Source organism: Neovison vison, chromosome 11, assembly GCF_020171115.1.
Source record: "Neovison vison isolate M4711 chromosome 11, ASM_NN_V1, whole genome shotgun sequence".
Classification (NCBI taxonomy): Eukaryota; Metazoa; Chordata; class Mammalia; order Carnivora; family Mustelidae; genus Neogale; species Neogale vison.
Genome location: NC_058101.1, coordinates 26,545,039 through 26,689,217, shown reverse-complemented (window position 1 = coordinate 26,689,217; position 144,179 = coordinate 26,545,039). Strand labels below are relative to the sequence as shown.

Genomic DNA, 144,179 nt, shown 5'->3' with positions numbered 1-144,179 from the left:
GTCAGGTATGTTCTCATAGGCCTGCTGTCTCCCTGAGGCTGTGGCCATGGCGGGGAGAGGGGGAATGGGGGACAGATCCTATGTTCACATCCTTGCTGCTTCACCATCCAGGCCACAGACACCCCAGAGCAAGCACTAGAGCCAGAAGTGAGCCATGAGCTCCTGTTTGCATCAAGGGTCAGACCCTGGGCAAGGGGTGTGCGGCAGACCTGACAAGCCTCTGGCTGGGTTATTGGGACACACACACACACACACACACACACACACACACACTGTGTCTGTCGCCCCACTACTGGCCTCACTCTGGGCTGGGACCGGCACTGCAGGGGGCCTGCATGGGGTGGGACACACTTGCTGGACCTGCAGTGTCCCTCCAGCCCAGAAGGAGGCAGCATTGCCTCTCTTTGCCTGCCAGGCCTTGGTCTCTCCCCTGGTGGGGGTTCCAGGCTTCCATCTCAGGAATAGAATCAGGATAAAGATTTTATCTCTGGAAAATTATCATGCCTCCAATGTCAAGACCCTCCAAGGTTAATCTAGATTTTCCTCCTCCTTACAAGGACTCTCATTTAAAAGCAGAATCATAGTATCCGAAAGCCGGAAGGAGCATTTAGTGATTATATCCTGCCTGGGACTCTGGTTTAATGATGAAGAAATACGCTTGTTGAAGCAAAGAGACTCAAATATAAATTTCAATATTTGGTAGCAAATCACTAAGTCAGCTGAATCAATCATAAAAAGCAATCAAGGAGAAATAAAATACCTGAATGAAGTATTGGTTATCAATTTGTAGAAGGCAGGACTAAACTTTCAATAGAAAAACGTTATAAAAAATACCCAAATAACCTTTAAGAGGAAACACTTGGACGAATGATTTGGACAAATCCAATGCACATGTGTTAAGTCAGAGATAGAACTTTCACGTCATTATTTGAGGGGCGCCTGGGTGGCTCAGTGGGTTAAGCATCTGCCTTCGGCTCAGGTCATGATCCCAGGGTCCTGGGATGGAGCCCCATGTGGGGCTCCTTGCTCAGCGGGAGCCTGCATCTCCCTCTGCCTGCTTCTCCCCCTGCTTGTGCTCTCCCTCTCTCTCTGTCAAATAATAAATAAAATATTTTTTTAAATTGTGAAAGGTAAAAACAAACAGGTGAAATTAATTTTAATGAAACCTTCATTTTCACCCCACAAATTAAAAATACTATTTCACCATGTAATCAATAAAAAATCACGAACGCGATCTTTTGCCTTCTTTTTCTGTACTAAGCCTTTGAAATCTGGTGTGTATCCTAGTCTTAGAGCGCATGTCAGTTCTGACCAGCCCTGTTTCAAGGGCTCTGTAGCCACATGTGGCTAATGGCTTGTACAGAGCAGAACAGGACAGAGCAAAACTGAACAACACATTCATTCTAGACCTTGCAAAGTCTTCAGGGCAGACATGTAGGCTCACCCAGAGCCCTCTGGGGAAGTGTTTTATACAACTAGAATATAACAAGCTGATAACATTTGATCAAAAGGAGCTTCCTCTTTCAAAACAACCTACTTTTAATTTTCTCTGTCGTCCTCAGAGAAACCTCCTCAGAGAATTATCATGATAATTGCATCCTTCTTCTTCTTCAACAACAAACTGAAGCAGACACGGTCAGGTCAGTGGGAATGGGAGTTAGATGGAGGAGGCTGACTCCCGGAGGGACCTCCCATGACCCAATGGGTTTTTCATAAGATATCATCAAGCCTGCTGAGAACCAATGGATATTCTTTTTTTCCCCCCGTGCTGAAAGCACCAGCAACAATTTTCATGTAGCCGCCCTTCTTTTTCAGAGGAGATGATGGCAGAGGCAGGTTGTAATCACAGTGTGCTGAGGACAAATAGAACACATCAGGCGGATTGCTCTTTCATAAAGGCTAAAGAGCTTTCAAGATTGTGAGTCACTTTGCAGTGCCCGGGAAAGAGGGGCAGTTGAAACTTGCCATCAAAATGAGAGACCATCTAGGCCAACCTGGGCACAGCCAGGAGTGGATGAAGAGCTCCCCAAGCCAGCTCCATCCCAGTAACAATGGTGATCACACTCTGCTCTCCTCAGCAGCAGCCCTTGCTCTCTGTTCATTAGGTTTGTGCACAATTCCAACAACCTCCCTCAGGCCCAGGGGCTGCCACTCCTCTGTCTTCCTTCCAGCCCTTGGCAGTGACCTCCGGGGTGAGGGTTTCTCACTTAACAGTGAGTCACGCTGCAGGCAGACCTTGACCCAGCCTCATCCTAACTGCCTTTAAGTACAGCAAGCATCCATGCACCCTAAAAGGAGGCCAAGTCCTCCCTTTATTTCTGGAGTCTTCTTTCTATGGAAGAAACTGTGATGAGGCTATCTGTCATTCAGAACCTCTGAGTCTTTTGTTCTAAAAACAATGATTGACTTTCACTGACCGCTTAACTATAGCCCCCTCTTGTTCCCATAGTAACTCCAGTAATGCCCTTTTTTCTGTTCCAAGTGCTTCTTTACTTGCTGTATGAGTTTGCTGTGGCTGCTGTAACAAAGTCCTACACGATGGATGTCTTACACAGTGGAGTTTTCTTTTCTCACACTTCCAGAAGGTGGAAGTCCAAGACCAAGGTGGTGGCAGAGTGGGTTTCTTCCAAATGTTTTGAGAGAGAATCACTCCTTGTCTCTCCCCTCACTTCTGGGGTTTGCTGGTCATCCTTGGTGTTCCTTAGCTTGTAGGAACATCATCCCACACTCCACTTTCATTTTCACATGCGTTCTCCCCCTGTATATCTATGGCTAAGCTTGCCCCCCCCTTTTTTTTAAGATTTTATTTATTTATTTGACAGAGAGAGATCACAAGTAGGCAGAAAGGCAGGCAGTGGGGGCAGGGGGAGAAGCAGGTTCCCTGCTGAGCAAAGAGCCCACTATGGGTCTCGATCCCAGGACCCTGGGATCATGACCTGACCCAAAGGCAGAGGCTTTAACCCACTGAGCCACCCAGACACCCCCAAACTTGCCCTTTTTAAAAGACACCCATCATCCTGGCTTAAGGCCCACCCTCATGACCTCATCTACACCTGCAGTGACCCTATTTCCAAATAAGGTCACACTCTGAGGTATTGGTGTTTAGGACTTCAATATCTCCGGCTCAGGGGATAAGACCCACTACAAATAATTTTACTCATTTTGTCTTCCCCAAAGGCCACTGAGGTAGGTTCTTAGATAAGTTATCTCGACTTGCATAGGAGGGCACTGAGGCACAGACCGAGGAAATGACTTGCCAAGGTCACGTGGCAGGCCAGGAGTGAAGCCACCCCAGACTGTCCAGCTCCAGCGTCTGAAGGGTGAATGTGTGCTGTACAACCTTATGAGATAAGTGCTGTTATTACCATCTCAAACTTACACTTGAGGAAACTCAAGTACGCAGCAATCATAAAACCCACCCAGGTTCACACTGCTGGTCATTGGTGGAGATGAAATTTGAACCCCCTACTATTTGGCTCCAGTGTCCCATTTGTCGACCACTAAGCTCTCCAATGTCTTTAAAATAAGTTCCCAGAATTCAGGAAAGGCTAGTGTACTATTCCACACTTTCCAAGGCTGCACCATTTGGGGGTGTGTTGGTTCTCTATCATAGTAGACGTTGGTCATTTGTAGCCGGTGGAACCAGGCAGATATATCAGGAGTGGGATAAAGGGCTTGAGAACGTTGTAGGTGGTGGAGGTCCCTGCCCCAGCACTGCCCTGGACCCCCTCAGGCTCTTCCATGACAACAGAAAGAAAGTAGACAGGTACGGATATTATTCCGGTCTCCTTTGGTGAAATAAAATGGGGGTGGGGAGTGAAAGGGTTCAACCCCTTAAAAGAAGAATCCAACAGACCCCCACCTTACCCCTTCTTTATGACTGGAAATAAGTGAGGTTCCTCCCACTGTCTCATGAGGAATGGGGGAGCCTGGCTCCTAAGCCAAATCAAATAATGGTATTTCTCTGTCAAAGATTTAAATGAAGGGGCACAGAGACTGGGCGTCGAGAGCTGAGTTTCATTAATGTGGCAGCTGGGCACCACACAGTCCCTGGGATTAGCTCTTCAAATTCTTGAAGTCTGCGAGAAATCCATGGAATTCCCCTCTCCCAACCCTGCCACTTGCTTTTGATTAAAAGAGCTCGAGTTTTGGGGGTGCCTGGGTGGCTTGGTCAGTCAAGTGTCCAGCTGTCCATCTCAGCGCAGCTCTTGATCTTGGAGTCTTGAGATCAAGCCCTGTTTTGGGTTCCAGAGAGAGAGAGAGAGAGAGAAAGAGGGAGCTTGAATTGTTTTCTTAATACATTTAGCTTGAGTCTTGTATATTCAAAAAAGTAGTATCACTAGCTCATTCTAAAAAATCTTCCCCCAGCTTGCCCAATTTAAAGAAGTTTCTTTCACTTGGTTCATACCAATGAGGCACCATACTTCAAATAGCTGTGTCTAAAATAAACCACTCTTATTTACGCCCCTGGTGTAAAAGCTCCCTGAGGGTAGCAATTCCACCTGTTTTGTTTACTTCTGTATCCTGAACACCTAGCAAAATGCCTATTACATAGTAAGACTCAGTAATATTCGTTATGAACAAATATCTATGCATAAAGTTTCTCCCATTTCACACAGGTGATAACTTGCCATACATACTATTCTTCATGTTGCTTTTTTTAAAAAAAACTTATTTATATGCCATTTAATATCAAATATTCATTGTCAACAGTTAGAGGGACAGGAGGTGGGAAGTGTGACTCTTATTTATGTAAAGAGTTCCAAGCAAAAAAAGCAATTCTCCATGCCTACTTCTTCATGCACGAATCCCTGGACACAGCCATCACTCAGCATGAATTGAACCCACTGTGTCGGTCGTGCCCGGTATGTGACAGAGTCTTCCCTTTGTTGTTTATGACCCACACAATAGCCACTATTTCTTAATGCACAGCATTCAGAATCCAGCTAAATTTTTAAATGTCTATTTTGCCCTGAAGATTACTTTTATCTTCCTATCAAACTATGTATGTATATACTTCCCCACTATAGCTACTCAAAACTGTAGGGGGTGGATTAAAAATTAAAGTGTACTAAAAAATAAATTATATGAACTTTTTAAACTTCAGGTAATTAAAATAATAATGAGATACAACTACAGTTTCTGGCCAAAATCCAGGACAGTGACAACACCAGATGTTAGAGAGGACGTGGAGGAACAGGAACTCTCATTCATTGCTTGTGGGTATGCAAAATGGTACAACCACTTTGGAAACCAGTTTGTCAGTTTCTTACAAAGCTAAACATGCTCTTATGATACAATCCAGCAGTTGTGCTCCTTGGTATTTACTCAAAAGAATTGGAATTATGTGTCCATGCAAAAACCTGCACACAGATGTTGATCGTTGCTAAAACTTGAAAGCAACCAAGATGTCCTTCAGTAGATAATAAATAAATAAGCTGTGGTATATTTAGACAATAAATGTTGTCCATTGCTAAAAAGAAGAAAGCTGTAAAACCATGAAAAGGCAGGGAGGAAACAATATTACTAAGTGAAAGAAGCCAGTCTGAAAAGGATACATACTACTGTGTGATTACAGCTGTATGACATTCTACCAAAGACAAAACTACCGAGACAGTAAAAAGATCAGTGGTTGCCAGGGGCTGTGGGGGTGAGGAGGGTGGGAGGTTGAATAGGCAGAACACAGAGGATTTTTAGGGCAGTAATCTTCTGTATGACTATAACAGTAGACACGTGTTATGGTCAATTTGTCCAAACTCAGAGAATGCACAACTATGGGCTTTTGTTGATTATGATCAATTGTAACAAATGTCCCACTTTGGTGGGGGATGCTGGTAAGGGGAGAGGCTGTGCATGTGTGGGGGGCAGAGAGTAGATAGGAAATCTCTGTATACTCTGAATCTAAAGCTGCTCTAAAATAAAATTTTATTTAAAAAAATCAATACATCTTTATGTTTTTAAATAAGGTAGCCCTTGGTATAACCTTGGGCTTAACACAATAGGTTTCTTGTAAAATTTAGGTAGCTTGTCCCCGGTGCCTGCTCATCTACCTACCCTCGTCATGACCTAGAGCCAAATTTTTCCATCTGCATTTGGGTGTGTTGCATCTTCTGTGAGAGGCAGGTACTTCGAGAGTTCCATTCTGAGATAGCAGTATCAAAATTATCATTTATGATCAAGGACATCTTGGTTGCTTCCAGATTGGGGCAATTATTGCACTGTGGGATAAAAAGTGGAATATGTGCAGAAGTCTTAGAATCTGGAAGTTGTAACTAGGAGTACACAGGTCATCAGAGATTGAAGGGGACCATTTATCAGAGTTACTCTTGTCATAGACTGTGTTTCTTCAGACCATTTACATCACCCCCTTAAATCATTATGACCAATAGCTTATTTATTCTCCATCTCCTCCCCATGGGATGTAGGCTGTATGAGAGCAGAGCCTCTATGTGTCTTGTTCAGAATTATATCTCCAGTGCCTGAAATCACTCCTGGCATGTGATGGATGCTCAGTGTTTGTGGAGTTCATGAATAAACTATAGAGCAGGATGAAGGTGACTTTTGTATTTGTACCAGTCCTGGTGCTTAGGAGTCCTTCCTTTTGGAAACCCTTCTGGAAATTACCTAAGAAATCTTTTCCCATACAAACAAGGAGGTCATTGAGAAGGGAGCAGCCATCTGGGGTTGAGTGGAAAAAATTCTCTTAAAATGTAAAATCCCAACCTCATGTCAATGGAGCATGACTTCAGGGGTCCTAGTTATTCTTCGGGCCTTCACTAGCAGTCTTCTCAAAGTCCTTCCATCGCGTTCAGAAATCACACTCCTACTCTCAGGATTTTGTTACGATGGCATCGCTCTTCCAAGAACCAACATCTAGACTAGTTATCAATGACTGAGTAAAAACGTTACCTTAGAGTTGCAGCTTAAAAACAATTGTGGTGTGGGGCACCTGGGCAGTTCAGTCAGTTAAGCATTCAACTCTTGATTTCAGCTCAGGTCATGACCTCAGGATTGTGGGATTGAGCCCCACCTCAGGCTCTGTGCTGGGTGCAGAGCCTGCTTGAGATTCTCTCTCTCCCTCTCCCTCTGCCCCTCCCCATATAGTTACACACACATGCATTCTCTCTCTCAAAAACAAGCAAATAGGGGCGCCTGGGTGGCTCAGTGGATTAAAACCTCTGCCTTCAGCTCGGGTCATGATCCCAGGGTCCTAGGATCAAGCCCCAAATCGGGCTCTCTGCTCAGCAGGGGGGCCTGCCTCCTCCTTTCTCTCTGCCTGTCTCTCTGCCTGCTTATGATCTCTGTCTATCAAATAAATTTAAAAATCTTAAAAAAAAAAGCAAGCAAATAAACAACAACAACAAAAAATAATTGCGGTATAATGGGGAATATGTATTTGTTCTTTTCTCCAGTTCCTGACACATCGCCCTTAAAACCCTTAGAATCTACTGCGTGGTAAGTGTCTTTTACATGCTAAGAAGACAAGTGGTGGCTGGGGACCCCTAGATAGCTTCAGGATGGTAGTTGGTCAAAAAAAAAAAAAAAAAACAAGGCATAACTAGCAGGTTGGCCCATCCCCTCCCACTCATACCTCAATGTCAGCCAGTGGGGTGGGGAAGGGGACAGTGGCTGGAGGTTGAGTTCAGTCACCAATGGCCTATGATCTAATCAATCATGCCTATATAATGAATCCTCCTATAAAACCCCCTAAACAGTGGGGTCCAGGGCTTCCGGGTTGTTATGCATATTGAGGTAATGTCCCTAGAGAGGGGATGGAAGTTCCACATAACAAGCACCACCCCGTACCTCGGTCTACACCTCTCCACCATTTGGCTGTTCCTAAGTTGTATCTTTATAATAAACCGGTAGTAGTAAGTAGAATGTGTTCCTGAGTTTTGTGAGCAATTCTAGCATATTATTAAATCTGATGAGGAGGAGATGGGAACCCTGATTTAGAAGCTGATTGGTCAGAAGTAAGCGAAGCCCGGACCTGTGGCTGCCATCTGAAGTGGGGACAGTCTTGTGGGAGTCAGGGTCAGAACTGAAGCCAATTGTCACCCCCACTTGGTGTGCAGAGAACGTGAGAATTGGTGTTGGGCTGGACAGCCAACACACATTTGACTCCAGAAGCCTTGTGAATAAAAACAGGTCAATGGGTAACATTTATTACCTCACAGTTTCTGTGAGGAAAGACTTTGGGAACAGCTTACCTGAGTTGTTCTGGATGGGAGAGTCCTTCTGGGTGGTTGCAGCGAAGGCGTCAGCCCAGACTGTGGCCCTCTAAAGGCGTGACTGGGCCACTTCCAAAATGGCTCACACTCACCATGACCAAGTTGGTGCTGGTTGTTGACAAGAGGACTTAGCTCCTTGCAGTTTGAACCTCCCCAGGGGGCCACTCAGACATGATGGCTCTCCTCACAGCTAGTGCCCTGAGAAAGCGAGATGAAAGCTAGCATGTGTTTTGTGTCCTGGTCTCCTGAGTCACACCGCGTCATTTCTGCAATGTCCTGTGGTTTCCCAGGTCAGCGCCAGTGTTTGGAGCAGGAACCACACAGAACATGAAAAGCAAGAGGCAGGGATCTTTGGCAGCCATTTTGGAGGCTCAACACACAGCTCAAATATACTTTTCTATCTTTTTTTTAAGATTTTATTTATTTATTTGAGAGAGAGAGAGAATGAGAGAGAGAGCATGAGTGGGGAGAGGTCAGAGGGAGAAGCAGACTCCCTGCTGAGTGGGGAGCCCTATGTGGGACTCGACCCCGGGACTCCAGGATCATGACCTGAGCCGAAGGCAGTTGCTTAACCAACTGAGCCACCCAAGTGCCTCTCAAATATACTTTTCAAATAAATGAATGAATTATTTGATCAATGTCAAGTCCTCTAAACTCCATCTGTTTGGATCTAGTATTTAGCAAAAGAACTCAGGCTTCCGGCAACACAAAACGTTTTATGGGCCTTAGTGTTTTCCCTCTGGAGAACCTCAGACAAATAAATGATCTCCTTTCACTGTGACTCAAGTCTGAAAATGGGAGTTGTAAAATCACCATGAAATTAAATAACTTCAGAAGCATGAAGAATGTTCATTATTAAAACTCTCCCACAGGCCCGGCCCTGGGCAAAATTGTGAAGTCAGGGAAGCTTGGCTTTTCTAACCCAATTCTGCAAATCTCCTCGGCCCTCCCCACCGCCCCCCACCAACTGTCCCCTTCCCCTCTGCAATGTCATGTTCAGTGGACAGGTGTGAGTTTCGCACAACGGGCCTTCACACAGCTGGAGAGAGTACCAGCCGGAGAGGATAATGCTGAATAAATGCACATGTGAGAACATCAGACAAGACCAGCTCTGCCTCTGGCTTTGAAACACATCACCCAATATCAGGTGAACATCGGACGAAACTGTCAGCTGACATACAGGAGTTGAGATGCGTGAAGATCCTTAGCGGTGAACATGGAATGTTCCCCGCAGAGAGATGATCAAGGATCCAGATCTCCCCAAGGGACAGCAGATTTCCCCATCCCGCTCACCCGAAGAACACACCAGGTGCATGGAGGCTTGTTAGTTCCTCGAACAGGTATGGTCCCAGCAGGCATCCTTTTAGGGACCAATCTCTCAATCGCTCAATCATCATGTCAATGAAGCCTCTCCTGACCCTTTTACTTAAAATGCCAATTGAAATCGCAGCCTTCCCCTAGCCCTTACTCTGCTCGATGCTCTTGAGTTTCATAGCACTCGCAAGGATACTCACACGTCTACTGAAACTCATTTTATTGCTTTTTATTAGTGTCCGTCTCCCTTATACACACTCCATGCCAGAATTTCAGCTCCCCAAGAGTGGGAATCTTCACCTGTTTTGCTCCCTGACATGGCTCCTGGCCCATCGTACCTACTATTTATTGAATGAATGAGCGCTGGTTGCAAGAATGAAAAAAACAGACAAAATTTTGTCTCCTGCACACTTACCTTTCTCTCTCGTTCTCTCTTCCCTCTCTCTCAATCCATGCATACAGTTGCCATTCACTGGGTTAAGTCCAAAATATGTGGTTGGTCCACTATTCTCACCTTCCTGTTGTTTCCAGCACATGCCTCCAGGCAGTCCGTGGCTTCTCCATTCCAGAGCATTTGCTGCAAAACCTAAATCCCCAGGTCACTCCAGATTCCAATTTCATGCTTGTTCTTGGGGAAATAAAGTTTGCTTTTCAAATATAAACATTCCAGAGCCCTAGTCATGCTTCCCGAGCTCTCTGTGTGGCCGTACCTCTGGGCTTAGGGCAGGAAACCTATTTGTTTTTCCTCTCAAAATGTTCAAAAATGGGTCACAAAGCTGCACACTTTTGTCAGTGAAAATTACCACCCACCCCTTTCTTTGCTCTGAAAGAGATAACACTCCTTACCCCCCAAAAGCCACATTCCAAGTCAGAACATTCCAGTGACTCAAGGTTAATAAAAACAGGGGACATGCCAAAAGGAAGCACGCAGAGAATGACCACAGGCATCAAACAAGGCTGCTGGAGAGGACAGATTCCCTGAGCACTACCAACAACCACCAATCACAAATGTACAAAGGCGGCTTGCCTTCAAGAGCAGGGAAGTGGTACCTGGTTCATGTAGTATCAACAACCCTTCTTCACAGATCATTATGTTAGTGTGTGCGATACAGATACAGATGAGACATGAGCACATATTTTTCCAGGTAGAGGAAAGACAGTGGGAACAAACGACATTATAGGTCATGGTCAACTCATTAAACAATAGGAGACCCAAAGAATGTGAGTAGGGGAAAGTTGCTGACACCGGCAACTGAGAGCTATCTTGGGAGCTTTGGGAGGTGATTTGGTGGGAAAGAAGAGGTGAGAATGCACGTGGAAAGAAACTCTATGACTTTTGTTTCTTTGATGAAGAAAGGCCAGTCAAGACCGAATGGCCAACTTTATGCTCTACACCTAAGCTGTCCGATAAGGCAGCCACTAGCCACATGAGCTACTTAGAACTAACTAAAATGAATTGAAATTAAACAGATTTTAAAGCTCAGTCCCTCAGTCACACAAGCCACATTTCAAGGGCTCGAAGCCACATGTAACCTGGAGCTCAGTGCAGATAGCTCAGGGTTCCGCCACCCCAGAAAGTTCTGTAGGGCAGCACAGCTGTAGAGCTTGGCAGGTGGAAGAGCAAATAACCCCCTCTATCCACACCAGCTATACCCCTCATCCTCTTATCCCCCTAAAGAGAGGCAGACTCATGATGTCATAGTCGGCAAAGACCTTGGCAACCCACATCAAAAGTCTCACTCTTCCTGATGCTTTTTTTTAATCAAGTGATTCCCAGAGAGGTTAGTTTAAGCCATTTATTGAACATATATTTATGAGTGCCAGGGACACTAAAGTGAATAAAACACCATCAAAACTTCAAGGTGTTCACATTTTGGAGAGCATGCAAGAAACTAATTATATTAAGATGGTAAACATCACAATAGAGATGTGTATAAGACTCATGACTGTGTCTTAATCTGTGTATAAGACACAGATTGGATTTTCCAAAAATGGCCTAGCAATATTTTCAGTGCCACATGCTTTTCCAGAATCTTCCAGAACTTTCCACTTCGCATCAAGAGATGAAATTTAGAGGTGCCTGGGTGGCTCAGTGGGTTAAGCCGCTGCCTTCGGCTCAGGTCATGATCTCAGGGTCCTGGGATCGAGTCCCGCATCGGGCTCTCTGCTCAGCAGGGAGCCTGCTTCCCTCTCTCTCTCTGCCTGCCTCTCCATCTACTTGTGATTTCTCTCTGTCAAATAAATAAATAAAATCTTAAAGAGATGAAATTTATTTCCCTCTTCTCTAACCTAGGTGGGCTCATGACTGCTCTGACCAGTATAATATGGCACAAGTAATGTTAAGTCACTCCTGACACCAGATCATATAAAGGATTCAAGCTTCCTTAATTCCTCTCTCTGTCCATCTCTCTCTCTGTCTCTCTCTCTCTCAGCATGCAACTTTGGAATCCTGAGCCACCTTATAAAAAGTCCAGCTACCTTGAAGTTGCAGTGCTGAGTAGAACATGTAGGAAAGCAACAGAGGTATAGAGAGAGACGTTCAAGGTGTCCCTGCTGTTCTAACTCCCTGATGTCCGTCCCTCCCCAGCAATAACTACCAGCTAAGTGAAAGAGTGAGTCATCAGACAAGCCCAGCCCGGCCTTCAAGGGCCCACCTGCAGAGAAATGAGCTATCCCTGCCATGCCGTGTTCAAATTCCAGACCCATAGAATCCAGGAGCATAATAAATGGCTATTTGCTCCACTAGGTTTTAGGGAGACTGTTACAACTGGAATAGCCACTCTGGGATCATAGAGAGAAGCTTTCAGTCTATTTAAGAAAGCCAACTAAGATTGCCAAGAGCTACTCATATTTGAGCTCAGTCCTGAAGGATGATACTTAGGAACAATGAGGGTAATAGTCTTCCAGAAACAGAACAGAGTGTGCAAAATGTGGAAGCCAGAGAGCAAAGCTTAATCTGGGAACTGTTAGCAGTCAGGTACAACTGGAGAGCCGGTGGGTGTGACAGAGGTGGGAGTTTCATTCATTTGTTCTTGTATGTTCTTCCAATAAGTATATATTGAGCCCTATTGTACCTGGCTCATGTATTGGTTAGAATAACTCTTGGCAGCAAATCCCACCTCCAAGAAATATGGCTTAAACAATAAGGACTTTTACTTCTTTAATAAGAACATCACAGGTGGGCAGTCTCAGAAATACTTTGCTGTCTCCAGCCAGTCTCTTGCCATCCTTCTACTATACTGACCCCAAATGGTGTTTTTCTCATCCCGATGCCTCATGGTTACAAAATGGCTGCATGGGCTCCAACCACCACAACCACCGCATTCTCTCATACCACACCCAAAGGCAGAAAGATACCGAAAGTGAGTCATGTGGCCACCCAGATGCAAAGGGGAAGGAGGGGAGGATTCTGGGAAAGTCAATATCTGAGACACAGGCAAGGGAAAGGGGGATTGGAAAAAGTTGGGAGAAGACAACCAGCACCGCCTACCACAGTGAGGTGCAGCAAAGCAGTTTAGGCATTATCTCCCTTCAGGATGCCAGATGAGGCTGCCAACGCAGGCAGTGCCAGGTTATGCGATGCAGAGCCTAGGAAAGGCATGGAAACATTGCAGCCGACACACCAATTTAGTCAGTAACACAGTGGGAAACAGAGGACAGAGAAAAAAGGGGAATGAGGGCACAGTAATTCCTATACTGCATCTTCACAACTGTGACCACACACACACATACACCGTCACTTAATTACTAATAAATCAGTAAAAAATACTAGGACCTATTAGAAAACTCTAGTGCTTGTGGGAAATGGATTGGGTGAGACTCAGTCAGAGGCAGAAAGACTAGATTTTCCAAAAAATCTATCTTAGTTTCAAAAACAGAAATTGGAAGCAAGGTTGGAGAGCCTACTTCACTATTGAATGATCTGCAGAAATTACCTTCTCCAGAATTCCTTTAAGTGTTTTAAATAACCAGAGAAATAGGGTAACAGGAGAGGGGCAGAAACAGATTTCTTTAGATTCAAAGGACTTTCCAGTGCATTAAAAAGGAACAAAGCAACTTTACAATACAAAGAAGAATGCTCACCAGAGAAAAAGCCCAGCCCCTCCCAAAAACAGCACACCTCTCCGCAGTGCGGGAGGGTAAAATGCAACCAATTTTTCTCTGAACTGTCAAACCTAATTTTTTCTTCTCCAGTTCAGTCCTGCGCTTGATAGGTAGACAGTGTTCAAACAAGAAATGGCTTTAAGATATCCTAAAATAGGGGCGCCTGGGTGGCTCAGTGGGTTAATGCCTCTGCCTTCGGCTCAGGTCATGATCCTAGGGTTCTGGGATCAAGCCCCGCATCGGGCTCTCTGCTCCTCAGGGAGCCTGCTTTCTCCCCTCTCTCTCTCTCTCTGCCTGCCTCTCTGCCTACTTGTGATTTCTCTCTGTCAAATAAAAAAAATCTTTGAAAAAAAAAAAAAGATATCCTAAAATAATAAAGCTGCAAACACAGTTGTTCTAGCTGAAAGGGTGTCTAAGCATTTTTCAATGGATAAGAAATATACATGATTACCCGAAGGCTCTGTGTGTTAATATTCAAAAGGCATATTGAAAACAAGATTGAACAGGAGGGATAAACAACATAAAATAGACAGGATTATTCTATCATTCTACTAGGAAAAGTTAACCTTTTTGACAAAAAAAAAAAATTTAATCCAACTATTAGGTCTTGCTTTACTCCCCAAAAAGTGTTCAACCAGGAGATTTGAAGAATCTGTAGGGACAAGAAAAGAAAACATGTAAATGCTATTGTACGGATCCATTACTCTGTCTCTGTTGCTCCCGTCCGTCATGCCGGCAGCGGGGGAGGAAGCAAGCCGCCATGTTGGGAACAGCCCTGTGCAGAAGCCCCTCAGAGCAAGAAACTGGTATCTCCAGCCAGCCTCCAGAGAAGTTCTGAGACCCCACAGCAATCATATGAGCTGGCTTAGAAATGAGTATTCTGTGATCTGCCAACAACGGCCCCAGTGAGCCTAGCAGACCCTCTGCCGGTCAGTGTTTCGGCAGACCCACTGTAATCTCCTGAGAAATCCTGAGCAAGAGGCCCTCCGCTGAGGAACACCCAGATTCCTGACCTGTGTGCACTGTGAAATAATGGATATTTGTTGTTCTAAGCTGCTAAATTTGGGAGAAATTTGTTACACAGCAATCGATGACTAAGGCATTTCTAGTGAAAGCCCAATCATTCAGAAAACAATTCAGCAAATCTAGTAGGTTGAAGAGATCCCTGCTTTCAAACCTGAAATTCTAATCTGAGGTATTACAGTGGACAGTTACTTTATCTTTTAGCCACCAAATACCCTCCGGAAACTGTCCTCCATTGGAGAAATTTCTTACCCTTAGCTCCACTTCCATTGGGCAAAGGCCAGCCTCTTGTTTCCCAGCTTCCCTTGCTGCTAAAGCCAAGGGATATGACCCAGGCTTCGCGATTCAGATGCACCCTAATGAACCTGTGATTTACAGTGGGGTGAAACAGATTCTGGCATGGAGGATATGTGACACTGGCCTTTTGGAGGCAGTAGACACAGAATTCCTCGTGATGACCTCCCCATCTGGCATCCCATAGAGAACAGCAGCACCCCTGTTAAAGGCAGCCACAGCAAGTATCCACAGGGACAATCTGACTTGTCGGTGGACCTGTTTCCTTACTATTGGCTTCCAAGTCTGCTTCTCTGCCCGGTCTCGAGATTCTGTTCCATTCAGAATCCTCCAATAGATCACTGTTACGGGTGTCTAAACCAGCTAGGACAGAGTCCGTACTTAGACAGTTAAGAACACTAAGAAAGTTCAAGAAAGTGTTGGGTTCAGGACTTTACTCTTTGATGATCAGAGGCTTCTCTGGGTGTCTTGGTCCATTTGGGTCACTGTCACAAAATATCATAGACTGGAGGCTAAACAACCAACATTTATTTCTTACAATTCAGAAGGTCGGGAAGTTCAAGACCAAGGAGCCAACAGACTTGATGCCGGCTGTAAGCCTTCTTCCTTCTCCAGAAGACCACCCTTTGGTTATATTCTCATATGGCAGAGAGTGAGACAGACAGATGTTCTCTTCTATTTCTTAGAAGGCCACTAATCCTATCATGGGGGCTCTGCCCTCACCATCTCATCTCAACCTAACCACCGCCCAAGGCCCCACCTCCAAATAGCATCACCCTGGGGACTAGGACTTCAGCAGATGAATTCTTGGGGGGACACAAACATTCAGTCCATAATGCTAAGGAAAGTTTTGTACTTCTGTGAACAGTAAGACATATACTAAAATGTTCACTGCAAGCAGAGAATGGAAAAATCAACTGTGTTGTAGTTACACAATGAAATTCTATACATAGGTTAGAAGGAGTGTAATAAAAATGTATCAACATAGAGAAGTCTGCAAATAGAATGGAGAATAAAAAAATAGTAAGTGCTCTTTTACCATTTTTAAAAAGTTTCAAACATGCAATGCAAGACTGTTTTTGTTTATGGATACAGACATAGCAACAATAGTCTTAACATATACACACTGAAAATAAATACCAGGTCCAGGCAAAGGGCTACATCTGGGGAGGGAAGAGAGGAAATAGGATTAGGAAAGCTTTTCAGGGGAACCTCAATCTGTTTTATAGACAAACCTTGTTTTATTGGGCTTCTCTTTATTGGGCTTTGCAGATACTGTGTTTTTTGTTTTGTTTTATTTTGTTTTTAATAAATTGAAGGTCTTTGGCAGTCTTGAGTGGAGCAAGTCTATGGGCGCCATTTTCCCAGGAGAATTTGTTCACTTAGTGTCTCTGTCACATTTTCTGTCACATTTTGGCAATTCTTGCAATATTCAAACCTTTTCATTATTATCATATGGTGATCTGTGATGAGTGATTATGACTCACTGAAAGCTCAGATGATGGTTAGCATTTTAAGTATAAAAATAAAGCATTTTTTAAAACACTTTATTTATTTATTTGACAGAGAGAAAAAGAGAGAGAGAGAGAGAGCACAAGCAGGGAAAATGGCAGAGCGAGAAGGAGAAGTAGACTCCCCGCTGAGTAGGGATCCCAATGCAGGGCTCGATCCCAGGACCCTGGCTGGGATCATGACCTGAGCAGAAAGCACTTAACTAACTAAGCCACCCAGGCACCCCCAAAATAAAGCATTTTTTAAAATTAAGATAAGAACTTTGTTTCTTTAGGCATAATGTTATTGCACATGTACTAGACTGCGGCCCAGTGTAAACATGAATTTTATATGCACTGGGAAACCAAAATGTTCATTTGACTACCTTATTTTCCTTATTGCTGTGGTCTGGAACCAAACCCAGACACCTTGGAGGTGTGCTTCTCTGTGGTGCTTTTTTTCTTTTTTTCCCAACTTTATAGATATATAGTTGAGATAACACTGGGTAAGTTAAATGTACAACATAATGATTTGATACACATATATTGCATTATTTATTTACTTTTAAAGATTTTTTTGTCAAGTAATCTCTACACCCAAGGTGGGGCTTGAACCCACAACCCTGAGATCATAATACACTTTTGTCACACAATGATGATCACAGTAGGCTCGGTTAACATCTCTGTCACCTCACATAATTACCATTTTTCTGGTGAAAACATTGAAGTTATACCCTCTTCGCTATTTTCAACTCTACCGTGTCATCAGGCATAGTCCTCAAGCTGTACGTGAGACCCCTAGAGCTTACTCATCTTATAACTGGAAGCTTTTACCCTTTGATATCATATATCCATCCACTCTCTTCCTCTTCATCCCAGAAACGAATCCTGTTTCTATGATTTTTAGATTTCTGCGATTTTTTTAGAATTCATATACAAGGGATATCATACAGTATTTATCTTCTTCTGTCAAACTTATTTCACATACCACGGTGCCCTCAAGATCCATCTATACTGTTGCAAATGACTGAATAATAGTCATATGTATTATATAGGATATATATAACACATATATGATACATATTACATATTTCACATTTGATATATAATATTACATGTAACTATTACATGTATTATATATAATATGCACTCTACATGTATTGCATGTAATATGAATCATGTATGATAAATCATATTACACATATGTGATAGATAATATATAGTACATATGTATGGTATATAATATATTACATATATAATATATATTACAGATACACAGATATATATACGTATCTCACATCTTTATCCATTCATCCACAGACAGACACTTAGGTTGTTTCCTATCTTGGTTATTGGGAATAAGGCTGCTGTGAACACAGGAGGAGTACAGAAGTGGGACTGACAGGTTTTGGGAGCCTCCATATTGTTTTCTGTAGTGGCTGTCCCAGTTTGCATTCCCAACAGTACATGAGACTTCCCTTTTCTCCACCCCCTCACCAACCCTTGTTCTTTTCTTTGCCTTTTTAAAAACTAGAACCACTTTAACAGGTGTGAGATGGTATCTCCTTGTAGCTTGCATTTGCATTTCCCTGATGATGAGTGATATTGAGCAGCTTTTCATACACCTGGTGGCTATTCGTATGTTTTCTCTAGAAAAATATCGATTCAAGACCTCTGCCTGTTTTTAAATTAGATTTTTAAATTAGATTGCTTTTCCTGCAATTGAGGTGTATACATTCTTTATATGCTTTGCATATTAACCCCTTATCAGGTGTATGGTTTGCAATTATTTTGTCCCATTTAGAGGTTGCCTTTTCAATTTGTTGATTTCTTTCGCAGTGCAGAAACTTTTTAGTTTGATATGGTCCCATTAATTTACTTATGCTTTTGTTGCTATTGCTTTTGGTGGTATGTGCAAAAAATGATCGGCAAGACCAATGTCAGGGACCTGTTCCTCTATGTTCTCATCCAGGAATTTAACCATTTCAGATCTTGTGTTTAAGTCTGTAATCCATGATGAGTTGATTTTTATGAGGCATGTAAAATAAGGGTCCAATTTAATTCTTCTGCAAGTGAATATCCATTTTCCCAACACCATTTATTGAAAAACTATACTTTCCCCATTAAGTATTCTTGACTCTCCTGTCAAATATTAACTCATATATATGCTTGTGTTTATTTCTAGAGGCTTGATTCTGTTCCATTGGTCTACCCATCTATTTTTACTCTAGTACTATACTGTTTTGAAATCAGAAGTGTGATGCCTCCACCTTTGTTCTTCAACTATCTTGACCTGGCTATAACCTTGTCCTTTGGATCTCAGCTTAAAAATAACCTCCTTGGGGCACCTGGGTGGCTCAGTCGGTGAAGTGTCCGACTCTTAATTTCAGCTCAGGTCATTATCTTAGCTCAGGTCATGTTTCCAGGGTCGCAGGATAGAGCCCCGCCTCTGACTCCACACTCAGTGGGGAGTCTGTTTGAGAGTCTCTCTTTCATCCTCTCCCTCACTCATGCTCTCTCTCTAATAAATTAATAAATCTTTAAAAAAGTAAAAAGAACTTTTTCTATGAAGCCTTCCATAATGCCCTCCAGTACGATTAAATTTACTGTCATGCCTCATTCTACATGTACTTACCTGTATACCTCTCTGTTTCCTTGAGGGCAAGATTTATTACTTACTCATTATTAGATGCCTAGATCCTGGCAGAATGCTGAGCGTATGGTAGATGTAATTGTTAAAGAATGAATCTGCCTCCATCTTTTATAATGCCTGAGCATTATTTTACATTTGGCTTTACAGGGCACACACCACTCCACAGGACATCTTATTCCAGATTTAGAGAATTCTAAATATCAGAGAAATAAGTGCCTTACAATGGACTCGCAACTGCCTTCCTGTAATTTCCACACATTGGCCCTACTTCTGCCTTGCAGGGCTGCACAGGAGAAGCCCGATGCCTGTTCCATCAACGCCTCCGTGAATGTCAGGAGTCATGCTCTGCCTTTCCGGACTAGGCAAATCATCTCTTCTTTAGTCTTTAGATCAAACATCTGGATACCTATCAACACATATGAAATACGTATTTTCCTAATGATTGCTGCTTATAGGAAACGAAATAGATTTCAGACCCAAAAGAAGCAAGACACTTCTCAAGGCCAAGCACTTTATATCTTTATATCCACTGACAGCGCTTACTCCGTAGATGCTCCAGTTGAACGATTTTGGCCTTTCTTGTCCTTTCGCTGTACAAAAGTAAAAAGATAAGCATGGCTTCACAACGTCTTCCCTAACATCACCCTTCCTCACCCCCACCCCCAGCCCAGTGGGAAAGAGTTCAGTGACCCTCCCTGTAATTCTGCAGCACTTCCTGCAAACCTATCTCAAAGTACTGATGGAGATGTGTATTACAGTGAAGTTTCTGCGTCAATTTCCCCACTAGACCATGAACCCCTTTAGAAGGCAGGATCTCATGTTAATATTGTATCACAGCATCTAGCACAGCGCCTGGCACATAGTAGAGAGTCAACCTGCGTTGTGAGTAAGTACAATAAAATATCTAAAATAAATTGCCTTATTTGCACACAGGATTCCTTGTCCTATCCATTTTTAATAAAGGGACAAAGTTCTACTTTCCTGGATCATTTTGCAGCAAGAAAGGATGACTTTATCCATATTCTACTGTTCAGATATTACAGGAATGTCAGAAGGGAGTGAACGCAGGCTATTAGGAAAAAAGATGTATGTTTTATACGTCTATGTAGCAAATTTGCAGAGCACGGGGCATATCCTGCGTTGAGGTTAATTGCATGCGTGCTTTCTTGAGGGCACTCTGAGGTTCCAAGTCCCAGACCTAGAGTATGAAAATAACTCGTGCCCCTTCAGAAAAATTTCCATGGAGAAACAGGCATCTGAGCCAATAGGCTCCCTACCCTGCCCCTGGGGTGTGAGAGCTTTAGAAGTCAACCCTTACAATGAAATTTTTTCTTTCTTTTTAAAAAATTAATCTCCACCATCCCTTTAATCCTCTTTGGAGACCTAATGGATTGGTGGGTTAGAAGTCAATAGGCATGACAGACTTTTCCCAGGAGGTGTCTTCATCAGTTATTACGAAGTCGGAAGTGCGTGTGCTGGCTGTGGGAGTGATAGACGCGGTCAGGGTGACTTTGTTCAAACAGAACCAGAGCTACTGGAATTTTGTGAAGATGCCCCCAAGGACAGACACTCAGTCTACAAAAGCAGAGTCCAGACAAAGAGTCCATGGCAACCATCGCTAGGAGATAAGTCTATAGTGAGAGACAACGGAACGAGGAGCCACTGATTCATTTTAACTTGTGGTTATTGCAAAGCACGTGACTGTCCTCCCTTTGGGCAGTTAAGTGAGCCCCATCTGTGGCACCCCCATAGCAACCATGCATTTCCATTTTGTGCACAGCTCCTTGCCGACCCCACTTTGCACCTCTACCTTATTCTTTTTAAGTCCTCAAAAATTCATTTGAAAATGAAGTGACAAATAACGGAAACTCTGTATACACCAAGTTGGTTGATCAGTGGGTTTCTCTGTTAGATCAGCCTGGAGATCATTAATTCTTTTGTCTTGAGCTGCTTGGTTTTACCAAGTGGGCAAGAGAGAGAGAAAGATTGAGAGAGAGCTGTGCCTGGGGTTTGGGTTTCTTTTATTGACAGTTGTTAACATGGGGAGGAATATTCATTACTTAAGGTAGAAAAGTTTGGGGAGCAGGGCCTCCAGCTTTTTCTTCCTTATTGGGTCAGGGTTTTCCAGCCTACTTTGTCAGCCATTTGGGGCCTATCTGGTTTTATCTGGCTCCTTGCGGCTCTATTTTAAAGTGCTGCCAGGGCAGGCCTTAGACTTCCTCCACTCCCCCACCCTAGCAGCGGTGAGTTCCTCCCTGCTGGCCTCCAGGCATCCTGTTAGAGCCTAAGTAAGTTCCCCTAACAGCCAGGGAAGCATTCTGTGCTAGGCACTGTTCTGTGTACCAAGAAAACCACAGGGAAGGACCCTTACGGATCCTAAGTTCTAGGGGGAATGATGTAGAGCTTAAATTTAAAGGCAGCAAGACCAATTTTAAGAAAAATATACCCACTCATCCTAATTTCATAAGAAGTGATTCATTTAGGTTCTTCAATCTTTAAGAAACTCAAGAAGAAACAGAGAGGGAGACAAACCATAAGAGACTCTTAACTCTAGGAAACAGCTGAGGGGTGCTGGAGGGGAGGTGGGTGGGGGAGTAGGGTATGTGGGTGATGGACATTAAGGAGGGCACGTGATGTAAAGAGTATAGGGTGTTACGTGCAACTGATGAATCCCTAGACTCTACCTCTGAAAACTAATAATATAGTATATTTCAATTAAGTTGAATTTAAATAAAAGATTTCTTAAAAGAAAACAGAAACTCAAAAAGAGCACAGACCATGGTGCCATGAGAACAAAATGGTGTGGTGGTGGCCGAGCAGGATTAGGCAGTTTCCTGAGCCCCATATGAGGTTTGGACTAGATGTTCCTCCCCATCCATTGCAGAGCTGATGATCTAACATCCTAATTTTTAATGTATGCCTTTTCTCTATTAGACACAGAAACACACGTGAAGTGCTGAACACAATGTTTACATTGTGGCTGTCATTGTGGCTGCTGTCATTAACGGCCCCCTTTACCTTTTGTTGTTCAAGGTTGACAGCATGCGTATGCGTTCCCCAAAACATCCGTTCTTGCCTGAAACTTAATTCTCCCAAAGCACTTGGATTTACTCTCTAGCTAAAATCTCTCATACAACCCTGAGCAACAACACTGGGAAACTTGAGGCTTCCTTGAACTATTTAGGGCGTTAGAGACTTCTTTTGTTATCTTAATGGGAAGGACAGGTTTGGACAGGACCGGTAATGGACCCGTGTTGACTCGGTGTCATCCATTATCCATTCAAAGCTGTTTTCATGAACAGGTTCTGTTCTCCTTGTCTTTAGGAATCCATTCTCCCTCATTCTTATGCCTTGGGGCTCAGATGCACAGTGGCCCTCCTTTCCGCCAACCCCATTCCTCCCCGCCCCAGCCCCCAAGCACCAAGGAGGAAGAATATGACCTCAGCCAACCAGCTCATTCCAATCCCCACCCACAGGGATAGTTTGAGGTATCAACACATGTTCTAATCAGAACCAGGGAACCCCAATGAGACCTTCTGCAGAAATGCTAAAAAGAAACAAGTGCTCTTTCCTGATGAACTTGAACCTTACACATCAGAAGATCTAGGGCCATAGTCCTCTTTGAACCAGATGAGAAATAACAACTAAAACCGAGGGGAATGAAGCTGAAAGAGAGACAAAGGTATGAAAGGTAAGAAGGAAAAGAAATGGGATCTTGGTGATCCTATTTGAACCTGAGATCCAACTGTACTAGAAGCTGAAGGTAGAGGCCTGACGTTACAACTACGAGAATCATCTCCTGTTTCTACCTAACAGTTTGCATTGTATTTATTGTCACTCGCAAAGAAAGAAGCCTAGCTGATGAACTGGGAGTTGATGCCGGGTAGGGGGAATGGATGCGTTGCTGCTGTGACTTGAAGGAAAACGGGGCCTGGACAGCAGATCCGATGGGAGAGACGTGCAGAGCGCAGACCCTCCGGGTCGTGCTCCGGGAGCTGGGAGCGCTGTGGGGTGGGAGAGAGGATGCCACTGTCTGCGTCAAGCACTACGGCACCTACACGTCTGTAAGTATGGGGAGGACGTGAGATTGGAGAGATCTCACTTAGAAGAAGAAACTGCCTCATGGGGTAGACTTCCTGGGTCTCTCAGATTCCAGGAAGGAAATGACTCTCCTAGGGCTCTAGGAGATCATGGAGTCAAGAGAAAGAATCCAGTTCCTGCATTCTAAACCCCAAACACCTCTTTTCCAACGGAAGTGCCAAATAAACCATCGTCTTAGGGCTGGCTCTTCTATCAAAACAGCCCAGATGGGGCGGCTTAAACAGACATATATTTCTCAGGGTTCTGGAAGCTTAGAGGTCCAGATTAGGGGACCAGCATGCTTGGAGTCTGGGGAGAGCCCTCTTCTGGGTTGGCAGATAGCTAGCCGCCTTCTCAATGGATCCTCCCTTGGGGGAGAAGGTAGCAGCTCACGTGTTTCTTCCTCTCCTTATAAGGACACTACTCCCATCATGGGGGCATCACCCCCATGACCTCTTCCAAACCTAACTACCTCCCACGGGCCCCAGCTCTTGCTCATCCTTTTGGGGCTTCAGGCTTCCACAGAGGGTGGACGGGGACAAGCATTCAGGCCATAAGGGGCCCCACCGTGCTGTCGAGGTCCAGAAGGCTCGTGACAGGCTGCGGTTATGTACATTTCACGCTAGGACAGACAGACCCCTCCTGGTTTTGCAGGGGCTGCTGTGGTGATTTTAATTGCTGAGATTCCTGGTCTAGCACCCAAAACCAACGTGCCCTGGTTCTCTTGGGGGCAGGCCTCCTCTTGTGTTCTCCTGCAATTCCAAGATTGGGCCTGGTTTCTGAAATGGGGATGCTGTGCTCAGTTGCTGATTATGGTGACCTTCTAAAGGGGCTTAGCCAACAACGTAATCCTTGCTCATGAGTAAGCCCCCTGCTGGGAAAGCTTAACTTGAACCACATTCCACAGATCACTGACCCCCAGGAGAAGCCTCCCATCTAAGGAGATGATTGCACTTTCGTCTTTTAAAGAGAGAGAGCTCAAGCTCCTGGTTCGTTTTGTCAGGGATTCTCCATGGATAACGAGATTTGGGAATAGGATTAATCCCAGAGGGTGTATCCCCGAAGTTTCTCAGAATTACTATTATTCAAAGCCTGCTTTTCATTTTGCTAGAAAATGACATTAAAGGGACGGCAATTTATTTGTTGGTTGGTGTGTTAATTAAAACAATATGGAGCAAGAATTCCATCTTTGCGGGGCGCCTGGGTGGCTCAGTGGGTTAAAGCCTCTGCCTTCAGCTCAGGTCGTGATCTCAGGGTCTTGGGATCGAGCCCCGCCTGGGGCTCTCTGCTCAGCAAGGAGCCTGCTTCCCCCTCTCTCCCTACCTGCCTCTTGGCCTACTTGTGATCTCTGTCTGTAAAATAAATAAATAAAATCTTAAAAAAAAAATAAATAAAGAATTCCATCTTTGCTCAGCTTGAACAAAGCAGTCTCTACCCAGCTGATATACCCCTCGAATTCCAAAGTGTGATTTCTATCTGGTCTGAACAAAAGTAATAAATAAATAAATAAGGAGGAAACTAGGCAAACATTCTCGTCATCTCTATGAGATAAGGGTACACTCACTATGGCAACAAAGAACCCCTATCTTAGTGACCATCACACGAGATAATTTTCTTTCTTACACACGCACAGCTCAAGCAGCTGTTGGGCAGGCAGTCTGCTGGGGGCCACTGTCTTCCAGCTGAGGCTGAGGGTTGTCCCTAGACACCCCCCTCCCTGCTGCTGGCCAGCAGACAAGAAAGGAAGGAGAGCAAGGAGGAGCGTGGTTGAGGATTTAGGGGCAGAAGGCTCTCTAATGGCAAAAGAGACCTAGAAATGCAGTCTCGCTCTGTCCCCAGGAAGAGGAGGCATGGGTGTGATGAGCTCTAGCCGGTTTCCACACTCCTGTCATGCCTGTCCCTCCAGGTCAGTATGATGGCTCGCCTTCTCCCTCCCTCCCTCCGTCTTGCAGGAATCCTTGTCAAAATCCCAGTATTTGCATAATGCTCCACACTGTGTAAAGTCCCACGTGTGCGTTTTTTCAGCTAATACTCCCAACCACTCTAGGAGGAGCAATCATTAATCGCCACTGGGTTTTGGACCCAGGTCTTGGGGGTCTAATTGCTCTAGTCCCGCAGGGAGGCAGCGTAGCCATGAGGCTAAGGGTTCAAGCTTCGGGGCCAGGCTGCCCCGCTGTAATCTGCGCTCTGTGCCTAGCTGCCTGCGTGATCCCGGGCGTGTGGTGTGGACCTCTCCGGCGCCAGTCTGCCCCACGGGACACATGGGACAATGGACTGGGGCCTCCCTGACAGGGCTGTCATGGGGGTTACCGCTGGTGATGTCCACGAGGCCAGCAGAGCACCTGGGTTCTAAGAAACATCCAGAGTGATTTGCTAATGGCAGGTGTGGGAAGAAGATAGAAAGGATCCAGACTCCAGTAGGGCTCTCTGCTCAGCGGAGAGCCTGCTTCTCCCTCTCCCTCCCTCTCTGCCCAACCCAGGCTCATGCTCTCTCAAATAAAATCTTAAAAAAAAAAAAAAAAAAAAAAATTTCTGGCTGCATTTTCTTTTTTCACCACCACAAAGGGTGCAGTCTGTCACTTAGTGAGGGACCTGTGGGGCTGGGATCTGCTCTCCAGAGCCTCCATCGGTCATAGCCATCCCTCCTCAAGGGCTAGGATGTGTTTAAATGGTGGGGGGGGGAGAGAGAGAAAGAGAGGGAGAAAGAGAGAGACTGCAAAACTGCATGCTGCTTCTGAGGGTCCAAGGACAAGGAACCCTTTCAGGGGTCTCCAGGGGGCCTTTGAACTTGAGACATACAAACACATCAACTGTGTCAGCACCGCAGGTCCTTTCTGATTCCGACTAAGTCTCCACCCAGTGTCTGCGGACTCTCTCATTTACCGGGCGTTTCTCACGGCTTCCCCAGAGGGCCGAGAGGGAGGCACGCCAGATGTTACCACTCCCCGTTTCTAAGACCAAGGAAACCGAACTTCGCTTAAATGACTCTTTCCAAGGTGATGTGGCTATCAAAGAGCGAGGTCGGTCCTGAAATATGCCAGAATGTGAGACGTTACTGCCTTTCTCAGCATGGAATCCTCGGAAGCAGACTCTCGAAACAAGGGTTTAAAGGCAAATAGTTAATTTTAGAGGCATCCCAGGAAGGAGAGAAATGAGAGACAAAAGGGAAGGAAGCTGGTAAAGTGTCCCCTGTGGGTACCAGATGTGTATCCTGCTGGGAGGCTCTGGGAGATCAAGTAACACCTGCCACCCAGGGGTGTTTATTTTCCAACCTCTGGCTGCCATTGGCTGAGGGATCTTCCAAGGGCATTAACTCCCTGGCCTGTTCAGCCTAGCACCAGCCCAGACGGAGAGCAAACCTTTGTGTGGAGAAGCCCAGGGGTTGGCACCTCCTCCATGTGTCAGGATGCTGAAGGCGGAGGGGATTGGGGGTGGGGCAACAGCACCTGTCAGGTTCCCGTGCACAAGCAGAGGCTCCTCCTGCCCGTACCCCTCCCTCACCCAGCCCATCGCCACTGAGTCCTCCCAGCGCCACCCTGGGGGTGGGGGTACTGTGACATTCCTAAGGGCAGCACCTGTAGCCTGAGAGGGAAGGACTCGGACACAGCTTATGATAGGGATGTAGGTTCAAGATGGAATCTAGCTCCGCCATTTCCTGAGGGAAATTGCCCTAACCTATTAGGCTGTATTTATCCATCAGAAAAATTATACATATTACAGTGGATTGTTGGGATTGTGGATTGTTAAACATGTAAACACTAAAGGGTGAGCCCAATGACAGCAGGGACCATGCGTGTCTTAATCATCAGTATGTTCCTAGTGCTTAACACAGGGCTGGGTAGTGAATGAACAGGAAGAAGAGAGGGAGTGAGGAAAGAAAGAGAAAGAGGAAGGGAGGGAGGGAAAAAAAGAGGGAGGGAGGGAAAGAAAGAAAGTGGAAGGAAGGAGGGAAGGAAGGGATGGAGGAAGGAAGAAGAAAGAGGGAGAATGGGAGGGAAAGAAAGAGAGAAAGAGGGAGGGAAGGAGGGAGGGAGGAGGAAGGAAAGAAGGAAGGAAGGAAGGAAGGAAGGAAGGAAGGAAAGAAGGAAGGAAGGAAGGAACTAACCGAGAATTCTCAGCAGCACAGAACCTGGTCCACCGAACGCTCTCAGAAAGTGTCGGTTCCCAACCTGCCTTGCAGTTTCCTGGCCTGGAAATATACTGTAACATCATAATAGCCAAATCAGGGAGAAAATGAGACTTTGAAGCGCTGCTAAATATTGTTTCATTTCTCATGGGAACCGCGAAGTGTAGAGTTGGAAAACTACTTCCCAAAACAAGGCTCAACATCTCTCTAGTTTGCCGTCTATATAGCATTGTGTGGACTTGTCCTCTCTCCTCCCTCTGACTCCATCCTGTTGTTCCCTCTCCTACTGGGCCCGAAAGTTCATCAGACTGGGACTGCCAGGTGCACAAGGCAGGGGCAGGACCAAAGCCCTACTGTTCTCGCTGCTTCTTGTACCTTTCCTCTTACACCCTTCCTGCCACATCCCACCTCTGCCTCCCCCCAGCACCACTATGGCTCATCACACACCGGCAGCGAGCCCGAGGGCCATCTTGTATCAGACAGAATCTTCCAGCCATGTTGGGGAATGTTGCCGTGAATGACCATATTCCACGAACCCCAAAGCCAGAACATTCTGTGCACTTTGGCAGTCACACATAATGACAATGCTGAGATGCCACGAGGCAAACCCCTCATTCCACAAACCTTTACAGAGTAATTGCTATGTGCCAGGCACTGTGCCCGGCTCTGAGGATACAGTGGGGAACATGGCAGAACCGCCCTCTCCTCTTATAGAACTTGGAGCATCGTGGGTAGGCAGATGGCAAACAAGTGATCACCAAATAAGTAGATACAGCCGACCTTTGAATAATGCAGGGGTTAGGGACACCGACCCGCTGTGTTGTCAAAAACCCACAAGTGACTCTGGACTTCCCCGAAATTTAACTACTAAGAGCCTACTGTTGATGGGAAGACTTACCAACAACATAAACCATCCATTAACACGCATTTTATATGTTATATATATTATAAACTCTATTCTCACCATAAAGTAGGCTAGAGAAAAGAAAACATTATTGAGAAAATCACAAGGCAGAGTAAAATCACAAGGTATAGTCTTGTACCGTCTTCATGGGAAAGAATCTGCATCTAAGTGGACCCACAAGGTTCGAAGCCGAGCTGTTCAAGCGTCAGCTGGAATTACAGTCATATGTGAGGTGATGGAAATGTGTAAAGTCCTATGAGGTTCTATAATGAGATGTCACCTCACCTAGGAAGCGTCACCGAGGAAGTGGCATTCAGCATGGAGGTGCTGAGTACGAGGCCTGAGAAAGAGGTGGGGACTGCCCGGTAAAAACCCTTCTGGAAGGAAGGAGCCCACCATAGATGTAAAGAGCCGAGTGGTCCAGGATGGATGGGGCAGGGTGAGCAAGGGAGAGCGGGACCCCGGATGAAGCCTGAGGACTTCCGGGATTGTCCCCAAAGCCACACGGCCAGCACCTGTGGGGACTGGAGTAGAGGAGACAGAGCACTGTTTAGGTCATTCATTCCAGGGGCATTTACTGAGCACCTACTGTGGCCCTGTACTGCTTTAGGCATCTAAGTAGAGAAGAGAAGAAAACAAAGTCTCTTCTCTCCAGGAGTTTGGTCTTCGTGATGGTGGAGCCCTACGGGCCTGTGGAAGACTTTTCGGCAAGAGACGACATAATGGGACTTGCGTAGTAAGGACAATGGGTTGCGTGTGATGCAGCGAGCGGATGGGCAGGGGGCCTTTGGAGGCGGCTGCAGGAGTCAGGGGGGAGCAAGTGGTGGCTGGGACCAGAGCGTGGCAGAGGAAGGAAAAGAAGTGGAGACGTCGAGAGGTATTTTGAAGGTAATGTCCATGACACTTGAGGTGCCGGGGTGAGCGTGATGGGGAGGTCACAGGTGACTTCCAAGCCTCTGCAAGTATGCCGGGCCTTCTGAGTCATCTAAGAATGAGTAGTTTCTGTGCAACGTAGTTTAAATATTTGGATTCCTGAAAAACATGGGTATTGCTGTGGGACACTATTGTTAACCAGAACCTACCCTTTTCCCAACTATGTGTGACTTAGGAGAAATAAAAGGCGAGTGTGTGAGGAAGGGGCGTTACTTATACTGACAGAAGGAGAAGATCTGGGTCTATGCTGCGATTTTTTTTTTCAGTTTCTGATTTAAAATTTTACAGAATGTTTTTTTATTATCATGAGTGTTAGCGTCGTTTCCTAATACTGCCACAACCAATGATCACAAATGTGGCAGATTAAAACAAGAGAAATTTATTCTCTCACAGTTACAGAAGCCAGAAGTCTGAAATCAAAGTGTTGGCAGGGTTGGTTCTTTCTGGAAGTTCTGAGAGAATGCATCCCCCCTGCGCCTCTACTACATTCTGGAAGTGCCCCTGTGTTCTCTAACTTGCTGACACATCCCTCCAAGCTCTACCTCAGTCCTCACTGGCTTTCCCCCAGAGTCTGTGTCTCCTTTTCTGTCTCTCACAAGGACCAGTCCTTGGATACAGGGCTTATCCTACATCCTGGATGATCTCATCTCTAGCTCCTTTGCTTAATTATATCTGCTAAGACCCTATTGCCAAAGAAGTTCACATTCACAGATGCCAGAGGCTTAGGACTCGGATACTTCTTTTTGTGAGATACATTCAACTCTATGCAGAGGAATAACCATTTATATTAGAAAATACAATTGCAGGAAACTGATTTAGAGAGTTTTCTGGGTTTTAAGGATGTACATAGACATACACCAGCTTTCTCTTTGCAGCTAAGAATTAATTACTATACTCTTTTTTCCCTTCCTGAAATGCCACAGGGAAGAGGAGAGATTTTCAGTAGTTCCAACCCACAGTTTATGTATAAACAAAAGAAACAAAGGATTTGTTTCTTTGTGCCTGGCCTTGGAGATATACACAAATTCTTTCAAGCTAGGACTAATTGTTTAGTTTAAAGGTTGATAATTTATTTGCCAAGGAGTCAGAAAATAACCAGAGATTAAAGAACAGCTGTGGATGAATTAATTTTATCCCCAATCACATGAATGAGATCTGGAAATGTACCAGGAGGAAAAGCAAATAAATGAGTTGAAAATCCTCGCCATGTACATCAGACTTAAGCAGATCGTTTTCAATCTGTTTCCCACTGCAAAGCAGCTCAAAACACGGAACATTGACTTTGTGCTTGCCAGCCACTGTTCAAAGCATTCTGCATATATGAGTTCATGGGCTCCCCACCACAGTCCTCACCCCCATAGTGCGGAAGAGAATATTGAGGCAGCAGGGAAATCAGTAACTTGCTCAAGGTCACAGTCACTCAGCAGTAGGGAGGCTAGAATTTGAACCCAGGCACACATCAGAGCACCTGCTTTTAATCAAGATGCAATTCTTTTTTTTTTTTTTTTTTTTAAAGATTTTATTTATTTATTTGACGGACAGAGATCACAAGCAGGCAGAGAGGCAGGCAGGCAGAGAGAGGAGGAAGCAGGCTCCCCGCTGAGCAGAGAGCCCGATGTGGGACTCGATCCCAGGACCCTGGGATCATGACCTGAGCTGAAGGCAGCGGCTTAACCCACTGAGCCACCCAGGCGCCCAATCAAGATGCAATTCTTAAAGTCTTTTTTTATTTCAAAACTATACATATCGGTTATTTTTCTGCTAAAGGCAAACATGTTGGGTAATACCCTGCCAGTCTGTACCAAGCACCCACACTTCTATTCCCTCCTCATCTTCCTACTTCACAAAATGATGACGGGAGTGTATTTAACGTCTTTCACCAAAAAATGAGAGGTGTAAAAATGTCTCCTATGGCAGGTTATCTCTATTTGCACAGCTAGCTGGGGTATCTGAGGCTCGAGGCACTAGGGCAAGGTCACATGAAGGACACCGTCCAAGATCAAAACCAAGAAAATCCAGATTGTGCATTTTGTTGGGGTGGGGGGGAAGGATAAGATGAAACTTTGGATGAAAAGAGCCTAAAAAGACACAACTGTTTTTTAAATGATGAGCACAAAACAAACTAGTGGCCAAGGGTGGACATTGGGTAATCAACCGATTGTGAAAATACAAGAAAGTGATAGCAGGGAAAGCCAGCAGAGAGGGTCCCTCAGGGAAAGGAGGGACAGTGATAAGGATGGGGCACATGTCTCACAAAGTTCTCTTTCTTGCTTTGGGTATAATTACAAAGCGTTGGACTCGCTGTATCCCATTACACTGTTCATTGACTTTGTATTGGTATTTTATTTTACCTTAAGCACATTTTTAAAATTTTAGTAATCATCTAAGCATATTATTTACAAATACAGAGGCCAACACCGGGAGAAATGGTTAAAATCTGTGAGCGTAGATTACTTCTGGCGGGCTGCATGATCTTTGGGTGATGAACGCCTATATCTCATCGCAAATCTTTTGATGCTGATTTCTACCTAAAACAATAAATTAATATTTTTTAAGATTTTATTTATTCATTTGAGAGAGAGAGAGAGACAGAGACAGAGCAAAAGCAGGGGGATTTAGGCACAGAGAGAGGAAGAAGCAGACTCCCCACTGAGCACAGAGACCGACACAGGGTTCCGTCCCAGGACCTGGTCTGGATCCTGATCTGAGCCAAAGCAGACAAGCTTAACCATCTGAGCTACCCAGGTGCCTCAATAAATTAATTTTTATCTTTTTTAAGATTTTATTTATTTATTTGACAGAGAGAGATCACAAGCAGGCAGAGAGTCAGGCAGAGAGAGAGGAGGAAGCAGGCTCCCCAGGAAGGAGAGAGTCCGATGTGGGGCTTGATCCCAGGACCCTGAGATCATGACCTGAGCTGAAGGCAGAGGCATTAACCCACTGAGCCACTCAGGTGCCCCGATAAATTAATTTTTAAAAGAAAGTAAACCAGGGGTAGTAAAACCTTACTCACTGGACTGTCAATAGATTTAATTATGAATATAGAGTGCCCAGAACCCAGTGTCTAGGTTGTATAGATCCTCACTTGAGTAGGTGGTCGTGATAAAATTTATTTTCCCACGCCAAACAGCAGGCTGTAGAAATGTGGCCATGATTGCCCAGCCCTGCCTGCCACGTAGTATGCACTCAATAAATATCTACTTATTAAATGAGTATGCAAGTTTCTTTATAAAGTTTTAAAATATTTCAATACAAACTACCTGGCAAGACCTTGCCAGTTCTGGTTATGAACCAGCTAGAAAATGCCACATCATATGAAGGCATTTGCAATTAGCATTAGGGAGGTATTGAAGCAGGGTCTGATTACAACACTTCAAAAGAAGATATTCCCTCTGCCCCCAGGAGGAGTTGAAAGGGAAAAAAACAATTTAAATTCTAAATTGCAAACCTAGCATGGACACTAAAATTTAATTTTAAATAAGGCGAAAAAATTGCAATCAGTAAATCTCGGTAAAGGTATATGGATGCTTATTATTCTATTCTTGCAGCTTTTCCGGAGGTTTGCAACTTTTTCAGAATAAAAAGGTAAAAGAAATCCCTCAGGCCGCAGTGTCATGAATAGGTTGGAGAAAGCGATCAAGAAGATTGGTCCCTAGGCACATGGGTAGCTCAGTGGGTTAAGCCTCTGCCTCTGGCTCAGGTCATTGTCTCAGGGTCTGGAGATCGAGCCCCACTTGGGGCTCTCTGCTCGACAGGGAGCCTGTTTCCCCCTCTCTCTCTGCCTGCTGCTCTGCCTGCTTGTGATCTCTCTCTATCAAATAAATAAAATAAATAAATAAAGAAGAAGAAGAAAAAAAGAGGCTCGGACTAGGCATTTGACCATAGACATGAAAAGACACCTGTGCAGTTAATGTATGTCTTGGAGGTAAAGGAATGGGCCTGGGGAGTGAAGAGACAGAGGAATCCGATGGACATTTGTCACTGTCCCAAGTCTATATGTCAGTTTCTTTCAGGTTGATTATTAGCATAATATTATCTCTCAATATATTACCATAACCATTCAAGTCGCCATAAGCATAAATATAATAAGTGTTATCATTAACGTAATTATTACAGACTACATGCTAATAACTTGTTTCCACTGATGTGACAAATGCTCGAGGATGAACTATAAGCACTGCAGAAGGGGTGATGAGTTAAATGTGGGCTAAGTGGGCACGAGACCCAGAAACAATGCTACGGAGAGTTGCCGGCTGGGCCTGGGGCACACTCTAGGTATAGTCGGGGTCTGGATTCCTGTCTCTGACTCCTGGCGCATTTGCCTCTCTCAGAATTTTGGAGCAACCGTCCACTCAGGCTAGAGGAGGTTTATTAATCACTGTCCCAGCGACTGTCTGACAGACAAACAAGATTATTTAAGAGGCTTTAAAGTCAAAGTAAGGACTGAAGTCATCGCTTTCATGAAGATTTTAAAACAGTCACTTCTGAAGTCCCACCTGCTCTTTTCCAAGTCCTACCCTTCAAATTTCAGATCTGTACATTTTATCTCGAGAAAAACAGCAGGAGAATACATTTTGTGGCATTTGCAATTTAAATCATGTGGCTTTGGCAACGGTTAAAAAACAATCCCAAATCAAGGGAAAAGCACTTCAGCAAAAAGACAAGTTTCACAAGTGAACCAGTTGGAAATTCTAGACCCTGGTGAAAGGGTAACAATGGAAAAACACACATTATCAACTTTCAAGCCTCTCTTGGCTGTAGGATACTTGAAAGAATCCCAAACACCAGATGAGGATAGACGTCAAGTGCGTTTTACACTGTCTTCCAGAAAATTTAAAATTATGTCTCCAATTACTCCCCTTAGATGGTGGCTCCCGGGCCTGTGAGTGTTAAACACACATGAAACTATAAAAAAATCTCTTTGGGCATTCATAAGGCCAAGGAGTTCTGAAGTTCAGTGTTAGCTCTTGTCCAAGAGGTTTAGTAAAGGGTGCCTGGTTGGCTCTGTCGGTACAGCACGTGACGCTTGATCTCGGGGGGTCTTGAGTTCGAGCCCCATGTGGGGCATAGAGGTATCTTAAAAAAAAAAAAAAAAAAAAGGTTTCATGAATCCCTTACAACGACACTTACTACAAGTTTGCTTATTTTTTTTCCAATTTATTTATTTTCAGAAAAACAGTATTCATTATTTTTTCACCACACCCAGTGCTCCATGCAAGCCGTGCCCTCTATAATACCCACCACCTGGTACCCCCACCTCCCACCCCCCCCGCCACTTCAAACCCCTCAGATTGTTTTTCAGAGTCCATAGTCTCTCATGGTTCACCTCCCCTTCCAATTTACCCAAAAGCACATACCCTCCCCAATGTCCATAACCCTATCCCCCTTCTCCCAACCCCCCTCCCCCCAGCAACCCACAGTTTGTTTCGTGAGATTAAGAGTAACTTATGGTTTGTCTCAAGTTTGCTTATAATAGCAAGTAAAAAACCTAAATGCTCTTTAAATAAGTTATGATACATTATGTTATAGAATTATATGCAATTTTTTTTTTAATGAAGTAGTTCTCATATAGAAAGTTCTTCAAGACAATTGAGTTGGGTGGAAACAAACTGCAGAATAATGTTTAATAACATTTTAAGTTTTAAAAGTCAAAAGCAAACACGCGTGCATATTTATACATCCATATACATATATATGTGAGTTCATGCAAGAGAAGGTCTGGAAGGGCCTTCTAATACCTCTCATTACTAGTTACCTTTGGGGAAGGAAATGCAGTTGGAAAAGGGGATTCTCAGTTTTTACCCTATTTTACTAGGTAGTTTTGAATTTTGGACTGTAATCGTGATTTGCGTGTCACTTATGTAAGTTGAATGTAAAAAAAAATAAATGTCATATGCTCTTTATTTTAAAAATAACTCAGTTTTGTTTTGGTTTGGTTTGGTTTTTTTCCAAAGAAAAGGTAAACACGTTGCAGGAGTGGAGCTAGGGGAAAACATGGTGTTTCAGAATGGGAAAAAAAAAAAAAAAGCCAGGGGCCATCCCTACAGGGCTCTGAAAAGGGGCTGCGAAATTCCTACAGACAAGGGGTGTTAGAGAGGAGAAGGGAGTTGGGGTAAATTAGAAGGGGAGGTGAATCATGAGAGACTATGGACTCTGAAAAACAATCTGAGGGGTTTGAAGTGGGGGGGGGGGTTGGGGTACCAGGTGGTGGGTATTATAGAGGGCACGGCTTACATGGAGCACTGGGTGTAGTGAAAAAATAATGAATACTGTTTTTCTGAAAATAAATAAATTAATTAAAAAAAAACAGGAAAAATTAAAAAAAATAAAAACAACAAAAAAGAAATGCCTACAGATCTGGAGCAGCTGATTGGCTGGGCCAGTCTTCAGTGGCCAGGCAGCCTGCGTGACTGTCCCTTTGGGCCCAGGAGAGATTGCAGCATCTGAGAGTCGGGCCACCGCAAGGCTGCTGAGCCCCACGCGCAGCTGGCAAGCGCTTTGTCCTTTTGTCCTTTTGTCCTTTCGCAAGCACAAAAACGGCGCTTTTGGAGAAAACGCTGACTGATGTAGACCTCACCAGCCCGAACAGCTCCCAGGGGGCAAAAATGTGTCCCAAAGCTGCTTGCAGACGAAGTTCACTCAAAGTGCAGGAATGATGACTCGCTGGTCTCCGCTCCTCCTGCTCTCTCATTGGCTGGCCGGACCAGCGCGCATCTACGCCCAGACCCGGATCTGCTGACTTTGTTGCCCTAAAGGAGAAGAAGATAGGAAACACTAATCTTATGTTCTCTGACATCAAGTCTCTGCTCTTTAGGCTTAAAATACATGGGAGGGGTGGGGGGGAGAGGGTGGGAGTGGGGGGCACGCATTCCTGCTAGCAGGAGTAGCTTCGTTGTTCACCTGTTTGGCCCTAGATGTGTTCCTCATCTATAAACGCAATTTAAAATCTAAGGCATGAATGTTTTATTTATTAAAACAAAAGGTTTACATAAAAACAAAAACAAAACAAAACAAAAAAAACAAAAAAACCCACACATACACCAACCTTAGAACCAGGCCACAGCGGACACAAAACATGAGCTCGTGTCTCTCGGAGAAGTGATCAGACATCCAAAGAGTAAAAGAAGTAATCTAAATGGTGTTGGGAAGCCTGGGTGGCTCAGCTGGTTAAGCATCTGCCTTCAGCTCAGGTCATGATCTCAGGGTCCTGGGATCGAGTCCCACATCGGGCTCCCTGCTCAGCGGGGAATCTGCTTCTCCCTCTCCCTCTGCCCCTGCACTGTCACCCCGCCTATCCCTGCACTCATGCTTTCTTGCGTGTGCTCTCTCTATCTCAAATAAATAAATAAAATCTCAAAAAGAACATCTAAGTGGTGTTAGCATAGTCTTACTTCTTATCTTAAATTAATCCAGGCAACTTCATTAGTTTCTATTTTAAATATGTGCATAGGTTGAAGATTTGACTGGTACCATTGTGTTCAGCTAGCCCAGACCTACTCATGAATTAATAATGACAAAATATCAACTTATAATTTCTGAACACTTACAACATCGAATGTATTGAATGCACTGAACACAGAGGCAAGGGTGTGTTATGTGTCTGATATATTTCATCTCATTTAATCCTCATGACTCTTATAAATAAGTACTATTATCATCATCCTCCCCATTTTACAGATAAGGAAACTGAGACTAACCAAGAACACACCAGTGGTAGGTAAGTGGCAGAGCCTATATTCTAATTCACGTTAATTTGATTTCAAAATTAGTGTTCTTCACTGCTGTGTTACTTATGGAAAATCTATTCTTCCAATGCACAAAGCTGGGTTCTGAACTACCTCATCATTTGCACCTAGAATTCAAACCAGGTGGCTTTGGTGGTATCAGAACAAAGCTTCATAAGTGTCAGCTTCAGTTTCCCCATCCCTAGGTGGGAATGATACTACTAGACCCCCATCTCACGGGGTTGTTGTGGGAACCCAAGGAGGTAACCCATGTAATGTGTTTAGCATACTATCTCACACATAGAAATTGCTCAATAAAAATGTAATACAAATAATTAGTACTTGCAAAAGACTACCAGTAGACATAGCAGCTGAACTGATTTACCAGTATAGCCTGCAAACACCTTGCAGAAATAGGGTCTGAGTCATGGGATACCGAACAGGGAGGGAAAAGGTCTGATGGGAGGACTGAAGAAGCCATGAGAATTAAGCCCACATATTTGATCATTTTACTTGGCACTGGAACTCCTCCCCACCCCCGGGGGTGGGGCAGAATGACCTCTTTGGCCATTCTGCTAGCCATGGCTACTTTGGCCTCCTTTCTATCCTCTGGCCAAAAGTATCATTTTAGTGAAACAGAGTTAAAATGAGCTCAACCCTATTTGGAAGTTGCTAGGAAAGTAGATCTTAAAAGTTCTCACAACAAAAAACCAGAGCAAAACACTATAACTCTTTGAGGTGATGGCTGTTAACTAAGATAATTGCGGAAATTATTTTGCAACACCTATATGGACCTCATATCATTACCTTGTACGCTTTAAATGGATGCAATGTTATATGTCAATTACATCTCCATAAAGATGGCAAAAAAAAAAAAATCACCTCAATGTGCTTTTTAAAGGGGGAGAAAGCCATGAAAGGGCAGCGTTAAAGGCTGAAAGATGTTTGGGTAAGGAAATAAAGGAAGTCTTACCTTTTGAGACTTATTTATTTAAAGAGACAGAGAGAGAGAGAGAGAGAGAGGTCATGCATGAAGGGGAGGGGCAGAGAGACAGAGCGAGAGAGAGAATCTCAAACAGACCCCCCGTTGAGCTTGGAGCCCAACATGGGGCTCGATTCCAGGACCCTGAGATCATGACCTGAGCCAAAGCCAAGAAGAGTCTGATGCTTAACCAAATGAGCCACCCAGGTGCTCCATGAAAGCCTTAACTTTTGAATACCAGATTGGTACTTTTCAAACTGAAATCCATGAAACCCTGTTTTAGGGGTTCCAGAAACGTTTTCATTAGGATTTCACTTTTTAAAAATAGAACTTGGTTTAATAACCAACAGACATACTCCAGTGTGTTTTAAATCAAATTTAAATTCAGGGGCGCCTGGGTGGTTCAGTGGTTTAAAGCCTCTGCCTTAGGCTCAGGTCATGATTCCCTCAGGTCCTGGGATTGAGCCCCGCATTGGGCTCTCTGCTTAGCAGGAAGCCTGCTTCCCTTCCTCTCTCTCTGCCTGCCTCTCTGCCTATTTGTGATCTCTGTCAAATAAATAAATAAAATCTTAAAAAAAATTTTTTTTAATTCATTGGAGACTTCTAACTGAGTTGACTTGGCAGGTTAGCTTGTTTTTATGAAGATTTCAAAAATAAAAGTTCTCCACTCTCTCTCTCTATTGAAAAGAATCCTGGAATTTGCAAGGCAGCTTTTTTAAAAACAACAGAAAAACAATAAAACAAAATATTATTTGTAATTATATATATATAGATATAGGTATATCTATATATATGTATCTGTGATATATATAGATATATAGTTATATCTATATCTATATATTTGTGTGAACTTGGATTTTCTTAATTCTGTGTAAGCAAAACCAAATTCATAGATTCATAGCTGGGAGCTGAGACCTATAAAACTCTGCCAGTTTCAAAACATCATGGTCATCAGTAACCTCCTCATTGTTCTCCCTGATCTTATAGTGAGCTTATAAAATGTACATTAATAAAATGTGACATAAAATACTATGTACACCCTTAGTAAGGTTCTACATAAGATTTTTTTTTATCAAAGAAGATTTTGCTCCTAAATGAAAAGTGTTTTTAGAGAGAGAGCACAAGCAGGCAAAGGGAGAGAGAGAAGCAAGCTCCCTGCCGAGCAAGGAGCCTGATGCGGGACTTGATCCCAGGACCCCAGGATCACAACCCGAGCTGAAGGCAGCTGCTCGGCTGACTGAGCCACCTAGGTGTCCCCTAGATGAAAGTTTTGAAAACCTCAGCCTTAGCTCATTTGGACAATGGGGTGGGAGGGTGAAGTTCCATTCCTAAGACCCTCGGGTTTTTGCTCTAGCCCTGATTGCCAAGACCACCTGTTTCTCTTTCCCTTCCCAGATCCCTGCAGCTCTGAGGCCCTGTCAGCAGGCAGAGGTGGAAATGAGATTTGGAACACTAACATGAAGCTTGTGGCCCTTTCCTGCTCAAGGGTCCACCACACACAATGGTGCCCCTTCTTCAATGCCAAGGGAACCTCCGCCAGCCCCTCCTTCCTTTCTCTAGGTCATATCAGCGTGGAAAGCAAAGCAAGCAAGTCTTGTTAAGATCTCAGGGCTTCCTTGGCTCAGCTTTGGAAAATTTGCACTGTTAACTGGGAACTTCCTTTCTGCTTTGGCATTCCTTGATTTAATCTATTAACCATTGAAATCTGTTCATGACATGCCAGGAGGGAAAATACCAACAAGAAAGGGTGGAGACAAATACAAATACTGAGCCTGGCCCCATCCCTCTGGGAAAATTCCAGAAAGATAAGGGGTAGATGGAAAGGTAGACGACCTAGAAGAGAAGGCATATGGGACAGATGTGAGCTGTAAAACTTTGCACTTCTTGATTTTTTTTTTTTTTTTAAGTAGGCTCTACACCCAGCATGGAGCCCAGTGTGGGGTTGAACTGATGACCCTGGGATCAAGACCTGACCTGAGATCAAGAGTCAGATGCTTAACTGACCGGGCCACCTATGTGCCCCAAAACTTTGCACTTTTGCTTAAACACTTGTAAGACTATGTTTATAACCCCGATTAATTTACAACTGATAGAAGAGCCACTCATGATGTTCATTATAATTTTCCAAATAAATGTGGTCACCCTCAAACACCTCAGCTTCATTTTCATTATATTTCATGTGATTTAGCCACTTTGCAAGTAAGTCTACTTCCCCCATAACATCTCTGTAGTGCAAAAATGTTTCCACTTTATGCAGAAACGTTTCCGGCCCAAGGAATGACACATCATTTCAAGCTAGAGGGCTTTGAAATGCCCTTTTGTCATTTAGATATCCAGAGGAGTTGGAGGCTTCTGAGTTTTGGTCACTTTGGAGCACAACCTGAAGATTCTGTCCGTCTAAACCAAGATCGGCTGTAATTGCCTGTTGAAGACAAGTCACGGGTTCGTGCAGGTCCAGTAGTCTGTTCTCTCGACTTTCTTATCATACAGTTTAAATATGTGTGTGTGTGTGTGTGTGTGTGTGTGTATAATCTGCTCTCCCTGAAATCGAGTTTAGAATAGATCCTGTCTTTCACCTTCCACTAAATCTTAGTGTGCCAGAAGTCACGCACTAACCAGCCATCCCTAAGGAAACTAACCACCATCTCTCCCTGAGCCCTTTGGCTCTGTTTTGCAACTTTTCTTCTCGGCTGTGTTTCTCACATGTACCTCGTTCCATCATTCCCAGGCCCTGTTCTCAAATGTCACTATAGACCTTCTGTCCGTCCATCACTCCCTCGCATATGTAAATGGAGAGGAGAATAATCCTGAGCCTAACGTAATTAAAATTCTATGATCTATCCTATAGTTTGGAGTCATTGGACATAATTACAAATAAATGCCTCTAGCAAGAATAATCGAAGTCTGCTCCAAAGATGCGGAATGATTTTCCAGAAATTCAAAAACAAAAATGAATCCCTACCCCCGTATCAAGCTTGCATTGGTTTTCCAGCCTATGCGCACAAAAATCAAGAGCTTGCGTAGAATTTTAACCAAATTGTGGGGGGCCCTGGGGGGCTCAGTTGGTTAAGCATCTGCCTTCGGCTTGGGTCATGATCCTGGGGTCCTGGGATCAAGCCCTAGTTGGGCTCCCTGCTTCTCCCTTTCCCTCTCCACTCCCTCTCCTGTGTGCACGCACTCTCTCATTCTCTCTCAAATACATAATAAGATCTTTCAGAATTTTAACCAAATTGTGAATAGCGGAGGAGCGGGGGGGAAACAGTATGTTTGTCCTTAAGCAAAACTGTGAAGATAAAATTATGCCTTGTCATCTTAGCTGGTTTGCTGTGGGGCGCTCTCCCTATCACCTTCCAGAATACCAAAGCTGTCGGATGTTTCACTTAACTTCACTTTGTATCAGCTCCTCGATGATGCCATTTTCTACCCCTTTCTTCCATTCTTCTTCTGCCTGCCTGTAGCATGAAAGAGCTAAGAGGCACCCATAAGCAACTGTCCTCCACTCTTCTTAGGTTCTACCCCTCAAGCCCCGGCGTGGTATCAAGCACTTCTTTTTTGCTCCAAGACCTCTTCTAGACGTGAAGTTTCAGAAGGGAAAGGGACAACGGAGAAAAGAAATGATCTCTTTGAAGACAGAAAGTGTCCCTTTCATGTCTGAAGCTTCATGCCTGTCAGAGGTCTTTGTGAATGTCACAAGACGTACCATACCTTCCAGCAGTTTCTGCACTTCACGATCCTGTTCTAAATTCATTTTACAGGTAAGGAAAACCGGAGTCCAGGTTTATCCCAAGTCCCTGGTAAGAAGCCTCCCTTGGCATCCAGACCAACACCACCATCCCCCCTCTGGCCAGGAGTTTCCATAGATCATCTAGGTACCGGGACACCAGTGACGACCTTGAACATGTGTGGCTCATCTTTCTTCCAGCCACGAGCACGGCAGATCCAGGCTGACCCCAGGAAGTGGCTTATCTCTCAGTCTAGCACTCCTCTGTGGCTGCTCTCCAGCTGGACCGAACAGGAACACAGCGGTGGTCGAGTGAACCGTGTTTGATGTTCGTAGCGGTGAGACCACCTGTGGTGGGGAAGCTTGGGGCATCCCATTAAGAGTGTGCAGAGAGAACCTACGGATTGGGGCTCTGGTTTGGACATTTGGGGAAAGGTCCAAGGAAGAGGGGTTAGCTCCGGATTGGGTGCTGTCCGGAAGTGGGGATAACTCTCCGATCGTCGCTGACACTGTATCTCAGCTGGGACCAAGGAGAGCGCAGCTAAGGCCGTCACTGGTAAAGCGGGGGCAGTGACTCGGGTTGGTGGGAGGAATGTTGGGCAGTCTGTGGTCTGCAGGGACCTTGTTTCCACCTGTGCTTAGATAAAACTCCGAAGGGGTCTTGTTTTGTGCCACAGCATCATGGTCACAGCATGACCTTGACCGAGGTTGGTGTTCCGTGACATTGCTTACGTCCAGCTGGAGAACACTGCGGGCCAGCAGGAGCTCCGGGTCAGCTCCTAACCACATTCAGAACGTGGCTGTTGTGAGCTAGTTCCCACCTGCCAGGGCTGTTTTTCTTGTTCTCCGCTGTGTTTGGTCTTGTCTTTCAGGCCTGGGGGATGTGGGGAGGATCAGGTCAGAGGAAGCAGAGCACACTGCCCCAGGTCCTCATCCCAGACACCTGGACGTTGTGTTTTTAAGCCCCTCGAGGACCTTGCAGAAGGGCCCCTTTGCCAAATACCATGCATTAGCACCTCTAGTGCTTGTGGGGTTCAGCTAACCCTGCAGGGCAGACGTAGGTTGGGCCAGGAGCAGCAGTGAGACACAGGCTAGAGGCTAGAACCTGAGTCCCCTCCACTGAGGCCTCTGAGAGCCCCATGCTTTGCACGAATTCCCACTTGAGGGCAGATTCTGAGGTGAGTTTGCTCCTCATAAACTTTGGCTTCTCCAAGGACTTAACTTAGAGCCAGGGCCATCAGTGATCATCCGGGAAGAGGGATCCTCTCCAGCCCACAGCCTTTCCCCCTCCTTCTGCTGACTCCTCAGACCAGCACAGATGACCTACATCCACTGGAAACTCATCCTTATTTTTGTTCCCTGGCCTTTGCGGGGAGGGGGAGGGGTGTGGAGGTTGAAGAGATGGAAAAATATGCAGAAGCAGCTTTTCAGTTTTTCAAATCTGAGGGGGGGCGGGAAGAGAAGGAGTCTTCACGAAGATTTCATAACCCATTAGAAAATATTTTTCTACCCCTCAGCGTGGGATAGAGGCAATTCTCAACCTGGAGACGAGCTCTCCGGGAAAGAGATGGAGGGATGAAGGCTCACTCTTAAATTGTTCCCATGTTTATTTTCAGTTACCTTAGCACAGAATGTTCTCTCAGGCAAGGTCTACGAAGACACTCTTTAATACAAACACAGTTGAGTTGGATCACAGGAGAACTTGTTTAAATACATAGAAATGGTGGCTTCAACTATTAAATTGTTTTGCCTCCTGCCAAGTGAGATCTACAGCTCTATTTTCTTCTCCAAGCTCTGTACAAGGAGGAGGTAAGAACAAAATAGGGCTTCGACCCACAGCACAAGTGCCCAACCCTCTCTCGGGAGAGCCTCGGTGGAACCCCCCATGAAAGCTGTGTGCTCCGTCGAGGGAGGGGAAAAAACGAAGATGCATCCACGTAACTCACAACACAGACAGGATACCCCCGGGTCGTTAATAAATACTTTATTATGAACCACCGTGTGGGAAATGAGCACAAAATTAGGAATTCTTTTTACAACATTTAATGTCGCTTCTGACTCTGGTGTCTGACAACCGAAATGAAGCTTCTCATTTGTAAGCTCCTCACGTGCTTTGTTCAAAGCGCTTTTAAAACATAGGGGAACTCAAAAAGGGGAACACAGGTTGGTTAAGTCCATAAAGTCATTTAGTCACACAGCTTAGAAACGCTCATGCCCAGACTGGTTTGGCTAACGTTTGGACAGGCTATTAATTATTTGGTAACAATGTAAAAGGATTGTTTATTTTATTCATAAAACCCTCTGTTAAGACTTTCAATATTCTGGCTCTTCTGACATGAAATTAAGAGGCAAAATGCTCAAGGCCATTGCTACAATGTAACAGATTTACACTGTTTTTTAAAAATGGGCTGCCCCTTGGAGGAGCAGGCAGGGTCGCAAGTGGGATTCCAAGAGGGGGGTCCCAAGGGAGAATGGGACTGGCCTGCTTTATCTAACCGCCCATCTGCTCCGTGAAACCCCGGCCAAACTGTGCTCAGCTGTGAATTCCCCTCAGACACAGTATTTCCATTTAAATTTCTTTTCCAGAGACACTTTTCTTTTTTTTCCTGAGGTAAACAATGAGAAAGGGGGTCCTGTCTGCTCCCCTTTGTTGTCCCCTGACTCCCAACAAATCTGGCATGTAGTAGGTGCTGAATGGTCACTTCATTAGAAATCTCTCCACTTGGAGCATCTCTAGGACAAGTCTAAGTGGTTTGTCTTTAGTACCATTCCCCAGATCAAAATCTTCCCTCAGGGGGAAAACGACTTCACGAGGATTTTTATGTTCATGTAAACAGAAGGTAAAGGCAGGCTTCAGACGGTTAAAGGTATTTAGGTGTCGATGTACAGAAACGGAGGATAAATGGAGAACACATCTCATTCCCCAGAAATGGGTCCTGCTGGTGGGGACATACCTATCCTGCGCACTCCATTTAACCGATGGACAGAACCAGGCCTAGAAAACAGCGAGCCTTTCCTAAGGTCCTCCCTTCCTACGACACTCCTGGCAGCCCCTGGCGACCTTCCAGTTCAGTCGGGTTCAGCTGACTTGCCCTGAGAGAAGACGGATGGAAATTGTTCTGTGGGTTTTTAGTTCCCATCACTGGGCCCAGGCAGATGCATGCAAGATGCATTCAGATGACGACTCCTGCCCACACGCGGACCCCCTGAAGGGACTGGCCTGGTGGAGGGGGAGATGGGGGCAAGCCTAGAGCATCTTAATAGCAAGCCTGAGTCTCAGGAAGGAGACAACATGCTGCCCCCACCGGGCAGGTCCCTATAGGGAGTGGGGTGCACCCCGCTGGAAGCCCCACAGCTCAGAAACCTCCAGAAACCCCGGGCTGGCTGTCAGTACAAGAGGGCCAGGATCATACCCCGACTCGGGCCTAGAAGCCAGAGGCTGGAAGCCGCTTTCTTATATGGGGAATGGATCTTTCTATTTCATAACTGGTAGAAGATTTTTATACGCAGAGCCCGAGCTAAGGAATTCACTGTGATGTCTAATATACGTGACACCCCTCCCCTTTTTTCCCCCCTAACTGAGAGCCTCAATTTGCTATTTCCCAAATACAGGTTTCTGGATTACTTCTGTTGATTTTTTTTTTTTTTTAAACTCAGAAACAGGACCAAGTTACCAAGTTTATCAACCTTGGCAGTAGCGCTGCAATTATGTATCACCAGCAACCAGAAGGTTATTTACATTTCCACTGCTTCGAAATTAAGTTGGGAATGATTACCGGGGCAGGAGACTTGCCAATAACTCCCATTTTATAAAAGGGGTTTTATAACCCATGTGTATAACATTACCAAGATATAATTCTCTAGGAAGAGAATTCCTATTACATTTATTTATTTTTTTGCAAACAATTTTAGACGCAGGGTGTTAAACTGATTGAACTTTCACAAGATTGATGTTATTGCTTAAAGTGCTTGAATTGGTTACATTAAAAGAAAATTAAGGTACAGATTATTTTAAATAAAAACTAAACTTTCTTTTCTTCAGCAACAAAATCAAACAAATGCCACACAAACACAGTAACTACTTTGGTTACAAAAAAATGAAAGCCAAAAATAAATTAATGTAATACTGGAAAACAGAAATTTAATTAGGCAGAAAAGTGGGAAATAATTTTCTCTGACCCATGCCATTTACATGAGTTATTCACAACAGTGCGCATAAATGCCTTGACCATATAAGAGCAAATGAGGGCAAAACATTTAGTGCACGATATTTTAATACATGTGAATATACAAAGTTGACCAAAATGCAGTTTAAAGATAAAATCCATCTGTAATAAAGCTACACTCCAATAGCTAAAATAAGTCCTAAGCCCCAGTTAGAACATAGTTCGTGGTTAGGCATGCCCATGAAATTAAGCACATTCATGAAAATAAATGTATAGGGACCATTCCTATCATTTTTCCCCCATTTCATCTGAAATCCAAAATATGCCAGGCCGTAATGCCACATACGACTGGCTTCCGATTCAAGCCAACACCTTCTTGTAGTGTTCCTTGGCTCTCTGCACAGCAGCCCACTGCTGCCTTGGAATGGAAAATGCACCCGTGTAACAGGACTGGGGGTCAGCATTTTGCCAAAATTGGTGCTCATACAAATGCCTTTTTATCAAACTGTACCGTAACCTAGGTGCTCAGCTAGTAAGTAACCAATAAAGCAAACATGTCTTCTCTCGTTCAAGTGGGAAACACTGTAACTTATTCTGAAACCGCAGCAGTTAAAAGAAATACAGCAGGCCCACTCACTCCCCGCTAGAAAATGACACACAAAACCCCTGCGATTTGAGGGAATACTGCTGAGCCTTTGTGCTATCGTTGACCTCAGAATGGTCGCACACATCTGACACCGTTCTCTGCTCTCCACGATGAATGAGGGATGAAAAATGAAGTGTCTGCATGCTACTGTCTTTACATGAAGTGAAATGATACAGGGGAAATGTAGCTGCCTAGTGTTTGTCTCATTTATTGAAGAGGAAAGAAATGATCAGATAGCTCTAAAGTTTAAAACTCTGATGGAGTGACTGCAGATAAGTGTGATTTGGTCTTTCTCCAATCTTCTTTTCTTGCCTCACACAACCATTTTAATGCTTTTCCAGTACCTTCCATACTTGTTCTCTATTCCTAACCTCTATCCAGGAATACTGAATTTTAACTGATCCTTTCAGTTTCTTTTGTTAAGTCACTGGGAAAAACTCTTTACACATACAAAAGAAATAATATTAGTAATAAAGAAAATGCTCTGAATCTAGGACTTAGCATTTAGATATTACTATTGTAGGCTTCCAATTGAAAATTTTTTTTTCTAATAAATTAGCTTCAAGAGTCATTTCAAAGATAATTTTAATAGTTTTTCTTATGAATCAGTTCCAAATATATTAGATATGAACCATCATTTTTTTTTCTTAAAACTTTGCAACCTGCAGTCAAATATATGGGTTATATATAGTACAAACAATTCCTTGTATCAGTCACCTTCAATTGCGAAGTGTCTCTCCTTAAAAACAGAATAAATACTCACCTTCCAGGTAAGTGATTACTGCATATGTTTCATGGAGGAAAAAAAAAGACAAAATATTTATAAATACGAATTTGCCTCTAAACAAGGCAAGGTATATTTTCATCACTTGTATAAAACAATAACGTGAAGATCACCCTGTTTTTGTCTTTTCCAGTGAAAAGCAAAACGTTTCACTACAAGCATGAACAAATGAAGTGTTGGCATGCTTAGTTAGGTTCTGAGCAATAAACAGTTCAAGGTATCTCAAAGACAAGAAATCCAGTTTTCACCTAGATAAAGTGCACCTTCATTGTTACAAGATGGCCGCTAACATGTTTGATTTCAGTTTTAATTCACATTATGCCAAACATCTGCGTGTTCACTCGCCGATTTATTAGGTAACAAAATAAGACGTTCACAGTATGTTAGAGTGTATGGAAGTCACTGGCTTCCCAAAGGAAGCCAAGATCTAGGACCCATAGTTACTTGAAAGAATCCAAAGACCAGCTCGACAGCAAAACACCAAACTGACCCTTTCAATAAAAGGTACCAACACGCGTATGATCTAATAAATACATACATAACAAAAGTGAAAAAGGTAAAAGTAACTCTAGTGAGATGAGGTTCTTCCGGAAAGCGGTCCTGTCAAGCATTCAAGGAGTCGGAGCCAAAGAGACGCCACCATTTTGTTCATTCCTCCGCCCACCCACTCGCACTTCCTCGACCCACCTTCACACCCAGCTACCTCCAGTAACCCCTCCTGGGACGGTTCCGTGTCAGCCCCGGGGCTCATCAGCGCCTGCACACACGGCCGGAAACGTGACAAAGACGACAGCTGGGCAACGAGGCCGATGGCGGCGAGGGGGCAGCGACGCCGTCCTCACTGAGGGAGAAGGATGTGGGCGCCGCCCGGCCACCGAGGGCTGGGCCGGAAGCAGTGGCCGCGGTGTCCCAGCCCTGCGACCACAGACCGCAAACACCGGCAGGCCTGCAGTGACACCCGTGACAACACTCAGCAGTGCCAGAGAGAGGACAGACAACTCACGGGACCTCATGGAAGTAGAGGGTCCCTAAAGACAAACAGCGCAGGGTTATTTTCCTGCCACGTGGTTTTGGTAGAAAGAGAAGAAAAGTGACTTCTCCCTGTCCACGGATGCTTCCTCCTCTGGGCTTCGCCTGCCCTGAGCTCCCTCCCTTCTTAGCCCTGGGGGCTCTCCCGGCTGGGACAGCACAGCCCTTGGCAGGCACCAGGCACCAGGCACCAGCCACCAGGAACAGCTTCTCGTCACCCTGTTCGGCCTGGAAGAGGCTTTGCGTACTGAGGTTACTCACTTTGAAACGTTTTCATTTGCACAAACTTAAAGCTATGATTGCAGCCCCTAAAAGGTGAACATCTACCCAATTCTTCTGTCCTTCTGGCGGGAAAGCGGCAGAGCAGCGAACACTGGGCAGCAGTGCGTCTGGGGACAAGGGAAAGGAATGCACTGAGACACGATCCCGGGAGGCATTGAGGCCGTGCAGCAGAGACCCAAACAGACTGCAGACATTCGCTGGAAATGTCACTCGATTCAGCCAGACACGGCCAGTGGTGGGGCATTTACCCGATCCTAAAATTAGCAACTGTTACTCATAGAAATCTTACTACAATCTGATTGCAGTTAACTCTACCTCAGACTAAAATAAAACCACGAGTAGTGCTGCATGTAAAAAATAAAATAAAATAAAATAAAATAAAAAAATAATAAACCAAAGGGAGAGAAAGTCTAACACAGCCAGACCATCAGACGTGGCTTCCTACCCCTGGTGGGCAGCTGGGGAGGAAAGGGTGCAGGGGAACCACGTAGGAGTGCTTGGAACATTTCCCCCCATTTGAATGAGTCCCGCAGTTCTTTAAGTTATTCTCTTGATTGATAGAATAAAATATATCCAGATTCTGAATTTTTTGATATATCTGATGTCAGGCCATAGAATTCTTCAATAGCTTGGGCATCTATTTTCTGCAACAGAAGAGACACAAAACAATAACACTGTTTAACATGCGGATGGAGATTAGGAGAGAAAAGTGAACAGGATAGACAAGAGAATGTAAGGAACACAGTCCTAAAAGCACAACGGGGAACTCTGAGCAGCCACCTGTCAGTGCCCCGGACTTGACAAGGGGCCATGGTTACGTAAACTGCAATTGTTGAGGAGGAAAGCCACCCTTTAATTTATGAGGCCACCATATGTGGGCACTCTTTGAAGAAGGCAGGGCTTCTACCTTTCAAAGGATAGACCGGGGGGGTCTTGAGGAAAACCTTAATTTCTTCAGATAATCAGAGTTCATTCCCTTTAGTGTCACCCTGTGAGCTAAAAATGGGCCTCGTCCGACAGTGGCATCTCTCCAGCTAGGACTCCTTTACAACAAAATCAATACACGGAACAACTTGAGTGTGATCGAATGATTTTTAGGTCCAACAAACTGAAAAGGTATTTTTAACAACCGATACAAGGAAAATTTGGTATAATGAAAGAATTCTAATAGAACTTTTTTTTTTTTTTTTAAAAAAGGTTTATTATTTGGTCTGTACCAGAAAGGGCTTCAGTCGCGGTGGAAAACAGGGCTTAGACATAAATATGATTTCGGGGGACACAGAGAACTCACATCCATGGTGGACCAGTTAACAGGAACACAGTATCAGTGAGCCCCCATCACAGCCCTTTGTCTCTTTCCACAGAGAATGAAGAGCGGCAGAATTTAGTTTCAAGAGATACGTAAACCATTTGAGGGGAAAACAGGCCTGTTGTAGGAAGTGCCCCCTCCCGCCCCCACAAACTCCCCCAAACACAGTCTGTGCCCCAGCCCCACTGAGGGTAACCGGCATACCAACCTCTACAATGTCATCATCAAACAACAGCCAGAAGCCATGACTCTTGACGATAGTAATATAATGCCCACGGTTGGGACCGCTGGAAAACGACAAAAGTTGTCAGGTTACCATTTACTTCTTTAAAAAAAGACTATGTCGCTCCATGTAAGCAGTGATTTACGAGAACAAACTCTCTCGTGTCTGTGCCCCCGGTGGTTTGATGGAAACGTAGGGAGGGAGAGCCACAGGGCGTGCTGTGGGGCACGTGAGGGAGTCTTCTGCAAAGATGCAAAGACACGGGTCTTCTGAAGACCCACAGTCCCATGGGGAAAAGCAGGTATTCAAACTCGACAGTGACTGGACACCCACTGCGTGCCAGACTGTCTCCCGACTCTCAGACAAAAGAGCAGCAACGAAAATAAAGTTCCCACCCTCTCAGGGTAAGGCTTGGCTAGGCAATGAATGAACTAAAATACAACTATTTCAAGCAGTAATGAGGGCCATGAAGAATAAAGCCAGAGTGGGCCGCCGGGGGCGCTCAGTTGGCTAAACGACTGCCTTCGGCTCGGGTCATGATCCTGGAGTCCCAGGATCGAGTCCCGCATTGGGCTCCCTGCTCGGCTGGCACCCTGCTTCTCCCTCTGACCTTTCCCCTCTCATGCTCTCTCTTTCTCTCATTCTCTCTCTCTCTCAAATAAATAAATAAAAATAGAATCTTAAAAAAAAAAAGAAGCCAGAGTAACAGCGTGGAAAGAGACCACACACAATCCTGTCCCAGCTGAGGATAGAATCATAAACGGATGAATTTTCAATGGACGTTTTTCCATGCTTCTATCTATAGCTAAGGAATAAAAAAATATTTGCTCAAAAGGACAAAAGAACTTCCAGCAAAAACTCTGCATCCCCATTATCTAGGGGCCTTCTCTCTTACTCTGTTTCTGATTGGGTCAAGACTACAAACAGCATAAAGAATATTTTTAAGAGTACATGTAAACAAAAAAAAATTTTTTTTTTTAAAGAGTACATTTTAGGGGCACCTGGGTGGCTCAGTGGGTTAAGCCTCTGCCTTCAGCTCGGGTCATGATCTCAGGGTCCTGGGATCAAGTCCCGCATTGGGCTCTCTACTCAGCTGGTAGCCTGCTTCCCACCACCCCCCAACCTGTGATCAATAAATAAATAAATAAAATCTTAAAAAAAAAAAAAAAGTTTAAAGAGTATATTTTAGATTTATTTTGCAGTAAGGAGGAGCTCGGAAGACATTCTCGGAAGTACCATCACCACGGAATCTCATCGCCCGGGAAGGCACAGCTGGGGCTACCCGGGCACGAGCAGAGCCTCCCGCTGTCCCGCAGCGCCCGCTTCCCCACCTGCCCTCACCTGCCACAGTGAACCACCACGGCCACCAGGTCGTACATGCGGTCCAGGTTCACGGCGTCGCTAGACGTGTTGAAGAGCCGGAGCTCCAGCGGGAAGACCACCCGGTACGACAGCTTGGTGTACCTGTGCAGCTGCTCCATGTACTTGAACCGCTTCAGGTGCAGGGCCAAAATCATGGGCAGCTTCTTCACTCTCATCCTAGGGGACCACGAAACAGACCGTCAGCTGTCCCTCACGGCCGTTAGGGGGACACGAACCCGCTGCCACCACCCCAGCGGACAGCAGGAGGTGCTCACGGGCGTCGGTCCCGCAAACACGCGGACCGCTCGCAAGAACGAGAGGGGCGTGCGTGCGCTGAGCGGGCTCCCCCGCCGCTCGGCGAACCGGGGCACAGCCGGCCAGGGCGAGGGGCCACGGCGGGTCTCTGCTTCGGTTTGGGCAAAGGAGCCCGTCCTGAGTTTGTACCAGTAAAACCCAGGACGTGCGACTGCTCTCCATGACTGCTTGCTGCCTTCCAGAAAGAACAGTCTTTGGGCAACCACAGCCCCCTCCACCCCATCTGGAAACAGTGGAGAAGAGGGGGACAGCTCTTGAGAGCAGCGGGGGGACGGAAAGCAGAAGGCTGAGGTTTGGACTTGCAGGTTCTGAGGACCGGCGGGGGCGCTTCCCGACTACACCGCGGCCGCCGGGGAGCCAGGTGCACCAGCCCCACTGCGGACCTCGGTGCCGCCCCTCCGAAAATGCAGGGGTTGGCTTCGGGCTATTCTCCCCAAAATGGGCTTCGTGGAGCACCGGAGGTGTTCACCGAGCTGGGGTTTTGAGGGTGCTGGTGTGGCCAGGGTTACTTTCAATTTTGAAGTTCTGCTGTGCACGGCATGATGAAGGGCTGGAGAAATCCTACAGTGAAGGAAGTGTTCTCCTTTGTTGGATGCGGCCTTCCCCAAACTTTTATGAACACAGAACGCTTTTTTCCCTAGGTGACCATGAATATTCCTCAGCAAAAAACTCACACAAACAAGTTTATGTAGGTAACTCTGCTAGAAGAGAGGCCCTTTGGTCACCTTCCAGGACCCCCATCCTGGGTCCGCGTCAATGTCGTTCAGCTTGTATACGCTGTCAAAGCACATTATTTGAAAAATAATTTTAAAGAGACTACAGATTTTAAGAGACTACTGTTCAGGATTCTACTGAAGTAAAACCCTGTTCATAAAGATAAGAAAATTTTAAGGCCAGCAGAAATGTAAGAATCGTGGGGAACCCCATATTTTACAATTTTTCAAGAATCATGGGGAATGCCATATTTTATAGGAACACACACTATTTTAACCAATAAAACCTCCAAGGTTGAGCGGGACACATACTGGTGCCACATGGGGAGGTCTGGGGTGGCCGTGGGCAGACAGATTCTGAGGACAGGGAGCAGAAATGAGCTCACTGATCACTCCCAAGAGTTCACCACCTCTGCCCTCCATTCCCATCTGCAGAATGACTGACCTTTCGTGAGTTTTGATGCAATGAGGATAGACGTGCATGTCTGGGGGGCAGGCAGAGCCAGGGAGGCTGGGCACAGCAACGATTTCCACCTGGGCTCTAGACCCCGGAAGGTTTCAGACAGCAGTAACGAGCTCCTGTGAGTTACTCTGAATATTCCACAACCACAGGCAGGGTAAGTTTCACTCACGGGAAAGCCTCACGGGCTAATGAAAATGTCAAGTTTCCTGATATCTGGGCCAGACCACAGAGAAGTCCTGACTACTACAGACTGTCCGGGGGCTGTAACCAGCTGGTGCTGGTAAAGGTAGGCGAGCCTGGATCCAGTATCAGTTCAGAAAAGTGATGACCTCTTATCGCCCATCCATTTAACTGATGTGCTAACAGTTCCTCATGTTTCCACATTCAATGATTAACTTTTTTCATCTTCTGCGTCTCTGAATAAGAAGTTCCAACACTTAGGCAATCCCAACAATATTACTAGAGATCTACTAGGTGTTGTATGCCCTGTCCTTTTTATAATCTGACTTTCATCCCAAGCGGATAGTAATTACACCCGATCTCACTCATTTACCCAGCACAGTATCCCGCACGCGGCATGCAATAAGTATCTGTAGAATGAATGAATGAACAAAGGATCCCACAGTCAGACAAATGGACAAGTCCCCAAGGTGGCATTCTTATCCTTGTTTCTCCAAGGAGGAAGGCAACTAACTTCTCCAAAGCTACTTGGCCATGAGCCCATGAACTGGGATTCAAAATCAGACATGGTTCCTTCCCTCAACCCAAAGCCACCCTCTGGGCTAAAACCCTTTACGCACCTTTTCTGGGCCTCCTGTTTGCTGCAGCACGTTTCACAATAATATTTCTGTTCACTACACAGTGTTTCTGTGTTGCTGAAGTCTCTGCGGAGAAAAATATTTTCCATCTCAAAACACAGTCCAAAACGTACTTGCTATACACCATGTTTTAAACCCTTTATTACCCGTAGGGTTATTTTTTAAAAAATATTTTCTTTATTTCTGAGAGAAAGAGTTGAACTCACACAAAGGGAGAAGAGAAGCTGAGCAGAGAGTCAGCCCGACCTGGGGCTCGATCCCAGGACTCTGAGATCATGACCTGAGCTGAAGGCAGATACTCAAACTGACCGAGACACCCAGGCGACCTATAGGTAATTTTTAAGTGCATGTGGGGAAGAAGTAATGAGAAAAGATCTTTCTGTTGAGTCAGTGCTGTACTGGGTTATGATTTCACCACCGGAGATGTTCAAAGACAGCTTTATTTCATGGTACATGGATGGATATAAATGAGAGTTTCTAATGGATTCAAAAAACAAATCTTAAGGTTTAACAAGACTACCTGTACCCCGACAATTAAAAATTAGAACAGAAAAGTACTCACTACTATAAAAGCCCATTGTTACATTGTAGTCATGTCCAAAAAAGTCAATCACATAAAACAGAAGGTGACATTATCATGTAATGAAAAACAGTGTATCTCAGGTGAACTATATTTTCAAAGGGCACAAAGGTAAAGATAATGGTATTTAAACCACATACAACTGCCCTTAGACTGAACTAACTACCAGGAGATGCCGGCTTCCTCCAATCCCCTGCTCCCCACCCCGCACCTTGGATCCTTTTGAGGACAAATGCCCCTGCGACTATGATCTGTATTCACCCCCATCATGAGGTTTTACTGCACTACTTATGGTTTTCATTTTTTAAATGTCACGGCTTTTCATTCTTTCCTGGTCATTGAGATTCTACTTAACATTCCTGTGGTACGGCTTCAAAGGCTGAGGAGAACATCCAGAATATAATACCCTGGAGTCTAGAGAGAGCCTGTGGTACTTCTTTATTCACAGGGAGCGTCCTAGCACCAGAATGATCAGATTTTATTAAAGAGAAAGTGTTATTTACATGGTGTTATTGACTCACACTTACACAGAGCTTATCAAAAGAAACTGTAGACGGCTCATGCGTTCTCTACTCAGACATTAAGCAATGGTCCCCTGGGCTTGGTGCAGGGGCTCACAGAAGCGCGTGCCCTTCACGCTGCCCTCAGTCTGACAGACACGTGCAAGTGAGCCGGTCACAACAGGCCATGCTCCCGACAGGTTAAAAAAACAAAACCACCGCATACACTTCTCGCACCTAAAGCCCTCAAGCCGGTGCCCAATTCACTTAGGGATAAAACCAGATACCTTGCCAAGGCCAGACCCCTGACTGTTCTTCTGACCTCCCTCCTACCCTCCCTTTGGAGTAACACCCAGCCTTTCTGCCTCAGGGCTTCTGCACGTGCCACTTCCCCAAACAGCTCCTTTCCAGACACTTCCATGGCTGGCTCCACTCACTGCTCAGAGCTCAGCAAAAATATCACCTCCTGGGAGAAGACTTCTCTGTCTACTCTCTGCAAATCCACCAGCCTCTACCCTGTTGGCTGTCTTGCTCTCTTCTGAGCACTCAGAACCGTCCGAAACTCTCCTCCTATTTACTTGATCACTTGCCTCCTCTCTCTGTGGGCAGTGGTTCCTTCCTGTGTCTCACTCACTGCCATGTCCCCAGCCCTGAGGACAGGCCCAAAGCACCAAGGCACTCCATTTGTGGGCTGAGGAAAGACAGAAGCAGGTGTATCAAGTCCAGGGGAAAGCACCGAGGAAGGAGAAATGAATCTGAACTGGGGTGATGCACGCCATTTCCAAGGGGTGATGCCGAAGTCAGCTTCTCAGGGAAAGTGTGCCAGGTGGGTAACAGTCCAGGATTCCAGACAGAGGGACTGCTGCCCCACAGGGACATGGAGGCGAAGTGGAGATTGTGTCCTAGAAGCTGGTGCGGACCCCGTGGCTCTAGAATTCCACTAACAGGTCTCAGCAGGGAAAAGACATAATCAGTGCTTCTTGAGAAATACCATTTCTGGTAGCACTGTGGAGGAAGGACCGGAGGGGCTAAGAGGCCAGAAAACAATTTAGGAGGCAATTAAACTCAACTTGCAGATCTCAGGTGCTTGGGGCCTAATGGAGACTCAGACTTAGCTGAATGAACACAGGCTAACTCTTCAGCGAGGTAACGGATGCGAATGCTGTTCTTGGCCTACACAGGATCGGGGTGGAGCTGGTGGGTGGGGGGCAGGAAGGGGGAGAGGAGAGTCTGGGTGACGCTGGAGCTGCACATGGTTGGGATGTCCACCACAGACGCACCTCTGCACCCAGCTGAAGAACCAGAATCATTAAGGCAAGCTGCACAGCGAATAAGGAATTAGACACTTTCTACTCCTGCTCTTCAAAGAAAGTTCCCTGAAGTATTTGCAGACCCAGATAGGTGGAAATATACCAAAGTTAGTATTTACTTGAAAGGCCCAATTTACAAATAACCACCATCCTGCCCCACCCCAGCTGGTGGAGGCTCACCGACCCCCCCCACAACCCACTCCTTAGAGGGACACGGTAACGCTCCCAGGGCATCTGTGGGTGGAGAATGGGACAATGAGGCTAGGTCAGGAGAAGGGGCTGACCCCAGCAGGTAACTGAGTACAGCTGCTCTGCCCTGCCTCCCAGAAGCCGAGGGGATCCAGAGACATCGGTAACCTCCTTCCTGGGGTGCACCAGGTGGGACGCTTTGTTCTAAGGCCGACATCGGCAACACCAGTAGTTCTCCTGGCTGCCCCTGAGAATGACCTCAGGAGCCTTCAAAGCAATCTCAGTGCCTAGTCCCTCTCCGGGCCCCCCACTCAATCACACAGAAGCTCTCTGGCTGGAGCGGGTGGTTCTGATACGCCTGGAAGTGTGAGCAGTCACTGTTCCCAGTGCTTGGTCAGCCTCGACATGCACCCGTGCCACCCAGAGATCTCGTCCACATGCAGATCCTGGTTTGCTTATTCGTTCTTGGGGAAGACTAAGATGCTGTCTAATGAGCTCCCGGGGGCGTCAGTGATGCTAGCCCATGGACCACTATCTGAGCAGCAGATCTCAAACCTCGGTGGTATTAGAATCACGTAGAAAATTAATTAAAAATAGAGGCCTAGGCTCACTGTAGTTGAATACGGCCAGGGCCAAATTGTGGAAGCAGCCCAAGTGTCCACTGGTAGATGAATGGATAAAGAAGGGGCTATGTGTGTATTACTCAGCCATAAGAAAGAATGAAATCTTGCCATTTCCAACAACATGGACGGAGCTGGAGAGTACAGTGCTAAGTGAAATAAGTCAGGCAGAGGGGACTTAAAAGAGACTTCTGGGTGGCTCAGTTGGTTGGACGACTGCCTTCGGCTCAGGGCGTGATCCTGGAGTCCCGGGATCGAGTCCCACATCAGGCTCCCAGCTCCATGGGGAGTCTGCTTCGCTCTCTGACCTTCTCCTCGCTCATGCTCTCTCTCACTGTCTCTCTCTCTCAAATAAATAAATAAAATCTTTAAAAAAAAAAAAAAAAGAATGTCAAAGTAAGTAGAAAAGGAACTCGTTTTAGAGAAGATCCATCTTTAAAACAGAGCTACGGGAGAATGAAGAGCTACTTCCCTCCCAGCGGACCTCCCCGGCACCGGGAGAACCGGCACTTCAAATGCGAGGAGGACAAGGCAAGGGAGAGTGGCTTCCGAACGGCCCTTGAAGAGGAGGTTTCTGTGAAGGAGCCGCCGGGAGGGAACTCGGGCGCGGGAGTGAACGGCAAAAAATACCCAGAAGGCCATGGAAGGATAATTAAGATAAACTTCACGTATCTGAAGTTTCTGCCTGAGGCCATCCTTGAGCTTTTCAAAAAGAAGAAAAGAAAAAACATCCTAGGTATTCACTTGCGATACAGATGGCTCACCCAGCCTAGACAGTCCTGACATTTGCAGTGTGAGGATTCTAGCTCAGCTTCGTAGCCCTGTACCCTGACTGTAACCACTGCTTACTTCATCATTCCTCTGGGACAGAAGCCGGGAAAGCATAATGGAATTAATCATCTGGAAGGAGGTGGCAGAGACCTTACATTCAAATCCTACAATTTCAGCTCGATTTTTAACTTCTTTTTCGCCATCAAAATGAAAGAAAGGGAACATAGCACATCAGAAGACAAATGCAGACATGGTATAGAGGAAATTCACCGTTCGAATTTTAAAAACAAACCCTTAAGAACGCAAACCAAACTGAACCATGAAAGGGGACCCACCCCCCCAAATGACTGTACTCATTCCTTCTCTTTTTCCTCAGATGGAAAACGCTAATGGGTCAGCCAAGCATCACTGATTCCTGGGCCTTTCTCAGCACTTTGTTCTCCCGGGATAGGTTAGAAAGCGGCCATTCCCAGCCCCGAACCCTGGGAGTGTGAGGGTGAGTGGCAACACCCAGCCCAGCCCAGTCTTCCTGTTGGAGAGGTGAGATCTCGGGCACCTGTGAGGGCAGGTGTAGGTAAGTCAGTCAAATCTAATGTAGTTTAAAAAGCATCCAGGGGCGCCTGGATAGCTCAGTCCATTGAGTGTCCAACCCTTGGTTCGGCTCAGGTCAAGAACTCAGGGTCGTGAGATCGAGTCTCTGGTCTGCGCTTGGGGGAGTCTATGAGATTCTCTCTCTCTCCCCCGCCCTCTGTCCCTTCCCCTCCTCACTCGCTCTCTCTGGAATGAAAAAATCTTGAAAAATATTAAAAAATTAAAAAAAAAGAAAAAGGCATTCCAAAGCTCTTTCATACTCTCCTACCCCAGCTTCAACATCTTCAAATGTCCCCAGCCTGCCTTCCTCATGCAGGCATGTCCAATACACACATTTCTCAAATCCACTAATCAATCAATCAATCAATCAAGATAACATAAATCTGAGTTACATTTCTTCATAACAAGTTTCCCCGAAGATTAAAATCATAATTCACCAGTCAGCCCTTTACCTGGCTGACAGATCTCAAAGCTACAGCCACTGGCAGCCATCTGTCCTTTTGAGCAACCCAGGAATTTCTTAGAAGGGAGGAGAAGTAGTCAACCTAACCAAATTCTCCCTAACATCAACTTGTTTGGGAAAAAAAAAAAAAAACGGTGAGGGAATAGGCAAGGAGTATCTTTCCTTCTATTCTTTCACGTGCAACTGAAGTTGGCAAAACCATGGCTTTTTCCATTCCCTGTGATCATTACACCTTGGGGAAATCAAAGATGGCTTCCTGTCACAGGACTGTCAGGGACCCATGCTTACACAGACTCTTCCAGAACAAAGGCCACCCTGGCCTACAAAACACGTTGCCAACAAAGAGTTAACACACTCGCCCTAGACTCCTGGACCTGAGGCACTGGGACACATGGGCTGGTGCGCCACACCCACGGGAAACGCCAGTAACTAGCTCATCAGTGCAGGGAGCCGAGGGGGCCCTGGGAAACCAGAGAGCAATCAGCGCCCCCAACACCCACTCACATAACACACCACCAGGCGCAGGAGCCAAGAAGCTCTTCCGTGTTGGCGTTGGTGCCATCGCCCCGCAAGACGACGTTCTAACAGCCAACCACCACCGCCAGTCCCCTGAAGCTCTCGTTCTGAAAGGTTCCAAGTAACCTGAACTCCTAAAATGACACTTCTGTCACTCAATCGCCATTGATAAAGATCCACTGAGCCTCATCAGGCACTAGACAATGTCCAAGCTATGGTACCTTAAGCAACAGGAGGCCGGCCCTGACCATGAGGTCCCGCCTGGCATCCGCACAACCAAGCACTCTGGAGACCTACTTAATGTCCTTCAGGGCACCGATCACCGCCTGTGGAGTCCTCCTAGAATGTAAGGGCTGTGAGAGCCTCAATGTGTCTGAGGCTTGCTCCTCCATGCCCAGTGTCTAGAGCAGGGCTGGACTGCTTCTAAGCCCTCACAAAAGCAGGGCGGGGGTGGGGGGCTGGGGGTGTGGAAGGGGAAGGGATGGAAGAAGGGAAACAGAATCATGTCTCTGCATCGCCTCTGGGCACATTTCCAATGTTCAAGTCAACACACAATATGCCTGGAAATCCTGGGCACGTGGCGTTCTGCGCTTCGGGTTCCGCACCTTCTCTCGGTCTTGACAAGGAGGCGTATCTTTTCATCACTCATCTCCACAGAACACTGAAAGACGGAGGAACAGACGTTCCCCCACTGGTTCTCAACTCAAAAGTACATAATCTTTTAAACTGGCTTAGAAAGAGTAATGGTAGGCATGGGTAGCGTGTGTTAATCATGTGTGTCAGAGACAAACCAGAGAGAGAGAGACACTGATGAAAGCCAAAGTCCACATCTGTATTAAAGATTAAAACTTATTTTTAAACTTAAGGACTAATGACTTGATCCTCTTTCTTCTCAGCATGATCCTTCTTCTCTACACCACATATACTTATTTTTAATCTCTCTTGGGAAAGAAGAAATAGAAAATAATAGGATTATATGGGTTTAACTGAAAGGAAGATTACCTCCCGAGGAAATACAGTATTTTTCCCCCACATATTTACTGGCCTGATCAAAAGCTCAGATCACAGTCAGAATTCAGGAGGTTACCTCAGACAGTGGGTAATAGATGTATTCTGCTCCACATCGACAGAAAGGTCAAGAAAATCTTCATCTTTGCTACTAACCTGAAGCAAAGAAGAAAGAAAAAAAAAAGATTAGGTACAAAATATATAATAGATACAGTAGATAAAATTCTCAACGCTTATAGGCAACTAAAACCCAAAACCACAGGCATAGTCATGCGTGGTTTTATATGCTCACTGGCAACAACTTATACTGAAAATAACCCCCTCTAGAGAAGGCCCCAAATCCTCAATGTACCTGTATTCCTGTTCCAGCTTTCTTTCAGAACTTTCAATAATTAACACTCAACCAGATTTCGCTTCCTCTCCATTCATTTTTCCCATCGTTTCAAAGTAGGAAGAATCAGACAAAACACCCATAGACCCCAAACTGGCAGGAGAAAAAATGGAAAAAAGACAAGAGACTTCTAAAACTCCCTACTCTGAGGGCCAATCTCTGCGAGGCCGTGGGCGGTGCCTTCAGCCAGTCCCCTGAAATCACTCCTGCAGGAGTATGTATGGGGCCAGGGAGATAACGGGGGTCGGACTGGAGGTTACACTGGCCGCAGGTGCACGTGTCCCCTCCCCGAGCTGGGGAATGGCCTTCATCTGGCCTTCACGGCAGAGCCCTGGGCTGTCTGTGGTCAGCGGGACCTGGAGCTGGCCTGGAGCACTGGCTCATGCGGGCCACCCTTCGGGAGCTGGCTCCCCGGCCCAGCTGTGCCTCGGCGCCCACTGTTTAGACCACACCAAGCCTGGCATTCCAACTCGCTGAAGTTCATGGAGTTACAAACGGCCAGCATTCCAGCAGTTCACTTGCAAGCCTGGCGTTTGACTTCCTTGCTATGAGAGGGGCAGACTAGCTCCGCAATGACCTTGAAGTGCTCAATCAATCGGCAGGAAAGTGAGAAAACACTTCTTTAAGTGGGACAACTACTCTATGAGCCGATACTCCACTGTTAGGCCACTTTCTAAAGAAATACTCAGAACACAGACACAATCTCTTATACTTTCATTACTGCACACAACAAAGGGTACGGAGACACACTTCCCAGTTTCATCTCCTGTCTCTGCCACTTAAGCCCTGAATGACCGCAGGCCAGTTACTCAGCCTTGCAGTGCCTCAGTCTCCTCATCTATAAAGTGGGGACCATAAGAGTAGATATTCATCAGGTTGTTGTAAAGATAAAATAATACATGTAAGGTGCTTTCAGAGGTAAACACTCAGTAAGTCGGGGAGGGGTACAAACATTGCAAATGGCCTCAAATGAGCCAAGAGCTGGGAACGGTTCACTACCTGGTGGTATTGTATCATATTAAATTAATACACAGGCTATACATCCTTATAGAACTGACCTCTAGTTTTGTATAAAAAAGGCATGTATACATTTACACATACACACACATGCCCTTACACACATACACACACTTCGTCATTCTGCCTTTTTTTGGTAAATGGCACTTGTTATTGCTATTGCAGAATGCATGAAAGGCCCAAATATTTGCCACTGCCTACACTGGCTTCTTTGCTGGAGGACTTTACAGATCCTCTCATCAAGAGATGTGTTTCTCATCCTGATTCTGAGTTCAGCCATATGACGTGCTTTGGCCAATGGGATGTTAGAGGACATGTCATAAGCAGGAGCTTGAACAGGCATTTATGAAATTGCTCTCTTGCATTTCTGTGGTCACTATAAGAAAGACAAATCCAAGTTAGCCCAATGTGTGTGTGTGTGTGTGTGTGTGTGTTTAAGATTTTATTTATTTGAGAAAGTGTGTGCCTAAGAGGTGGGGAGGTGGGAGAGGCAGAGAGAGAAGCAGACTCCCCACTGAGCAGGAAGCCCAACATGGGGCTAGATCTCAGGATCTCCAAGATGATGACTGGAGCCAAAGGCAGCCGCTCAACCGACTGAGCCTCCCAAGGGCCCCCAGGCTGGTCCGTTATGCCCAGGAAGAAGATGAGAGACCCATGAAAGAGAGCTGTTCTCACCAGGGTGCCCCAGCCAAGCCCGGTCTAGAGCAAAATGCCTAGGCAGCCTGCAGATACAGGAGTGAGCTTGCTGAAATACTAACACACAAGTTCAGCGCAGGTCCAGCCTAGACCGGGGGGCCTTCGGCCACCCCAGAGTTGAAGGAATTGTAATAATGACATTGATTTAAGTCTCAGAGTTTTGGGGTGGTTTGTAACAAAGCAATAGATAACCAATACAATGACTTCATATTATAAATGTCTCATTTGTATTATTTTACTGTCTGACTCTCACTCACTAAAATAAAAGACTGGCTCTGGTAATGACTAAGATCTGGCCATTCCTACACTCCTCCAGAAAGCTACGAAACTCAGCTACCTGTAAATACAAGTAGCTACCTGAAGGTGCTGGAGAACAAACACAGACGGGGAGAACAGTTGCACAGATTAAGTTCATGGTTTCATAGCCTTTACCTGGGTATCTGGAGGGGAACAAATGCAGTCTGTCTGGTCTTGGAACCAGAAAACTAAGTCTGGGAAACCATGTCTATGGGCCACAGAGGTTGAAATCTCAGCAGGTATTCCCAACTCTGGGCGACTCCCGACTCCCAACGCTTCTGGTTGCCCACTCAACCACCTACGCACAGAGCAGACTCAGCAACTCAGCCAGAGACGAAAGGGCTGACCAAGGGTCAAGCTGCTGCCTAAGAAACGGATTTGTAGTTTGAGTGCAGCCAAGATGAACCGCCTGTCAGGACTCAAGAAAACACAACACTCACTGAAGAAAAATAAAAGAACCCAGAGTTGTCTCAAGTTCTACATCCTCAGTGTCCTTGATAACATTCAAACTTATAAAACATGTGAAGAACCAGGAAAATGGGAGACAGTCTTTTACTTTTTTAATTAACACAGAATGCATTATTTGTTTTGGGGTACAGGGCTGTGATTCATCAGTCTTATATATACCCAGTGCTCATTATATCACATACCCTCCCCAGTGTCCATCACCTAGTTAATGGGAGATATTCTTAAGACAACTGAAACCAGTCCTCAGAGGATGCAGTTGTTGAAATTAGCAGACACAATTATTTTTTTAGCAGATAAGAAATCTCAGCAGAGAAATAGAAAGAAAGAAAGAAAGAAAGAAAGAAAGAAAGAAAAAGAAAGAAATGGAAATTCCAGAAGTGAAAAATTAATATACCAGATGGACTTGACAATGAACTGGAAAATAATAAAGGAAAGAAAAAGTGGACTTAGGGGCGCCTGGGTGGCTCAGTGGGTTAAGCCGCTGCCTTCGGCTCGGGTCATGATCCCAGGGTCCTGGGATCGAGTCCCGCATCGGGCTCCCTGCTCAGCGGGGAGCCTGCTTCCTCCTCTCTCTGCCTGCCTCTCTGCCTACTTGTGATCTCTCTCTGTCAAATAACTAAATAAAATCTTTAAAAAAAAAAAAAAAAGACAAATCGACAGAAAATTATCCAAGGAGAATAAAGGAAAAAAGAAATAAAAATTAACAGATACTCAGAAAACTATTAGAAAATACCATATTTATAACTGGAGTCTCAGAAGAGGAAAGAGAATAGAGCAGAAAAGCTATTTGGAAAATAATGGCAAAATATTTCCTTGTTTGCTGAAAGACATACATTTGTAGGTTCAAGATCCTCAACAAACACCAGGTACGATAAATACAAAGAAGGTTAGCCAAGGCACATCATAATCAAACTGTAACAAGTCAAGAGTAAAAAGCAAATCTTAAAAACATTGAGAGAAGAATGACGTATTACAAAAGAATGATTCAAGTGGGAGCTGATGTTTCATCCGAAATCATGGGGGACAGAGACAGATGGACAACATCTTTCATGTGCCAAAAGAAAAAACTGTCAATTGGCCATAAATTGATCCTTCAAGAATGGAGACAAAATAAGGAGAATTCATTATTAAAAGACCTGCACTGCAAATAAAACGTTAAAGGAAGTTCTTCAAGCCAAAGGGAAATGATACCAGATGGAAATCCAGATCCTCAGGAAAGAAGAAACAACAGTAATTTTGACACTGCCCTGTGGGGTTTATAATATACATAAATGTAATACATACAACAGCTACAGCATAAGGACACAGTAAGGCAGGGACAGGCAGAAGGAATATGCACCTGTATGGTTACAAGCTGTTTTATAGGAAACAGTGACATTATTAACTGTACGTGGACCATGAGGAGTAAGGAATGTATATTATGATCTCTAGAGAAACACCCAAACAATACACACACAAATACATATTAAGAGGAAGACTAAAATGGTATTGTTTATACAAATATATATGTATATATGTTAGTATTTTTTCAAAAAAAGCAAAGGAGGAGGAATATAAAAACAAAAAAAAGGAGGGTAAATGAATAGAAAACAAATAATAAAGTGGGAGCCCCAAACCCACCCATACCAGTAACTACATTAAACATTAATGGAATAAACATGAGCGGTGGCCTGAGGCTTGCCACAGAGATTACTGGCTAGGTGTAAGGGATCATACTGGGGTAACAGAAATGTTTTAAATGTTTTAAAACTGGAATATGGATTCCAATAAAAATTAGAAAAAACTGGATTATGATGATAACTGCACAACTCACCACATTACTTTAAAAATTACGGAGAGGATGAACTTTATGGCATATAAGCTATACATCAATAAAGCTGTTTTTTTAAAAAGTAAGAGGGGGCGCTGGGGTGGCTCAGTCAGTTGAGTGACCAACTCAGGATTTTGGCTCAGGTCGGGATCTCATGGGTTGTGAGCCCGGTGTTATCTTGTCAGGCTCCACACTCAGTGGGGAAATCTGTGATTCATTCTCCTCCCCAACCCCCAACTCATGCTCTAAGATAAATAAATCTTAAAAAAAAAAAAAAAAAAAAGGTGGGGTGCCTGGGTGGATGGCTCAGTCAGCTGGGTGGCCAACTCCTGATTTTGGCCCAGGTCATGGTCGGGGTCCTGGGATCAAGCCCTGCATTGGGCTCTGTGCTCTGTGAAGAGTCTGATTCAGGAGTCTCTCTCCCCTTCTCTGCCCCTCCCCCTGATCTCTCTCTCTCTTAAATAATCTTTTTTTTTTTTTTTAAGATTTTGTTTATTTATTGGAAAGAGAGAGATCACAAGTGGGCAGAAAGGAAGGCAGAGAGAGAGTGAGGGGGAAGCAGGCTCCCCGCTGAGCAGAGAGCCCGATGTGGGACTCAATCCCAGGACCCTGGGATCATGACCTGAGCCGAAGGCAGAGGCTTTAACCCACTGAGCCACCCAGGTGCCCCTCTCTCTTAAACAATCTTTAAAAAAAAAAAAAAAAAGTCAAATGTTCATGAAGCAAAACCTGACAGTATTAGAGGAAGAAATAAAATTATCCCACCATTGTAGTTAAGTTTTTTTTAAGGTTTATTTAATTGAGAGAGAGACACGGCATGAGTGGGAGGGGCAGAGGGACAAAGACTCTCAAGCAGACTCCTCGCTGAGCGTGGACCCCAACTACAGGCTCAGTCTCACGACCTGAGCTGAAACCAAGAGTCCAGATGCATAACCAACTGTACCCCCCAGGTGCCCCTCACAATCACAGGTTATTTTAATACCTCTTTCTCAGCAACTAACAGAAAGGCTGGGGGAAATCAAGGAAAACATGGGAAATCTGAAGAACTCTGTAGCTACAAAGAATATATTCTGTTCGAACCTGGGGTTCTCAGCAAGGGAAACTTTTCCTTCTGAGGGACATGTGGTAATGTCTGGACACATTTCCGCTGTCACCTCCTGGGGGCTGCTACTGGTGTCTAGTAGGTATGCTAGATGTTGCTAAGCATCCTATGATGGGCAGGGCAGGAACACACAACAAAGAATGATCTGACATTAAAGAGTAAGAGTTCCAAGGTTGAGAGACCTTGTTTTAAAGTACACTTACTGGAATAATCCATGTGTTGGGATATAAAGCATGTCACCGTAAATTTTAAAATACTGAAACAATACAGAATATATTCCCTAGCCACGTGGAATTAAATCTGAAGTCAATCAAATTAAAATATCTAGGAAAATCCTAAATAATTGCAACTTAAAGAACATACTTCTAAGTAATACATGGATCATGGGGAAAAAGCACAAGAAAAATTAGAAAACATTTTCAACTAATGATGAAAAAAATTAGAATTTGTGGGATGCGGCTAAAGCAGTGCTTAAAGGAAAACGTGTAGCTTTAAATGTGCATATTTGGTAAACAGAAGAGCAGGGACTACCTTTTCTGTTTTGGGGGGTTTTTTAAAAGATTTTATTTATTTCTTATTTAACAGACAGCAAAAGAGCACAAGTAGAGGGAGAAGTAGGCTTTCTGCTGAGCAGGGAGCCCGATGTGGGGCTCAATCCCAGGATCCTGCGATCATGACCAGAGCCGAAGGCCGTCACTAAATCGACTAAGCCACCCAGGCGCCCCTTCTGTTTGTTTTAAATGCTACATCCCTTGTGCATAAAATAATTTCCAGCATTTAGTGGGGACCCAATAAATATTTACTAAATGCATGACTGTGTAACTGAACAAATGGAAAGATTTCTAATATCCAATGGTGGCATCTGATAGGAGAATTATAAATGATTTTCTTTTTATACATTCCTGTGTCCGATATGTAAAAGATAATCCATAGGTATTTTATTTTTTAATGAGTAAAAGTTTTTAAACCTAAATGGTCCTTCTCTAGGAGAAAATAAAAGGATCAGAGCCAACTGAAGTCATATGTAACTTAGAGTGCGAGGATCAGGTTCTAGGAAAGCTTTTACCGGAAGGGTGCACAGACAAAGAAACATTGTCTCCTGCTGGACACAAATCTTTTCTCTTCTTAATTATTCTAGGGAAGGGAAAAAGGTACAAACCTAATTAACTGAATGAAAAAAGTTACTGGAACTTCCCCTAGTGCCCAATGTAAACTGCTTCCAGAATTTAGAGTGTGAGCAAACACCACTCAGGGAGATCACCCCCTTGGCAGATTTGAACACGGGGCTCTAAACCCTTCCATTAGGATTTTTCTCTCCCTCTGACTCAGACTGATATACAGTCAAAAAACAATGGGTGATCGCACAATTTTTTTTTCTATTTCTTTTTTGCCTTTCTGTCTCCCCAGAAAGCTGCCAGATAATGAAACCATTTTCTTCCCACACACAAGGATCTCATTCTGGTCTAAATGAAAATACAGCTTGTCTCCAAGGAAACATATATGTCACTAAGACTCCAATACTCTCAGCAAGCAAGGGCTACGTCTTATTCTTTCTTCTCCCCAGTTCTGGGCACGGAGTTCCCCCCAAAACTAGCTTAAAAGGTATGTAGGAAAATTAAGTGACCTTACCTGTTCTTCCTTTTATTTAATTAATTACAAATCAACTAATAGGGCAAATTAGTATGTGGGACATACATACAAATCACGAGCTTTCCGAAGGTCCTGAGTAATTAACATCATATTCAAATGTGCTTCGAATCCCCAGACTCCTTTCCTTGGCGCAGCAGAAAAGGTGGCCAGGCGGCTGTTGCACGATGATCAGCCAGGAGCTGAAAACATGCTGTCTCAGAGCAGTGTGACAGAGCAGTGGGCTTAGGGAAGGCGGGAAGGACAGCCCACCTGAGGGACACAGAGTCATGTTTCAGTGAACTCACCCGGCCACATCGCCCGTCCCCACTCCTCATCTCTAAAGGGCTCAGAAGCTCTACTAAATCCATTTTAACCTCTGCAAATGCAGCAAGGAGGAGCCATACAATTGGCACTTAATAAAGCACCTCCTTAGACCGACTTTGGCTCCAGTGACAGATTTAAATGTGCCTGAAAGCCTCCAGGAAGCACTAAAAGCCACAGGTTTGCAAAGCAGAAACTCAGCTTACATGGAAAGGGGGAAAATTAACAACAAGCACCACAACAAAATTAAGCTCCAAGGGGCCCCTCCAATCTTAGGAACCATGCGAGGAACAGCCGAAGAAGCACCGAGGCTAGGCTGGGAAGTCCCCATGCTGCAACCCTGAAGCGCCCTGATCAAGGTTACATGGGCGAGTGTGTACTGAATCACCCCCTTAAAACAGCCTCTGCAAGTGTATTGCAGAGTGAAACTGTTCGTCTCCATAAATCGTTCGGTTGACATTTGCTCTGCAATCACCAGCAACATTTACAAAGGGTGAGACCAAGAAGAAAAAAATTCACGTTTCCGGAGAGCATGAAGGCTGGCGCAAAGAGCTCTGCTCGACTGCAGGAACCGGCGGGTGAGCCGGCTATGGTGGCAAGGCCCCCTGCTCCCCCAGGGGCTAACGAGCGGCTCGGGGCCTCGCGCGGCGGAATCCCACTGTGAGATCGCACGCTGCCACAGAAGCACCATCTAAAGGCTGTTTGCCTTGGGCCAGGCATTACTCAAGGGGGGACCCATATTTCTCACCCCGTGAAGGAAAACTTAAATGTTAGGTCTTCTTTTACACTAAGTCCTCAAAAACAGCCTGCAGGCTATGTATTTTCTTCGAAAGTAGCGGGCCTGCCTAACAATTAGAGCTTTCTAAAAATGGAACGCTTCGCCAGGAGATTGAGTTCCCCATCTCTGGCCAGAGGACAGGAGATGCTGGTGACCGGCTGGCTAGGATGTCACAGAAGGGACGCAAGCACTGGCAGGGAAGGATTGGATGACTCCTAGGAACCCATCCAGTTAAAGGATCTAAGAAATGGAGGTGATGACCTAAGGAGCTCCGGAGAAAACTCCTGCCTGTCTAATCCCTTGAAGAGACAAAAAAAAAATGCAGGAGCACCCAGGTGGCTCAGTGGGTTAAGCATCTGCCTTCAGCTCTGGTCATGATCCCAGGGTCCTGGGATCGAGCCCCACGGTGGACTCCCTGCTCAGTGGGGAGTCTGCTTCTCCCTCTGCCTTTCCCTCGCTCATGCTCTCTTTCTTCCAAAAAATAAAATCTTAAAAAAAAATAAAAAATTACAGGTTTTTCAGAGTATGCCATCCTCCATAAAGACAGACTCATACATTTGCTCTTACTTCCACAAAGCAGGTATTTTTAATGGCTGGAATCCCATTATAACAAGCAGCAGAGGGAGAGGGAGAAGCCCTGAGATCATGACCCAAGCTGAAGGCAGACACTTAACTGGCTGAGCCACCCAGGTGCCCCGACATCACCCCAAAGTTTTGAAGGGAATCTCTGGGCCCAAACGTCACATGTGAGGGTAACCGTCCAGGAAAGTAACAGGCTGGTGAGAGTTTCTTCCACACAACTATTTGAGGGCACATTATTTGCATTTGTTGGGATCGAATAACCTGTTCACAGATTAAAAAAAGAAACTACAGATGTGACTAAGCCTCTCGTGTGAGCCTTCCTGAAAACTCCTACCAAGTTTTCCACAGAATGGCTTTAGTAACCACATCAATTTCCATGACAGCCGAAAAGGACGGCCCAGCTACACTGTCTGCTGCGGGCTTCCTGGGCAGCCACAGAAACGCACCGCCCCAGTGTTCTGGTTCCTGTGCCATAACCTCACAGGGGACTCTGTACGGCTCCTTCACACCATTTTACAATTGTCGTGACAAAACTCACTATTCCTTTTGTTGTTAAGGTCTGCCTTCCACATCCAAGTTCCAGAAAGGGAAGGCTCTCGCTGTATCCTCGGTATCTGTGCTTTTACGCAGCAGGTTGAGGCGGGGTGGGGGGACAGAACGAAATTAAGACTCAGCTCCACAGCCACCATATTACCCAAAGTGAAGCCATCTAAGAATAGTAGGTATAGACAACAATGTGGAGAAATAATGATCATACGCTCCACGTGTAAAATGGGACAAGAAGTTTTCTGATAAGCATACCACAGGACCTAAAAAATATAGATATAGAGAAAAAAATATATATATATAGATTTATGTACACTGAATTATATGAACTGGAATGTTCATAGCAGCATTGCTCATGGCTGCCCCAACCTGGAAACAATCAGATATTCACCAACAGTGAGATGAACTAGTGGACTGGCCCCTAGTCACACATGGACTACTATATAGCAATGAAAATGAATGACCGCATGCTGCAACAGCACAGCTGAATCTCACAAGGGACACTCGACAGGAAAGCAAAACCAAAACACAGTACACGGAAGAATACATATTGTATTATTTCATTCACATGAAGACAAAAAACAAGACAAACTGAATGATGCATCTGAGTTACAAGTTCACCAAATACTCAAAACAATAAGTCGCAAGTTCACCAAATATTCAAAGAACAGACTGTTATTAGTTGCACAGGACAGTAACATGGAGGAGGCAAGAGAAAGGGCAGAAAATCCAGCAAGAAGTTATTGCAATTCAGCTGAGACTGGCAGTGAAGAGCTGGCGGGGGGCCAGGGGGTGGGGGTGGGGGGCTGCTGCTGAGCCGGGGCATGAGCCGTGGGGACTGAGAGAAGTGGAGGGTGGAGAAGAGACACAGCACGCAGAACCTGACGAAGGAGCAGCTTCAAGAACTGAGGTGAAGACAGTGCCAAGGAACGATCCCTCCCTTATCAAAAAGAGGGAAGAAAGGAAAAAAAGACTATAAATCTGCAAATTATAATATTTACAATATAGACCTGATTCTGATGTTTAAAAGGGAGTGAAGTTGGGCTAAAAATACATTCGGTATCAAGAAGAATAAAAGACGGCAATAGATTTAAAACACATTAAATGCTAAAAGTCACAAGTTCATCACAAAACAATAAAACAAAAGAAGGAAAAGGAGGTGAAATAGTCCACGAGGTCTAGCAATGCTGGGGAAGTGGTAAAAAAAAAAAAAAAAAAAAATTAACTAAGGCAAAGATGTATGTGGCAGTCTCTAGAGTAAACGCTAAGAGAATCTGGAACTAACGGTACCGCCGATGCCCAGATAAATAAATTAATAAATAAATAGTATCACAGATACAAAAGGCGACAAGAAAGGAAAAGGAATATAAATCAAGAGGGTTAACTACAGACAGAGTAGGACGGACGGCAGGACCATACTGCCATTTCACTGTACCTGTTAATACCACAGGATGCTTCCAGAATGTGGGAAATTCTACAGGACAAACATGATTTCTTGAGTAACTAAAATGCAAGGAAAAAAGGAAGGGAGGGGGAGCCGTGGGCGGTAACTTCTAGACGGAGACAGAACGGGCGGGAGGCAGTGTGTGAATGATGTTTAGATCCTTATGTGAATGAACCAACTGCTTAAAAAAAAAAATGGCATAATCAGAAAAACCTGAACAGTAAGGGAATAACGATGTAAAGGAATTATTTTTAGGGGTGATAATGGTAAAGTACTTTTGTTTAAAAAAAAAAAATGTCTTACCTTTAAGAGAGCTCTAACAACGTGGTGAAGAAACTATAAAGGAAATGATGAGTTTTCTGAGATTTGCTTAAAAATGACCAGGTTGGCAAGGGTGGGGGAGGAGGCATGAAACAAGAAATGATCGAGATGGGCCGGCGTGTTAACAGTCGTAGTAATGCCCATATGGGATTTACTCTACTCTTCTACTTCTGTACTCATTTGGATTTTACTGGAATATAAAATATAAAGGGACAGAAGGAAAAGGGAGGGAGGAAAGATCTCTAGATAGAAAAGTATGTGTAGAAAATGTTTTGGCAGGATGTATCTCAAAATGTTCAAGCGGTTCTCTCTGGGCAAATGTGATCTCAATTTTTAGAAAATGTTACAAATTCATCATCTCAGGGTGGGGAGATCACTGGTAACTTTTACTCTCTTCTTTCTCTTTTTGCTTAGCTATGTTTTCTAGCTGTTTCTACAATGAACAAATCAGAACATTGATTCAAAAACTGTTTAAAAGGACAGGAGAAAGATTGCCCAAAAAAAAAAAAAAACAAAAAACAAAAAAAAAAACCACAAAGAGCCTCCCACACAATCCACATTTCTTAATCATTTCTGGGTCCTAGTTCCTTTGCAGAAACTAATGAGAGGTACTCTCTCCCTCCTCCAGAAAGATGCACAATCCTACAGAATTTTTCTGAGCGATGTGAAGAAACGGAGAGATTGCTTATGAACTCAGAGACTTGCTATGTTGTGAGGAGTCACAGTACATAATAAGAGCTGACAATTCATTGCTTATTTGCTAGGTGCCAAGCACTGGCACACAGGCTCCGTTTGCTTTCCAACTATTAACTCATTTCATCCTCTCAAACAACTCGATGACGTAGGTGCTCTCATCGTACCCAATCTACAGATGAGGAGAGTGCAGACGGAGAGGCTGAATAATAAATCCGCCCAAGGTCCTGTAACTAAGGCTTGGCACAACCAGCATACGAACTCAGCAGCCTGGATCTAAAGTGGGCTTTTAACCACCGAATGATGAGGGCACTCACAGGGTCAAATCAAAGACACCAAGCAAACGTGACATCCTGAGTCATTCATGCTCTGGAGACCGTGTCTTCGAATTCAACGACAGGAAGAGCCTACTGTGTGCCAGACTCATCCAAACACACGAGCCCCCCCACACCCCTCCCCGGCCCTGGCAACAGCACTGGGAGGGACTCGTCCGCACGCCCAGCGAACTGGGGCGGAATCAAAAGCCAAGCCCGACTTCCAACTTCAAGTTCACCAACCCATAGCTGATTCCTTTAAGTTGGGGGGAATGGTTTAGTTTACGTCTCACATGACCTCTGAGTGACCAAACCCTTTTCAAGGTAACTGGTGAAGGTCAATTCACGGACCCTCCCATTTGCCCGTGACGCACAGCAATTCAGTTTTTGAGATTTTCCCCTCATCCGTCTGCTTGAGCCAGCGGAGACACCCTGGATGAGGACACGCTTCCCAAAGCCTGTTCCCGGGGCTCACAGACGTCAGCAGAAGCGTCCGCATCTGCTGCAGACATCTGCCGGGTGCCACAGCCCACAGCACACTCGTGCCCAACGGAGCCCGGACAGACAGGCCCAGGCCAGCTCCGCGCACGCCCTCCCAGTGCTTACAGTTTCACAGTTCAAGCATCGCGTTTCATTGGTCAGCGTTCCCTGAAAAATCTCGTGGACCCAGGTGAGTTCCGGTTTATTACTCTCTGCAGGCTCATTCATGTTGCCGTTTTTTAACTTCCCGTTCTGCTTCTCCTGCTTCTTCTCCTCCTGCAGGATGTCCGCAATGGTGTTTAGCAAATAATTTAAAAACTCATGAGCATCCTGCTGCATGTAGTTATCGAAGAGATCTGGAACAGAGAAGGTCATGAGTGCGAGCTGCGGTTCTTGAAAGGCAAACACAAAACGCTTCATTTTAAGCGCACACTTCAAGTTTCATACTGAAATGTCAACTGGACAGGTACCCCATCTATCCATCTCTATTCTGCAACTTTAAAGGGTAAACTTCAGAAGAATTTTTGTTTTTTTATCCTTTTTTCTACCACCCACCAAGAACTACACTTCCCCCAGGCTCCCTAAAGTCATCCCATATATAAAACGCAACCGGAATGTTTATCCTACAGAAAACCCCAGAAACTACATCATACGCTCCCTGATAAAATATCAATACTTAATATGATGTGACCGCCAATGATCCATTATTCATTCTGCAATTTTATCTAGAGCAACTGGGGTCTCTTCCCAAAGATCATCTTAATCCCTGGCCCAGACTGGAAGCAGCTTAAAGGAAACACATATGGGAGATGGGGGACCCCTGTATCTGACAGAGTTCTGAAACCAAATACAAAGGATTCCAGAAGCCTACTGCTGCTCCCTGCCATAAGGACAAACAATCAGGAGGCGAACGCAGCTGGAAAACTTCATTATTAATCATGTTCGTGATGAGACTCGGGAGTGCTCTGCTTCCTGCTCAGATTATTTTTATTCTGGTACATATAAACTACAACAACTTTAAAAGACAGCAATCAAATTAAATGAGACTTTATAAAACAAACATCTGATTAACTGTGCAAGTCTGCTGCAGGAAGGCTGGAATCTAGGATAAACACAAGTTGCTGTATCAACTATTTCTAGTCGTAGAAATTACCAATGCAAAGCTTCCGGAACAAGCTCATCTCTACTACCACTTTTCCCGAAAAAGAAGATAGAAAAACCAGGGGGGGGAAAAAAATCAGGTGACAGCAGGACATTTTAATAATATAAAGATTCCAATTTAATATCCTTCAATTGTCTTAGGCAAAAGTCAGAGGTATTCTTTTTAAAACAGCAAGGCCTCTGATTAGAAAATATACTTCTACTTTAATCACTTATGACAAGTTTATATGAGTACTATTTTATTCGATTATTATACCAACCTATGTATTCCTACCTGCGTTCTGCTTACAAGGCTGCCTTGGGCAATTTCTCTCTCACAAAGGTCCTACCCAGAAAAACAACTCCCAAGGTGGAACAAATAAAAAACCATTCCAAAACGGAATGATAAATCTGAATTTATATGCATGTTTTTTAATGCAGATTTATTTTATGTTAGCGGGGTAGAAATGGAGAATTACATCTTCTTTTTATTTTTATTTTTTTTTAAAGATTTTTTATTTATTTATTTGACAGAGAGAAATCACAAGTAGACGGAGAGGCAGGCAGAGAGAGAGAGAGAGGGAAGCAGGCTCCCTGCTGAGCAGAGAGCCCAATGCGGGACTCGATCCCAAGACCCTGAGATCATGACCTGAGTCAAAGGCAGCAGCTTAACCCACTGAGCCACCCAGGCGCCCTACATCTTCTTTAAAAAAAAAAAAAGGTGATTTTTGAGTTGACTCTTTTTCCCTTTCAAAAAAAAAAAAAAAAAAAAAGAAAAGGCAGAGGGGAGAGTCCTTTGGGGGGAGCCACAGAATGATGAATTCATATTTCGGGCCCTTAAACCCAGGACTCACCGTTCTCTTTTCTCAGCCGCGAGATGAACTTCTTTGGTGGGATCACGCCAACCTTCTTCTTCTGCGTGGCGATGCTGTGGAAGAGGTCTGCCAGGCACGTCAGTAAGTTTTCCTTCTTTTTTTGCTGGGCCTTGTATGCCAGCACATTCTCCCGGAACGGCCGGCAGAAGTACAAGGCCTGCAGCACGGAGTTACAGTAGCACGTGTTTCCGAACTGCCGAGGGACAACAGGGGCACTTCAGCTCACGGTCCGAGGAAGCCCACCCTCCGGGAACCAGCCCAGACCCCCCAGGGGCAGCGTCCTGCTCGCCACGTGAGAGACGAGCAAACCACTCGCCACACCGGGGACTCTCTGAGCACCAGGGAAAGGAATGAAATTTACATCCACCTGGGGCCTCTCGAGCCCATAAAAGTCCCTAAAATGATATGAGCTTTGGTTTAAAAAGAAAAAAATCTAAGGAGACCTTGTGGTGCTTAAAAGGGGGGGGGTGGGAGAAAAATGAACAGGCAAGTAGCGAAGAGAGGTCCCACTGAAACACATGGAAACCACTAGGACAGAAACTAAAAAATCCATCAGAAAGAAACCCAGGAACTAGGAGCCATTTGCTCAGGTGAAATACCCTTAACTCCATGGGAACTTGCTCTAGTTTTTCTCCGTCAAGATTCTAGCGCCCCTGCTCATCGCTTCAGAACGCAAGTCCTCACTTACTCCAGAGCAACGGAGGCAAAGAGGGGTCCCCCCTGGGTCATCCCACCAGCCTCTCCCCCTCCAGCTCCTAAGTCTCTCTCCATCTGGTTTCTGCCAAGATGGCGAGTGTCCCAACACGACAGCACTCGGTTCCTGCTCTCCTACGTACTCACACGAGGATCCACGCCACAATATTTTGTTCCTCTCAAGAACCATGGACACTCAGATTATGATCAAAGAGGGAAAATGCCATCGTCTCACTGGTTTTCCACAGACTGTGACTCCGTGGCAGAGCACAGCCGGGACTATCGCTATCCCTTTAGAGTTTTCCACACATAGGAAAACGAAAAGGGAAAAATTTAAAGGAATCACAAGATTAATAACATAGATTTCAAGACGCTGTGTAAGACTAAAATATAACATGAACATCTTCTCAAGACTGCTTGTTGGCTGGTGTGCCATTTTCCCAAGAGGGAAACAGATGCTCCGCCATACTTAATGTGACATTTCTACGTGTGCGAAGATAGAACATTTCCTATTTTTACATACTTTAATCTACTTTGACACAATTATGTAACAGGAGACAAACCTCTTTTTAAAGAGAAGCTGGAACTTTCATGAATTGCTATTTGAAGTGAACATAAATGAAGCTATTAATACATTTAATCTCACAACGCTTCCACAAACTAGGAAATGGCCTTCATTCTTTTCTCCCCATTCGTATATTCCCTAGCAAAGGCAGAATTTCTTACAACTTGAGTAACTATCTTCACAGAGCTAAGCAGAGGCCTGTGCATAATGACTAGAAAAAGCTAATAAAATTAGGAGTCAGTGTTTCACCCACACAACGCCCTATATTCCCGTGCATCCTGTGCCCTTCGACTCACTGCCTCGCCCTGACCTAGACACATTTCAATAATGCTTGGCGCCAAGCCGGGGATGACTCCCGGGAAAGAAAAGGAACTAACATTCACGGAGTGTCCACTGTGTGTTTCAGACTCCCGTCAGGCTCCTCACTAGGAGCTCTCACCGATCCTTCACTATAACTCACGAAATAGAGGTCGCACGGTCTCCACTTTACAGCTGGGGAAATGGAGGCTCAGAGAGGCCAAGTGACTTGCTCGAGACTACACAGCTAGTAAACAGCACGGGCACAATTTAGACTCAGTCCATATTACTTCAAAGCCAACGTTCTTTCCATGAGCCACACGTGGCATTCACTCACTGAGAACTTTTCTAGCCTCCCCAGTGGAAATTACCACTTATAACACGTGGGTATGGGCAGATTCCGCTGAGAGCCATTGTTCCCGAAAACCGGATTCTTAGGAGTTAACTCCTGGTGTGTGGAAAACCTCCGTGCCAGAGTGGGAAGGATCGGGTGAGGAAGAAAGCTCACAAGGGTAGCAAGTAATATGGCCTCAGTACTTAGGATCAACTTACCAAGGAAGCAGAGCCTGCCAAGCGTGGGCACACACAAGGGAGCCACTGCCGAGCACAGACAAAATTGGGCCAAGGAATTCTGCGATCCACGGGTCCCGGTTCTCCCCCACAACCCACCTCTGTTTTAAGTACCACCATCAACTTATATGGTTAAACAGTTACTGGGGATGAGCTGGTAATACCTTTAACGCTCTGTACTGACGCGTACTGAAACAGAGACTGCCCAAGGAGCTCGTCCAGATGATACAAGCTGATCTGGACATAAAGTCTAACAAAACTGCTCCGAAAGTTATGTGTACAAAGGAAATCATGTAAGTTGGGTGGGAGGGGGGGTGAGAATCCAACCCAACAAGGCAATAATTACACCCATTTTCTGGGACAGCTGACACTTCTAAAAACTGGACTAAACTTCTCCCTTCCCAACATTTGTCATTCTTAGGAACTAAGGCACATGAACAATTATTTAAAAATTGGTAGTAAGGAAAACTACCATTAAGTTGCTTCAAATGCTCTCAAACATTTGATTAAAAATAGTAATTTTTGAATACTTACGTTGACCAATCCAAAGTAGTGTTCATTGATTGGAAACTGCTCTGGACCAATGTCTTTTTCCAGAGCAGAGGCATTGGTGCCCTGAAAGAGAAAAAGAAAGTTCCGTTGTAGGTAAAATGGACAACAGACCCTTAGCAGAGTCTCTGTTGATCCCCGGGTCCTCATGGTGGTTGGTGATGTTCACGCTAGGAAAAAACGTGTCAGAAGTAAATCAGCAAAAGAATTAATAATGTCAGCCTTATTCTTCCCCTCATCCAACCTAATCATCCCTTCAAACCTGCTCTACTTGGTGGCTTCAATGATCTTCTAACAGGAAAGTTAGTCAGATAGGCAAAGAAGCAAACTATCATTAAGAACTTGTGAATAAACCATGTTTAAGCTCGACAGCTTTTATAATACTTAGTGGTCTAAAGATTCATATCACCACTCTCGAACTCCATTTCTCCTTTCTGATGAAGACTTACTGTGCACCCACTATGTGCCAGGCACTGTTCTAGGCAGTGGCACTCCAAAAGAGAACGAAACAGACAAGGAAGCCCACTTTCACGGAGCTCACATTTTAGCGAATGAAGATAGCCGGAAAGAAAAAGCAAATACGCTAGACAGTATACTGGAAACGTGAGTGCCGAGACAAAAAATGAAGTCGGAACTGAGGGTGTGGACCTCAAGCAGGAGGGGTGGAGGAGAGGTATGGAGGCAGGGTGGAGTGAGGACAGTTGACACTTTCAACGGGGTGGTGGGGGGAGGGGTCTTACCTGGGAAAGTGAAATGCCCAAGGAATGTCGTGAATAAGGGAGCAATGCCCTTTAAAACCCAACACTTCCCAAATGCATCAAATTAGTAAGTCAAGTTTAACACTCCAACAAGACAGTGGGAAGTTACTGGGTAGTCCCACTATGTGCCAGGGACTGTGCTACTGACTCTCGCAACAATCCTACAGGTAAGTACTATCATAACCCCCATTTAATAGGAACATAAGGTTTACAAGTTAGAAATCTGCCCAAGGACCACAGTCTATAAGTGGCAGAGCTGGGACCTGAACCCAGGAGTCACAGTTGGGAGACAACGATCTTAACAAATGCTAGGAGAGCAACCACATCGAACAAACTACTAAGGGCCAAGTGTTTTCCATGTCCTCTAGGTCCATTATACGGCCCACCACTCTGAATTCCTTTTCCTGTCTTCTGAGACTTTGAGTTCGGTGATCATCTGTGTGTTCAACAGTTTCAGTGTGTTTGTGTGTGTGTGTGTGTGTGTGTGTATGTAGTTTTCACCACCTTTCATAATAATGCAACCCCATATATAATGCCGAATCTTTTATTTTTTTTTTTAAAGATTTTATTTATTTGAAAGACAGAGATCACAAGCAGGCCAAGAGGCAGGCAGAGAGAGAGGGGGAAGCAGGCTCCCTGCTGATCAGAGATCCTGACATGGGGCTCGATCCCAGGACCCTGAGATCATTACCTGAGCCGAAGGCAGAGGCTTAACCTACTGAGCCACCCAGGCGCCCCAATGCCGAATCTTTTAAATAATGTTTAGCATATTATAGCAGGATTTTATGGCATAGACAAAATCACTAAGAACTTTCAAAAAAGCTCTATCCCAATCATAAATCAATACAAATAATGCATATTAAATACCCCCACAGCCATATCGGAAGCAGCATTAGAATATATGGCTTAGAGCCCAGGAAGAATGTCAGATATAAAAGTACAGCACACGGAGACAGAGCTCATTAAATCTCCCTTTACGAGGCAGCCATATATTCAAGTTGATCCGTGCTTTTTGCTATTCAGGAATTCTTGGATCGAGTCTGCTTCTTTCAACCTATCTTAATACTTTCCCATTGGAGGGGGGCTGGAGAGGTGAACATTCATACGGAGGGCAAAGTTTAAGAGAAAAAAACCTATTCAAAACACCCGTCCTTCTGAGGCCCACGCCCCCCAGTGCTGGCCTCCTGTCTCCTCCCGTGGCTGACCCACCTTTACCCTCCGTCTCCTGCCGTCATCAGGATGGTCCCCACCCCCATGTGGGGGAGCAGTCCCACAGTCTGCTCTCTCCGTCCCTGGAGGTCCCGTTTTCCAGCGGTCTCCTCCTCCACTCCACTCTACACCTCGCTCCCAGAGACGTCCTCCGGATCTGCTCGCTGCCCTGACGTCCACCCAGGCTCAGCTCCGGCTGCCGGCTTCCTGAGGCATCCCAGCACCACACTCCATGTGCTGCCCAGAACCTCTCGCTCCCCTTCTTTCTTATTCAGCTCAGAGCCCAGGGATCATGACTTCCACGGCTCTTACAAACAACCTACACCTTTGTCCTTTGGGCACACCACCTAGCGAAGACCAACCCAGCAAGAACCGAACTGTCCACCTTCTCTGAACACATACCCCCCCACAGATGTGCAATGCTAGTGGGAGTCACACAGCCAAGCTGGCTGGATTCACCCGAATTCACTCAAGTGGCCCTGAGCAGGTCCCACTTCAACCAATGGCTCTTCAGGGCACTCATTCTCCACGCCACGACGACAATTTCCAACCTTCCCGGAGGAGATCTCCTCTGGATCTCCTCTGTGCCTCTCCCTCGCCTCCGACTCAATACAGGGGAAAAAAAATTAACTGAATTTAACTAAACCAGCAGGGAGGAACTCCCTTAATTTCACTCCCAAACCTTCCAACCTAGGTCCCTCGGTTAATGAAGGAGACCTCTCTCTTGTCCAAGCCGATGTCTCCTCTACGGTTAGATCCTTCCCATCAGAATTGAACATGCCTGTCGTAAAGGCTCGTGGCAGATGTTGACACCGTGTCATTTCTTCCCGGGGCTCTGAAGGTCAACGTGAAGAATTTAGCAAGCCTCAGCGCCTCTCCCACTAAAAGCACATGCGTGCACACTCTCCCACACCTCTCCCCCAGTGACCTCCTCCAGTGTCACCGTCGCATCACGGCTCAACTTCTTTAAAGAACTCTCTATTCCGAAACAACTACAGATGAGTCAGATAGAACGTCTAAGATTTGTTTTAAATAATCCAGTGGTGAGGGGCCCCTGAAGAGCTCAGCCGGTTAAGCGTCTGCCTTTGGCTCAGGCCATGATCCCAGGGTCCTGGGATGAAGCCCTGCTCAGCGGGAAGCCGCCTTCTTCCACTCCCTCTGCCTCTCCACCCAGCTTGTGCGCTCTCTCTCATGCCTGCACACGCTCTCAAATAAATAAATAAACAAACAAATAAAAACTTAAACAACGACAATAAAATCCAGTGCTGAGGTACAGAGACGTGGGGATATAATTTCGTTGTTGAAGCTGAGTGCTGGGTAGTGGGGCTTCTTCCACCATTCCATCTACACCACAACACGTACGTGTACCGGGGGCGCCTGGGTGGCTCAGTGGGTTAAGCCTCTGCCTTCGGCTCAGGTCATGATCTCAGGGTCCTGGGTCAGAGTCCCACATCAGGCTCTCTGCTCAGCGAGGAGCCTACTTCCCCCCGCTCTTTCTGCCTGCCTCTCTGCCTACTTGTGATATCTGTCAAGTAAATAAATAAAATCTTTAAAAAAAAAAAAAAAAAAGTACCTATACAGGCAGGGTAATGGTCCTTTGAAGAGCCCGTGTCCTAATTTCCAGAACTTGTGATTATATTTCCTTAATGGCAAAGGGAAATTCAGGCTGTAGATGGGATTAATTTGCCAGTCGGCTGACCTTAAGATAGCGGGACTGTCCCGGATTCTCTTGGTGGGTTCAAAGTGATCACAAACAGCCTTAAAAGTGGGATACGGAAGCAGAATGGTAGATGAGAGTGATGCCATGTGTGAAGGACTCCATCGGCCTTTGCCAATCTCAAAGATGAAGGAAGGGGGCCAGGAGCCAAGGAACCCAGGCAACCTCTAGAAACTGGAAAAGGGAAGACACAGTCTCTGCTAGAGCCTCCAGGCAGGATTCACCCCGTACGACCTTCATGTTCGCTCAGGGAGGCCCACTTCAGAGCTCTGACCTCCAGAACCGCAAAATGATAAATCCGGATTGTTTAAGGCACTGAGTTATGGTACTTTGTGATAGCAGCAACAGGACGCTAATACAATTTGTTAGAGATTGTCCGTAATACTCTTGAAGGCTTGTCTCTCTTTCCTCACCTCCACATCTCTCGTCTGGATTCTACCCCCACTTCATCCCTGATGTGCTCCAAACACGGCCAACTCCAGGGCGCACTTTGAGCGGCTGGCCTTCTCCAGGCACTGGGGCCTCTTCTCCATGTCCCTCTCTAGGGTCTGAGCAATAGCCACTCATGGGGCCTCAAGCAGCAGCTACCATTTCCAACTTCATCTTCATCCCAGAAAACTTACTTCTGAGCTCCTTCAGACTGGATGCGTACAATGGCTTGAGGCGCTCCCAATCAGTCTACTCCAAACTAGAGCCTCCCCTTCTCCTTCTCCCCAAATCCAACCCTTTCCTGGTCTTTCCTGACAGAGTAAATGACAATGCTGCTGCCTGCTTTCTGGCCATGAGGAGATCTAGCCTGGGGGCCTTCCCTGACCCACCCACCCTGTCTTTGGGTTCTCTCTCCTTCCACCTCTCAGGCCATTTGCTCCTCTTTAATCTCCTGTCATCACGAGCAAGGCCAGGCCACTCTCACTGGAGCTATGACAGCGTCCTAACACCCATGTCCCCACCTCTAACCCCACCTCAACATGGCAGTACGAGTATTCTCCGTAAATACAAATCTACTCCAAAACCACCAAGTCCCCCCTGCTGTCTCTGGGGTCAGCTCTGGCCACCCACGCCTTGCCTGTCAGGACCGACTTCATTCCACTCCTCACACGCCTCACACGCCTCACACTCCCCACCCCCATCTGAAGGTCCTTCCCCAGCTTCTTCACCAGGCTGCGCCCCATCACGCTCTCAGGGAATCCCTCGCTGACCACCCCCAGGCTCCGGGAGTGCCTGTCTCGGAAAGTAGAATGGCCCCTGCAAGATGTCTGCGCCCTCATCCCTGGAGCTGTGAATCTGTGACCCCACATGGCAAACAGGATTGTGCAGGTGTGATTAATTTAAGGATCTTGAGATGGGGACATGACCTGGATTATGTGGGTGGGCCCGGGGTAACCACAAGGTCCACAGAGGAAGGAGACAAGAGGCAAGAGTGCAGAGACGCGCCAACAGAAGCAGAGTTCCAAGGGGGGATGTGAAGACGGAGGAAGGGCTGTGAGCTGTGAAATGTAGGCAGCCGCAGACACTGGAAAGGACAAGGGAATACATCCTCCCTCAGAGCCTCTGGAAGGTGTGCAGCCTGGTGACACCTTGATTTTAGGACATTTGACCTCTGGAGCTCTAAGAGAATAAATGTGTCATTTGAAACTACTAAGTATGTGGTGTTTTTTTTTACAGCAGCAATAGGAAACTTCCACCACATAAGCCCTGCTTCCCACCCGGGGCACCTGTATGACATCCCTACCTGGCTGCGAGGGAGGCTGGCAAGAGTGGTCTTCACCTGAGCAGCCATGACTAATGAACATTAGAAATGGAAAATGGAGGGGCGCCTGGGGGGCTCAGTCAGTTAAGCGTCTGCGTTCGGCGCGGGTCATGATCTCAGGGTCCTGGGATCAAGCCCCACATCGGGCTCTCTGCACAGTGGGGAGCCTGCTCCCCCCACCCGTCTGCCTGTCTACTTGTGATCTCTCTGTCAAATAAATAAATAAAATCTTAAAAAATGGGGCACCTGGGTGGCTCAGTGGGTTAAGCCGCTGCCTTTGGCTCAGGTCATGATCTCAGGGTCCTGGGATCGAGTCCCACATTGGGCTCTCTGCTCAGCAGGGAGCCTGCTTCCCTTCCTCTCTCTCTGCCTGCTTCTCTGCCTACTTGTGATCTCTCTCTGTCAAATAAATAAATAAAAACACTTAAAAAGAAATCTTAAAAAAAAAATAGAAATGGAAGATGGATAATGAGGAACAACTAGCAGGCAATGTCTCAGAGGGTCCTTGTGGCAAGGTATGTAACAGAGAACAAGGTAGAAACAATCTGAACTGGTTAAAAAGTTACAGTGAACCCTATGACGGAGTCCCGTGCAGCTATTTAAAAAGTAAAGTTAATGGGCACCTGGATGACTCAGTCGCTTAAGCATCCAACACTTCGTTTCAGCTCAGGTCATGATCTCGAGGTTGTGGGATCAAGCCCCATGTCGGGCTCTGCCCTGAGCTCATAATCTGCTTCAGATTCTCTCTCTCTCTCACTCCCTTGCATGTGCAACCAGTGAAGCTGCCACACAGGTACTGCTATAAAATCTGTACAAGATACAGTAGTAAGTTAAAGCATGTTAGAGAGTGACGACGCATAGGCCAATACTGGAAATGTCGCTCATTTCATCAACAGACGCAGAGCCTTGCTTTTTGCCCAGCACTCGACCTGAGGCCCACACGTGAACACAGCCGACCAGGCCTGCCCGCACTCACCGCCCCTGCACTAAAGGAAGCCCCTTCCAGAATACCACAGAAATCATTCATGTCATCCCTAGGGCCTAGGGGAGGGGCTGGGAGATCACCAAGGGGCTTTTCAGGTTCTCTTCTCAACCATTTACATGTTTTACTCTGAGCATGTATTATTTTTGTCATACAAAAAGTTTAATAAAAATTAGCAAACTAATATCCAGCAGACCAGCTATCTAAAGCCCACAGCATGTAATTCAGAGTGCATTTGGCCATTTTCTTCCTCCCAGTAGGAATGTGCCCTTGGTGTTGGTCACTCCGCTCTCTTGGCCTCGGTTTCCTGGCTGAGAGGGGAGAGAGGCTGGTGTCCAGCCCATCTGACCGCTCGGGGGGCGGGGAGAGTCCAGCAGAACCCAGGCTGTCACCAACACGATGTCAACGGCAGGGCAGCCTACAAAGCCGGGAGCCTGCGTTCCTGCTCGCGCCCCGCGCAGAAGCACAAAAGACAGAGTGGGAGGCATGGAGGGTGATCGCTCCGAGGCCAGATGCTGAACAAAAAACCCAATCTGTGGTGGTAAATCACAGGGTCTGGAGGTATAGAAGCACAAAGATCTTATTTCCATCAGTAAAAAATTTGGTGGCCTTTGAAAAACAATGTGCCACACTTTATTAAAAATAGAATCTGGGCTGGGACAAGTTCCAACAAGAAGACTGTAATGTTAGCTCTTCAGAGCCCTTCTGAGAGCAATTCTGTGACTGCCGAGGGGGGGCTACAAAATCAGCAAATAAACACCAAGAACAACCGGGAAGGGGGAAGCGTAGATGCCTCAGATGCACAGAGAAAAGGCGTTTCTTTTCAAAGCGATTTTAAAAGCAGTTTATAAGGAAAGCATATTAGAATGTCTTCCACGGGGGAATAAAAAAGACACAGAACCTCGCCCCAGAGAATGATACCATCAGAACGACACTGCGAGGTCTATAAAAGCCGATGAGACGATCGCCATCATATGGCAGTGCCTGAGCAGAAAACCGCAGAGACCAGGAAGCGTCCCTGGAGATCAGCTAGACCCATTTCACAGACAATAAAACCAAGGCCCAGAGAAGTAAGCCTCCTTGCCTAAGATCACCTCGAGACAGCCCACTTCTGCGAATCCTAGGATAGGCGGCCTCGCTCAAGGCTGCCCAAAGAAGGGACACACACACAAAAGGCCAGAAACAACATGTAAGGATTTCCTGAGTACTCAGAGAACAAGCTTTTAATAAAAAGTCAAGGGTTGAAATATATGACAAAGTGAATGTTGTTGGCTGAAAACACATTTTAAGGTCTATGTTCAAAAGGCCATTCTACTTATCAAGTTAAGTTTTCAAAGTACAAACATACACCAAGAACGAGCTTTCACAAGGACTGGTAGTCCCTGACTTCTGATGACTGAAGGTCATTTTTACAGCCTCCCAGAGAGAGTGAAATGAAAATGAGGTGACACAGCCCGAGAGCTCAGGATGAGTCAGGAGCCACCTGCCACAATTTAGGGATGGTTACGGAGGAGTTGCATCATTAGTCATCATAACAACAAAAGATAACACACATCAGCCTTACTACGCCCAGTCACTGCCGTCAGGACGGGATGTGTATTTTACTCCTGTCACCATTACCTCACCATTTAACTCTGGAGGTGAATGCCATTATTGTCCACATTTTAAAGATAAGAGGACTGGGACCTAGAGACGGTAGTGAACTTTATCCAAGTTCGCACAGCCAAGTGCGGCGAACTGGGTTTGAACTCACCCCAGGAGGCTCCCGACAACGAAACTGTTCTGACTCTCAAGGAGCGTCAAGAGAATCCCAGAATGGCAGAAGGAAAACTTGAAGAGGTCACAAAGCTGTACAGGCAAACCCCTAACTCCAAGGCACCCCATGAAATAGCCACAGTGAGCAGCACACCTGTCCTTTTCTATAGAATCTCTACAGGACACTGCAACCTGTTTAAAGCAAATATACAACAGAGGTTGGAAGTCAGGAAAAACTCGGGATGTAGTCAATAGAAAAACGGACTTTCTTTTGCCCCAAATGGTTTTAAGTGCTGTGAACCTTTAGCCAAGCAGGAAAAGTAAATAATATTAAGTTTAACAAGGCAAAAAGAGAAAACAGCATCAAAAAGTAGAAATGAGGGCACCTGGATGGCTCAATCCGCTAAGTGTCTACCTCCGGCTCAGGTCATGATCCCAGCCCCGCATCAGGCTCCCTGCTCACCAGAGAGCCCGCTTCCCCCTCTATCCCTCTCCCCTACCTTGCTCTCTCGCTCTCTCAACAATAAATAAAATCTTTAAAACAAAATAGAAATGAGTTCTAAGGGGTAAAACACTTTATACCTAATAATGAAATAATGTGCAATCTTACTGCTCTAACTTGTAAATTTTTAGTTACTGACGGTTATATAAGGAAAACAATGTCATAGAAAAAGAACCTACCACAAGAACGCATAACAAAATATATTTTTTTAGACTTTTTTTTTTTTTTAAATTTTAAAGTAACCTCTTACACCCAATGTGGATCTCAAACCCACAACCCCTGAGATCAAGAATCACACGCTCCAGGAGCGCCTGGGTGGCTAAGTCAGTGAAGCATCCAACTCCTGATTTTGGCTCAGATCGTGATCTCAGGGTTGTGAGATCGAGCGCCCCAACGGGCTCCAAGCTCAGTGCAGAATCGCTTGGGATTCTCCCTCTCCCTTTGTCCCTTCCCCGACTCATGCGCTCACTCTCATTCTCTCTCTCTCTCTCTGTCTCTCTTGTTCCAAAAAAAAAGTCACACGCTCCAGCTGAGCCAGCCAGGCACCCCAAAATGTGTTATTAATACAGCTTGCTCAATTCTCAGTGTTAAGATTATAACGGGGTGAGGGTGTGGGGAAGGGGGAGAGAACTGGTATGAATTATATATCAGGAAAGTTTCCTTTTTTTTTTTTTTTTTTAAATCCAAAGGAAGCTGCGAGCTATCTGTCATACCTCTAAAAAATAGAAATACAGGCTGTAATTCTGAACAAAATATCCACTGTAGCTCTAAAAGACAGAAATGCAGGCTCAGAACTGGTGTGGCCACTTCCCTGGCCCTTGAGCTACGGCCCCCACTTTCCCTTCTCCTCACCAGTTCGCTTCGATGCCACTTCTTCAAAGCTACCTTCCTTTACCTCTCTCTCACAGAATCCTGTATGGAACGTCATAAAACTTACCATGATTTGTATTAACATCCTGGTGATTATTTAACATGTTTTCCCGCTGAACCACAGGTTGGGAAGTGATGGTCCATGGACCAAATCAGGCACAGCTACTTTTGTAAATAAAGTTGTACTGGCATACGGTCACAACTGTCCACTGATTTATTGCAGCTACTTTCACAATAGTGGAGTAGTTGTGACTGAGACACTGTGGCCCAAAAAGCCCAATATCTTTACCATCTAGCCCTTGACCGAAAAGCCTGGTGATCTCTACACGAGACCATAACCTCCATGAAGCCAGGCTCTATCAGGTCTGGTTGGTTTGCCAGGACCTAACAGAGCCTCTGGCGTGTAATAAGGTGCCGACATCAATCTGCCGACTGAGTAATGTGCAGACGGGGGCAAGGGGGTAAGTAGAACAGGCCACGCATTCAGAGACTGCACGTCTATACATTCCATTCCTCTCGTCCGCTCTTGTCCAGCCCAAGCCAGATTACACTTATTATCCTTCTTCTACTCCTAAAGAAAGGGAGAGAACCTGCTCACCTTCACTCCATCTGTAAAGGCAGAGACACGACTCTAATGTAGGCCATTCGGATTCCGAGCCCAGGCCCCTGACCGCCAGTCAGGGGAGAGGATCTTCTCATTCATATTTTTAGTAATCCCCGAGCTGCAGATCCAGGGACTAGGCAGAGAGCCAGAGCTGCCTCCGAGCACGTGGTCCCTGGCTCTCAGGCACTCACGCCCTCGTCACCTAACCCCCCAGTGGCGCGACAGCCCAAGGTGGCTATGGATGTCCGTCCTGCTCAGACAGCAGACCGGTCACCCAGTCCCAGGGAACAACACTGAACAAAACTCTCCATTCAGAAAAATCATTCCCAGGGACTCCCCAGCCCTGAGGTTAATGGAGGTTGATGACCTAGCCAAGGTCAGGTGTTCGTATGAAGCAGAGGTCTGCTGTGAACCGGGGATCTGAACACCGTCACATTGCAACCCCAGCTCCCGGTGCGAGAGCGCTCAGCCCCCTCCCGGGCCTCTCCAGGCTTTCCCCGGGGGCCGTCATCCACAAGAAGGCAGTTAAAGTACATTTCCATCCTGCGCCACAGTAGCGGGCCATTTCCACGTCTTACAGGATACTGGGGAGGGAGAAAGAAGTGGAAAAAAAAAAAAAAAAACTCAACATGACTTCATTTAATGATCATAACACAGAAACAAAGACGTCTGCTGCTGAAGAAAGATGACCCTGGGATACATAATGATCCCCAGTCATCACGGGAAGGGACATTAAAGAGCAGCCAGAGACTCTGGTTTGTAAAACAGCTCTCCACATGCCTAGCGACAGTGTAAAAAAGTCCTCATGCAAAGAGAAAATTTCAACTCAAAAGCAGAACAAAAGATCCTGGTCGGTGTCTATCTTCTGGCTGAGGGGGAGAAAAAGGAAATTTCACCCACAGTCACTGAACTCAGTGTGCTACAAGCAAAAACTCCTTCCCAATCCAACGTTCTACAACCAAGCCACCAAGAAGGCCACCCTGCTCATGAGGTCTCCGCAGCTCCTACTTTACCCCGGAGCCCCTGCCGTCACCGTCACTCCCCAGAAAAGCGGCACGGGAAGGCCCCGGCTCCCAGCAAAGCCCCAGGTCAAAGAGGACAGCTCTGCAAATTTGACTTCTATGGGGATTTTGAGTGTTCTCCACCCACCCAACGCCCTTTAGTAATTCAAGCTCGAGGTCTTCATCAATGAAACACCAGGACACCAGCACCCCATCCCAGCATGGGAGAACGCAGGTGCTGGTGTAGCCGGATGGGTCTGCGCGGACCCGGCTCTCTGAATCAGTCCTGCACCATCAGACATATTTTACTCTAATGGAATGAAAGCATCTAGTACTGACTCTGAAATAGAAAACATAAAATTCGGGGCACCTGGGTGGCTCTGCCAGTTAAGCGTCTGCCTTTGGATCAGGTCAAGATCTCAGGGTCCCAGGATCGAGCCCCCATCAGGGTCCTTGCTCGGCAGGGAGCCTGCTTCTCCCTCTGCTTGTGCTTGCTCGCTCTCTGACAAATAAATAAAGTCTTTAAAAAAAAAAAAAAAGAAAGAAAATAGAAAATTCTGCTCTCTCTTCTCTCATCCCCAAACAGGGTGGCAATGGGAGAAAAGAGACGAGTCAGGAATTCTTTACGGCAATATCACTCAAGGTATTATTACTGCCAGGAGCTAAGTTCAGAAACTAAGAACAGGTAAGACGAATGGATAGAGTAATTTTGTATCTGTCAAGTTTAATCATAAAAGAGGGGTTTGTGTGCTTATGTATCTAGGGAGTTTTTAACTCCATTTTGCTAATAATTCTTTTTTATTGTATTTTACAAAAATACCAGTCTGAGACAGATTGAAAGGCAAAGTAAAACTGGTCCTTCCCTACAGACTCGGAAAATAATTGCCAACAACAAAACAGTTAAATGAAATGGAGCTTGTTTTCCTGAACGTGTGAATTGCTGCTCAAGCTCCCTTCTAAGGAGAGGAACGCAAACTACAAGTGCTCGAGGACACCACTCTCCCCCGGACTGGCAGAGACCACAAGGGTTCTGGAGAGCACGCAGCTTTGGCAAGGCTGTGGGTAACGAGTCGCACATATTGCTGCTGGTGGAGGGCAACTTGGCGAAATCCATCCAAGTTACAAACGCAAATCCATTTCTAAGAAATGAGGTGACAGCTCTATCCCCACACGTGAAAATGGTATGTGGACATATGGATGGATAGATGTTCCCTATAGCCTTGTTTGTAAAAGCCGGAGACTGGAAAACTACCTTTCTGCCCATTGTGGGGGGCTGGTTAAGCCAGGGCAGTACATTCAAGGAACTGAAGACTCCGCAAGCCATTAAAAAAGAATCGGGACGCTCTTCCCAGACTAGCCCTACCCACCTCCAAGTCACAGAAAGCAAGGGGCAGATCAGGATAGACCAGCACAGGCTAAAAGCACTGCTTGTGTTTTTAAAAAACTACGAGAGAAACATATCTGCTTCTATGTGCATAAGACACCAATGAACGGAAGCAGAGGGAACTGCGAGCAGAAACTGCGCGGAGACCAGGACTGGACGGTGCGTGTGTCGTCAACATTATAGCCTGCTGCACAGTTGGAAACTCCTACGGTGGAAACTCATCTTTTTTAAAACTTAAAAGTTTTGTTTTGGTTTTTGTTTTTTTTTTTAGAAGAAACGGAGCTTAGGGGCACCTGGGTGGCTCAGTCGGTGAAGCCTCTGCCTTTGGCTCAGGGCATGATCCCAGGGTCCTAGGACGGAGCCCCGCGGAGGGCTCCCTGCTTGCCACCTGGGGCGCGGGCAGTCTGCTTCTCCCTGGGCCCCTCCTCGGCTTGTGCAGGTGCACGCGTGCTCACGCTTTCTCTCTCTCTCTCTCTCCCTCTCTCTCAAATAAATAAGTAAATAAAATCTTAAAAAAGAAAAAGAAACTGAGCTTAGCTACTTCATGTGTTTCTCAGCTAGGAACACCCAACTGTGCGCGCCAGGTAATACAAGAGTCTGTCAGATGCCTATGAGATGGCGAAAAGTCTCCGCCTACGTGATGTGCCCTCATCGTCAGGAAAGGGAAAAACACAGTATCTTACTGATGATTACAAAAGTCTCGTCACACGCCATCAGCCCCTTGTCTACCATCGACATTTCAGTAGGAAATCACAGCTTCTTCCTCCTTCTGTCCCCTCTGTGCTCGCCTGGCCCCCACCTGGTCTCCAACTGGAAGCCAGGCTCCCCTGCCCCGTGGAGCTCCTCTTCTCACGCTGCTCCCAGCAGGAGGGGTTCCTCACGCCTCAGACTCAGAGAGGCTGAGTCACCGGGCCCGTGTCTGGAAAGCTACAGAGTGGCAGCGTCAACACTGGAACCTGAGACCTTGGACACCAGGACACTTTCTGTTACATTGTCTGGACTCCAGGGCTAGTGCAAAAGCCAGGGGCACCAGAAGAAAACACTAGGAGAAAGGTCAGGTCCTGGGTAAGCACCAAACGTTAATGATTCCACTGCAGCCCCACAATGCCCCAGGGAGGGAAGTTCTCTTGTCACCCCCATGTTAACGGGTGACAAGCAGCATCTCTGGAAGTGGGAACAACGGCAACCCACAGTAGCGGGGGACATCCAACCAGATCTCCATGGGCTCACCGGTCTCCCAAGGAAGCTGACTAACCTGTCATCTACTAACTGGTATAACAGTGTTCCTCCAGGGGTGCCTGGCAGGCTCAGTCGGTAGAGCAGAAGACTCTTGATCTTGAGGTCATGAGCTCAAGACCCAAGGTGGACAAAGAGATTACTTACAAAAAAGGGGGGGGGGCTCCTCAAATAGCCAGTTAATTGAACCTGCCATGAAGAACCTCTTATCTGAGCCAATGCCTCCCCAAACTAGAACCCATGAATCCCAGAGGGAGGTGAGATCATCTTAGGTAGCTCAAATATGAACACTTCCAACTCTAGCAATTCTGCATCTTTTTATCGACTTATCATCGACATACAGCACTATATTAGTTTCAGGTGTACAGCAGAATGATTCTGATATTTGCATCTCTAGCAATTATGTTTTTGATATGCATTAGAAAAGCATATAACTAGCTCATCAAACCCATTACCTCACAGATGTCTTAGCACAAAACGAGGCCAGATTAAACGAAGTTGAACAGATTTAAGGAAAACTACTATGACATTCAAGTGATTCAAAGACATAGGGAAAAAGTGCGAATAAAAAGAGTGAAGGCTGGCAATGGGAAGAAACTGCAGCATTCAACACACACCAGTTCTGAAGGCCACTTTTTTATTTTTATTTGCCCTCCCCCTGTAGACCACACTGCTTCTCTGAGGTATCCCCAAAGGCAGTATCCCCAAAAAATAAAGCACGCTGAAAAGCTGCACTTAAATGGCCGTGTCCTTTGGAGGCTTAATCTGGGGCTGACCCCAGGCCTGGTCTGTGCTGAGTAACTCTACCTGTACCTACAGTAGATCAGTAATACCCAGTAACCACTTGGAGTACATCCCTCCACACTATGAGAAGTGTCTGACTTGGGGAATAAATCCGAGGGCCTCCCTACTGTCCTATCACCTGCTACAGTGCAGAGCTGAGTGGGAGAGAGCTGTGGGGCTCCCCTAGCCCCATTCCTCTCCCACCACAAACCAGTGAGAAGGGAACCCCCCGCTTCCTCGCACCTGCACTCAGAACCACACCACAAGGTGAATTTTGCCTTTGCTTGTGCCCAACCCCCGCCCCCATCCCACTCCTCCCCAAATGCCCCCTAACCACAGATAGCAGGTCAAAATGAAAGCAGAATTCCAATAAACCAGGGAGTCTCAGAGGTCGGTGGGTTGTCCTTCCCCGTGTTCGGTGTATCCGTAAACTACCTCAACTTATTGGTAGCTTTCCCTAAATCTGTTCAATTTCTTTTAACAATAGCTTTGTGCTTTGAGTAAACGGAAGGAAACCATTAATTCCCTACAAGAAAGAGGACTACGGAACGTAATGTGTGTGAGAGCATCGCAGTTCACAAAATGCTTTCACAGGCAGTATGATCTCCTTTGAGTCTCCCCAAAAATGCTGTGCAAAAGGTATTTTATCACCTTCCTCTTTGTGTTATAAAGAGATGAAGAAACGGGCTTCGAGATCTACCTAGCAGGATTCCAAATCCCAAACTCTGTGCACTTGAAAGCTGTAGGGAAGAAAGAAGTCGGTCTCTTTTTCTTCCCCTTGGGACTTGCTGTTCTAAGTGTGCTCCCCAAGCTGGGAGAACCTGGCCGTGCTAGAGACACAGAATCTCATCCCCCACTCCAGACCCACTGAATGTGACTCTGCATTTTAACAAGGTCCCCAGGTAATTCCTGTGGACAGTGACATGTGACGAGCACTGCCTCCGGGCACAGCAACTCTTCATTCTGGCTCGCTACATACAGACCCCCACTCCCTTCTCCTGTAATCCTTGGTTGAGCAGCTGGCACAGATGTGCCTGTGCCGAGCGCCCTGTCCTTGCCGAGCTGCCCGTCTGACACGGTGGATTCTCAGTTTCAGAGGCTTATCAAAATCAGCTGTGGCACTTACAAAAAATAAAAATCCCAGGTGCCTCAAACCCACCCCAGAGCTACCTACACCCTGCCCAGCAGCCGGAGGCTCTGGGATTAGGGCCACAGGAGCCACACACCAAAAGAGCTCCACGCCATGCAACCGTGTCGGGGCCCATTTGGCAACACCCAGGAAAGCCGCAGCCAGGCGCATCCTCGGAACAGCTCTTCCGTTTCACGGCCTCCGTCCTGGAGAAATGAAGGCACGTGTGCAGTTCCCTGCAGCACCGTTTCCAGAGAAACACACTGCCTTTCTGAAAGAACGTCAAAAAGCAACTGGGTGAACAGGAAAACTCCCGAAGTCCAGCCTTGCGGCTGCTCTCCACGGAAGAGGCCCCGCAAACGGACACACGTTCAGCAAAGCCGACTGCGGTTCAGCAAAGCGTGCGCGCCGTGCCCTGAACAGAGAGGCCAGGACAGCGCAGGAAGGCGGCCCGGATGCACTCTCGGCGCCCCGCGAATGCACCGTCTCACTTCTGGTCTGTAATCTTCTCACTGTCCACTTTCACCTCCTTGTTACCGTTCTCTCGGCCTCTAGCTTCCATTCCTGCCCTCCCGCTCTGGATTTGCCCTTCCGTCCTCCCTGTCTTCCCCTGCGTCCCCGCCCTTTCCCTGTTTTCAGACAGAAGCCACACTGCCATCCTGACTCTCAAGCCTGGGAAAACTGTCCCCTGAGTCCCTGGATTAAAAATCACCCGGCCCCATAAACACAGGAAAAGATGTCTGGCCTTGTTAGTAAACGGGGAAGCAAACATTTTAAATCACCAGGATACCCCCTCCCAACCATCAGCCTGGCAAAACGTCAGACTCAGGATATCGGGCGTCTGCAAGCCCGCGAGTAGCTGGCGCTCCCCAACGCCGCCAGTGGGACGCACCCGGGCACACCTGCTCTGGAGAGCGACCTGGCAATGTACTAAGAGCTGAAGATGCCCCTTTCCTTGGATCCAGCAATTTCTCCTCGAGGCAGGTCCCACAGAGAAACTTGAAACAGAGGCATAGGGCGACAAGTTCAAAGCTGTCATGACAAACACAACACATGGTAAACCCAAGTGCTACTCAACAATAAAATCAATACCAAAAAAATTAACAATGCGTTATATGTTGGCTAACTGAATGGATATAAAAAATAGAATAAAATGAATACTTGGGAGCAGATTCGTGACGGAAGCTCAGATAGCAGCGAATAACCCAGAATTCACACATTCCAATGGGTAAATCTCAAAGCCATAATTGAAGGAAAAGCAAACTGAGAATGAGCTGTTCAGTATCAGAGAGCGCGTTTCGAACAGGAGAAAATGACAATGTATCCGGCTGACGGACACATCTAGTTCAAGTCTATAAACGTCAAGTTCGGAGCAGCGGTCACTGTCCAGAAGAAGGGGGAGTGAGATGATGAAGTGTTCGCTTGTGCTTGTAGTGTTTTCTTTCCTCACTGGGCGGTGGATGGAAACACACGGGTGGTCCCCTCTCTTATTCTCCGTATTCTTCTGTGCGCCTGAAATCTATCATCACCCAGAAAAAGAGTCATAAGTCCAAACTACTTTTAAGCACGATTAGGCTCTGAAAGTGGCATCAGAACTGGAAGTGCGGAAGACCGGACCAAGAGGTGGAAAGTGAAGCTTTGAGAACCAACAGGGCTTCTTCCACACTTACAACATCCAGCACAAACAACCGTTCTTAAAACTGTAGTAAAACTGCATGTCAAGGACTTACGACATACCCCAAATTCTTGGCAACAAGCTCAGTACAGAAACATTCCAAGAAGCCTTTAATGACAGGGTTGATTGTTGATACAGAATTTATTTCTCTCAAAAAAGTATTTGCTCATTCTTTTGGGGGTGGCTTTTTCTCTTAAAGTATCATCAGGCCTTTCAAACCCTTAGATTAGCATTTGGTTTCATCACAATCAAAGACGTTACAAGAATGTGCATTAAAATAGGCCAGAAGTATTACGTCTCCTAAAAGACACCGAACTCTTCCAGTCCCTTTGTTTGGGGCTGGTTCCATGAATAGGTTGGAGATAAAGCCACCAGGAGAGACCTTTCTGATGATACCACAGAGTTACACACTATCATAAAGCCTCAAGTCATCTGAATGAACTAGACACAGCAGGCTGGGGAAAAGGGGACATGAAAACTACAGAAATTTCTCTTAAATGCTAAGAGGACCCAAACTGAAAGTTACTTTCTATTACAAGCCAAAATACCAAAATTCCACATTAGTCAAAAAAATAAGTAGGTTTTATTGTATTGGTGAACTGGATAAAAAGTTGATATTTAGAAAATAATATTACAATCTTTCATGCTAACTAAATATTGGCATTCAACTTTGTTTTCCTCTAGGATTCCAAGAAAAAACAGGGAAAAAGCTATAGGCCCAATTGTCAGGTCCTGACCCAACACAAACATCTACATGTTACACCAAAAGACCAGAAGAAGAGAATTTTTCTTTAAACATCAGCCCACCCCACCCCAGGCTACAATTTTTAAAATCTGATGACTATCACAGTAGACCCTCATACGGGACTTTAACCACTCCCAGATGAGACGTTAAACCAAGCTTACAGTCTCCAATTATCTTCGAGAACGGGAAGCAACTGTAACAGTACTAGAGGAAGAGATAAATTATGTCTCCTCCCAAGTTATAAGATGTACATACTTTTTTAATAGTTTAAAAATTTTTTTCCAGCTAGTCTCAAAATACTGCCTCAGGTGATTGACTTAACAAGATAAAACGATCTCTATAAAATCCTCTAGCTTTGTTTCAAATTTTTACTAATTCTACCTACCCTTCATATCAGGGAAACTTCATTTACTTAAAACAATTCAAATATGGCACTCACTGTGGTATCCAATAATATCCTAGGACTGTTCAAGGAATACTAAGTTGCGAATATCTGGTATATTCGACAGTTTTAAATAAGGTGGTTAGGTCCTTAAATGGTTGAGAGCCAATTAAGGATTTTTTTTTTTTTAACACTTTAAATATATGCCAAATGTATATGTCAATAAAGCAGTTAAAAAAGAAATTATAGTGCTTGGTTCATGACATAGTGTGTTCAGGAGTTTCAAAGTGAAGAAATGACAGGTCAGTGCCCATCTAGGGACGGGAACTTCTCCCTTGGTTTGCGGTGCTGGTGAAGCCAAGGCCCACCATTCCGTCCTCACAGGACATTCCGCCTTCCACAAGACTTCCCATCTGTGTGCTGAACTTTTCGTCAGTCGATGGTAAGTAGGTGCCACTGGCCCAAAGACGACTGAGAGAGAAAGTGAACCCCCAGGCCAGAGAAACCCCTTCTGCCCCCACCCTGGGTGCACCCTCTTTTGGGAAATCCCAAAGCCTGTATCCTTCCATGAGCTTCTGGCAGCAGTATCGTCAGGGATGGACCTCTAGAACACCTGGCCCCTCCCACAGCATCAGACTTTTCACAAAGTGCCTTGAATTATCTTTCAGATGCTAGCCCCATCTTGGGAAGGAACTTTTTTTTTTTTTAAAGATTTTATTTATTTGACAGACAGAGATCACAAGTAGGCAGAGAGGCAGGCAGAGAGAGAGGGTGGGGGAAGCAGGCTCCCTGCCCAGCAGAGAGCCCGACGTGGGGCTCCATCCCAGGACCCTGGGATCATGACCCGAGCCGAAGGCAGAGGCTTTAACCCACTGAGCCACCCAGGCGCCCCGGGAAGGAACTTTTTTTATAAAGACTCGAAGAAGTACTGTTCACTAAGAAGCTCTGGACAGCCCCCCAAAACACATCAGTTTTACAAGGTGAGAAAGACTTGGGTCCCAAGCAAGACAACAATGTGTCCAACGTTACCATTACTCTCATGCTTAACTGAAGAGACAGGCGCTGCGACAGATGCCCATTCGAAGGTACTAGATTCATGTCCTCGTATAAAACAAAACAAACAAAAAAAGAACTCGGACCAAATGCAAACTATACTAAAGAAACACCTGCTGTGGTATCAGCCTTTTCACTGTACTGCTTCTGAGACTCTGCCGCACCTTCAGCTGTGCAGGTAAATGCACCTTACTGAAACTGTTCAGTCTTTACCAGTGTCACACACACAAAATAAGAAACTGCTGGGACTCATCTCATTCATTTATGGAGCACCTGCCCATAGTACATGCCAATGCTAACACAGCACGTCCTCAACAAATGGTTGCTTACGGGAACAAAAACGTAGTCAATCTGACACCCAGCATTTTCTCTATGGTACATCTTACAGCACTATTAACAAATGAAATGAAGATTCGATGATTCAGACCAATTTGCATTGGTACAAGTCTAGAGGACACAACTGGTTTCTCCGAGCAAAGGCTTCCTCTAGAGAAAATTTCTTAAGCTCTTCAAACTGAAATCTTACGGGGGGTGGCGGGGGTTAAGAGGGTGAAACCAAAAAACTTTCCATTTGCAAGGTGATTAATAGGAAGTTAAAACCATTGATCTGGACAAAAATCAGAGGATTACCAACAAGGGACATTTCCTCATGCTTGGTAGCAGCTAGTGCATTTTAAAAATTACAACACACTAGCCGAACAAGCCTACTTACTATCTCAGAAGCAGACACACCGGGTGGCTAAAGCTGACACAAGCAAGTTGATCAAGAACCATGGCGGCAGGATTTCACACGAATGTAAAACTCAAACAAATCGGTAGGAACCAGCATTACACTCCCAGGGGACAATAAAACCTCAGTGAATAAGGAGACAAGCCGAGGAATGGGGATCTTTTCCAACACCCCCATATCTAAACCAGGGAGGAGAAGTATGAGGAAAAGAGAAGGGCTTCATTCCTCAATCACATAAAGGATTTGCTACAAGTTTTGTTTCTGCTCGGCTGGGTCCTTTCTTGTCTGACAGAGGAAACAAGTCCGCTGTTCCAAGCTAGGTTTTGGCTTGTTCAGGTCTCACCTAGGAGAACGGTACCTCTTAATACCCTTTCTGGACACATCCGCCTGGTTAAAACACGCCAAACCTTCTTCTGCGTAGAAGAAAAGGCAATTGCCACTTGCTCCTTCTACAACTACACAAACCAGCCAGGACCTAATCATGTTAGGAGCCGAAAAGACCAAGGAGAGCCCCAGAGAGAAACTATAACCAGTCAACAGAGATTCAGAGAAGACCTACCTGGAAACAATTCATCTTCCAGGGAAGAATCTAAGGAGGGGTCTGGTGCAAATGTACATCTGATCAGGTGAAAAGACAGTTTCCTCATCCCCAAGCCTTCTCCCTCCCGTGGGAAGGGAGACTGGGAGGGGCAGGGCTGACCTGAGCAGGCTTTTATAAGGGGTGGGGTTAAGGATTCTCATCCCAGCCTTTGCATCCTGCCCTTTGCCTTGGTTTGCATAAATGAACTTGCATAAATGAACGTGGGCTTGTTTATATTAGTGGCTGCTTCCAAGAGCCTATCATCTTCATTATTCTTTAAGCCACACTGGAAGGTGGCATAATAATGAGAAAGATGTTAATAATAACAGCGAGCCCTCACTGAATGCTTGCGATGTACTAGGCCCTGTGGTACAGGAGCTCATTTAATACAACAGCCTAATGAGGGAGGAAACCACGGTCATCCCTTTTCTAGGTGAGGAAAGTAAGACAGCAACTTGTTCAAGGACAAAAAGCTGGTACATGTTCGAACCAGAACCTGCACTTGCTCAAGACACAGTGTCCAACTAGGAACAGAAAACTCCCTACTTAGGAATTATTGGCTCCTCACTTCACCCGGGTGACCATCCTAACTTTGTTGCTGCTTCAGGGACTCCACACGAGGTGTCAACTCTGCAGACACAGTACTGATGTCTTCCCTGCAGCCTGAGTTTTGCTGGAACCTGGTTGTGCCATTCTGCCCAGGTGTGCCAAGAAGCCCCAGTTGCACAGGGGCGGGGGGGGTGGTGGGTCTAGATGCTCGCTTCCTTTTGGGACCTGTGAGCTCTCAAGTTCCCAGGCTGTTTCACTACAGAGCGGTGTCACCGCACCCAGGCAGGAAAGGAACACCACCAAGAGCTAGGACTATGCCTCACTGGCCCAGCAGCCTGAGACCACACAGCAGGCAGGAGGGAGGATCAGAGATGCTCTGGTTTCCCAGTGGCCCTCACAAACTGGTCTTAGGAAAACCAGGAAGCAAGGCATCACCCTTTCGTTGCACCAAACCAATGTTAACGCCACTCGACAGGAAGGAGCAGGAGACCTGTCTCTGTGCGGAGAAGGAAGGAAAGGAGAGGAAACGGAACTCCTCCAGGAGCCACCCACCACATCTAACTGGTCCTGCGCCAGTACCTTTGCAGCTCTCACTCCGGGAAGCCCCAGCATTTGCTCTGCTGGCGGTGCTGAGAACTGAAGCCAGCGCCAGTGGGTCCTGACTGCACCCCTGAGCGAACACATGGCTCCTGAAAGCTCCTTTGCCCTCTGTGCTAATCTTGCAGGAGAATGTGGGACAGAAGATTTAAAAAGCTGTGCGATGGGGGAAGGGTAGCCAGATCGCCTTACCCCAGGGCTTCTCAATCTTGCCTTCTCAGATTCCCTTCAGGGGCCTGTATGAGAGCTTCAAGGGAGGTTTCCCCCAAACTGGCATTAAATGAGCACGTGTTCCAGCCGGGGGAGGGGCCCTTTGATGGAGGGGAGCGCCCCCCCACACACACACCCGAGAGTGAAGGCAAAGCACACACACTCTCACCCTGCCCAGGAGGGCCACTGCCTTATTCCAGGGGGGCAAGCTGAGCTCTGACAAGTGGGGGTGCCAGCAGGGTACACCCTGGGAACCCAAGGGCTGGAAGCTGTTCCTGCAAACATTGAAAAGGAAGGGAGAGTAGCAATGGGAGAAAACCAAGTTAAAGTGAGCACCGCACCATGGACCCAACCCCGCCAGAGCCCGAAGACGTCCCCTTGCTGCGACCACGCTCAGCAGCCTCGGAGGGGTCTGCAGCAGATCAGGCCAGATAACCCTGGAGACCTCCTCCACGCCCAAAGACGGCCCCGCCCTCAGGGCCTCCAAATGTTACCGCCAAATAACCTTGCCCCTCTTTCACAGGTGGAGAAATTGAGGCATCCAAAGCACATTACCGTGCTTCCCAAACCAGGTAGAAGTTCACTTCTCCAACCACAATTCTGCACTTTCAGCTTTATTACATTTCAAATTTCTCCAGATACACCGACTGCCTTTGCAAAAGTGAATTTTAAATATAGTTTAAGGAGCGAAGTCAAAATGAGACGAGGGCGGACAGGGAGACCCGTAGGGCTTTATCTACCGCAAAGGCGGGATGGGTTCCCCCCGATCCTCAGCTTATCCCCCCCACCCCCTCCCCCGAGGACGCTTCCACCGCAGCCCGAGGGCGGAGGCAAGGCGGCGCGCCCGGGCACCCGCGGGCGGGCTCCCGGGTCCCGGGGCTGGGAGGGGGGCGGGGGAATCGGGCCCCTCCCCCGGCCGCCCCGGGGGGCTGCGGGCCGCCCGCGGGGCGCAGGGGCCGGGAACTTCTGGCCGCGCCGCGCGGACCCCGGCGCCCCCCGCCCCCACCCCGGCGCCCGGCGGGTGGGCGGCCGGGGCTTCCCTTTCTTCGCCTCGCAGCGCCTCCGGCGCGACCCCCGAGGCGGCGGCGGCCGCCACTCACCATATTACAGATGGAGGCGATGTTTCGGACAGTCATTAGTCTAAAGGTTGCAGCGATCCCGCACCGCCATCTTTATAAGGTGAAAACAGGACTGTCCATGGTGGAGCGCTCGCGGGGAGGCCGGGCGGCGGCGGGGCGGCAGGGCGGCGGCGGCGGGGAGGCGGCCTGGGGTCCGGCGGGCAGTTTGGCTGGGAGAGGGAGGCCGGGAGGGAGGAGGAGGAGGAGAAGGTGGAGGAGGAGGTGGAGGAGGAGGAGGAGGTGGAGGAGGCGGGGAGGGCGGGGAAGGCGGGGAGGCGGGAGGGAGAGCGGAGGGGCGGGGAGTGGCGGAGCGAGGGAGCCTGGGCCGCGGCCGGCGGCGCGGGGAGGAGGGGCGGCCCGAGCGCGCCGCGTGCAGCCCGCGCTCCGAGTGCTCCAGCCGCGCGCCCGGCCCCCGCCCCGCCCCCGCCGCCCTCCTCCCGCGCCCCCGGTCCCCCTTACCCCGCCCCGGCCTCTCTCGTCGCCTATTTCCTGCTTCACCCTCTTAGGGTCGGAGCGCGGGGCCAGGCCCTCACTCGCGTGGCTGCAGCAGCCGCGCCTCGCGCGTCCCCCGGACCGTCCCCGACGAGGGGGCGCACGCCGCCAGGAGCCCGTGGGGACCCGGGGACGGCCTCGGGCGCGGGGCGACTCCGGGGGGGCCGGGCGCCGCGGAGAGGGCCAGCGGGGCCCCGAGGCCGTTTCCCGTCTAAGCTTTTTCCTTCCTGCCTCTCGTCCGCCGGCAGCCCCGGTTTTTCATTTGGGGCGAGTGAAGACGGCAGAGAGCAGGGATGACTACGTCCAACTTTTAGTTTCTCCCCCGCGGTTCCAGCCAGATGGCACCCGCGGGGACCCAAGGAGTAAATGGGGTCAGGACGCGGGGTTGTCGGAGAGCCCTGGCCAGCAGCGGGGCGCCTGCCTGGTAGAGGGCGCCGGGAGGAGAGAGGAATCTGGGTCTGGGCGGAGGCCAGCCGCGGCGCGCTCGGGCAGTTTGTGGCAGTAGCAGGTACAAAACAGAAGTCTGAATCCTGGAGGAGGATTAGAGACCGTCCAAGCAGCGATTGGAATCCGGATACACCGAGAACCAAACTTTTCCGCATCAAGAAAAGCAGAACTCTCCGGTACCCAGCCTCTTTAGGTTTTGAGAAGGTTTTGCTGCATCGGTGTAGACGCGTTTCCCGCATGAAAGGTCGTGGCTTCTGGCTCAAAGCGCCAATCTACACCGTTCAGCCGATTTGTTCAGGTGAAGTGGGGGATTCCATTCCCGAACGTGAAACAATTCTACAAAGTTGCAGTTCAGTGCTTTCAACAGAGGTTGTACAAGTGGAACCCGTGATAATTCGTAAACCGATAGATACATTTAATGACAAATTGAATGAGAAGAGAAACTAATTGAAGGTAGTTTTTTTCCTAACCAAGGCTAACATACTGGGAAAACATCATGCTTCCTATCCTCCCTTGTGTATGAAGTGTTGATTTGTGTCAGGTGTGTGAGCCATTGATTGCTGATATCTCCAGAACATGGGTGTAAAGAAAAGACAACTGCTGAGTGACAGTCCCTGGGGTCATGGTGGCTCTGTATATTTCAATGGATTTAAGGAATAATACTCCTGCTTATGTCAAGTCATTCAGCCAACACCTTGATTCCAAAAACTTACCGATGGATAATAGTTAACTATGATTTTCTTACCACTGTCAGTCTTGATGCTCTTTACATTCGTGACATTCCATTGCCATGATCACATCAATGATTAATATTGTCTTTGTCAGACGGATAAAAGAAGGCTTCCAGAGTCAGGTGTCTTACCTCCATGGGGTCACCCCCATGTTACAAATGAAGTGAGTCTGCTAAGTTGGCCGAGCACCATGGGAGAGTAGAGGGCAGCAAGACACCCAATATAGCGTCTAGTCCAATAAGAGGCCTAGAGAGGTTTTCAGACTTGAACAAAGTCACAAAACAAGTTCAGAAGCAAACCTGAGTCTAAAACTCAGGCTTTGGGCCTCAGTTTCACAGGCAGTCCTTTCTAAAGGCATTAATCCAAAGCCTTCAATGATACAGAAATTGTGTACCGTAATTGAGTTCCGTATTTCTGCCAGGGTCGGCACAGTGGCTTGCAAAGTCCAGAAGATTGAAAACGCCACTGACAATGAAAATTGGCCATCACCTGATTACCGAGTGCTAGATCAGCACGTTCAAAGGGTATTTTGCATACCTTCTAACAGCCTATAGCCTAAAACCGAAGTGTTGAGTATAGACTAACATCCAGATTGAAACTCAGGCAGTGACTTACACACACAACAAATCAATGAACACAGCAGGTCTTGTCAGGCTTGTGAATAATTAAATACATTTTTACACTACTACAGGGTTAGTATTCACAGGTCCAAATTGGAAATAGCATCAGTGAAGAGGAAGAAGCCTAACCCCAGCTTCACTCAGCGAGGAAATGTTTGGAGGAAATAAGAGGCAAAGTCATAAAAATGTTGACACGTTAATGAGAGAACAGGGAAGAAACGTATTTCACACGTATGGGCCAGCTAGTAGAAAGGTATAGAGTCAAAACTGAGAAAAGCAGGCAAATGGAAGGTTGGGATACAGGCTAGCACTGAACAGCCTAAAGAAATCTGAGGGAGACAGTCACAGGTGGTATGCCCCTTGCCCCATGAAGCGCGGTTGGAGAACCTGTAGCATTGACCTCACCGGGGAGGCTGTTAGAAGTGTGGCCTCTAAGGTCCCAGCCCAAACCTATTAGATGAGATTCTGCATATGACGTGTGAGGAATACCAGTCCAGCCAATCACTCATGGTGGCATTCTCAGTTTTTGCTTGCCTGGTTCCCAGATTCTACTTTGGGCAGCTGTCCCTTTTTCAAATCTATGGTTCAGGTATGGCCGACCCTGCCCTCTGCTTCCAGGGGAAGGCACCTGATCCAGGCCTGGCCAATGGGAGGACCTCCCATGGTCCAGCCACAGTGATTGACTCAACCAGGAGAATGTAGTATAAGCTGAGCTAACGGGGGTGCACACGGGGTCTTTAGAGAAACAAGCACCCCACTTCCTGAGTTTGCCGAAGTGGCAGGATAAAATCCAGAGCTTCCATATTTCCACTGCCTGCGATCCAAACCAACATAGAAAAATAGATCTGAGGAATGGAAGAGCGATCCTAACATCATTATCTCCCTGCTGCCAGGTCTATATTCCAGACTCTTCCGCAGCTCAAGCCAGTGAAGTCCTTGTTTTCTTTGGTCAGTTCCATCTGAGTGTCTGCTGGTAATTGGAAGAATCCTCATAACCAGTGTCTTCCTCTCCCCCAAATTAATTAGGTTCAGTCTGAGTTCATGGTCCCCTTTCCTATCCTCTCTACAAACTAAACCAATTATTTCACGGTCTTCCTTCAGATCTGCCTCCTCCATGAGGTCTTCCAGATTCCTTCCCTCCACTCAGCACCACTACCAATCAACCACTATATCCAGGTAGTTCCACACTCTCCCCTCCTGTTCCTACCAGTTTCGTGTCTTTCCCTCTCCCACTACTCCTCTTTGCTTGGTTGTTGACACTACTCAGCCTTCAGACAAACTGAGGTGCCCTTGTTAGATGTTCTTACAGCATCACCCACCCTCCCTTCATGGACCTTGTAAATATGTCTATGCCGCATCTTGTACAGTACGGAGGCTGGATCCAGACTGCCTGGACCAGCTGTATGACCTTGGGCAAGTTTCTTAACCTCTCTGTGCTGCAGTTTCTGTCCCTATGAACTGACGATAGTAAGAGTTCAATAGAATGTGACTGCACTAATTTATTTAAGGACTAAAAATATGCCTGGCACATACTAGTCACTAGATAGAATAGCGGCTATTATTATGCCCGTGATTATTTGATTAATGTCTGATTCTCAGCCCTTATGAGACATAATGAGACTGAGAGCCAGCCCTGTTTTCACTCGCTATTTTACACTTAAAGGAAGACCACTGCCTTTTCCATAGGAGGAGGCAAGAGAGTGAACGTTAAATTTTTGGACAATTTTGCCTCTCTCCAGGTGGCCTGGAAGCTCCTGGAGAGAAAGAAGCTTGTCTCGGGCATTTGTGAAAAATCTCACCAGATCTCAGGCACTGTGCTTGGCACATTCTTTCCTTTCTTTTTTCCCTCATCGCCAAATAGGTTATCGCAGCTCATTTGATATGCAAATGCTAGTAAACATTTGGCCCTCCCTGGGGAAAATATTTTGCGGGCTGTCGAGTTTGCAACCAAAGCCGTTTCTGTGGATGATACTTCAATTCCGTAAGGAACTTTATGGCAGCCTTTTTCCTTTTCATCATGCATCAGACACCTGTTTACGAAACACATACCTTGTGCCTAAAGCTGTGTGAGCCACTGGTGATCCTAGGATAAAAGAAGGCAGCCCAGTTTTATACTGGTTGATTTCTACTGCAGTATTCATTAATATTGTTCATGGCTATCTTTGCTACATTTTGCATGCAATAAGGATAACATACGGCTAAGCTAACTTTGGGAGTGAACATCAAATTAGAGTTCCTGTTAGAGGGACACTACCTCGAAGATCATGAGTGTATTCATGGGTGGTTAAGAGTCTCTAAGCCTTTGGAACAACTGGCTTATTTTGAAGTGGCAACTGAAATGCCATGGAGAGATTTTGAAGCTAGGTTGGAACATGATTAGATTCTTATTTGCTTAGACATTTTGATTAACTGAAGAAAAGCTGGCTACCAGCCAGGGAAAAAAAGGTTGAAGGAGCAAAAGCACTCTTTGTGAGGCCAGTTAGAAATCTGGGGCAAGAGAGTCCCAGAGCTGTCAGTAGCCTGGGTTTACTTTAGGAGCAGCAGTGGGGAAACAGAAGTGGGCTAACTGAAGACTCTTTTTGGAGACAGTGGGATAAAGTGGTAGACAAGGATGAGACAAAGATGAGTCCCAGGTTGCCAACTAAAATGAAAAAGAATATATTTGGGGGGGGTGGGGGAGCGAGGGGCAGAGGGAGAGGAAGAGAATCTTAAGCAGGCTCCATATGCAGCGCAGAGCCCCAGGTAGGGCTCGATCTCACAACCCTGAGCCAAAATCAATACTCCGACGCTTAACCCTGAGCTCCCCAAGCTCCCCAAGAATGTTATTTTTTACCATAGGGAATGCTGAAGGAGAAGGTTCAGGTATTGATGGTTGGAAAGAAGTGAGATTATTTCATAGATATTGAGTTTCAGATAACCATGATAAACCTGAATTCTATCAAGTCTGGGGCTCAGAAGAGATGTCCGGATTGGAGATGCATGTAATATTAATTAATATATCGGAGCTAGCACAGGACATGCAGTCATGGATGAAATTGCCTAGGGAGCGTGTGTAGAGTGGGAAGAGACAAGGGGAAGGTCACCAGGGGCTCCACCATGCGAGGATCAGGTGGAGGAGGAAGATCTAAAGAAAACTAATGGAAAGCTAGGAAAAGGAAAAGCAAACAGATGTGCAACACTGCAAAAGCCGAAGAGGATTCCAAGATGGAGCGCGCAATCAGATGCAGCTAAGAGCTCAAGGAAGAGAAATAATAACAGTAACAATGTTCAGTTCTTGAGCAAGGCTTTAAGATGCATTTAATCCTTCCGACAACCCTTTGCGGAAGGCAATATTGTCATCCCCATTTCAGAGGAAACTGAGGCTCAGAGTGTTACGTAATCTGCCCCATCCCTGAGAATATCCTCTCAGCAAAGCCTATTACTCAGAAGTCCTTCGAATTCTCTCCAGGGCAGTTTGCAGGGGGCGGCTAGGATAGAACACCTATTGGAATGGGCTGGTAAGTGAAAGGGAAGGGAGAAGACAGTAAAGATGTTTGACTTTGAAGGGAAAGAGATGGGGTGGTAGAGGCTTGACATGTTCAAAAGTACTTTGAATGGGTGGCTCCCTGCCTGGTCTGCAAAGTCATGGCTACCCTGGCTCTGCCCCACTTCTTCCAAGTTTTAAGCCAAACATCATCCTTGTGTCCTGCTTCCATGTCCTCAGGCTTGTGACGCCCCTCAGCCCACCCTCAGCCAGTTTTTCCTCCTAGTGCAAGTTCACTCATTCCTCAAAACTCAGCTCAAACCTTACTTCCCAAGGAAGCCTTCTCAGTCTTATCTTCCCTTGCTAAGTTTTTAATCAAAGGTCACTTTTTGTATTTCTCTGCAAGCCTTAAATTCCTTTCACAATGCCAAGCACCCAACAAGAGGCTCTTGCTTCGCAGGTAATTATTTTAAGTGCTCGGCTCACTTGCTCAGAAGCATTTTACTCACTGTCCTGCTCTCCTGGTGGTTTTCTCTTTTCTCCACGTTCTGATCAGAATTCTATAGAACTGACAGCCTTCACAGGGAGGGGAGGGCGGGGCTTGGAAGGGAAGTGCACTGTAAGGAAGTTGAAGCAAATGAGCCTCCCTTAGAAAAGATTTTCTAGAGAGGGTCCCCTGGGTAGCTCAGTCAGTTAAGTGTCTGTCTTCAACTTGGGTCATGATCTCAGGGTCCTGGGACCTGCTCAGCAGGGAGCCTGCTTCTCCCTCTCCCCTCCACTTGTTCTCTCTCTCAAATAAATAGAATCTTAAAAAAGAAAGAAAGAAAGAAAGGAAATAACTGAGATTTTCTAGAGAGATTTGGTGATAAAGAGAGGTCTCAGATGCTCCAAGGGAGGCAAGATAATCAGTTGAAGGTTTGACCATATTATCTGTCCCTTTTATCATGATTATTAGTGTGGGGAGACCCTGAGTGTTTGTCATCAAAGAATGGAGGGGCTAGTGAACCTAGCAGTGAGGCTGGATGAAGGTAGTTATTAGTAGGGTAGAGGGACAGATCAGGAGCCCTAGAGCTTTGGAAAGGAACAAGTCCATCCATTACGTTGAGAAAATTAACAGGAAATAGCCTCCTTCTTCTCCGTAAAGTAGACAGGAAGGAATACAAACTCCATGGCCACTCGAAGAGGTTTTAACTGCTTTGTCCACTGCTATATCCCTAGAATAGTAAGACCCATAGTAGGTGCTCAGTAAATACTTGTTGAATGGGGACACATAGTAGGTGCTCAGTAAATATTTGTTGAATGGGGATATTATTTCAAGTGTTTGAAAGAAGATTGGAAGACCTCCAAGTAGAGACTCTCCAGGTAAGGTTAATAGTTCTTTTATAGCTGGATCAGCAATAGAACGGGCTCTCCTTGGGGGCGTTTACAGTCCTTCCATATCCACAAACACTATTTTCAATAAAGGGAATGTAGGTCTTTTTGCCAAATTATACCCTCATGCCCTTAGCGGCCCACATGTGATCATCTCCATCTTTTTAATAAACCCCATTGCCACCTGGTGGGAGGGCAGGGATTCACATGTGGCCCCTGGAAGGAGTTTTCCCTTCAGGGGGCAGTGCCTGTAATTCCCCTCTTCCATCCTGCCCTTCTAGAAAGTTGGCAACCACTGGAAACAAGATATGACTGTCCTGAACTGTCTGTTCAGCTTTGTGCCCAACGTTGGGGAGGGGGGTGCGGTTTAAGGCTCAACTCTTGCATTTCTTCTTAGAAAACAGAGACCAGATTAAGGATGCCATTGACAAGGCCAGTGAGCGGCATGCTCCTGGTGGAGACCGTGCCACTCTGTGCCTTGTAAAGCTCTATACACACCCTATCCATCACTCACCATCAGGATGACCCCAAAGATGTAGACTGTAAGCGACTGACTGGCTTAGAAGGCTGTAGTCATTGAGTAAGCCCTTCAAGATCTACACGAGCTAGGCAAATGGATTCAAAAGTTTCAAGAATACTACTTAATTCAAATAATTACAAATGGTTTTTGCTGTTTTGTTGGTATTCTGGTTCACTTGGAACCTTTGTAATGATGATACTGTAGATGTTTTAATTTTAGGCATGCTACACTCATTGCTGTGCGGACTTTAAAAAAAATAAATAAGGACAATTCAAGATAGCTTACTTTTTACTCCCCACACCCCCAGGGAGAGGGGTTAATTATGAGCCATTTGGTCAAAGTCAGTGTTCTAAAATAATGAGCTTCAGCAGCAGCTGTTACAGAGTCCTACAGCTTATTATAACTTTTAAAAGAGCTATTATTATTTTGACTAAGCAGAAACCATCACATTTTTCTGTTTTTAATATTTTTCACTAAAACATGCATCCAGAAAGGGGCTTAAGTCTTAAGGGAATTGTCACAAAGCAGACACACACATGCAGATGCCACGCAGGTGAAGGAAGAGAACATTACAGCATCCCTGAAGCCCTTCCCGATGCTCCTCCAGATCCCTGAGCCCTCTTTGCCAGGCGTAAGCCCTGTTATGACTTCTAACACCTGCACTTAGTTTTGCCTGGGTCCTGTGGGGGGGGGGGTTGCGCGCACATGTGAGATGTAGCCTTTTTGCCTGGTTTCTTCTGCTCAATATCTTGTTTAGGCAATTCAGCCACGTTGCTCAGAGAAGCTGTGGTTCCTTAGTTCATATTGCTGTGTAGCATTCCGTCGTCTGAAGAGCCAATAGTCTGTTTACAAATTCAACATTGCTAGGTGTTTGGTTTTTTCCCCCTGGAAGTTATGACCAGAAATGCTCCTATGAGCATTCTTTCTGTGTCCTCTGGCATACACATGCACACATCTCCGCTGGGCACATACAAGGCATGAGATGCTGTCATCGAGCATGCGTGTGTTCAGCCTGGGCAGATAATGCCAAACACGTTTTCTAAAATGGTCCAGTTGGTGCTCCCACTACCCGAGTATCAGATCCCAAACTCCACATTCTCCCCATACCTACTACTAGCTTTTTAACTTTAGCCATTTTTAATTTTAGCCATTTTGGCGAGTGTGTATATAAATATATATATATATTTATAAATATATAAAAATTATATATTATAAATATATATGTATATAAATATATATTATATATTGTGTATATATATTCATGTAATTGTGAGTGTATATATATATTTTTTTGAAGATTTTTTATTTATTCATTCACAGAGATCACAAGTAGGCAGAGAGAGAGAGAGAGAGAGAGAGAGGAGGAAGCAGGCTCCCCGCAGAGCAGAGAACCCGATGCGGGGCTGGATCCCAGGACTCTGGGATCATGACCTGAGCCAAAGGCAGAGGCTTTAACCCACTGAGCCACCCAGGCGCCCCTGTGTGTATATATTTATATAGTTGTGTATATACGGCTGTGTGTGTATATAGCTATATTTCATGGTGGTTATTAGAGTACTGTATTTTAATGAATAACTAATTGTTTCTTTTTATAGAAGAACAGGGAGAGCCACGTACGATTTCATAAAAATCATTACAATGTTTTCAGTAATGATTGCACATCAGCCTGTTTCCTCTTCAGTCCATCTCAACGATCAGTCCATGACCCAGCTAATACAAAAACAATGATATTAAGGTGTGACCCATCCATCTGACCTATCTAGCCAACAAAAGGATTCACCTGATAGCTTCTTGAAACAAAACAAGATAGAGAAAGAGTCAATAACTTTAAGCAATAACAGAAAAACCACGAAATTTTTAAAAGCCAAGTATAAGCGATAGAAGAACTGACCATTACAATTAGATTCATCTCATTCAACCAAGATAAAGCCAAGAGAGGTTAAATGAGAACCCAGATCCAGGGCAATGGATCCAGAAGTAGAATTCAGGTCTTTACACCCTTAGCCTTTCACAGGATACCCGGAATTTTAGTCCACGGACTGACTTTCTGAAATCTGAGATTCTTTAAATTTAATTTCCCAAAGTTCAGATTAATTTTGTAATTGCACTAAGTTAACCATGAAAAAGACCACTCTGTCTTGTTGGGTTATGTTTTGTTTGTGTGTGTTTTTTTTAAGATGTTTATTTATTTGAGAGACAGAGAGTATGTGGTGGCAAGGGGGAGGGACAGGAGGGAGAAGCCAACTCCCCAATCCCAGGACTCTGAGATCATGACCTGAGCCCAAGGCAGACACCTGACTGATTGGGCCACCCGGGCACTGCCCACTGTGTCTTGTTAAAGAAGAAAGTTCAGCAGAGCAAATTGAAAGATCTAATTGGCTTTATTTCAGAATGAGGAGTCAGCAGCATCCCATCTAACAAACAGGAGGCTGTTCCAAGGAGTTGTATACAATGGAAGCCTTATTTTTTTTTTTAAGATTTTTATTTATTTATTTGACAGGGAGAAAGATCACAAGGAGGCAGAGAGGCAGGGAGAGAGCCTTAGATAGGCAGACGGGTGTGGGATGGAGAAGTTAAATAGCAGAAGAAAAGAAAAATGGTTTCATGCAAGATCACCTTCCCTTGGTGGGAGTGGGCAGGAAACGAATGGTAGGGAGACTTAGGCAGATTAGTAGGGCTGATCTGGAAATTCCAACCGATGAGTTTAAAATCCAGAGAAGCCTAAACTGCAGTTAGAAGACACAAAGTCTTGGCGACTCCTTTAGGGGTCTGGTATTTCTTTTTAACGGTTCCCCTCTCTTGCTCCAACTCTCAGGCTGAGAGATGTGATCGAAACTCAAGGCATTAACACCACTCTCAAATACTGCTCTAGTTCTCGAAGCTTTCATTCGTCTTGGGTTTTTCTGACTCTCTGTGGCATTCCCGGGTCATGACTTCAGGCTCACAATTTTGTAGTTGGTCATTTTCTTTGTTCCTTTGTTGTCATTCCAACCTTAGGGAGATCGTTTGTTTGGTGGCTGCAGACATGCGTTTAAAGCTCTCAGGAGAATACAGCACACCAGGGAGATCGCTGTACCTATAAACAGGATAATTCCCAACACTCGGAGTGCACTTTGGGGCCACGGTCCCCGAGACCAAACCCATCAAAGAATGACCCCATTGAAGAAATCACGCTATTAAGCCAGGGGGCTTGCTCAGAAATCTTAAATTAATTGTGTTAAAGCTTCCCCAGAAGTGCCAATCCAGGTACAACAGGTTCTGGGCACCACAGCTCAGACACTTCCCTACTCCCAACAGCTTCAACCAGACCATCCAGGGATCTTTGCTGGGCAGCTGGTATCTTAGCAGCAGAATCTGCAGGGTCTCCAAGAGTGAAGGAGAGGTTTCTAGTCATATGCTCATTTCTATTTACTCCTAAACCAGGGATCAGTGTTTTAGCAAATATAGGAAGAAATAAAGACTATTTATAAATATTTATATTTATTATATATAATATAATGTATATTATGTATATTTATTTATAAAGAAATAAACCTGAAATAAAAAGTCATCTTGAGTGCTTTGTGCTGCTAGTGAGCCGTCTCAGGGAGTGGGGGAGGACCTGGTCTAGATATCATGGGAACAGAAGAGTCAGAATGTGCTAAGATTCACAAGGAGAAATGTGTCTAACTGGATGCATACTTCTAAGTGGGGCACGGGGGAGAGGGGATTGGGGATTGACATTGAGATTCGACGAGAAATTGGTCCCAGGGAGGACCTCTTGCATCGTGACAAATCTAGAGATCTGAGAATTACCCCACCCCCAGCCCCTGCCCCTTAGCAATGGCTTGAGGGATACAATGAGAAGTATTATCTTTCCAGGCCAATGCCAGAGTAAAGAAAGGAGAAAGGGTTTTCATGTTTAGTTCAAGTATGAGTTCTTGATCCGGTGTCTTGGGTGAAGGCAGTCTAGTTCAATGTCGGCCACTTCTCTTCCTTATCAATTCAGTTTGTAGGTCTGCATCATCTGCCTGGGGCCAGATGTCAGGCAGAGTGTTCTTTATCAGTGAGACATGTCCCCAAGGCTCAAGGTGTTCTAGTTTTGCAGTAGAGTGTGGTCAGGAGCACTTGGGACGATCCCTTCCAATGAGGCACAACAAGGCTATCCTCTGATGGCTCTAAACTGTGACCAACAGGATCGCTTGAAATGGGATCCAGAAAAGCTTCTTTAATCTGTTGATGATATGCTTAAGCAGGAGACATCAGCGTAAGCCTTACTGTAGGTGGTCATGCGCGCATGAAAGTTGTATATCTTCCGCAGAAGGTTATAAACCAATAGACAGCGATCTGCCAGTGACTATCGTGTGTAGAGGAGATTTCCCAAAGGGAGTGCTGTGACTAGTCCGCAAGACCAAAGACAAAACTGTGGCCATGGAAATCCAGTGGTTTCTGCAAGTGTTGACCTTCTAAATGTAAGGCTCTCCTTAGTTCTCTCAGCTTTGCCTGATATTGAAGGGTGATAGGAAAGTGGTAATCCCAACAGGTTTGCAAGGTGTTGGTTAAGGCTCAGATGACGGGTCCAGTGAAGTGGGCGCCTTGATCCCCAGAGATTATAGAAGGTAAACCCCAAGTGGGAAACATACTTTCCAACAGTTTCTTGGCCACTATGAGGACATCAGCCTTGTGGCAGGGGAGGGCTTCAGCACACGTGGAAAACACACATATGGTCACAAGGACACATTGATCACCCATACCAAGTGGCAGTTGAATGAAGTCCAGGTGTGGGCATTCTGAGGGTCCAGAGGGAGGAGATCTGAGGCTTCTTGGGATAAAAAGAGTTTGCCAGGATTGTGGCCATGGCAGGTCAGACATGGCTGGTAGGCTGTTTTTGCAATTTTACAGTAGTGTCCCTACTAATATCTATTTATAATTTGGGTCATCGTAAATGTCCTAAGGTGGGGGAGGGAATACAGAAGCTGAAAAATGGACTTGGGTTTAGGCCCAGCTGTTTGTTTCATTTATAGCCATGGTTCACCCATCTTTATTTCTCTGATTCCAGCACAGAGCGTTGCCATGTTACCAGGACAGCAGGATAGCAAACATCTGGCAACGAAGAGCCATTTTTTGCAGAAGCAGAATGTACTTCGTCCACATGTGCCACAATCTCATGCCTCTGCCTTTGCAGGAGAGGAAGCCGGGATATCCCCTGGTACTCCGTGCATTCAGGTCAGTCTTAATTTTGATGACAGCAATTTCAGAAGTTAAGAGAAGAGCAAAATGGCAGTAAGAAGATCATTTGCTTTCTGCCCATTTTTGACTGGGGTCCCAGAAGATGCAAGAAAACCCCACTGGTCTCCGTAACATTCTAAAATCACAGATGACTCCAGGGGGGCCTGGGTGGCTCAGCTGGTTAAGCTTCTGCCTTCGGCTCAGGTCATGATCCCAGGGTCCTGAGATCCAGCCCTGTACTGGGCTCCTGTGTCATTGGGGCGGGGGGGGGGGGGTGCTCTGCTTCTTGCTCTTCCTCTTTCTCTCTGCCCCTGCTCATGTTCTCTTTCTGTCTCAAATAAATAAAATATTTTTTTAAAAAATTCAACTTCAAAAAAATAAAAATAATAAAAATAAAATCAAAGATGATTCCAAAGGCATCCCAGCTATTCATATTGATGCTAACGGTATCTGTTTCTGGGACCCCTGGGTGGCTTAGTCAGTTAAGCAGCTGCCTTCGGTTCAGGTCAGGATCCCAAGGTGCTAGGATCAAGTCCCACATCAGGCTCCATGCTCGGTAGGGAGACCGCTTCTCCCTCTGCCTGCCTCTCCCCCTGCTTGTATTCTTGTGTGCTCTCTCTCTCTCTCTCTCTTTATCTCTGTTTAACAAATAAATAAGTACATAAAATCTTGAGAAAAACAAAAACAACATGTGTTTCTGGCAACCGGCATGCTCAGGTTAACCATGGAGCTCTGCTGGTTGGGTGGACGGGGCTTGTGAGAGGTTCCCCTTTCCCAGCAGGTCATACTCAGTAATAATAGCACAACCAGCCTGAAGATTTCCTTTTTCACCTCTGCTGTATGACCCGTTAACAAACCAGAGTAGATTCTGATTCGTTAAAGGGCTATCTCCTAAGTCAGGACGAGGCGTCAGGACGAGGCACCCCGTCCAGCCAGGAGGCTCACCTTCCTCAGGCAGAGGTCATAAGACAGCCAGATCAAGGGTGTTGCCACATTGAAGATGCAGATTAGGTAGTGAAAGCGGAGGGACTCGGGAAGGTCATCTACTTGCAGAGAAACGTGGAGTCAGTTCAGAGTGAAGACGACTTGGGACCAAGTGTGAAGTTTCCAGATAAATGCCATTTCCTAGGTTCAGATCGGCGGTCGCCTGGGCTCACTCCGCAGCTGCGGCTCTGGCTTGAAGGCAGCGGGGCTGGGCACCCGGCCACTGACTCATACCGCACGCGGTCACGGGCACGTCTATTACCGTGTTCCTGCAAGCGCATCCACAAATCCACAACACCGTCCTTCACTTGTCGGTCTCAGAAATTCCTGAATTAGCTCAGTTCTTTTTGGAGACAGCCGAACTGCTTCCGAACTTCGCTCGTGACTTAGGTACTGAGCGATGTCTAGAGATCATTGTAATTTTGCCTTCGAGACTTGGTGCCCCTTTTCAGCTAACTGTTATAGCACATAGAGGACCCCTCTTTTGTGACTAAGCACGGCCAGAGGTCATATTACAAAAGGTTTCCCAGGGAACCGGAGGGTACTTAAATCTCGGTGACGTTACTTAAAAGAAATAAGAGGGGGCCTTGGTTACCCATTGAGGACTAACTATCTAGATAGAGTGTCTATCATTTCCGGTGAAGGCTAATAGATACTGGCTGATGACGTCTCTGCTGAACACAGAAGCACAGCAGTGCCCTGGGCGTCAGGTAGAACTCGTGGCAGAAGGGTGTTTGGGCTGGGAATGACTGGGAAACTGGAATAACCATCTTATTCAGAGTTCTCAAATCTGGAGCAAACTGCTCTCCCTGCCCATTAGGCTTCAGGATTGACAAAACTGACAGAAACTAACACTGGGAATGTCTTCTAGTGTGTATGAGTGTGAGGCCTTGCATGGGCTCAGGCTTGACAGGACATTGACGTAATGTACGGAGAGGTTTACCTCTAACTGTCTGAATTTTTATGGGTTCTGTACCTCTTATTCTTCCAATGAAAATATTAGAAGCCCACAGATTTTTGGGCTCCTCCATTCAATTCAGGGACTTTTGTTGGAATTCTTCCTCTTCTGTGTCAAGGACAGACTCCAAGGAACATAAAAGATCAGGTTCAGAGTGGTCAGGAAATTCTAAGGTGAAGTCTCCATTGAAGGCAAAATGTATTAGCCCTTTTAATCCAGAAAGGAGATCCCTACCTAATATATTGTCTAGAACGGACGGACACACCAAAAAAGGATGATTTTCAGTAAAAGGCCCAAGTCGTTTGTACTGGTAGAGATAAAAATTCTGTCTGAACTTCATCAGACGCCGCTTACTCCCCAACGATGGAAACCTTTTTACCTTGAGGGATTTGTCAGCTTGAGCATGGGGTTCAGGGTAGAAAGTGGAACTCTGGTATCTCTTAAAATTTGCCAAGGTTTCCCATTAATTTTGACTTCAGTTTTCCCCTTGGCTATTTAAGAGAGTTTCTGGTAATGGTTTAGCAGAGAAGCCCTCAGAGTCCCTTGAACTGTGTGAAGAGCTCTCCTTTGCAGGGAAATATGAGGGCATTTAAGAAGAATTTGCCTGGACGCCTGGGTGACTCAGTCGATCGAGTGTCCGCCTTCAGCTCAGGTCATGATCTTGGGGTCCTGGGATCGAGTCCTGCGTCAGGCTCTCTGCTCAATGGGGAGTCTGCTTCTCTCTCTCTTTTCTCCTTTCTCTCAAATAAATGAACAAAATCTTTTTTAAAAAATTAAAAAAAGAAAAGAAAGGAATTTGCCTAGGACCTTTGAGGACAATCTCTTTTCCAATGCCCCAATCGATGACAGCTATGACCTTGATCTTTGGACCAGTGTTTTGATAATGACCCCTAGGAAGGTGCAAGGCTGGAGGCCCAGCTGTTGCTTTGGGTGTCTGCCCTTGGAGCTGTAAAGCTAATAGCCTGGCAGATTTTTGTTTGCAATCTTGCTCCAGGGTCCTCTCAAAATGCTCTGCTATGGTCATGAGTTCAGTCAGACTAGAGGCCTCTCATCCTGTTTTCTGCCTTTTTATTGAACCACTAATCTCGGGAGATAAGCCATGTACCAAGAGGGCAGCCAGAGCAGGCTGGGTGGCCTTATTTATTTCTTGGAACCCCAAATGCCATAGAAAATGGACTACACGCAGGCTTTAAAGTCTGCCAGAGAGTTATCTTTGTTGTTGTTGTTGTTTGCAAGTTTACATAACAGATCAAACAGGATGGGCAGGGACGAGTCTACTGGCGGCTTATAAAAGTGTGGCTGCTATTTTGTGAGCTTTTGCTGGTCCCTGAGCTGCTGAAGGCCAAGGGTTTGAACATCATCCTAGGGTTTTGCCGTCTTGCTCCCTCAGACTGCACCAACATCTGTGCAAGCTGATAGAGAACGGGTAGCCCAGGGTCACAGCCCCTGATGATGACTCTAAATTCTTCTAACAATTTGGGGTTCCTCCCTAGGCGTACAGCATTCTTTAACTATGGCCCTTAGTTCCGTCTTTGGCCAAGGTGTGCAGGGTACCTGAGGAGGTTCACCTGTGGCCTCAAAGTTTTCTTTTAAAAGGAATCTGTCTCATGGTTTCTTCAGAATGGAAGGGCAGTTTAGACAAGACCATTAGTAAAATGTGAGTACTCTAAAAAAGGACGGAATGGCGGGGGAGCGGTAGAGGTCACATCAGTCTCATTATTTTTTTGTTTAAGGTACTTCTTGTGGCTTTAAGGTTTTTTTAAAAAAAAGATTTTATTTATTTATTTGATAGAAAGGGGGCACCTGGGTGGCTCAGTGGGTTAAGCCGCTGCCTTCGGCTCAGGTCATGATCTCAGGGTCCTGGGATAGAGTCCCGCATCGGGCTCTCTGCTCGGCAGGGAGCCTGCTTCCCCCCTTCTCTCTCTCTGTCTGCCTCTTTGCCTACTTGTGATCTTTCTCTGTCAAATAAATAAATAAAATCTTTAAAAAAAAAAAAAAAGAAAGAAAGAGAGAACAAAGCAGAGGGAGTAGCAGGCAGAGAGAGGGAGAAGCAGACTCCCCGCTGAGCACGGAGCCCGATGCGGGACTCAGTCCCAGGACTCTGGGATCATGACCCAAGTGGAAGGCAGACGCTTAACCGACTGAGCCACCCAGGTGCCCCCAGACTATACTTCTTAAACATAAAATTAGCAGGTGTGCTGGAAGGTGGTGCACTCAGCACTTTGGATATAAAGGATCCTATTTCTTAATTTAACTAGGCCTTTGGATTTCCTGGAGCCCAGCTAATACCAAAGGGGGCCTATCATGGGAATCTTCTTGGGCTGGCACATGCTCTTACCTCCTTTAAATGCTATCTGTTCTCACTAGCTTTGTTGACTTCTGAGATTCTTATTAGCAACTAGCCCTCATTTAATATTCCCCTGAGGCCTTCCACTGGACCCCATCTAGCCCAAATTGGACCCAGTGTGGCCCTGGACCCAGTCCAACTCTGGTCAGTAATAACCACCAACACCGTGTGGAATCTGGGGACTGGGGAAAGATGGGAACCAGCAGACCCCAAAGAAGTGCAGACTGTTTCCAGACAGCTGCCACCAGCAGGTCTCGGTGTGGGATCCGGGGGTGGAACAAAGGGCTGGGGTTTCGGATAAAACAGGGAACTGTGGAATGTCAGACCGGGAGCTCAAAGCAAAGAGAAAGGCGCTCAGAACTGAGAACTTCCCAACAGCCCTTGGGAATAGGATGAGAACACGAAGGGTTCGTGGGCGCCACACCAGAAGTTCTCTTCAATTCACCACTGCCATCAAATCTGTTAAAGAACAAAATTCAGGGGCGCCTGGGTGGCTCAGTGGGTTAAGCCTCTGCCTTCGGCTCAGGTCATGATCGCAGGGTCCTGGGATCAGCCCCACATTGGGCTCTCTGCTCAGTGGGGAGCCTGCTTTCCCTCCTCTCTCTGCCTGCCTCTCTGCCTACTTGTGATCTCTCTTTGTCAAATAAATAAATAAAAATCTTAAAAAAAAAAAAGAACAAAATTCAACGGAGTAAATTAAAACATCCAATTGGATTTATTCAATGTTTCACAAACTGGGCAGCATCCCACAGAATGTTCCAAGGGACTGTGGAAAATGGAGTGCTTGGGTATTATGCACAACTGGTGCAGGACAAGAGAGTTATTTACAAAAAAAAAAAAAAAAGGATGGTTTCAGGGGATGTGACCTTCCCTTAGAGTGAAGAATAGGGGAGCCTTAAGCAGATTACCTTACCAGTGCTGATCAGGAAATTCCAGACCGAGTTTAAAATTCCACTCATAGGAGAGGTCAAAACTGCAGTAGGTATTAAGGTATTAAGTCTTTGTGGGGCTTAATATAAGGGACTCCATTTTGGACCCATTGTTTCTTTTGAACAGTCCAAAGGCTGTAATTATATCGCCATGCTTTCTCCCTCCGACTAATTAGAAGACAACTTGACACTGGAATCTAATCCCAGCAGAATATGTTATCTGGCTATCACTCTTGAGAACGACAAAAGCAGTCTGTCTAAATTCCCACTACCTTCTCTTCCTGCACATCAAGCCTTAAGAGTTTTCATGAAGCAATCCACATCAATACTCAGCTCTGTTTTCCTATGAGGATTCGAGAAGGGGGGCTAGCTCCGTAATGGAATCACTTCCTTGTAGAAAGATGTCACCACTGACCCATAATCAATAGAGCGTGAACTTTTGAGTTATGGCCCTGCACTGATCTGAATGCATCCATCCAGAGCTTCTAGATGACAAATAGCACACAGCTGCAAACTTCTAGCCTCTGGCCAGTGACCAGAATAGAGCTAACCTATCCCTGTAAGGTTTATGATTTGAGTCTCTGCTAATGGCATCAGCAAACTGGCTTTAGGCTCTAGCTTGTACTCATCTTGATGTGATGATGATGTGGGAAATACCAGTTCTGTCTATTTCATTGTGGTATTAATTTACAGTACAGTATCCCCTAAATCAAAAGCCCCAATGGGGCGCCTGGGTGGCTCAGTGGGTTCAAGCCTCTGCCTTCGGCTCAGGTCATGATCCCAGGGTCCTGGGATCGAGCCCCACATCGGGCTCTCGGCTCCGCAAAGAGCCTGCTTCCTCCTCTCTCTCCCTGCCTGCCTCTCTTGCCTACTTGTAATCTCTGTCTGTCAAATCAATAAATAAAATCTTTAAAAAAAAAAAAAAGGCCCCAAAATGGTGGCCCACAGACATTTTTAGTTTCACATCCATTCGAATTAATACCAACATTTGAAATCTAGAGAGTTCACGTGCGCATTCAGATTGTTGGCTTCTCTGAAATGCCAAAAGCTCTTGCCGTTCAGGGTCCACATTCCTGGCCGCAACCAGATGAGACTGAATGGAGTAACCGGCTTCGGTAGAGCCCTGTGTCCCTTACTCACCAGTCTCCTATCCTGGTCTCGTCACTCCTTTATGCTACTTTCCTGCCACCGCCCCCCCGCCCAACCCCAGCACTGGAGTTTATGACTGCTGCTGTAAATTCCAGACATGGGCAACAGTTAGAAGAATCTGGTTCCCTGAAAGATTGCGCAACCGTGGCCCTGCCACGCCCTTCGTTGGCAGGATACTGGCAGGACACAGAACTTCACGGCACACACTGGGAATTTCCTTCATCCAGAGAGACCCGGGATTTGTGTTATGCCCTAGGACCCTGATCCCCATTCTTTCTTCCAAAGTACGTGGGCAGAAAAATGCAGAGTGAGGGGCTTTGACATACTCTAATGTGCAAAAAAGATTCAACAAATAGGCAACTTGGTTTCTCCTTTCAAACATCTGTATTTCTTCCTCCCGTGTGTCCCTGCATTCGACAGTGCTATTTAAAACTCCATAAATAAAGGGCAATGAAATTACAAAAATGGATCATCATTTTTATGGAAAACCAACTAAACAAATGTTTGGCTTAAAATGTCAGGCATTAGGGGACTTTAATAAGATACTGAGAGTGAGTTCCCTAGAGGAGATGAGCGATTCAAAAATAGAACATAGGAGAACAGTGCTGACTGAGACTTAAAATACGAATGGTGCGCCATGTCCTGATGGAGGAAGGAACCATGTTACCTGAGCAGATGACAGAGATCCCGAGGTAGGAGTCTCTGGGGCCCAGGCACAGCAGCTGTGTGGGATCTGAGGCTGTGGATATGAGCAGCACTGGCCATGGGAATCCACAGGAGAAATTAGTTCAGTGCCATGTTGAACCACACCAGATGGGATTTAGGGCCATAAAAGTTCCCCAGAATTCTAATAACAAGGAGTCATCAAAACCTAGATTGTGGGGGCATCTGGGTGGCTCAGTGGGTTAAGCCTCTGCCTTCAGCTCAGGTCATGATCTCAGGGTCCTGGGATGGAGCCCCGCCTGGGGCTCTCTGCTCAGCAGGGAGCCTGCTTCCCCCTCTCTCTCTGCCTGCCTCTGCCTACTTGTGATCTCTGTCAAATAAATACTTTTAAAAAAACAAAAACAAAAAGAACCTAGATTGTCGCAACCATGGACTAGCACAGCAGGGAGGCTGACAGCGTATAACATTATTCTTATCAGCTGGGTCCTTCTTGAAGGAACTAGGTGTGTGTTTTTTTGTTTTTAAAGATTTTATTTATTTATTTGACAGAGAGCAGGGAGCGCAGCCCGCAGAAGAAGAAGGAGGGACAGAAGAAGACACCCCACTGAGCAGGGAGCCCCACGTGGGGCTCCATCCCAGGACCCTGAGATCATGACCTGAGCTGAAGGCAGCGGCTTAACTGACTGAGCCACCCAGGCACCCCAAGGGAAAGTTGTTGTTTACAGAAGCCTAGCTAATAAACATAGAAGAAATTATTTCTGAAGAACTTCTAATTACTATTTTATAGCTACTAATGGGATAAAGAATATAAGGAATGAACAGAAGTGGAAGCTGAAGACATTCAGTGAAGGATGATGGCCAACTATGTAAGAAGAATCCCAGACGCACCAAGGAAGCCTAGAAGAACGGCACAGCTGTGCCACTAGGTGCCTCATAATGTGATACACTAGGAAGAAGGGAGTTTTCTTGCCCCTAACATTCAACTCAGATCTCATCAAGCCCATTTACAGAAAATAAAGAACCAAGTTAAATGACACCAAAGGGAAGCAAGAAGGCAAATCCAGAATGTAGGTCGTTTTTCAGGACAAATGACCCAGTTTCTAGAACAAAGCAGTGGTCAGGTGAGGAAGAGGATTGTTCTAGAATAGAAGAGATTTAAGGACATAACCAAATAGATCCTGTTTGGGTTCCGAATGGAAAAAGCTAACCATAGGCCTCTTAAAGGTAGCTTGAAATTTTCCCCAATAAAAAGTTTTTTTAAAAATACCTTTTGGGGCAACTGGGTGGTTCGGTTGGTTAGGCGTCAGCCTTCATGATTCTGGAGTTCCAGGATCCAGTCCCGCATCAGGATCCCTGCTCGGCAGGGAGTCTGCTTCTCCCTCTGACCCTCCCCCTTCTCCTGCTCTCTCTCTCTCTCAGATAAATAAATAAAATCTTATAATTAATTAATTAATTAATTAAAAATACCTTTTACTGTAGGCCCTCACTCTTTAAGCTAAGAAGTCAAGAAGCTGAGGTTATTATTACTTGGGAATTAACATTCCTTTAGAGTAGATAACTCCCCTATAAACACCCTGGGAAGGGCATTTGAAAATCAAAACTCAGTTTTCATCTCCAGAAATCCATTTTTTCCCACTCATGGCCCAAAATAAAGCAGCGGTGGATTTTCCTCACCCACATTACTCCCTGCTATAATAGCTTAATGAGACGCACAGTGTAAATGGAACTCCATTTGCTGCTTTAGCTGTTTGAGAACCATTAAAAGGCCCTTAAAAGCATCACTCATGTATTAAGTGAAAGAAAACTCATCATTAAATTAAGGGAAAACAACTCTTCCCACTCAGGAGTTTTTGGTAGTGCAAAATACATGAAATAATGAAAAGTGTTGTAGCAAAAATGGTTATACTTTGTTGTAGCATATTTCTAAAGCACAGGGAGCGCTCTCTTAGAGATCTATAATGTACCCTCCTCTTCGTCACCGAAAAAAAATGGCTTCAGATTAGGAATTAAAATTTCCTGAATCAAAAAGTACTCTAATTAATGATTTGGGCACCCTTGTAAATTCTGAGCTCAATACTGGAAAGATCTGTGCAGTCCTTTAATTCGGCTCTTGCTGCCTTTAAAGCTAAATTTGGCAGCTTCCCTCACTCGAGGTAGCTAATTAACACCCACAACACAACTCTCTTGGCCAGGATTCCTTCAAATGCCTATCTCCAACCCACCAGACATCAGTTAGGATATTAACCTAGGCTGTTTTGAATAATTCTGGGATATTTCCAACTTTATTTTTTAAAACATCTTAGCCAATGGCCGATCATTGCTTTTATGGCTTTCCTGTAAATGTCAAGTGCCACTGAAGTCAAGTTTGAAGGACACCCAGCAGAGTTTCTCAGAATGGGTTCTGGTAATATGCTCAGCAGAATCACCTGGTGTGTTAAAAAAAATAAAAATAAAAAAATACAGATTCCTGGGTCCCCTCTCAAGCCTGCTAAGTCTAGTCTCTCTGCTGATAGGGCCTAGATTTCTATACCTTAAGGAAGAGGGCCAGAGTGGTTCTTCCATAGCATTTGATGGCCAAGTGTTCAAGCATGGGGGTTTCTCTCAAGTCTCTGAGAAAAACAGGAGAGGGCAACAATTGAACCAGCAGCAGGAGGAAGCAGTCGGCCAGCACGTGGAACACTGCAAGACAGCTGGGCCTGGTTTCGTCAAAGAGTCAACATCATATCCATCAACTGATAAATCACAAAATGTGCTTTATCCCTTCAAGGCCATATTATTCAGGCATCAGAAGGAATGAAGAAGGAGTCCAGCACTGCATAGCACTGCTCTTGTCTGTTGGGCCTTGGAAACATTATGGTAAGTAAAAAAAAGAAGCCAGACACCAAAGACCACATGTTGTGTGATTCCATTTACGTGAAATGCCCTAAATAGGCAAATCCATAGAGACAGGAAGTAGATTAGAGGTTGCCAGAAGAGGTGGGGAGGGAGGGAAGGCGAGTGACTGCTAGCAGATCAATTTCATTTTGGAATGATGAAAGTGTTCTGGAATTAGGTAACGGGGGATGACTGCCCAAGTCTATGATTATAATAAAACCCACTGAACTATATACCTTAAATGGGTGAATTTTATGACCTCTGAATTGTATGTCCAGCACTATTAACAGAAAAGTTGAAGTTGATAAAGTTAATTCCCATATCAGGACTCAATGGAATGGAGGCCTCCCCAGTGGCCTAGCCCTCATCATGAATTAAAACCTGGGTCAACCTGTACATGCAGGAAGCACCTCTCAAAGAAACCTTACCCCAACATACACCCAACATACACCCAACAAACACCCACTGTTTGACAGGCATTGTACTCCTCCATCCGTAGGCGTTTTTCCCTTGAATGGGGGACATCAATCTTGTTACTCAATTGTTTGTGTTTAATCATTTGACAAAGGTGTTGGGGGGGGAATAAAGGACATTTTTTTTCTTGACTAAAAGAGGCTTAAAAGAAATGGGAAATATAACCAAATACAGTGAGTAGACCTTGTTTGGATCTTGATTCCAACGGAAAATTTTAGACAATGAGTTAATTTGAATATGGATTGGAAATATTGTTCCTTTTCTTAGCAATCATACTGAAACCTATTAGGTATGATTACACCGTTTCTTTTGAGATGAATACTGAGATACTTACGGGTGAAATAACATGATATCTTGGGTTTTCTTTAAAATGATTTGACAAAATATTCTGCAAAATGGGTGGTTTGGGTTGTGGGCTGAAAAATAAATACACAGGAATATGTTGAATTTTATCTTTGTGCATAGTTGGATATTTTCTTGATAAAAATTAAGAATAAAGGAACTCCAAAGATCTTCATTTGTTTTGATTTCAAAAATTTCAGTTCAGTTTGTATGCTTAAATACTCCAAGGGTTAGGATGAAATTGAAGGGCAAATATTAGAGGTAGGTCTTTAGTTTTGAGCTTTTCAGCAGGAAAAGGCCAGAGGGAGAATTTTGAATACTTCCTTGAATTCAGAGAAATGAAATGGACAAAACAGAAAGGCCCTGGACTCAAAGTTCTTTGGTCATTTTATAAAATAAAAATCCTATTGAAAGTCCGTCCTCAAAAGCCTTTTGAAGTTCTAAGAGGATGAAATTATTGTTAACTAAATATCTAGCTGATAGATCAAGCAAGAAATTAATTTCACATCAAAATATATTTGTGTCTAATATCCTGGGCTCCACATTTTATTGTGTAGCACTTCCTATGGGAATCTATTGTTTCAGAACTGAATTTTACTTTTATAATCTTACTAGAGATATTTACTTGCCTTAAAGATCTGTGACTGTACAACACACACACACACACACACACACGTATATAACTTAATATTATATATATATATATATCATATAATATTTTATATACATATAACTTCATGCTGAATCTTTGACCAGGGAATTTATCCAAATTATCCCATCTCTCTTACGGGATCCTGCCATCTGTCTTCAGACACTGATTTCGGTATGACCTGGAAGGGTGACCTATCTGCTTCAAAGTCAGAACCCCACATTCTTCTCCAGTGTCACCTCGCCTGACCGAGAACCCTCTTGCCACAGGATAATTAGGACTTGACAGAAACGTTGACTGGGAAACATTCTACCTGGACATCAAAAATCTTGGCCACATAAACGTTTGAGGGATTCTTTTCAGGATATTGATACTGATTCTTTCCAGGAGGCTGGTTGCAGTGCCCCCTCTATGAAGATCCATGGAGGAATTTCTTTCAGGAATATGTGTGCTTCTCTTGAGCATCTGGTTGGCTTCTATTTTCTGATTTTTGCGTCATCTGCCAGGCAGCTCAGGGGAGGACTTTTGGCCTTCTTCCAGCAAGTGTATAGAGCCTCCTGGACAATATTTTGTGTACTTGCCCCCATGTTTCAATTTCCTCACTGTTTTCTTAAAACTCATTGCAATGCATTCTTATAGACGACAGTTAATTCCTCTTTGGACTAAAATGGGGTCATAAACAATAAATAAATCATAAATAAGCAAATACAAAAACAAATATAAAAAGTATTACAGATACATTACGGGTTGTTTTTAAGTACTTGGTTAAGAGTTTCCCTTTTCACAGGTACTGCTTCCTTCTTCTGCGCGTGGGTGTCTGGCTCCGTTCTGGACATTTATCACCTGTCAGGAAGCTGGGTTTACTGCAAAACGTGAGGAGAGGAAAGAGGGCAAGACTCGGAGAGCTTCGGTGCATCATTGAGGGATCATTGTTTTCCAGCTACGTTGGGGGGAAAAAAAAAAGCAACACGAGGCCTCCGAGATGGTCTGAGATTAATGTGTTTGTGTGCAAGTGGGAAAAAACAAGCCCATGTGAAATGTGTCCCATCCCAAACAGGGTGGAGAAAAGCAGTGTCAGATTGTTGCCTGTTCACCCTTTTTATCCAGAGGGCTTGGTGGCTGTTGGGAGAGGGCAGGCAATGGATCTTTTTTTTTTTTTTTTTTTTTTTTAAGATTTTACTTATTTAATTTAGAGAGAGAGCATGAGCAGGGGGAGGGGCAGAAGGAGAGGAAGAGAATCACAAGCTGACTCCCCACTGAACACGAAGTCCAAAGCAGGGACCTTATGACCCTGAGATCATGATCTGAGCCAAAATCAAGAGTCAGATGCCTAACCGACTGAGCCTCCCAGGTGCCCCTGGCAATCGACCGTTTTTATGTTTGAGGTTTTGGCTCTCAGGGAAGCTTTCTGTAGGTTGACCTATCATTTCTGCATCTCTAAACCCAATCTCATTTTACATAGGGGAGATTCCTGGGGCTCAAAACCAAGCTTCTCCACACCTGCCCTTCCAAACTTGGCTGGGACCCTCTGCCCAGTTCTGGTAACTGGGTCCATCTTCTAGTGACCTAACTGGTCACTTACAGTACCGCCCATTCTTACCAAGCTCTTCCTAGTCACGTGTTGGGTCTCAGCATGGTGACTCAGGACCCCCCCTGCTTCCTCTAGTCCTAGAGTTGGACAGAAAGGGCACCGTGGCAGGAACTCAAACACTGGAAACCAGCTTCTGCCTCTCCCTGGGTTTCAGTACACAGCTGGTGCATCTTCTGGGGCAAGTTATCACCTGTCCCGGGTCTCAGTTTCTACATGTATAAAAAGGGATCATAACATCACATATTTCTCAGCTTTCATATGAGGCTTCAAGGAGGCAATATGTGTCAGAAACGTAGAACAGCACCTGGCCCACAGTCATAGGCATGCAGTGCAAGCTGGCCATTATTCTGATGAGTCAGCAAGAAGGCTCAGTGGTACGAACACGGAATTTCCTCCTTAGCTATGCTGTGCTGGGGATGTTACTGAAGGAGAACAGGGCGTACCTTTCCCCCAAGCATCCCAGCCTCAAGGCAGTTTTATAACGCAGCTACTGGAGCCCAGTTTAGGTTCCAGGCCCAGTAGGGGTTCTACGGTATGTTTGCATGGTTGCGTATTTTTGTTCGATGCATAAAAACAAGATGTTCTTGCATTCTTTTTCTTAAGAAGAAAACTCTGCACCAGACACAGATCACCCTCATGCAGGTGAAGACTCTTAACATGGGCATTACTATGATGGCATTTTGTACCTGAGGGAACCAAAGCTCGGAGAGGTTGAGGAGATCGCCCACGTATATGGACCTAGTAAGTGGCAGAACAAGGTCTGAACCCACGTGGTCTGACTTCAGAGGGTAGATTCTCCACTCTTGGTCTACACTATTCCCCTCTAAAGATGAATGAGGAAACCAAAGGAAATACACAGGAGATTGCTTAAGACTTTGAGAGTTTCAGGGGCACCTGGGTGCCTCAGTTGGTTAAGCATCCAACTCTTGGTTTCGGTTCAGGTCCTGATCTCAGGGTCATGAGATCGAGCCCCACGTTGGGTTCTGCGCTCGGTGTGGACTCTGCTTGAGGTTCTCTCTTTCCCTCTCCCTCTGCCCCTCCCCCTCCTAAAACGGATAAATAAATCTTAAAAAAAAATCGATTTGAGAATTTAAAAAAAAAAAAAAGGAAAAGAGGAAGAAGATGACGATGACAAAGATGATGATCATTTAAATCATCTGAGTTCAGGCCTCCCAAAGTTTGGCTGCACCTGCTATCAAGTCCTATTATATCTCTGGCGCCCCCACTACATGGCCACACCAGTGCTGACAGCAGGGAGATTGACAGGTGGGTATAGACTTATAGATAGAACTGTACATGTTAAAAAGATTGATTTAAGGGGCGCCTGGGTGGCTCAGTGGGTTAAGCCGCTGCCTTCGGCTCAGATCATGATCTCAGAGTCCTGGGATCGAGTCCCGCATCGGGCTCTCTGCTCAGCAGGGAGCCTGTTTCCCCCCTCTCTCTCTGCCTGCCTCTCTGCCTACTTGTGATTTCTCTCTGTCAAATAAATAAATAAAATCTTTAAAAAAAAAAAAAAGATTGATTTAAAACTCTGTCATTTGCTGGGGCACCTGGGTGGTTCAGTGGGTTAAGCCTCTGCCTTCGGTTCAGGTCATGATCTCGGGATCCTGGGATCAAACTCCATGCCCCGCTCCTTGCTCAGCAGGGAGTCTGCGTCTCCCTCTTCTTCTGCCCCTCCCCCTGCTTGTTCTCACTCTCTCTCAAATAAAGAAGTAAATATTTACTTATTTATTTATTTATTACTTACTTATTAAAAAAATTAAAAATAACTAAAACACCTTCATTTGCTGAGATGAGCCACCTTTGTTCTAAAACAAAGAGTATAAATGTTCTGATCTGTCTTTAGAACACATTACATCCTGGGGTGCCTGGGTGGCTCAGTGGGTTAAGCCACTGCCTTTGGCTCAGGTCATGGTCTCAGGGTCCTGGGATTGAGCCCCACATCGGGCTCTCTGCTCTGCAGGGAGCCTGCTTCCCCCCCCCCCTGCCTGTTGCTCTGCCTACTTATGATCTCTCTCTCTCTCTCTCTCTCTGTCAAATAAATAAATAAAATATTAAAAAAAAAAAAGAACACATTACATCCTACCCTGAAGAGGTAGCTCTCTCTCCAAAAACCGCCTTCTTCACCTTGCTGTTTAATCAAATTTCACACCACTCCCTGCTTTTGCAGATGAATTGCTGCACAGAATGTTTTGGCCCCAGGCTATGTTGCCCCCTCTGTTTGCGCAGGTGGCTCTTTGTGGCCCTACTCTATAAGGAGCCCATGGGTTTCCAGAGCTGAGCCCATTAAGTCTTTGCAGAAATTGTATTCCCCAGCTCAGCAGAACACATTTTGCCACGAATTTAAAAAAGCATCTCTATAGGTAACTGTCACGCTTGCTTCAGTGAAGGAAAAAAATCGCCACAACTTAGAAAAGAATGGAATGCAACAGCCAATATACAAAAACATCAGTTCTTAATAGAGCAAATCCTTGATGCTTAGGGCCAACTAAGATGCTATCCAAGGTGTCCGAATGTTTCTGCAGTTACCTCTGATGAGTCCAGGTGATCCTCTTAGTACACCTAAGCCCCCTTTCAGTCCGCAGCCCCTGTACCCAGATGGGGGATGGAGGGCAGACTGTCATCACTGTTACAGGATTATGTCTGTTGAGACACAGGGTAGACATGAGAGCACCAAAGGCATCACAAGGGAGATCCTGATGTTTTTCTTCTTCTGATTTCAGTGAGTGTTGGCTGGTGCCCAGGCTGTTCCTGGCCCTTAATTCAGTGAATGTCCCTAACTGTGGGAGGTATGAGCAAGGGACAACTGCTATCCAGTTGTCCCTTGACCAACACGGGTTTGAACCACCCAGGTCCGCTTATATGCGGATTTTTTTTTTATAAATATAGTACAGTACTGTGAATCTATTTTCTCCTCCTTACAATTTTCTTTTTTTTTTTTAAAGATTTTATTTATTTATTTGACAGACAGAGATCACAAGTAGGCAGAGAGAGAGAGGAGGAAGCAGGAAGCAGGCTCCCTGCTGAGCAGAGAGCCCAATGCGGGGCTCGATCCCAGGACCCTGGTATCATGATCTGAGCCAAAAGCAGAGGCTTTAACCCACTGAGCCACCCAGGTGCCCCTCTTCCTTACAATTTTCTTAATAGCATTTTTTTCTCCAGCTTAATTTAAAGAATACAGTATATTAAACACATAACATATAAAATGTGTGTTAATGGACTGTTAAGGTTATGGGTAAGGTTTCCAATCAATAAGAGGCTATTAGCAGTTACGTTTTGGGGGAGTCGAAAGTTATCTGTGGATTTTTTACTATGCTGGGTTCAGTGCCTCCAACCCCCACGTTGTTCAAAGGTCAACTCTACTTTGTTCTGATATCATGTTCATACAAGTGTTTACAGAAGGCTAAAGTAAGTTTCTTTTACTTTCTGTAATGAAAGTGATGATTATTTTATTTTCTGATTATGAATGGTACAGGCTCATTGTAAAGAATTTGAATAATTCTGAAATATTTAAAGGAAAATAATACACGAAGTCCCACCACTTTGAGAGAACCACCTTTAACAGTAACAATCTTTGCATGAGGATATACAGACTATAATATGTGTGCATATGGATATAGATACAGTATACAGATATTAGATACTTGGGATTACAAGATACGTGTGGCTTTATCATAGACATTTTCTCTCTCCTCCTCACCCCTCCCCACCACCCTCTGTCCTCCAGATAATCATACTAAGGATATGTTGTGCTTGTAGATGCTAAGTCTTGAGGAATAGATAGGAGTTAAGGAACAAAGGAGAGGTGATAGGCAGTCCAGACAAGGAAATCAGCACATGCAAAGACAAGGAAGCAAGAACTCTTAGTGCATTCTGGGTATTTACCCCAAAGATACAGATGTAGTGAAAAGAAGGGCCATCTGTACCCCAATGTTTATAGCAGCAATGGCCACGGTCGCCAAACTGTGGAAAGAACCAAAATGCCCTTCAATGGACGAATGGATAAGGAAGATGTGGTCCATATACACTATGGAGTATTATGCCTCCATCAGAAAGGATGAATACCCAACTTTTTTATCAACATGGACGGGACTGGAAGAGATTATGCTGAGTGAAATAAGTCAAGCAGAGAGAGTCAATTATCATATGGTCTCACTTATTTGTGGAGCATAACAAATAACATGGAGGACATAGGGAGATGGAGAGGAGAAGGGAGTTGAGGGAAATTGGAAGGGGAGGTGAACCATGAGAGACTATGGACTCTGAATAGCAACCTGAGGGTTTTGAAGGGGCGGGGAGTAGGAGGTTGGGGTACCAGGTGGTGGGTATTAGAGAGGGCACGGATTGTATGGAACACTGGGTGTGGTGCAAAAACAATGAATACTGTTACGCTGAAAATAAATAAAAAATTGGGGGCGCCTGGGTGGCTCAGTTGGTTAAGCCGCTGCCTTCGGCTCAGGTCATGATCCCAGGGTCCTGTGATCAAATCCCGCATTGGGCTCTCTGCTCCACAAAGAGCTTCTCTCTCTGCCTCTGCCTGCTTGTGTTCTCTCTCTCTCTCTGACAAATAAATAAGTAAATAAAATCTTTAAAAAAAAAAAAAAAACAGAAAGAAAATAATTAAAAAATTAAAAAAAAAAGAAAAGGGGAAAGACAGTCAATGAGGAAAGGGAGAAGCCCCTTTCAGGATGAAATACTCAATTAAAAGGAAAGCTATTTTTTTGTTTAAAAAAAAAAAAAAAGCTCTTAGTGCAGTGCTTCTTGAAGCACAAGTGAGGTTGGTTGAAATGCAGGTTATGAAAAAAAAAAAAAAGAAATGCAGGTTATGAATCAGCAGATCAGAGGTGGGGCCCAAGATTCATTATTTCTAATAAGCTTTCAGTGAGGTCCATGCTGTTGGCTCACACTTTGATCTAAATTGCTGTGCTAATGCAATATAGTATCTACCAGTCACCTGTGACTACTTAAATTTAAATTAAAGTTAAATAAAAACTAAAATTCAGTTCCTCATGTCAAATACTGACTAGCTAGCTACCTGTGGCCGCCATATTGGACAGCACCATTATAGAACATTTCCATTATCACAGAGAGTTGTATGGAACAGTGCTGGTCAGAGCATCCGGGGAGCTCCAAATAGTTCCATATGGCTGGAATAATAACAGGTGTGTGGGTCAGGGGGAGGCAGAAAGACAGGGAATTGGTCTTGGTCCTGGTGGCAGTGAGGGGCCATTTAGGGATTTCCAATGGAGATGACAGCAGTGTGGAGGTTGCACTAGGGCGGGAAGACTGGAGGCAGGGAGGCTGAGTGGAGGCTGCTGCCATGGGCCAGAAAGGAGATGATGTGAGCTAGAACTAAAGTAATAGGGAGTGGGTAGGAGAGGGAAGACTCATGGAATGGTCTATGGAAAGAACTGACTGACTAGAAGGACATGAGGAAGCAGGATGTTGGGAATGGGAAGAGGACGCAAAGAGAGGACATCATTTGGGCTCAGTTCTGGACAGCTGGGCTGAGGAACTATTATTCTTCAAGTTGACACAGAAGAGACGTGTGGGGTTGGAAGAAGAGAATGAACCGTGCTCGAGACAAGCTGATTTTGTGGTGTCTCTGGTCTTCCAGATGAAGATGTGAGCAGGATTTGTGGGTATTTGGTACTTAAAGCCAGGGAGAGACGTTCAGACTGAGGGAGTCCCTTTGAGCGGGAGGGGATCTGGAGTGGGAGAGGCCAGGCAGGCTGGGAGTCCTTCATGGGCATCCTGGCTCTGCCATAGTTGTGCAGTCTGGGACAGTCACTCAGACTTTCTTGGCTTCAGTTTATGATCTCTAAACTGATGCTAATGGTATTTTTATGTAAAAGACTGAATTCTATAACTGGTTCATAAGGGTTCCTTCAGTGTTAATAACAACAGTCTTGTTATCTGCTTTGCAGGATTGTCTTATGAATTAGAGCCGGCATGTGTTAAGTGACTGATATTCCGGAAATGGCTTCAATTATTGTCATTCCTGGGAAGTTGGTCAGCAAGAGTGAACAGAGTAAAAAGAGAAGAGAGCTGAGAAAGAACGTCCCCGGAACCCACACCTGAAAAGGGAGGACAAAAGAGGAAGAAGGAGGGACCACCGGTGTAGGAGGAAAAGCAGGGATGAGTGGAGACTCAGAAACCAGAGGGAAGGAGGAATCAAGGAGGGAGCGGTCAGTTATGTCCGATGCCAGGGAGAGGCTAGGAGGTCTCACTGCGAGGTCGCTGGTGGCCTTGGAGAGCAGTTTTAGGGGTTTGGGGAAGAAGAGAGTCAGACTATCCTGACCTAGGGGCTGAATAAGGCTGAGGCAATGGAGGCCTATGTCAGCGTGGTCTTTCTGAAGGTCTGTTAGGAAGGGGAGGAGAGTGTGGCATCTGGGGACTGGGGCATATTTGATGGAGGGAACGTTTATTCAGGTTGAAAGTGACAGAGTGTGTATATATGGAGAAACTAAGAGCCAGAGAGAAGTGAGAAACAAGACAGGGAGGGGAAAATACCCCCAAATAACAGGTAGCTTGTGAGGTGGAGGGAAGCTGGAAGGAATGGAGGCTGGAGCCCAGAGGCTGGGATTTATTTAATGGTGTTGAAGGTAGAGGTACCGGTTTACAGAGGTGGGAGTTCTGGGAGGCATGAAGGCTTCCAGAAGGTTCCACCCATCAGGTTTCCTGTGCTTTTCCACCTGGCTCCCTGGTCCTCTAGGTCGAGCTAAATTCTCTCAGGCTGGACAGATTTCTCTCAAATAATCAGGTCAAATAATCATAAAGAAATGATTCCATTTTCTTTAACCTGAATTAGAAGCATTTTTCACAACAAACATAGATGACCCTGAATTTAACTCCAAAATCAGTTATACAATGAGTTAATTTCAGTCCATCATGTCTGTATTAATTTGAATTGGTTTTTTTTAATAGTTGAGAAGACATTTTTCCTCTACCCCAAACAAATGGTTTTTACCATTTCAAATGAACTACAGTTGTATTTTGCTCAGTCAGAGGTGTGAAGTCCTCACTGAGGCGGATTTCTCCCGAGTTCAAGTGAAACCTTAACTATCATTCTTCCATGGCCTCATCCAGTGTTTATCACCTGGCTCAGGAGGAAGACATTCTGCACAACCACTTCCACGCCCGCGGGGTCACTGCTGAATTCCTACGTTCATCTCTTTGCAGACAAGTCTTCCCAGGCAGTTAACTTGTCCACACTCATTGCCATAACTGAAGGAAAGGTAATACCTTTCTGCGACCCAGAGGGACTGTAACTAGAACAGATGCAAAACTGGAGACATGATTAGAAGACTCTGAGATAAGTTAAAGGGACAGCAACGTGGTATGCCCTCTGCCACTAACTCATTTTACATTCATCTTACGAATATCCACAAAATAGGGAGTGGCTGGCTGCCGGGACTTATTAATAAAATTTATTCTAGGGTCCTGGGATCAAGCCTTGCATCGGACTCCCTGCTCAGGGGGAAGCCTGCTTCTCCCTCTTCCACTCTCCCTGCTTGTGTTCCCTCTTGCTGTCAATCTCTATGTGTCAAATAAATAAATAAAATCTTAAAATTTTTTAAAAGATTTTATTTATTTATTTGAGAGAGAATGAGTGAGAGAGAGCATGAGAGAGGAGAAGGTCAGTGGGAGAAGCAGACTCCCCAAGGAGCTGGGAGCCCGATGCGGGACTCGATCCTGGAAGTCCGGGATCATGATCTGAGCCGAAGGCAGTTGCCCGACCAACTGAGCCACCCAGGCGCCCAATAAATAAAATCTTTAAAAAAAAAAAATTTATTCCATTTCTTCTCCTCAGCAAAGGCATCTTAATGACTCCCAAACCACACCCTACCTCAGATCCTATCATTTTCCCTCTGAAAAACTGCCTGAAAAGCTTTTCATTGTTCTTTGCATAAAAGTCACACTCTACCAGGGCCTCCAGCATTGTCTGGCCCCCATGCACTCTCATCTCAGGCCACTCTGCTCCTACATTCTTAAATCCCATTTATACTTTTGGGTCCTAAAAAGGTCAAGTGCTTTCCCGCTCTTTGGGCCTCCTGACCCCCAGCCACACAGAGAAGGCCTTTCCTGATCAGAGAGTCAAATGGAAATGCTGTTGGTTTCCCATCCGGCTCCACACACCTGGGGAGAGGCAGTGTGGTAGTGTTTTGAGGGGCTCTACTTTTTAATAAGACTTTTGGGGTTGAAATCCCAGATCCACCACTTGCTAGCTACTCTGTCACCTCGGAAAGCTACTCTGCGTGTGTTTCCCCATTTAAAACGTGGGCCTGAGAAAAGATACTTTTAAGGCTAAATCTGTTAACAGATGGCAAATTCTTAGGGCTGTAATCGGAGTTCTCTTATTTTCGCATATACTCCGATTTTATTCCACTTGTTTGTCAAGTTTGAGACTGTCACCTAGGGAATGTTTATGGTGCTCCCCAAGCCCCTGCCATTACTGAGCTCGGCTGATGAATGCACAATGGTCCTCTCGGATTTAGGAGGGGCCCTGGGTGAACGTGGTCAGAGAGACTCGGTCTGGCTTTTCTTGGAGCTTACGGTTCAGCAGGACGGACTCGGAACACACGCCGAGCTGATCTAGTTCTGGGAAAGGGACTCTCTGGTCCTGGCCCAGCCCTAGAGTGACCGTGAACCCGGCTCCCTCCCCCAGGAAGGACCCCGAGGAAGGCACCCCGCCCTAGAGAACCAAAACCACGAGGGCCAAGGGGAGGCGCAAGGACTCCGGATTCCGAGAAGGATGCTCCGCGCGCAGGCCTAGCTCGTCCTCCAGCCGCGGAAGATCCCGAAGGACCTGGGCGGGCCGAGGACCGCGGGGCGCCAATAGCCGGGCCCGCCCCGCCCCGCCCCCGGCCGGAGGCTTCCCGGGATAGGCTGCCCGCCGCTCCGCCTCCTGCTCGCCGCGCGCTAGTCCTGGAGCCCGCGAGACCGTGCGGGTCTCTGCGCCGCCCGCGTCCCGCGAAGGTGAGTCGTGACTGCGCGCGGGTGCGGCGGGGAGGGCGCCCGGCCTGCGGGCCCGGCTGGGGCTGCGCTCGCCCCGCGTCCCCTCGAGCTTTGCCCGCCCCGAGCTCCGCTGCTCCCGGCGGCCAGAACGGAGGGGTAGAGCAGTCTCCTCCGAGGCCCGGGGGACGGGCGGCCCAGTCCGTCCCGGGGCCGCGCGAGGCACAGGCCCCGCGCGGAGCCGCCCTCGGGCTTCCCCACGCCCGGGGCCTCCGCCCTAACAACCTCGCGCTTTGCTCCGCCAGGGCGCCGCCGCGGCCACCTCGTAGCGGGTTCGGGGCCGGCCCGCCTGCGCCTGCGGGAGCCTGGCCCGACCCGGGGACCGGAGAGTTTGTCACCGACGTGTGCGGGGCTGCGTGGGCTGAGCTCTAAGCGCAGGTAGGTCCGCGTCCTGGAGAGAAATGCCAGGACCCAGGCCCGGAGCACGTGGCCGGTGGCGACCGGGGCACCCATGTGTTCGGTTCAGTGGACCCCAGATTGTCTGGCCCTTCGGATTGGGGGAATGCGCGTTCCCGGGCTCCCCCCGCACAGCAGCTTCTTCCGGTGGGTTTTCGGACTCTACAAGAAAGCGCTGAAGGCGCCTGGGTGGCTCAGTGGGTTAAGCCTCTGCCTTCAGCCCGGGTCATGATCCTCAGGGCCCTGGGATCGAGTCCCACGTCGGGTTCTCTGCTCAGCAGAGAGCCTGCTTCACCCCCTCTCTCTGCCTAACTTGTGATCTCTCTCTGACTGTCAAATAAATAAATAAAATCTTAAAAAAAAAAAAATCGCTGAGATCCAGGGGATAGAGGAGAGGAATACAGGGATCCTAGAGAACCGTGTAGAAAACCCAACCGGCCCTTTCCTGTGCCCTTTTAAGGCTGACGCAGTGCCTTAAGAGGCTAACACAGAAGGGTAAAGTAAGTCTCCATAAAACCCAGGGAAGAGATGGTAAACCTCCTCTTTGGATCCTGTCTGGAGTCACAGCTGAACCAGAGAGAAATTTTCTTTGGTTCAAGCACCTTGGTGATTTTAAGATTTTATTAATCTTCGAGCACGTGCACGCCGCCATGGAGAGCACAGGTCAGCAGCATGGTGGGGGCAGGGCAGAGGAAGAATCCTTGCTGAGCAGGGAGCCCAACTCGGCGTTCCATCCCAGGCCCCGGGGATCATGACCTGAGCCCGAGGCAGGTGCTTAACCTACCGAGATACCCAAGAGCTCCTACATGATATTTTTATTCAGTTCCTAGCACAGTGATGAATTTAAACCTAACCATAGTTTGAGAATACCTCCAGAGATGCTTCTCTTTGAAGGTGGGGAAAAAAGTCTACACAAGGTGTTTTCTGTTTGAAAGGTCATTTGGAATTTTTTCTTCTTTATAGGTTGAAAACTACAGGCACAAGCGGAGGAAGCTGGGATATTCCAGTGCTGGTATTTTTATTGACTTATACCAATTCTGCAGTTTACGATACACACACGCCTCTAATGAGGTCAAATATTGCTCCTCACTTGGAGCAGCCATGCGTCCAGCATGGCCTTCGCAGCTATTAGCAACAGGACAGTGCTGGTAGTGATCGGGCAGCAGAGCAGGTGTTTTTTTATTTACATCTTGTCCTTTAGTTCTGACAACTGTGTGAGGTCGGAACTGTTCTCTCATTTTACAGATGAAGCAACAGACAGGTTAGGTACTGACTCAAGATCCCACCACGTGTGTATCCCTGAACAAGGGTCCTAATAGAACTTTCTCACCACGTGACCTCCTGGAAAGTCACTTCTCTCTTGGCATTTAACGTTCTAGTGGTACTATTACTAGTAATACTGAAATAGCTGAGGCCGGTTTGGTCAGGGGAGACCACAGTTAGAGCTGTTAAGAATATAAGGTCTTCTTAGTATTTAATTACATCAAACCTATGGAAGTTACCCAGAATTTGGCAGAAAGGGGGCATCTGTCTGCATGTTAGGTGTTTTTGGTGAATGAGCATAAGGAGCTGCGTGGGGATTTAAAGGATACAGTGGTGCTAGATTGTTAGAATCTGAAAATCTTGAAGGTGACGGGGAAGTTTTCCTGTGGGAACAAATGAGATAGTGTAGCAAGATGAATAGAGCCTAGTATGTGTTAGTTGTTTGCCATGGCCCCTGAATGACGGCAAATACCTCATTTTCCAGAAGTTTTCAATAAAGGTATTTAATATTCACCTTGGAGTCCCTCTTAATGCTTATTTCATAACATTGTGCCAGCCTTTTCTTCTAAACTTCATTTACACTTGCATATGACACTAAAATCCAGCCTTGGGGTTATTTTTCAGGTCATCTATTGAACAACTGCACGAGAAGGTCTTAATTGCTAGAGGGGAGCAAAGTAGGGAAGGGAGAGAGGAACTGCATGTATGTGCGCTCTGAGTAAAGGACGTGAGCTCAGGCCTGGCCAAGGAGGACGGGGACCGGGATCTGGAGATGCTGTGGTTCTGTATGTATTTGGGTGAAGAATGTTTGGGGCAGAGTGAAAACAAAAGGCCCCAAGAGAGGTGTGTAAAGGTTTTGGGGGGAAGCAAAGTGAAATTGCAGAGAAATGACCGCTTGTATGCAGGCTAAGATGGTATTTCATAACCTTCTGGCCTCCTGGGTTTCTGAATGCTGTAATGTTTACCAAGAAATGTTCCCTAGCACCCATACTGTTTCCTGTTCTTAACCAGCTTCTCTGTGGTCACTATCATTTCTCCCCTCACCCCACACCCCCCATTAGTGCTCTTGTTCTAGAAATCTCTAGCATCCTATAACAGCCTTGTCATACTTAAAAATCTAGTCAGTGGTTACCTGACTGCCCTGCCCCTACTTTACTGAAGTCCATCTTGGTTTCTTTCTATTTTTTTTTCAATATTTTATTTATTTAACAGAGAGAGTCGGGGAAGCAGGTTCCCCACTGAGCAGAGAGCCCATTGTGGGGCTTGATCCCAGGACCCTAAGATGACCTGAGCAGAAGGAAGAGGCTTAACCCACTGAGCCACCCAGGTGCCCCTCCCATGATTTCTGTCATGTTCCCAGGGGCTAATCAAGCTCCTGCCATAATGATTCTGGTATATTTGAGCCCTAAGCCCATCATGAGTATACTACAAGGAGCGGTATCATTTTATAATTAAGACTAATATCAATGATATTGGTTGAATTATATATGGCACTCAAGTGAGTGGCTTACAGCCAGTAAGAACACTGGAAGGGGCACAATACTAAAGGTAGGTTCAGTCTCTTGCTAATCCTCATAGTTTAAAGTTGAGTCTATACATAGTAACTACTTGGTGAGTAATAAGCGCTCAGTGAATGTCCTTTATTGGTAGAACTATAGGATCATTTCTATAATGTATGGTCCTTGTAATAAAATGACAGTGCTGGTGTTTAGTATTTCTATACCAAAATGCTGGCTTTGATTTCCATACAGTAACTAGAGCATGTATCATGGGCCTAGTACTGCTGTAGGTTTTGTGACCACATCAGTGAATAAAACAGACAAAAGTCCATGACTACTGGTGGAACTGATCTGCTGATGGAGTCCTCCCTTGTAAAGACCCGTGAGGCTTCCTTGCTCAGTGTAGGAACTAGTCAGCAAGGTGGAGGATGGCGGTGGAGGGGTGCTGGGGTGCCCGGTGGTTGGGAGAACAAAAGGCCTGTATGAGGTGACTTCAAGTGCTAAGTGGGAAAATGGAAAGAAGAATGGAGAGTCCTAAAGCTTCCATTGGGGCTGCAGCCCCAAGTTCTGGTAAAACATGACTTCAACAGTGGTTCAGGGATAAGGGGCCAAGGGAACCACTGTTTTCTAGCCACTGTCTCACGGTGTGAATAGCAAACACACTTGCCAAGAATAACCACTGGTGTCACCAACCACTGCCACTGCCCCTAGAAGAGTCACCTGGGCCCGGTGAACAGGTGGAGACCCTGGGTTGGCCATTGGTCCTGCCCACCCCCGCCCCCTTCCTCTCCCACTACCAAACCTCAACCAGTACAGCCCAGTTTGCACTTTGGTTTTCCAGTTTTTTGTTGCCCTTTTTTTTTTTTTTTTTTAAAGAAATTCTGTATTTGTCAGAGAGCTAGCACAAGCAGGGGGAGTGGCAGGCAGAGGGAGAAGCAGACTCCCCCACTGAGAAAGGAGCCCTATGTGGGACTGGATCCCAGGATGCTGGGATCATGACCTGAGCAGAAGGCAACCACTTAACCAACTGAGCCACCCGAGGGCCCCCCAGTAGAAAGGGTTTTGGTGCTAAAAAGTTTTAAGTCCATTAGACTAAACAATAGCAGGTGGAAGATGGAAGCAGTCTTAAGCCAGATACGGGAGAAAAAGAAAAAAAGGACACTACATTTTTTTTTTTCCCTAAGGGGCCTCAGAGTTCAGAATTTAGAACTATAGATATTTGAACTGTGCTGCCCAATATGCCCAAGTCACACGTCACATGGGGCTATTTAAGTTTAAGACAAAACTGAATAGGGGCGCCTGGGTGGCTCAGTGGGTAAAGCCTCTGCCTTTGGCTCAGGTCATGATCTCAGGGTCCTGGGATCTAGCCCTACACGGGGCTCTCTGCTCAGCAGGGAGCCTGCTTCCTCCTCTCTCTCTGCCTACTTGTGATTTCTCTGTGTCAAATAAAGTATTTAAAAACTGAGTAAAATGAAAAAACTCAGCTCCTTGGTTGCATTAGCCATGCTTCAAATGCTCAGTGGTCTTCTCTATGGCTAGAAGCTACTGTACCAGATAACAGATATAGGACATCTCCATTACTAAAGAGAGTTTCTGGGGCGCCTGGGTGGCTCAGTTGGTTAAGCGACTGCCTCCATCCCAGCCCCACGGGGAGCCTGCTTTTCCCGCTGACCTTCTCACTCATGCTCTCTCTCACTGTGTCTCAAATAAATAAATAAAATATATTTTTTTTAAAAAAATAGTTTCATTGGCAATACTGTTGCCGAGGTTTTGCAGAAGAGAAAAACCTATGGCATAGTAGACCCGAATAATGACTTCCAAATATAATCGGGTCCTAATTTCAAACCTGTGTTAGCTTATTTGGAAAAGGGTCTTCCCAGGTGTGATTAGGTCAAGGTTCCTGAGATGGGAAGATTATCCTGGATAATCTCTGAGCCGGAAATCTATTCACAGTGCCTTTATTTAATTAATCTATTCAGCAGACCCAGGGTGAAGCCCAACTGCAGGGCTGGAACTCAAAACAGACCTAAGCTGAGATTGAGAGTCAGATGCTTCACCCGGGCACCCCACAAGTGCCTTTATGAGAAGGAGGCAGAAGGAGACTCTGTGCTCAAGGGAGGAGGCCATGAGAAGACACGCAGAAAGATCTGATTTTGGCCTTGAAGATTATGGAACGATACAGCTTCAGGCCAGGGGAAGGAGGCGGCCACCAGAAGTTCTGGAAGACTCCAGAAATACACTCTCCCCACCCCCACCCCCGGCCCCACCTTGAGAGTGCGCATTTAATTTGACCCCGGGAATCTGATTTCTGGCCTCCAAAATTGTGAGAGACCAAATTTCTGTTGTTTTAAGCCACCACGTTTGTACTAATTTGTTACAGAGCCTAGCAGCCTCTGGTAACTAATACAGATGGAAAAAGCTTAAGATCACAAATACAGCCGGAGCTGGAACCCCACCACGCTGCCTCCTACAGGATTTTTTTTTAGTGCCTTATGGGTGTTCGAGCGGGGTGGGGGTGGGTGGGGGGGTGTAGATCTTATCTAGTCATTAATCAATTAAAAAAAATTTCAGAGGTGTGGCAATGAAGTTAAACTTCATTTAGATTTAAATCACGAGACGCGAGCATGTGGCTAAAATAACAAGGATTAGCAAATACCCTGTAAAACAACACAGATGATTAAAACTAATATAAAAAAATCATTTAGGGTTTATTAGGATGTCAATTTGGTTTACTTATGTATACTTCCAGTAAATTTCATTTACACAGTACAAAGTACCTCCAAAGATCAAGTTGTAAAAATTTAGTAATGAAAACAAATTAATACAATATGAAAACCATTATTCTAATTGTAACTTTTGCCTTATGGGCCATACAGCTTTGGCCAGCAGGATCCCAGAGGTAATACAGATCATTAAAAATGAGACATTTTTTCCATAACAACCTCAATTAGTTTTGGCTTATGTTCCACAAAACGCAGACTTGGATTTTTGGGGGTCTTTTTAAAACAACAAAAAACCTGAATAGTATAACTAATAAAACTAGTCTTTTCAGAGGCACCAGCACAGGGCTCTGACTTCAGTCCTACACAGTAATTTCCGGTGTGTATAAGTTGAAACATACTAATACTGATGACAGTATCCTACCACAGACTGGGAAGGAAACGGGCACAAACAGGTTTCTGAATGAGAAGTTCATCCTCATTGAACTCAAAATCTCTTCTTATGGGAAGGAAGAGCACATGATCAACTAGCTCCTTAAAATGCCAATGTTCATAGACAACAATATCTGAAATTGTTTTCTAGGTTTACCAAAATGTATATGAAATCATGTTTCACCTATTACTTCTGTATCTCTAGTATGAGCAATGCTTTTTTTGTTAGTGTTTCAGCAAAACTACCAATTGACTTGACCATAATGTACTTTAAACTATTGGTGGCCAAGGTTGTGCCTTCCCTTCGATGAATGCTTATTAGAGCTCATGCTTAGGATAGGACCACCACACTCAGTAAGTAGTACACCTGGAAAATGTGAAGGTCAAAACTCAGCTCCTTGTTACTGATGAAATGACTGTGTCTGTTGTTAATGTGTTGCTAATGGCAGTGATGCTTTCCAAAACTCAAAGCATCGCATCTCATTCTCCTAGTGAAGGAAGTTAGCAACAAAATGGAGCTCTATTTGTCTACCTTTTGTACCAAATTCCAGACCCAAAGAATTTATATATAAAAATCTACTTAAAATTGAGATTTAGGAGGTGGCTGGCTGGATCATCAGCTAAGGGCTCCTCCTGCTCAGGGCATGATCTTGGGATCAATCTGGACAGCTGGCTCCCTGCTCAGTGAGGGGGTGGGGAGGGTGGGCTACTTCTCCCTCTTTCTTCTCTCCCCTACTTATGTGCTGTCTCACATAATTCTGTTTTTTTTTTCTTGATGACAGATTTGAATACCTGTTTCCATGTCTGAGCTCAATTTCCCACTACAAAAAGTCTCATTATTACAAGTCTGAATCTCTCTGCCTAAAGATGGCCATTCGTATCTTTCTGGAAATATCTCCATACAGAGTAACAATGATCTCTAGCGTCCTGTTGAAAGTTTAACTGCTCAGCGTGTAGGTAACGTACTGATTATTCAAATGAGCTCACCCTGAAGAAACAAGGTAGAAATTTTAAGTCCCGTGGTGAGTTTGCTAGGTTCCTAATAAACCTTGAGTCCCACGTCTCTGCTTTGTCACACTCAACTGTATATACTATTGAAGCCAAGGGAACATGAAGAAGCTCAGCTCATTTTAGATTCAGACAGAAGTTTTGCCAAGACCAGTGAAACTAAACTGTAGGATTGTGCCCTGAATATACGCCCAAGTGGCAGGTTCACGTGCAGCTCTGGTTTTGTTTGGCCTCTGCAGGATCATCGAACACAATGGAATGAGATACAGTCCTCCTAGCAACTTTCCTCACGTGCAAGTTCTCTTTCAGCAAGAGTCTGTTTCTTTGTCTAAATTTCACGTTTCGGCCATTTTTCTTACAGTTAATTGACATAAACCAAATTTCTGACCCTCTCATTGTTTTCATGTGTTCTGTGGGCAATGGGACAGCCCTTCCCACACCATCATGGATATCATCTCTGCCTTCTTTAAACTTTTTGTGCCAGTCAAAAACTCCCGCTCTTAATATTACTTCTTCACCATAAACTACTGTTAACATCTCAAGTGTCTCACTTGCAGACTTATTTAACTTTACACAAAGCTTAATAGGAACTCATTGCTCTAAATAATGGTCACTCATTTTTATGGTGGAAAAAAAGAATAATTCTACTCACATCTACTCAAAGTTAGCTGGCAACCCTGAAAGCATGGTTATGGGCAGCTAAACGTGTTCTATCTGGGCAACAATCACTCCTCTGATTTCACAAGAAATGAATTTCATTTCACAGTGAAAAATTAGTCCAAATTAAAACACAAGTGTGCAAATGATCTTTGGAGGAGTTGCTGAAGATCTCAGCATCACACCATCTCTGCTTCAATGCCTTCTATTTCCCATCTACAGAAGGGGAGAAAATAAATTGGC

The 144,179-nt window shown here is 45.8% G+C and overlaps 1 protein-coding gene, 2 long non-coding RNA genes and 1 other non-coding gene across 9 annotated transcripts; 3 read left to right on the top strand and 1 right to left on the bottom strand.

Annotated features, from left to right (window-relative positions):
- Positions 1-43,548: 43,548 nt before the first annotated feature.
- On the bottom strand, positions 43,549-101,186 carry USP46 (ubiquitin specific peptidase 46). 2 transcript variants are annotated; one of them, XM_044225895.1, is made up of 9 exons: positions 101,117-101,186; positions 77,801-77,881; positions 75,121-75,334; positions 73,253-73,482; positions 60,317-60,393; positions 53,672-53,755; positions 51,360-51,557; positions 50,004-50,082; positions 43,549-49,130 (listed from the first exon to the last, which is right to left on the bottom strand). In XM_044225895.1, the coding sequence occupies exons 1-9, from the start codon at positions 101,150-101,152 to the stop codon at positions 49,029-49,031; spliced, it is 1,101 nt and encodes a 366-aa protein (XP_044081830.1). In that variant the 5' UTR covers positions 101,153-101,186; the 3' UTR covers positions 43,549-49,028. The 2 variants fall into 2 exon arrangements, with proteins under 2 accessions (XP_044081830.1, XP_044081831.1); XM_044225896.1 differs by lacking the exon at positions 101,117-101,186 and adding an exon at positions 98,640-98,725.
- On the top strand, positions 101,111-126,549 carry LOC122890150. Of its 2 annotated transcripts, XR_006381068.1 has the most exons (5): positions 101,111-101,195; positions 113,817-113,983; positions 121,804-122,083; positions 123,784-123,872; positions 126,143-126,549. It is a non-coding gene; the product is annotated as an uncharacterized LOC122890150 (long non-coding RNA). The 2 variants fall into 2 exon arrangements; XR_006381069.1 differs by lacking the exons at positions 121,804-122,083; positions 123,784-123,872; positions 126,143-126,549 and adding an exon at positions 121,566-121,609.
- Positions 126,550-135,899: 9,350 nt separating this feature from the next.
- Positions 135,900-143,798, top strand: LOC122889311. 4 transcript variants are annotated; one of them, XR_006380874.1, is made up of 6 exons: positions 135,900-135,925; positions 136,207-136,339; positions 137,321-137,369; positions 138,245-138,405; positions 143,054-143,228; positions 143,519-143,798. It is a non-coding gene; the product is annotated as an uncharacterized LOC122889311 (long non-coding RNA). The 4 variants fall into 4 exon arrangements; XR_006380875.1 differs by lacking the exon at positions 143,054-143,228; XR_006380872.1 differs by having other exon boundaries at positions 143,054-143,798.
- Positions 136,805-136,926, top strand: LOC122890819. The gene has a single exon (XR_006381240.1). It is a non-coding gene; the product is annotated as a small nucleolar RNA SNORA26 (small nucleolar RNA).
- Positions 143,799-144,179: the final 381 nt, after the last annotated feature.

What these genes read in the sequence shown, in the direction of transcription:
- USP46 (XM_044225895.1), bottom strand. Translation starts at nt 101,152, where the DNA reads ATGACTGTCCGAAACATCGCCTCCATCTGTAATATG. An exon ending in ACTACTTTGGATTGGTCAAC is followed by an intron (nt 75,335 to 77,800) that starts GTAAGTATTCAA and finishes GTCCCTCGGCAG; the next exon opens with TTCGGAAACACGTGCTACTG. An exon ending in GATGCTTGAACTGTGAAACT is followed by an intron (nt 60,394 to 73,252) that starts GTAAGCACTGGG and finishes TCTTTGCTTCAG; the next exon opens with GTTAGTAGCAAAGATGAAGA.